General features: G+C 41.0%; 7 protein-coding genes across 17 annotated transcripts; 5 read left to right on the forward strand and 2 right to left on the reverse strand.

Moving 5' to 3' along the window:
* Positions 1-412: 412 nt before the first annotated feature.
* Positions 413-8,672, forward strand: metrnla (meteorin like, glial cell differentiation regulator a). Its single transcript, XM_058654484.1, has 4 exons — positions 413-806; positions 3,215-3,603; positions 7,061-7,120; positions 7,754-8,672. Exons 1-4 carry the CDS (start codon positions 694-696, stop codon positions 8,065-8,067), a joined length of 876 nt encoding a protein of 291 aa, XP_058510467.1. The 5' UTR covers positions 413-693; the 3' UTR covers positions 8,068-8,672.
* Positions 8,673-17,978: 9,306 nt separating this feature from the next.
* On the forward strand, positions 17,979-56,585 carry LOC131474983 (medium-chain acyl-CoA ligase ACSF2, mitochondrial-like). 4 transcript variants are annotated; one of them, XM_058652744.1, is made up of 18 exons: positions 49,463-49,549; positions 50,614-50,696; positions 51,255-51,506; positions 51,912-52,113; positions 52,234-52,362; positions 53,170-53,223; positions 53,369-53,487; positions 53,734-53,896; positions 54,446-54,541; positions 54,620-54,771; positions 54,868-54,959; positions 55,042-55,118; positions 55,200-55,307; positions 55,379-55,530; positions 55,629-55,770; positions 55,940-56,050; positions 56,127-56,195; positions 56,288-56,585. In XM_058652744.1, coding segments are annotated over exons 3-18 (1,719 nt in total). In that variant the 5' UTR covers positions 49,463-49,549; positions 50,614-50,696; positions 51,255-51,504; the 3' UTR covers positions 56,339-56,585. The 4 variants fall into 4 exon arrangements, with proteins under 4 accessions (XP_058508725.1, XP_058508724.1, XP_058508726.1 ...); XM_058652742.1 differs by lacking the exons at positions 49,463-49,549; positions 50,614-50,696; positions 51,255-51,506; ... (13 more) ...; positions 56,127-56,195; positions 56,288-56,585 and adding exons at positions 17,979-18,281; positions 18,929-19,130; positions 19,363-19,491; ... (11 more) ...; positions 41,500-41,568; positions 41,649-41,831; XM_058652741.1 differs by lacking the exons at positions 49,463-49,549; positions 50,614-50,696; positions 51,255-51,506 and adding an exon at positions 18,086-18,281.
* On the forward strand, positions 42,517-48,150 carry LOC131474984 (medium-chain acyl-CoA ligase ACSF2, mitochondrial-like). Its single transcript, XM_058652745.1, has 16 exons — positions 42,517-42,851; positions 43,395-43,596; positions 43,921-44,049; positions 44,281-44,334; positions 44,479-44,597; positions 44,684-44,846; positions 45,981-46,076; positions 46,160-46,311; positions 46,408-46,499; positions 46,582-46,658; positions 46,749-46,853; positions 46,934-47,085; positions 47,176-47,317; positions 47,672-47,782; positions 47,860-47,928; positions 48,009-48,150. Exons 1-16 carry the CDS (start codon positions 42,739-42,741, stop codon positions 48,057-48,059), a joined length of 1,827 nt encoding a protein of 608 aa, XP_058508728.1. The 5' UTR covers positions 42,517-42,738; the 3' UTR covers positions 48,060-48,150.
* Positions 56,586-56,973: 388 nt separating the features above from the next.
* Positions 56,974-65,929, reverse strand: ndel1b (nudE neurodevelopment protein 1-like 1b). The gene is made up of 9 exons (XM_058652746.1): positions 65,783-65,929; positions 62,862-62,958; positions 60,813-60,966; positions 59,989-60,137; positions 59,505-59,641; positions 59,243-59,410; positions 59,075-59,166; positions 58,737-58,876; positions 56,974-58,181 (listed from the first exon to the last, which is right to left on the reverse strand). The coding sequence occupies exons 2-9, from the start codon at positions 62,945-62,947 to the stop codon at positions 58,091-58,093; spliced, it is 1,017 nt and encodes a 338-aa protein (XP_058508729.1). The 5' UTR covers positions 62,948-62,958; positions 65,783-65,929; the 3' UTR covers positions 56,974-58,090.
* LOC131474987 (RING finger protein 222) lies at positions 65,864-69,684 on the forward strand. Its single transcript, XM_058652747.1, has 2 exons — positions 65,864-65,993; positions 67,239-69,684. The coding sequence occupies exon 2, from the start codon at positions 67,343-67,345 to the stop codon at positions 67,973-67,975; it is 633 nt and encodes a 210-aa protein (XP_058508730.1). The 5' UTR covers positions 65,864-65,993; positions 67,239-67,342; the 3' UTR covers positions 67,976-69,684.
* A 2,761-nt stretch (positions 69,685-72,445) lies between these two features.
* arhgap44a (Rho GTPase activating protein 44a) lies at positions 72,446-98,052 on the reverse strand. Of its 8 annotated transcripts, XM_058653754.1 has the most exons (23): positions 97,695-98,051; positions 88,388-88,427; positions 87,571-87,690; positions 87,092-87,168; positions 86,815-86,926; positions 86,585-86,661; positions 86,363-86,477; positions 86,136-86,204; positions 85,885-85,966; positions 85,522-85,649; positions 84,404-84,515; positions 83,892-83,973; positions 83,667-83,747; positions 83,119-83,232; positions 82,945-83,036; positions 81,928-82,111; positions 81,123-81,143; positions 79,856-80,044; positions 78,221-78,727; positions 76,079-76,230; positions 75,579-75,980; positions 74,914-74,965; positions 73,751-73,840 (listed from the first exon to the last, which is right to left on the reverse strand). In XM_058653754.1, the coding sequence occupies exons 1-22, from the start codon at positions 97,745-97,747 to the stop codon at positions 74,958-74,960; spliced, it is 2,817 nt and encodes a 938-aa protein (XP_058509737.1). In that variant the 5' UTR covers positions 97,748-98,051; the 3' UTR covers positions 73,751-73,840; positions 74,914-74,957. The 8 variants fall into 8 exon arrangements, 7 of the variants coding, with proteins under 7 accessions (XP_058509735.1, XP_058509734.1, XP_058509738.1 ...); XM_058653752.1 differs by lacking the exon at positions 74,914-74,965 and having other exon boundaries at positions 72,446-73,840; positions 81,123-81,140; XM_058653751.1 differs by lacking the exon at positions 74,914-74,965 and having other exon boundaries at positions 72,446-73,840.
* A 14,010-nt stretch (positions 98,053-112,062) lies between these two features.
* On the forward strand, positions 112,063-127,051 carry hs3st3b1a (heparan sulfate (glucosamine) 3-O-sulfotransferase 3B1a). Its single transcript, XM_058654655.1, has 2 exons — positions 112,063-112,888; positions 125,236-127,051. The coding sequence occupies exons 1-2, from the start codon at positions 112,389-112,391 to the stop codon at positions 125,852-125,854; spliced, it is 1,119 nt and encodes a 372-aa protein (XP_058510638.1). The 5' UTR covers positions 112,063-112,388; the 3' UTR covers positions 125,855-127,051.
* The last annotated feature ends 16,547 nt before the right edge of the window (positions 127,052-143,598 follow it).

A 143,598-nucleotide genomic window follows, 5' to 3' on the forward strand; every position in this document is an offset into this window, starting at 1 on the left:
GCTCAAGGACACATAGACTAGCAAAGCCAGGAATTGAACACACAACCCTCCAATTGAAAAACAACTCGCCCTACCACTGAGCCACCATGGCTCAATCCCAACTCCTCACTTTTTTTAAACACTTTTACTTCTAAAATTTAAGTACATTTATATCAGAAGATTACTGTTGATACTTAAGTACAGTAAATGTCAGAAACTTTAAGACTTTTACTTAAGTAATATTATAAAAAGTAACTCTACCGAAGTCATTTTCTGGTAAGATACTTTAAGGTACTTTATACAAGACTGCATGTAAGTAGTATGAACAACGGTAAAAAAAATGTTTTAGCGACATTGTCTGAAATCCGAGCCTCGGCTGAACACTTGAACGCAGCACAGTGAGCGGGGTGTGACGTGAGAGCGTTCACGGCTGCTGCTGCTGCTGACACACACACACACTCGGAGTCGGAGCTGAAGCTGAAGTTTTTCCACTCACATTCACGGACACTGAATCTCCCCACGACCGAGTGCGATCAATAAGCGAGTAAAACCACCTTAATCTTGCGGGAACAGAGGCAGGGACTCCGGGTGGGGGAAACAGGCGCGGAAGGAGCGTTCCGGGGTCACATGGAAACACTATGTAGCTGGGAACACGGTGGTGGACTTTATCGCAGTTTCGCTCGAGAGGAGGCAAAGTGAGTGGCAAGAGTCGACATGCTCACCCCGGCGCCGATGCTGGTCTCCCTGCTGCTTCTCCTGCTTCTCCTGCTCCGGTGTCGGGTGATTTCCAGTCAGTACTCCAGCGACCAGTGCAGCTGGAAGGGCAGGTGAGTTCACTGAGCCGTGTGGATGTCCGCTCATAATGTTTTTATTATTATTATTATTATTATTATTATTATTATTATAATTTTTATTTTTATATACAAACATATATAGCATCTGATTAATTTAACTTCCCTTAATGTTGTACACAAATAAACACACTGCTCACTGGAAACTGGCAGAAAGAAGATCCAGCATTTGTCAAATCACATTTTATGCAATATTTTTTCCCCCTTTTTTTCGCTCATCTGACATCAAAATGCAAAGTTCTGGCAGCACTTGAAGGCAGCATCAAATTTAAGGATTTTGTTTGTGAGATAGAGCTGCTCATTCTGATCTTTGAGTAAATAAAACTCAAAAATGTCATTCTTTAGCTACCTATTAATATTGGTGTGTGGATGGAATAACAGATTGTGATACAGATTTAGTCATTTTAATGTTCTTGCACAGCAACTGTGTTATTTATATATAAGTGGATTTGGATTGGATTGTATGATCTTGAATCAGCGTCGTTGTTTTTATGTTGTATTTCATGATTGGTCTTAACTGTCTTTGCTGCTGTGACACTGTGGATTTCCCAATTGTGGGACAAATAAGGACTAAATGATCTCATCTTATCTAAACCCTCACAGACACTGAAAAACACAAGCATTCACGTGTGGACATTTAACTCTAACAAGAATATATGGTGCATCGTTAACCATCCTAAAACTTGAGGCTACGCTGGAAAGTTTTCACCTCTCATTAAACATCTGCCCAAATCTGTTTTGCACTTGAGAGGCTGCTCTTCAAATGGTGTGGTTTTTGTTTTTCATCCTCCGCTCAGGAGGGGTGGACGATATTCAGCACTTTGAGCTCTCCACCAATAATCTGTTGTTCATTAGTGAGACTGTTGACTAATCTCCTTTAATTGCATGCAGACGTGATGAAGTTAGAAAGGACTTAATTAGAGGCGTGCTGAGGAGAGCCTGGTTATGAGGCTTTCGGCTGCATATGCTCAGCATGTGCCATGGGTTACTTTAGATCTATGGCAAATTTGAATTTCAGCATCTCATTTTCAGGAGACTGGGCGTTTCTGCCTGAGAGTCAAACCGCTAGCTTGGCATGCACATGCTGGTAGACTGCTGATGGCTTCCTGCCTTTGGCTTTGCCACAGAATGACTGACAGACTGGAGCTTTCAAATCCTGACCAGGCATTAAGTTCTGGAGGGAGTCATTTGGTCATGCTGGCGCCAGAGTCCGAAGTGCTGCCCGGACAAGTCTCTTCCAGTCTCTTTGGTGGCTTGAAAGCAAGGGGAGGTTCGGTGCGTGACCTGCATTTGCACTTGCATGCAGCAGGCCCAGCTACTGTTGCTGCTCTTGTCTTGCCCAGAAGCCTCTGTGTCCCCTTCATTCATCCATTTCTGCCTCCAAACTCTTCCCAAAGGGGCAGCCTGCCAGTGGTGCGTTTTGCCAAAAGCTGGGGCAGGAACAATGTGGCATGGGGAGTGTGTGTTGGAAGCTGAGGTCATTTTGGCTGCTCCGGCTCGTGACTGGTCATGCAGCCAGTCTTGTGTACAGATGGCCTTTAATGCCTCAGGAGGAATGTAGTGCATCGTTCTCCGAGTCTGCCTGAGGTCTTCAACTTGGTCAGTTAACTATAGGGGTGCAAGAAAATATTGATATACTAAAATATTGCAATATTTCATCATGGCATGATGCTGTATTGATTCCTTGAAACCCTTATTAATCACTTGAGTAATAATCTTGACAGTGGTTTTGAGTTATATTTCTGCCTCCAACTAGTTGGCAGCAAGCTTTCAGCCATTTGAATCACTCCCCTCTCTTGTTTCTCTCATTACACAAAGAAGATTGTATATTATTTATGCACATGTTTTTATTTTAGTTACCATGAGGAGTTGAAATATTTGGCTTTTGTTGATAGTATCCAAAAATATCACAGTATATGGCAGGACTATTCCATTACAAACTCATTTGGGCCGAAGTTTCAAACCAAGAAATTTAGCTGGGCCAGACTTTTTCTGCAGCACAGTAAGCAGCAGGTGATGGCAAATTTAAAATGTACCTCAAAAAGTGCATTAAAAAAAAAGTACTAGCAATCCAATTATTTTAGCTGTACCTGTCCTTCCCACACCTCAATGTGCATAAAAAAGTACACAGTTTAAGCTGTAACTATTTTAAATTTGTCATCTCAGGTGCATTAAGTGCATACAATCAAAAAGGTGCACAATATTTGCATTTGTTTCTCTTTGAAATAAGACAAATAGAAAGATAGAAGAAATAAGAGCCCACGGGCTGCCATTTGAATAAGCCTTTAAATGATGAGAAAATATTTTTTTAATAACTTCTGAGCTGAAGAGCAGGTTTAAGATGGTTGATGTACGCTGATGTCTTTTTTTCCCTCTTCTTCCAGTGGACTGACTCACGAAGGCCACACAAGGGACGTGGAGCAGGTTTACCTGCGTTGCTCCCAGGGCTCCCTGGAGTGGCTCTATCCCACGGGGGCCATCATCGTGAACCTGCGACCCAACACGGTTTCCCCCGCCGCCGCTCGCCTCTCCGTCTGCATCAAAACTTCCACGGACTCCAGCGGCACCAACATCTATTTGGACCGTAACGGAAAGCTGCGGTTGCTGCTGCGAGAGCAGGACCAGGCTCAGGGCAAAGTGCACTGCTTTAGCATCCGGGAGGGGGCGCTCTTCATCGAGGCCGTTCCCCGCCTGGACATCAGCCGGCGGATCACGGCGTTCCAGTACGAGCTGGTCAGCGACAGGTTGGGAGCGGAGGCGAACTCACTGGGTGGTAAGAAGCAGCTCCTTTATTATTCTACGACACAATGTCAGATAAATAACTTTGGTTTTTATTCTTGTAGCCATTATAAAGGCATCCAGTGTGCTCCATCCACTGTGGTGTGTGATGGGAACTAAATGCAGCCATCTACTGGTGGAAACATTTCTAAAAGTTGGACTTTTAATAGTAGGAAAATCAACATATGCTCCAACACAGTCTTGAGGCCAAAGTCCATTTCTCTCGTGGAACTGTCTGTACACTTTGGTTTGAAGAAAATATATTCCTTGTCAAATTCTTTCACTGTGAGATTTAAAGCATTGAGGCTTTATGGAGCTTTCATTTTTCCTATTCTTTCTTTTTTTTTCTCTCGGAGGATAAAACATTGAAATGTCAAGCCGTTTCACAATTATCCACACTTGACTTGAAAACACCGCAAGGCCCTGAAACTGCAGTCGTTTTTTTTGGACGGCCGTATGTGGCACAGCAAAACAGTGGGCCTCCGCTGAAAAACAACCATGTATTTTCACGCTGCGTACCTGCCAAACCTGCACGGCTTCAAACTGTGTGAGCGAATGTGTTTTTTTCCACCAAAAACAAAACATGAGCGGGTATCAGGCCCACGTCTGTTTTTACGGCTCTCTGGGTTCTCATATTATATGAACACTCGGCTTCATTATCCGTCTCAGCAGGAGGGGGGGAGGGGTTTGGCTCTGGTCCTGATGAAATTTAGTGTGTGTTCGGTGTCGATCTGATACTTTTTACGATCTGCAATTTGTATTTCTGTGTATTAGCGGATTAACTTTTTTGAAATTGTCCTAGTGTTGTAGTAGATAGTCGTGTTGGTAATATTGGTGTCTGTATCAGACAAGAAAGAGTGGTGTCATCTCTAATGACAGGTCATTTTTCAGTACCCACAAAAATATCAAAGTCTCCAGTGCCCCAGCCCTAATGGCCTCACATCACACAGGGTTGATTCACAAAGACAGTGGTCTCGTGTCATGTGAAGCCAGGATTAATGGATTGATTGCTCCTCTGCTCCCTCTCATCTTCTTCTTTTTTTTCCCCCCGTTTCTTCAATCTTTGCTCTGCCTCTGCCGTCTCTCTGACCCGCTGTGCTGGGATTGAGTTCCTTACCATCAAGCTGGAATGTATCTCCAACCAGATGTTGGGAGGAACTACTGTGAACATATAGGCTTATTTTCCCCACTCCTTCTTCTCTCTATGTCACTCCCTTTCAGCTCACTTAAATTATCCTCCCCTTTTTTGCCCCCCCCTCCCCCATTTCCTACCTCTTAATTTCTCTCTTGTCTATTTATCATTCTAGTATTTTTCTTTTCATTCCTCTCCTTTCCATACATCTTCCCACTCTCTTCCTGGTCGTTTGAAGTGGTTTCTGTCTGTGCCGAGTGGTATTAGCAAGTTGTGCTCCATTACAGTGGAATGCACCAGGCCCCAGATGTTGCAGGGACAGCATGTGCCCCTCCACTCCTCCTTTACCACTCCTTCCATCTCTCATCCCCCTCTCCTCCTGTGAAGTGGTTCTGATCAGAGCAGCGCTGCATGTGCACGAGCCAGAAGAGAGATGCTGACTCGGCTCTTGGCCCATTCCTGTGGTTCTGTTTCATGTCTGACATGTGAGCCCTGCTCCGCTTTGGAGGAAAGAGACAACACTGCTGGCTTTTAGGCCTCCGCTCGCTGCTCTGCCTGATGCCATGGCAGCATGAAGGCTCACTTCAAAGTGCCTTTTTTTTGCACTCTGCTACGGGCTCAGGGCGAGGTCGGCCGCTCTGAAGTCTCCCAGCTTTCCAGCTGTTCTTAAACCGTCCGAGCTTGGGGCTGATTGACCTCTGATCTCTTTAGTGGTCTGGCAGTGCTTCGTGTTGCTACACAAGCTGACCTAAGACGTGCTCACCCCCTCACCCGTACACACCAGCCTGCTAAAAATAAGCTCCACCCCTGCACCCATGGCAGAGGACACACACAAATACTTGCTTCTATAGCAAGTATTTTTTCAGTTAATGGTCCACACATATTTTTCTACTTTCTGAACAGTCCGCTTCATGGCCAGATGTGTAAATGAGGGCGTTTTTCAAATTCCAACCCTTCTGCCGCACCCTCCACCATCATTGCTCTATCAACCTGCCCGTGTGCCACAATGCTGAAGGGTTCTGAACCAAACTTGGTACATTGAATGGTTCCAAAGTCTTGGAACGTGAAGGTGCACTGTACTGTAAGTGAAGAGCGTGACGTGCACCACGGAGAATCATGAACCTTTCTGTCTCCAAGTGTGAGCTACATCACAGCTCGGCTCTGAAAGAGAACAAACTGAGCCTGACCCAAATGTTATTATAAGTTTAAAACAAGCTGTTTGCTTCTGTTTCAACTGGAAAGGAACAAGGAAAAAAAAAAGAAAAAGGAACTATTAAGTACCAGTACTGAATTTAAGGTAATGATACTGCTGCAGGTCCACGGCTAATGAAGCTGTTCAAGTTAGTTTCACTGCAGGACCACCTGAGTCAACTAATTGACTTGACTGCTCTCATTTAAGGTCCTTTCTCCAGCCATAAAACGCTGTTTGGGGGAGGGTGCAGTGGGAGTTGCTGCTGTGTAGCCTCTAGTTAAAGGCGAAATCCAGACTGGGGCAGGTTTTTAGTGGGCTATTTATTTCACTTTTTTTACACCTGGTTATTTGCCCTCTAGTTATTAGATAACCTGCATTTATGGTAGTGTATTTTTTGTTGGGGGGTGGGAACAGGGTCATTTTGTCCCACTTATCTGCCACTTTAAGGGCTGTTCTAAACTAACTGCATGTCAAGTTTGCCCTGGCGGTTTCAGTCCCAACAAGCCCGCTGAAGTGCTAACAGAGCTCAGGTCAGAGCAGGAGCCTCTCCCTGTCTCTCTCCCTTCTATCCTTTTCATCTGGTCCTTGTTTGTCATGGGGTGTCAAGGGTTTCCTGTTGTGGTGGGGGAAGCTTAAGGAGCAGCCCCCTTTGAGCATCAATCACACACACAAACATGCCCACATACACATATGGACATGTTTCTTAATGTGCAATAATTAACTTTAATAATTAACTTCATTTTAATGTGTTGTTTTTTTTAAGAAAAAAACACTGTCCCTCTTTCCCTTCGGGGCCTAGACTCGGTTGATGTATTTAAAAAGCACTTAAAGACATTTGTCTTTAAACAGGCTTTTAGTTAGACAAGGGTTTTTATTGTTTGATTCTTTTTATTGCGTTTTCCTGTTATGTTTTTTTATGTGTTTTACTTGTATTGCATTGGGAAGCACTTTCCATATCTGTGAAAGGTGCTGTATAAATACAATGTACTTAAGTTGTGGACACATCAACTAGATTTTTTTAATCATTCTGCAAGAGCTAAAGCAATCATTGACTTTTCCTCTTTCTGTTTGTAGTTCTTTGTGTCCACCGAACTCATCCACTCTCATCTCTCTTTATTTCCTTCTTAGCTCCCTGTCAGCCCTGCAGTGATGCTGAGATGCTTCTGGCTGTCTGCACCAATGACTTTGGTAAGTATCAGTGCTGCTTTGAACATGTACATGTTCAAATAGCGTGTTAGCTATACTACCAGTCAGTCAGTCAGTTAAGTTGTTTAATTATACTACTTTCCTTGTCCTTGTAAACAAGTATTATGAGTCGTTCCTCTGCCTCCACTACACTAGGTGCGATATCCCTGTTATGTGCGATTTATGTTAAGCATTTTCAGTTTGAATTATCACAGAATCAAACAACTTTATTTTGTGGCTAGTTGTCATTGTGTCAAGCACCATTCATTGTTTTTTGACCATCAGTTGACTGCAATATATTGAATTGTTTAAGCTGACAGTGACAGAGCATACATGGTCTCTTTTTATGACCCTGTTTTTCTCGCTGTTGTCTTCTTCTGTGTAGCCGGCCTCTTCTATTATTTCCCTTGTATTAACCTCCTGGGTTATAGAAGGGTCAAAGCTGGGGGTGGTAACTGTGGAGCATGCGCAGAGCACCAAGCTGAAAACATTCGACTCCCAGTCCCTTGATCTGGCTTGGAGAAATTTGACTTAGTACACTTTCAGCCAAACAAACACAGTTTACTTTTTTTTTTTTCTAACGTCATGTACGCATGCCGAGTGTCTAAATCCTGTCTTCCTGTTTTGTATTTCTAGTGGCACGGGGCAACATTAGGAAGGTGGAGCGAGAGGAGGAGCACTCGTCCATCACTGTGGAGATCAGTCACCTCTACAGACAGAAGACCCAGGTCTTTGCATCTGGTGGTGTGAGGGTACGCAGCTGGACTGGTCACATCAAGATGCCCCTGCACTGTGGGGTGAGGTCTGGTGAGGGCGACTTCCTCTTCACGGGGACAGTGAGGTTCGGTGAGGCCTGGATGGGCTGTGCCCCACGTTACAAAGACTTCCTGCGGCTGTATCATGAGGCGGAGCAACAGGGCACCAACCCCTGTCACATGGACACTGACTGACTGGACTCCCTGCCCACGTTTGGAATTAGGACAAGTCCTCACTGGGTGATGAAGAGAGCTGAATCAAATGTTCATGCTGAGGAGAGAAGAGGCTGATGGACTGACCCAGTGGCAGCGCCTCTCTCCTCTGACTGTCTTGTGACCCTTTGGAGACAATGAGTGGAGCTCCTGAATGTTGCCAAGCAGCATGTTAGCCGGGCTCTGTTCTCAGAGTTCAACGTGACGCAGCGTGGAATGTGTCTGGACTGCCTTCTTCTTCATTCGCAGATGACGGGACACCCCGGGATTTAAATGTAGCAGACACCACTTGGGTTTTTATTTGTATAAAATGTGAATGGACGTTGTATATTTTGAAGCTCTGCGTGCTTTGTAAAAAGCTTGATGTACAGTTCTGAAGTAATGTCTTATGACAGAAATGTAAAAAGTGAAAGCATCTTATTTTTATTTTGTTTAAAAAAGAAAAGAAAGGAAAAAGTGAGCCGCAATTTAATGCCTGGATTGATGTGCTTTTCAGGCTGCACAATTGGAAAAAAAACAATAAGCAAAATCTCTCTCTCTTTTTTTTTTTTATTTTGCTTTTGAGAATAAAAGCTTATTCTGATGAACTCTGACTACGTCTGTGGTGTTAACACATAAAATAAGTAACTAAATCGTGAATGAGTCAATAGATTTTGAGTTGTGACCAAAGGGTTAATAATTACTTTAGGTAAGTAGCAGATTAAAACTGATAACAATGGTTCATCAGTAATAGCTTCAGTGTTTATTTTAGGTTGTTAATTAATGTAAATATTGTGGCTGCATTAAACACACAGTATGCAATTTCTACCACTGAGGTCTCTCAAAACAATAACAAAGAACTTATGGCATTTTTTTTCCACTATACAGTTCAAGCAAGACTCAGCACGGCTCGGCTCTACTCTACCTCCTCAACATGTTGAGGAGGTATAAATACACCAGACTCCTCTGTTAAAGGCGACATAGACCGGAAGCTCCAATTAACGCTGCGTTTGTGTGTGTATCTGCGTCATGACCTCGTTTATGAAACCCTAAAGTTTCAGAACAACAGTTCAGCCACTGCTGAGAAAATAGGGTTTTATTGTTTTCCTGGGCTCTGCGAAGCGGATCGGCACTTCCCTATGCTGATGATGTCATCGGTAAACCTCACCACTCCTCTCGCCACCGTAGCGCCTCCCGGTGCGGGCACTAGTCCGGGCACATCCGGTTGCGTACATTCAACCGCAGAAGAAGAAGAACTACTCTCGTTGTAGCTGCTGAGATGCAGAGCATCCACCGTGCCAGAGGGGGAGCTTGTATCTGAGAGCTGGCCTATGTATTACGTCACTTCCAGGTACCTGGCCAATCACAGGACAGTGGGAAAGCTCTCGTTGGCTGGCCAATCACAACACAGTCCACGTTCTGGGGGTGTGGTTTTGGTCTGAAACAGCGCGGCTGATGAGAGCATGAGTGAGGAGATATTTTGATCGGCTCGTTTGCAGCGACTGGGAGGTTTTTAACCATGAAAACAAGTTAATATATGTAAGTAGACCTCCATAACTAACATATATGTGTGATACAAGCATTCGATGTCACCTTTTAAATATTGACATTTTAGAATTTTACTTGCTAAATGATGAGATTAACACACATCTTCAGGATTTTTAAGTCTTTTTAACTTCTCTACAGTTCCACATTGTTCGGTTTGATTCCTGTGTCGGACGTCGTGCTCATGACTCAGTGCCGACACTCTCAGCCAATGAGTGGCCGGCAGTCTGACGACGTCACATTTAGTATCAGCTCAGGTCGCTTTGGAACCTTGCCAGAGCAGAGACTAAAAAAAAGTACCGGGTACTATCGCTAATGGGAAAACAAACAAAAAAGAAAAAGGAGTAAAGTCGAGCTGTGCCGGAACCCTGTAGTGGAAAAGCGCCGTTAATCTGATGATGTCAGCAAGCAGCGTGAGATTTGTTATCTTGTCTCATTTGGTTCCTCTAAACATTTGCACTTTATGGATAGAGCTTTGACGCAGCAAACAGCAAACCATTCGTGACAAATACACGCAATAAAATGAAAAGACAACACACATACTAGTTGTACCTAACGATTTGCCCTAGAATTTATAGCAGAGACCGGTAAAACACAGATAATGTCACTAAAAGCCGACCAAAATGGAAGCATCTATAACTTTGAATACAAGTCTGGATTTCTAAAAGAGTGTTGGAAACATTACTCTTAGATATTTTAATACCAAAATGTTACACATTATGTTACACAATATGATGAGCATTTTCCTCCCCTCCAAGCATCACCGTCTGCCAAGCACACAGAGATTGATATCAGAGAGTCGGGGTGGATTCCTCTGCACTGGTTCCTGTGGTGATGGGGGTGGCCGTGTGTCAAGGTCAATGTGAAAAGGCTCTTTGTTTCCTCACAGCAGCCTGGTATGAGAGAGACGACTGAAGGCCGATGTGAATGCAGCCCTGTGACTGGGCACGCAGCAGAGAGCACACTCCAAATGTTGATTGGCAGGCACAATTTTGCTCAACCCCCCCCCACCTTTCAATGACAGCTTTTTCATTTTCATCAACTGAAAATAAAACACAGGGAGCCAAAATCAGCTCGTGTGAACTGGCATCAGATGATGCAGCCTGCGAGATATGGATTGTTAAGATGACATCCAGTACCTTCTCACATTAAGTTCAATTTCACAGAGACCATCTTTCAATAAATTGTCCCATGCAGACAATCACTTTTTCAGACAGAGCTGTGTGCTAAATGAAATGTCTGGATTCCGGCAGAAAGCTAGACGTCCCAGAATTGCTCACTGGGAAATGCAAACAGAGTCTCTATGGTAACAGTGCCTCACTGTGAGGCATCTGGCTCTGGCCTTAAGATAAGGAGCCTCAGACGAGGATGATGAGGAGGAAGAGGATCGGTAGGCATTTCCTTGGCTGCGGGGTTTTGGTTGGTTCTCCTCCGTCTCCGGCTCGAGCTTGAATCATGTGACCGACGGCAGCACATGTGGAAGCAGAAGTCTTAAAGATCCAGTGTGTAAGAGTTAGTGGCATCTAATGGTGAGACTCGCATCAGGGAACTACAGTGGCCTTCACAGACCAAAAAGGATACGGTTCTTCTTCATTCGCATAGTGCGCTTCTGTACTTAAAAGGCTTGTTTAAAGGCGACACAAACTAGACTATTTTTTTTATTTTAAATGTATGTTACACACATAATCAGCATAGTGAAATATTGCTGCAGTTCCAGTTGCGATGGACCAGTCGGAACCAGGCGTGACTATGTGGAGTCTTTGTGCTGCCAGTTCTTTTCACTAAGAAGTACGTTCATGATCATCTTGTGGAAGGAATTATGAACGAGAAAGGAGGGGGTGGGTAAAATTGCAAAGTGCACAGTCACTTAGCAGAAGGAACTTCAGTGGAGTGAAAGAGCAGGAGGACTCAACAGAGACTCTGAGCTCAGTGTCGTGGCCAATATTTTATGCCTCTCTGGGCAGAGCTGGGAATGTCGGGAATGTGTTGACTTCACACTCTCGCGCTCACACACACACACACACACACACGTGCAGTGTTGCTGCCTCGATTAGCTGGAATCAATTAAGTGTCTGTGGTTTTGCTGTGCGTGTGCGTGTGTGTGTGTGTGAGTATGAATGTGTGTCCTGTGTGTGCAGAGAACTAACATCAACACACATGACACACTCACTGCCACCTTTACTGAGCCACACCTTTTTCTGCAGAGTCGGGGCAATATTCAACATTTTCTTATGACACTTATGACAGTTCAGTTAAGGATAGTGGGAGTCTCCTGTCATCATCTTCATTATTCAAATACCACAGCAGTAGAGTCGCACAACAGCGTCTGCTTGTGAATAATCCCACCCACGCAAAGGTAGAAATGTGTCCTGTCTACGCTCTCTAATAAGCAAAATGTTTACATGGAAATGTTGTTTTAGCCGGTCCATTTTATTTCAGAGAAATGGCCTATATTTGCTGATTAGCACTATAAATACAATTCAAACGGGGTTTGTCGGTATTCTAGGCAAGATTCAATTTTAATGGGCAGTCAGAGGATCACCCTCAACATCCTTCAATAGCCTTCAACATCTGTGCCAAACTTCACAACAATCCATCCAGTAATTCCCTCTGGATTAAAGTGGTAAACCGACTGACAAGCAGACATTCTTGGAGCAACACCACTAAAGAAAAAACAAAGTCCACACTGTGCCTAAAATATAAAAATTGTTGCAGTATTTTGATTAAGTTTGACAACATTACATGTAGATGTTACTAATTTTATGTATGTGGCTTCCTCGCACTTCAAGGTGGACGCAGCAGAAATAGGCAACGAGTCAATAAGGCGCCTCTGAGAATGCTCATTAATCCCAGCGGGTCATGAGTTCTTAAGTCGCGAAATGCCTTCGTAGCCGCCTCCTTCTCCACTTGCCCGCTCTGCTGCAGCAGCAGCATGACAGGATTAAGGGTCGGGGTGTTAGATGTCCTCCAGCAAAAAGTGATTGTAAGGTCACAGCACGAGCCTGCGTGTCTTAATATCAGGTATCAAAGGGGGATCATGGGAAGAGAGTGACTGGGTACAGTGTGAAGTATGAGGTTTTTTAGATCACGGTATTTGCTTGGAGTTGTGGCCGATGGTAGCCAACGACATTTCAAGCTATTTTAAAGCTGGCGGAGACTTTTGGGATCATGTCTGTCTTACTTCCAGAGCCCCTGAATATTATATGAAATTCCCCACTAAGCTTTATAATGTTTTTCTTGGCTGATGTCTATGTCAAATGCTAATTATATGTTGTTGTGAATGGTGAGTTGCTGCCTCCAGACTGCTCCGACAATGCCGTCTCCTTCCTCTTTTTGTCATACGTCGTCCTCTTTTCTCACTGGGTGAATGTGTGGAGCTGCTGTCAGTCACGGTGGGGTGCCCTGTTCCCGAGCAAAGGCACCCCAATGTCCTCCAAGTTTTGGGGAGGCGGGGGTCTCCGCTGCATGGGCTACATGGGTGCACCCCCAGTTACGGAGCAGAACTTGGCTTAAAGGGTGTCAAGCAAACACCATGCAAATGGTACTTTTATTTACTTGCCATCGCGTCCCTTCCCCCAACAGCCTTCATTTACCAGGAGCCACACTACAATTTCCAGGGGCCCCATGGCAACAGCAAGTCTCTTCAGTCAGGAGGGGGACAACTTTCTCATGATGTCACCATAGTATGATGCTGTAGATGAAAGTCTCTGTGAGTTACTAAAATATAACAGCATTTTCCTCACAAACATGCACATTATATGGCAACTTGTGTCTCTAGGTTATGAAGCCTAGAAGTGTTATAGTATAGTAACTGTTTGATTTGGAGGGATTAGATTTGGTTTACAACATCATTACCCTTTTAAAAAATAGTATATCATTTCAGCCGCTAGGAATCTCTCAATCAAGACAGTAAGAAAATACCTAGTTCAAGCAAGTAGCACGTAGTGGAATTTGTTGTCTTGTATTTTCATCTGGCTTCCCTTGCAATTTTTGGATGGAGCTTAGTAGTTAGTGACAAATACACGCAGCAAAATGGAAAGTAAAAATACCCTGGCAAAAATGCAGTGTCAAATATTTCCTTCCGCACTCTGATGCAAACAAATATAACATTAGCTCATGTCACATATTATATCTTTAAATGAATCAATGCACTGCAGCAAGAAGACCCGGCTTCAACAAGGGCATTTCTGCTTGAGTTTTCCCTCTAAATTGACCGTAGGTGTGAGTGTGCGAGTGAATGGTTGTTTGTCTCTATGTGGCCCCGTGACGGACTGGCGACCTGTCCAGGGCGTAACCCGCCTTTTGCCCTATGTCAGCCGGGATTGGCACCAGCAGTGTGGAGGATAAAGCTGTAGAAGATGAATGGATGGATGGATTGATGGATTGAAATTGTCACAGATCACAATAACAAAAGTCAGTTCTGCTGCCCTGGCTCTCCCCACTCTGCATATAAGCATCTCTATCATTCATCGACACTTAGCTACTCATGGTCTGACTGTGATTATACGATCTGCTTGGGCCCATCTGCTCTCAGGCTTGTCAGAGTCACGGTCAGGCCGGGCCAGATCTGCTGTTTGCACAGGACCAATGAGCACCAGTGGCTTTGCCTCGTCGCTGGACTCCTCCTTGGCAACCACACCAACCCCCATGACCTCTGACCTGGGCTTTGGCCTCTGGATGACAGGGGGGGGGGGGGGGGGGGTAAGGGTGTTTGTGTCTAAATTCAGCCATCAGATTCTGGAGCAGACAGGGCTGTGCCCTCTCGCCTGAAAAGGAAACCCACATCTATGGGCTTTGTGAGGAGCGACAGTGATCATCAGCCAATGGCGGGACAAGTGCAGAGCGTGATGGATCATGTAATGGAGGTCTGAAGAATGTCTAAATAGGTCGTGTGATGGATAGGTAGGAAGCAAACACTTTAGATTTTCCACACAGAAGCGGATGTGAGCTGTTTGCTTTTGCTTTTGAGACAGAGAATGATTGATTCATTTTTGAGGGGCGAGGACTCAGCAAATGAATAAATAAATAAATAAATAAAATGAAATAACACAAGGAACAGATGCAACTTAGTGCTGCGTTGTTTTATCATTATTTCTGTCTGTGTTGTCCGCCGGACAGCTGCGCAGTTTCAGTCATATTTACAAATCACAAATATCAAGACAAGGCACTTGATTTGTACCCAAGAGATTTGTTTTGCACTTTTAAGACGGCGGCGTCTTTTGACAAGGGGGATGAAACATGAAATTATAACATTCTAAAAGAATGAAAGCTGTGCCAGACTCAAATCATATAGACTTGAAATTCCTATTAACAATTCCACAGGAACAGGTACTAAAAACTTTTAACTTTTAATGTTTGGGCTAAAATGAAACGAGTGAAACGTTCCTAATTTAGGACAAAACAGGACACTCGTGATATCGCAGACTGAAGCAAAGGGGACTCCATGAAAATCATTAGTGGCTGTAAAACCAGCGTGCTGAGTTATGACCTATGGCAACAGTTATCAAGTGGACATGTGTCGCTAACAGCTGAGGGGTCAGCTGGGAAATGGCTGAGTCCAGGGAAAGTAGAATTGCTGAGGCAGTGTGAGTGTGTGTGTGTGTAGCTGTTTCACATACTGGCCTCGCACAGGTGACGAGCAGTGACCCTCAGTGAGAGTTCAGGACCCGCGTCTGTATGCGCTGTATGTCTGTGCATTACAAAATGCTGACTGGGAACTTTTCCTTTGTATCTAATATTTGCAAAAAGAAAATGTGACACCGCTGATCGACAGAAGCTTCTCTCATTCATCTCCACTGCTGCTGCTATTATTACTGCATCTCTGTTAATATGCAAATAACCAGCGTGAACCAACAATGTTCTTGATCTCTGTGTATTTGCTTTTTATAACTGACTGGTTTTTAATCCAGGGAACACATGTGGAAATTATGTGATAGTCTGTGTGAAATACTGTACATCTGAGTTGCTCTTATTTGAGCGTTTACATTTAGTGTTTGCCACTTAAACCCCATCAAATGACTGAAAATCAACCTCTGTTTTGATAGTCGTCGTTCCATTTAGCTACATATCAAATGCAGTTAATACATTCTTTGTAAAATGTTTAAGTGGAAGTTTTAAAGAGAAAATGTGATTCCTTTGTAAAAAAAAACAAGCTTTAACTTTACAGACGACAACAATTGAATGATCCCAGGAGTGTGCTTCTATTTTAGGCCGCTTTTTTCCATGACTATATTAAAATGTATATATAGAGGCTATAATGTGCAATATGGAGTGTCTTATATCCTTTTTTCATCTGATGACGTGATTTTTCCCCCCCATTTTCACCAACTATATAAAAACTCACTCACAAATAATACAACATTTTTAAAAAATCAGACTGAATCTGTGTCATTTGGAAATAGATCATAATTCGAGGTTTGCTTGGATCGTTTTTATGAACCAAAATAAAAGAAAAACAGTCTATTTTGTATCACTACTCTCATTATATATTATATAATATGTATATTACGTATATATATATAATTTAATATATAATATGTGATATAAAATCATAACTTTGATCAACAGCACATAAGAACATGAAAAAAAAGTGATCTGTAAACACAGGATGTCCATATAAGGAATTGTGTATTAGTGGTGCACTAAGGGTTAAACTATCAAACGTTCAAATTCATGACATTTAAGTTAGGACAAGGCATCTAAATGTTTATTCTACCACTGTAGCAACACTGAAACACAAGAGTCCTCTGTTTCTCAGACAGATGCTGCCCCCTGCAGGAACAGCCGCTTGTGTCACTGCTGTTATATACATTTTTATTAACCCACAAACCAAAGCCATAATAAGCACAGGCTTTAAGTTTAAAGTGTCATTCTGGCTCCTATTTTACGCTGCAGTAATAACAAAGCCTGACCGTGACTGACACTGTATAATACAAGGGTTGGTGTCTAATGATGATTGCCGGCACCGAAGACACATTGTTCGTGCACTTGAAGCAGTCAAATGTAACCCTGGATCCATCAAATACAACAACATTTGCACAGAGTCATGCTCACCTGCACCACACGAGCGAATAAACAGGGAGAAGAGGCGTGGGATTGACGTTTACTCGTCCTTGTCTGAATGAGTCCTCTCTGCGAGATTTTGACCGAGCGTGTACTTAAAAAGTCATCAGCGCTATCCGCAAGGGTCAGATTTCCAGCGAGCGTTTCATACTGTAGCAGATTTGGAACGAAAACAGAGTCGAACGGATCATGTTGAGTTCACGACGCCGGGTATGAAATCCAGTAATAAAATAACAGTTGTTTTGACTGTGAGAGAAATCTGTGAGGTCGTTTAAAAATGGGCCTGCGGACGCTGACAACCTTTAACTCACTTTATTTTTGTACTTTCAGCAAGTCTACTTAAGAAGAAAGCAAACACATGTGTCATGTTTTTTAATTTTCCATCTCCATTAATACAACTCTCTCATCCACATATAGAGAATAAAGTCTTAATGCTCAGCCAGTGTGATGCATTCACAGCAGGTCGAGGAGGATTCTCATCCAAGTCTCCTGTTGAGAGGACAACAGAGTTACTTTGAATGAAGTATTTACATATTTAACTCAAATTTACTCTAAAAGCAGAGGTCTCAAACTAGCGGCCCTCCACTCGATTCCATGTGACCCGCCACTTAATGTCAAAATATAAGGGAGCGATTTCTGTATGTGTTTTTTGAGTCAATTGAGTTGAGTCGAGTTAATACAACCTCTACAAATGATTTGAGTACACGTGCTACGGCACAGATAAACACATGAGTGGACACGAGTGGTATCGACCAAAAACAGCCTGCGTTACATGAGACTGAGATCTGTGAACGTTTGGATGCAAAACCTCAATATAGCGCCAGTGAAATCATGAATGTAAAAGCTTCATAACATGTTCCTGCTGAACTGTGTCCCAGTGCTCTCTCACAGTTTTGTTCGGCAACCTGGTTTGTATTTTCGGATTGTGGATTTCGGATTGTTTCGATCTTCGGCCTTTAGACTTTGACCGTTTGTCTTCTCTGAATGAGTTTTCTGTGTGCCAGTGTGTTACAGATAAGATTCAACACCGATCTTTATCAGATCTGTATTGTGTCTGTGTCTTACTGGACACACTTAATGAAGCATTTTTGATGACATCTGTTGTAGACGTGCACGTCTGCTGTCTGCAGGTCACTTCAGTAGATGTTTATTAACCCGACGGAATATGTTCCTGTTAAAGATTACAAGATGATAGGTGACAGCTGACCTACAAGGTTGTTGCTCACTTCTACATGTGATTACAAAAAATACGCTTGTTTTTTAATATTTCATTTCATTATATTATGTTTTTGTTACATGTCACAATGTTTTTTTGGAAAAAAATGTGAGCACAGATTTACACTCCAGTGTGGCCTTACATTGATCCAGTGGTCATGAGTGGGTGTTTTGCAGGTCAAGCCAGAGAGGCAGGCTCTGTCAGTCTGTGTCATCTACTTAAATATACTGGATGCAATATCCAGTCAGACCGACTTCAGCGCAGTCACACAAATGTCTGGGCTAGTTTCATCGCCAGTGCTCAGGTTCTGTGTTGACAGGCTCAGATTTGTCGATGGACTCAAACGCAGCACGGCGCTCGCGTCATGCAGCAAGAGTTTGTTCCAGGAGCGTTGGTGAGTTTATGTCCCTCATGTCAGTGTTGCATTGATAAGAAACTGTAATTTGACCCTTTGACTGTAATTAACTGAATACAGGCTCAGTGTCTAACAAATGGTGTGTAGTTTGTCACGGTTTGAAGGAATTCCAAACTACTGTATTTTAACACACAAAAGAAGTGTAGGCTTTTTGTAAATTAGATTTTCTTATAAATAATGGTATTATTCCATGCATGTGTGTGTGTGCAAACGTATATCTTTAACCCTTAGTGCTCACGTGGCACAGATCTGTGTTATTTTTAACGACTTTTTTAATATTACAACTTTATTCTCGAAAGATTGAATATTTTTTTCTTTTCAGTTTAGCCCTGATACTCCGTCACTTCATCTGTCACTGATGAAGAGTTAGTATTTTACAGTAAAAATACAATAGTTTATTTTGATACATGGTGTGGTTGCTGTATTTTGTAGTTTATTTTTCATTTATAAGTTGAGTATTTTATTTTTAAAATACATGTAGATGTTGTGCTGATTTAGTGAGTTAGTTAGTTAAGCACTGCTCTTATTTTAGTTGATAAGAGTTGACTAGAATCTAATTAAGAGATATTATACTAGTTCCTTTCTCTCGTTCTTGACTCGTCCCTAAAGTTGGTCTTCTTTCTCAGGTCCCGGTCACTCCACGTGGACAGTCCTCCTCTCACACCCTCTCTGACCTGCAGCTACGTCCACGGCACCTCCACCGTCTCTCTGCTCTCCCAGACCGTGGCTCAGAGCCTGGACAGCACAGTGCAGCGCTGGCCGGACCGTGAAGCTGTCGTCTTCCTGCAGGACGGCATCCGGAAAACCTTTGCACAGTTTCAGCAAGATGTGTGTTTTACTTGTTGGCTTTCGGGAACATTTTACATATCGACCTAGATGTGATTTGAAAACAATGTAACGACTGATGTCAGTGGTGTCTTCTTTTATAATACAATCTAGATTAGTGATAACTGACAGTGTTTTCCCACAAAATAGGGATAGGGATATATTTGTATATATATGTATATATATATATATACATATATAATATATGTTTTTTTTCCCACTTTCATCGGTGCAGGTAGACCAGGCAGCTGCTGGTCTTCTTGCTCTGGGCCTGAAGCGAGGCGACCGACTGGGACTTTGGGGACCCAACATTTATGAATGGATCCTTTTCCAGTTCGCTTCAGCCAAGGCTGGGATTATACTGGTTAGTCTGGGAACCATGTGTATCTTTAAAATGGCATTTTAGTAGAGCTGAGTGGATCGAAATAGTCTTTTGCGTTATTAATGAGAATTTAAAACTTTTTTGTCTTTGTTTACAGAAACAATTTATCATTATTTATATAATGCATCCTTCATCCGAGAGAGAACAGGCTTTGTCCTGACTCTGGGAGCTTTTGTGTGTATACACCAGCAGAGCAGTGGGCAGTGCTAGACGCATTTATTATGCCTGACTGCTGAAGCAGGAACTGCTTCTATTCCGAAACTTTCTGCGAGCACTTCTTTGTGTTGTCAAGTCATACATACATTTTTTTTTTCGATTTTGTTTTGACATTCCGTTTTTAAAATAAGTTAGTTTTAATTAGTTTAGAGTGGGTTTGCTAGTTTTTATTAATTTTTTTGTAAATGCTTAAGATTAGTTTAGTTTTTATTAGTTTTAGTGTTAGTTTTAGTTTTTTTGTAAGTACAATTTTACTTACTAGTTTTAATTAGTTTCTTAAACACATGATTCAGTTCCATTTTTTGTAGTTAGTTTTTTTAAACTCTTGTTTTTATTTTTATTTCAGTTAATGAAAATGTTTTTCCAATTTTAGTTTTCATTATTTCCTAAGTTTGTGTTAACTATAATAACTGTTTTACAAACTGTGGGCCATTGACCACTGACACATCCTATTTATTGTGTGTTGAGAGGAAGTATGAATGGACTTGACTTAAAACTATACTCATGTCTCTGAAGGTTTCATTGAACCCGTCCTACAGAGTTAACGAAGTGGAGTTTACGCTCAAGAAGGTAAAATTGCTCTTTGTTCTGTTTATTGTTACTTACTTAACATACTTTCATGACCACATATTTGCACAAAAAAGACAAGATCACATCAGTTTGGACTGAAAGCGTGTCGTCTTATATGAACTAAATGTTTACACATTAGCATTAAATGTACAGAATTGATGTGTCCAGGTCCAGTGTAAGGCAGTGGTCTGTCCTACTCACTTTAAAAGCCAGATGTTCTGTGAGATGCTGAGGGAGATCTGCCCAGAGATTGATGAGGCACCAGCTGGTATGATCCAAAGCTCCAGGTAAGACAGACCTGCCACCTTTTTTCACTTCCTCTGTTATAACGTAAGTTTCTTGGCTCTGCCAGGCTGCCAGACTTGCGTATGGTGATCGTGACAGACAGCAGACAGCCAGGGATGCTGCACGTGGAGGATGTGATGCAAGCAGGAGAGAGTCGACACCACAAAGAGCTGAAGGAGCTACAGAAGAAGCTGTCCTTCGATGACCCCATCAATATTCAGTTCACATCGGTAACCCTCATGCACAAGATCCAATGTGCTCTGATAGATGCTCCGAAAAACGGCTTTACTTCTTTGTTCGGAATGTTCCATTTAAACAACAAGGGACAAGAATATAATAAGATTTTCCCATTTGTTTAGATTGTGCCCAAAACAGATTTAAATTTCTGTTTTTCACAAACAGGATTGGACACCTGGGCTGTTCCTCATGATTTGACATGTTGACTGTTCACACTGAATTTTCATTGTTCTTTTGAATTTAGAGATCAGCATATAGTCAAACAGTAAAACTCACTGATTTATATGTGTATTTGCATGATTTTATGCTCCGCCATGACAAGAGGTGACTGAATAATGACATGACTTTCCCAGCATTGTAGAGTCTTAATTGATCTATGGATGATATACGCTGAGTCATCTGCCTTTCTTTTAGGGAACTACAGGAAGCCCGAAGGGAACAGTTCTTTCCCATCACAATATTGTCAATAATGCCTACTTTATGGGTCTTCGAATGGGTTATGCGTCAAAAGTAAGTCTTGCTTTAAAGAAAATGCCAACAGTAAAAATGTGAGAGATCTTTAATTAATTTAAATTAATGTTAATTTATATTTTTCATCAGCCCCGGGTGCGAGTGTGCGTCCCTGTGCCAATGTACCACTGCTTCGGCTCAGTAATTGGAGGGATTTGTATGGCAGTGCACGGTGTTACGCTTGTCTTTCCTAGTTCTGGCTACAACACGAAGGCCAATTTGGAGGCCATTCAGAGTGAAAAGTACATCATACAGCTTATCAGCCAAAATGACTTGCATCATATGCATGCTATGCAGTAAAATAGTTCATCGTCTCCCACTTATTCATTCATCCATTAGGTGCAATTTCATCTACGGCACTCCCACAATGTTCATCGACTTGCTTAGCCAACCGGATTTACACAAGTATGACCTGTCATCAGTTGAATCTGGTAAGACAAAACTATGTCATCTTAAATTCAGTGCAATGTAATTTCATTATCGCAACCTCCTTGTCTGTCTTTTTGTGCTTCAGGAATGATGGGAGGTTCCTCCTGCCCCCCTGATATTGTACGAAAACTGACAAAAGACATGAACATGAAAGAGATAGTCGTAAGTATTTGATTTGCATGTACTATACCTTTTTGAAATAAAGCAAATGTTTCACTTCACCAGCATACTAACATGTAATCATTATGATTTAAGTTAGGTTATGGAACCACAGAGACTAGTCCTGTTGCATTTCTGGGGTTTCCACAAGACAACGATGAACTGAAGTTAAACACTGGTGGATGCATCATGAGCCACACTGAGGTATGTTTTCTTTTTGCACCACCTTTGACATCTCCATGACAGCACAGTGACTCACAGTGTGACTGTGTGTACAGGCAAAGGTGGTGGACCCCACTACTGGGGTGATTGTTCCTCTGGGAGAATCAGGAGAGATTATGATCAGAGGCACTTGTGTAATGCACGGGTACTGGGACGATCCAGAAAAAACCAGAGAGGTTATTTCACAAGATCGTTGGTACAGGACTGGGTAAGACTAATGATTACAGATTACGGAACTCACCTAATGGTACACAGAATGTAAATGAATGGCCTACACTTAATTCCTCTTTTTCCATCATTGTATTCTATTTTCATGTCATTATGTAACTTTTCGTCCTTATTTTGCTGATATTATTGCATCTGTTTGAGTTTCTATTTTTAAATGTGTGCTAATGGTGGACCCTGATAAACTTAACTAAACCAAACGTGCTGAAACAATCATTTGAATGAAAGTCATTTTTATTTCCCCCGTTAGTGGGAGCGAAGTTATTGTTTTTGGTGGCTCTGTGTGTCTGTCTGTTGCGTGAATGGGGGTGAAATCTGCCATCTCTGATTGCCTTGTCTTTTTTGTCCAAAATGACTCAAAAAAGTCATAGTATAGTATGTCGTCCAAAATCAGTCAAAAAAGTCATAGAATAGTGTGTCTTCCAAAATCTTGAAAATGTCGTCCAAAATGACACCAAAAAAGTCATAGTATAGTATGTTGTCCAAAATGACTCAAAAAAGTCATAGAATAGTATGTTGTCCAAAATCAGTCAAAAAAGTCATATCGGTCAAAAAAATCATAGTATAGTATGTCGTCCAAAATCAGTCAAAAAAGTCATAATATAGTATGTCGTCCAAAATCTGTCAAAAAAAGTCATAGTATAGTAAGTTGTCCAAAATCACCCAAAAAAGTCATAGTATAGTATGTTGTCCAAAATCGTAGTATGACTTTTTTGGGTGATTTTGGACGACATGCTATAATATAAAATTTTTGACTGATTTTGGACGACATACTATACTATGACTTTTTTGACTGATTGTGGACGACACCGCGATCGACTGGTTGGGCACTCATGGTATAGTATGTCGTCCAAAATCAGTAAAAAAATTCATAGTGTAGTATGTCGTCCAAAATCACCCAAAAAAGTCATAGTATAGTATGTTGTCCAAAATCTGTCAAAAAAGTCAAAGTATAGTATGTCGTCCAAAATCACCCAAAAAAGTCATAGTATAGTATGTTGTCCAAAATCTGTCAAAAAAGTCAAAGTATAGTATGTCGTCCAAAATCACCCAAAAAAGTCATAGTATAGTATGTTGTCCAAAATCACCCAAAAAAGTCATTGTATAGTATGTCGTCCAAAATCAGTCAAAAAAGTCATAGTATAGTATGTCGTCCAAAATCGGTCAAAAAAGTCATAGTATAGTATGTAGTCCAAAATCTGTCAAAAAAGTCATAGTATAGTATGTCGTCCAAAATCAGTCAAACTGTCATACTATATAGAATGTCATCCCAAATCACCCAAAAAAGTCATAGTATAGTATGTCGTCCAAAATCAGTCAAAAAAGTCATACAATAGCATGTCGTCCAAAATCAGTCAAAAAGTCATAGTATAGTATCACGTCCAAAATCAGTCAAAAAAGTCATAGTATAGCATGTTGTCCAAAATCAGTAAAAAAAGTCATAGGATAGTATGTCGTCCAAAATCGCCCAAAAAAGTCATACTATAGCGTGTTGTCCAAAATCACCCAAAAAAGTCATAGTATAGTATGTCGTCCAAAATCACCCAAAAAAGTCATAGTATAGTATGTCGTCCAAAATCACACAAAAAAGTCATAGTATAGTATGTCGTCCAAAATCATTCAAAAAAGTCATAATATAGTATGTCATCCAAAATCGCCCAAAAAAGTCATACTATAGTGTGTTGTCCCAAATCACCCAAAAAAGCCATAGTATAATATGTCGTCCAAATCAGTCAAACTTCATACTATAGTATGTCGTCCAAAATGCATAAAAATGTCTCAGATACTATGAGGGATGGGATTCGAACCAGTGTCCCCTGGGCAGGCTGGTATCCAAAAGGAACCAACACAGACCGCTGGGCCAATTGAAATGCCTCAACAATGGCTGCACGGTAGACTTTGTCATCTAAAATGACACCAAACTGTCATAGTATAGTATGTCGTCCAAAATCAGTCAAAAAATATAATATCAAATTTTTGACTGATTTTGGACGACATACTATACTATGACTTTTTTGACTGATTGTGGACGACACCGCAATCGACTGGTTGGGCACTCATGGTGTAGTATGTCGTCCAAAATCAGTTAAAAAATTCATAGTATAGTATGTCGTCCAAAATCACCCAAAAAAGTCATAGTATAGTATGTTGTCCAAAATCTGTCAAAAAAGTCATTGTATAGTATGTCGTCCAAAATCAGTCAAAAAAGTCATAGTATAGTATGTCGTCCAAAATCGGTCAAAAAAGTCATAGTATAGCATGTTGTCCAAAATCGGTCAAAAAAGTCATAGTATAGTATGTCGTCCAAAATCAGTCAAAAAAGTCATAGTATAGTATGTCGTCCAAAATGCATAAAAATGTCTTAGATACTGTGAGGGTTGGGATTCGAACCAGTGTCCCCTGGGCAGGCTGGTATCCAATAAGAACCAACACAGACCGCTGGGTCAATTGAACGCCTCTATAAAGGTTGCACAGTATGTTTTGTCATCTAAAACGACACCAAACCGTCATAGTATAGAATGTCGTCCAAAATCAGTCAAAAAAATTATATTTTAGTATGTCGTCCAAAATCAGTCAATAAAGTCATAGTATAGTATATAGTCCAAAATCAGTCAAAAAAGTCATAGTATAGTATGTCGTCCAAAATCGCCCAAAAAAGTCATACAATAGCATGTCGTCCAAAATCACCCAAAAAAGTTCATAGTATAGTATGTCGTCCAAAATCAGTCAAAAAAGTCATAGTATAGTACGTCGTCCAAATTCATTTAAAAAAGTCATAGTATAGTATGTCGTCCAAAATCAGGCAAAAAAGTCATACTATAGTATGTCGTCCAAAATCAGGCAAAAAAGTCATAGTATAGTATGTAGTCCAAAATCAGTCAAAAAAGTAATCGTATAGTATGTCGTCCAAAATTGGTCAAAAAAGTCATAGTATAGTATGTCGTCCAAAATCAGTAAAAAAAAGTCATAGTATAGTATGTCGTCCAAAATCAGTCAAAAAAGTAATCGTATAGTATGTCGTCCAAAATTGGTCAAAAAAGTCATAGTATAGTATGTCGTCCAAAATCAGTCAAAAAAGTCATCGTATAGTATGTCGTCCAAAATCGGTCAAAAAAGTCATAGTATAGTATGTCGTCCAAAATCGGTCAAAAAAGTCATAGTATAGTATGTCGTCCAAAATCGGTCAAAAAAGTCATAGTATAGTATGTCGTCCAAAATCAGGCAAAAAAGTCATACTATAGTATGTCGTCCAAAATCACCGAAAAAAATCATACTATAGTATGTCGTCTAAAATCACAAAAAAAAGTCATAGTATAGTATTTCGTCCATAATCACTAAAAAAAGTCATAGTATAGTATGTCGTCCAAAATCGGTCAAAAAAGTCATAGTTCAGTATGTCGTCCAAAATTGGTCAAAAAAGTCATAGTATAGTATGTCGTCCAAAATTGGTCAAAAAAGTCATAGTATAGTATGTCGTCCAAAATCGGTCAAAAAAGTCATAGTATAGTATGTCGTCCAAAATCGGTCAAAAAAGTCATAGTATAGTATGTCGTCCAAAATCAGGCAAAAAAGTCATACTATAGTATGTCGTCCAAAATCAGGCAAAAAAGTCATACTATAGTATGTCGTCTAAAATCACCCAAAAAAGTCATACTATAGTATGTCGTCTAAAATCACAAAAAAAAGTCATAGTATAGTATTTCGTCCATAATCACTAAAAAAAGTCATAGTATAGTATGTCGTCCAAAATCGGTCAAAAAAGTCATGGTATAGTATGTCGTCCAAAATGCATAAAAATGTCTCAGATACTATGAGGGATGGGATTCGAACCAGTGTCCCCTGGGCAGGCTGGTATCCAAAAGGAACCAACACAGACCGCTGGGCCAATTGAAATGCCTCAACAATGGCTGCACGGTAGACTTTGTCATCTAAAATGACACCAAACTGTCATAGTATAGTATGTCGTCCAAAATCAGTCAAAAAATATAATATCAAATTTTTGACTGATTTTGGACGACATACTATACTATGACTTTTTTGACTGATTGTGGACGACACCGCAATCGACTGGTTGGGCACTCATGGTGTAGTATGTCGTCCAAAATCAGTTAAAAAATTCATAGTATAGTATGTCGTCCAAAATCACCCAAAAAAGTCATAGTATAGTATGTTGTCCAAAATCTGTCAAAAAAGTCATTGTATAGTATGTCGTCCAAAATCAGTCAAAAAAGTCATAGTATAGTATGTCGTCCAAAATCGGTCAAAAAAGTCATAGTATAGCATGTTGTCCAAAATCGGTCAAAAAAGTCATAGTATAGTATGTCGTCCAAAATCAGTCAAAAAAGTCATAGTATAGTATGTCGTCCAAAATGCATAAAAATGTCTTAGATACTGTGAGGGTTGGGATTCGAACCAGTGTCCCCTGGGCAGGCTGGTATCCAATAAGAACCAACACAGACCGCTGGGTCAATTGAACGCCTCTATAAAGGTTGCACAGTATGTTTTGTCATCTAAAACGACACCAAACCGTCATAGTATAGAATGTCGTCCAAAATCAGTCAAAAAAATTATATTTTAGTATGTCGTCCAAAATCAGTCAATAAAGTCATAGTATAGTATATAGTCCAAAATCAGTCAAAAAAGTCATAGTATAGTATGTCGTCCAAAATCGCCCAAAAAAGTCATACAATAGCATGTCGTCCAAAATCACCCAAAAAAGTTCATAGTATAGTATGTCGTCCAAAATCAGTCAAAAAAGTCATAGTATAGTACGTCGTCCAAATTCATTTAAAAAAGTCATAGTATAGTATGTCGTCCAAAATCAGGCAAAAAAGTCATACTATAGTATGTCGTCCAAAATCAGGCAAAAAAGTCATAGTATAGTATGTAGTCCAAAATCAGTCAAAAAAGTAATCGTATAGTATGTCGTCCAAAATTGGTCAAAAAAGTCATAGTATAGTATGTCGTCCAAAATCAGTAAAAAAAAGTCATAGTATAGTATGTCGTCCAAAATCAGTCAAAAAAGTAATCGTATAGTATGTCGTCCAAAATTGGTCAAAAAAGTCATAGTATAGTATGTCGTCCAAAATCAGTCAAAAAAGTCATCGTATAGTATGTCGTCCAAAATCGGTCAAAAAAGTCATAGTATAGTATGTCGTCCAAAATCGGTCAAAAAAGTCATAGTATAGTATGTCGTCCAAAATCGGTCAAAAAAGTCATAGTATAGTATGTCGTCCAAAATCAGGCAAAAAAGTCATACTATAGTATGTCGTCCAAAATCACCGAAAAAAATCATACTATAGTATGTCGTCTAAAATCACAAAAAAAAGTCATAGTATAGTATTTCGTCCATAATCACTAAAAAAAGTCATAGTATAGTATGTCGTCCAAAATCGGTCAAAAAAGTCATAGTTCAGTATGTCGTCCAAAATTGGTCAAAAAAGTCATAGTATAGTATGTCGTCCAAAATTGGTCAAAAAAGTCATAGTATAGTATGTCGTCCAAAATCGGTCAAAAAAGTCATAGTATAGTATGTCGTCCAAAATCGGTCAAAAAAGTCATAGTATAGTATGTCGTCCAAAATCAGGCAAAAAAGTCATACTATAGTATGTCGTCCAAAATCAGGCAAAAAAGTCATACTATAGTATGTCGTCTAAAATCACCCAAAAAAGTCATACTATAGTATGTCGTCTAAAATCACAAAAAAAAGTCATAGTATAGTATTTCGTCCATAATCACTAAAAAAAGTCATAGTATAGTATGTCGTCCAAAATCGGTCAAAAAAGTCATGGTATAGTATGTCGTCCAAAATCAGTAAAAAAATTCATAGTGTAGTATGTCGTCCAAAATCACCCAAAAAAGTCATAGTATAGTATGTTGTCCAAAATCTGTCAAAAAAGTCAAAGTATAGTATGTCGTCCAAAATCACCCAAAAAAGTCATAGTATAGTATGTAGTCCAAAATCAGTCAAAAAAGTCATCGTATAGTATGTCGTCCAAAATCGGTCAAAAAAAGTCATCGTATAGTATGTCGTCCAAAATCAGTCAAAAAAGTCATACTATAGTATGTCGTCCAAAATCAGGCAAAAAAGTCATAGTATAGTATGTCGTCCAAAATCAGTCAAAAAAGTCATAGTATAGTATGTAGTCCAAAATCAGTCAAAAAAGTCATAGTATAGTATGTAGTCCAAAATCAGTCAAAAAAGTCATAGTATAGTATGTAGTCCAAAATCAGTCAAAAAAGTCATAGTATAGTATGTAGTCCAAAATCAGTCAAAAAAGTCATAGTATAGTATGTCGTCCAAAATGCATAAAAATGTCTTTGATACTGTGAGGGTTGGGATTCGAACCAGTGTCCCCTGGGCAGGCTGGTATCCAAAAAGATGTAACACAGACCACTGGGCCAATTGAACACCTCTATAAAGGCTGCACAGTATGTTTTGTCATCTAAAATGACACCAAACCGTCATAGTATAGAATGTCGTCCAAAATCTGTCAAAAAAAGTGATAGTATAGTATGTCGTCCAAAATCGCCCAAAAAAGTCATACAATAGCATGTCGTCCAAAATCCCCCAAAAAAGTTCATAGTATAGTATGTCGTCCAAAATCAGTCAAAAAAGTCATAGTATAGTACGTCGTCCAAATTCATTTAAAAAAGTCATAGTATAGTATGTCGTCCAAAATCAGGCAAAAAAGTCATACTATAGTATGTAGTCCAAAATCAGTCAAAAAAGTAATCGTATAGTATGTCGTCCAAAATTGGTCAAAAAAGTCATAGTATAGTATGTCGTCCAAAATCAGTAAAAAAAAGTCATAGTATAGTATGTCGTCCAAAATCAGTCAAAAAAGTAATCGTATAGTATGTCGTCCAAAATTGGTCAAAAAAGTCATAGTATAGTATGTCGTCCAAAATCAGTCAAAAAATATAATATCACATTTTTGACTGATTTTGGACGACATACTATACTATGACTTTTTTGACTGATTGTGGACGACACCGCAATCGACTGGTTGGGCACTCATGGTGTAGTATGTCGTCCAAAATCAGTTAAAAAATTCATAGTATAGTATGTCGTCCAAAATCACCCAAAAAAGTCATAGTATAGTATGTTGTCCAAAATCTGTCAAAAAAGTCATTGTATAGTATGTCGTCCAAAATCAGTCAAAAAAGTCATAGTATAGTATGTCGTCCAAAATCGGTCAAAAAAGTCATAGTATAGCATGTTGTCCAAAATCGGTCAAAAAAGTCATAGTATAGTATGTCGTCCAAAATCAGTCAAAAAAGTCATAGTTTAGTATGTCGTCCAAAATGCATAAAAATGTCTTAGATACTGTGAGGGTTGGGATTCGAACCAGTGTCCCCTGGGCAGGCTGGTATCCAATAAGAACCAACACAGACCGCTGGGTCAATTGAACGCCTCTATAAAGGTTGCACAGTATGTTTTGTCATCTAAAACGACACCAAACCGTCATAGTATAGAATGTCGTCCAAAATCAGTCAATAAAGTCATAGTATAGTTTGTCATCCAAAATCACCCAAAAAAGTCATAGAATGGTATGTCGTCCAAAATCAGTCAAAAAAGTCATATTATAGTATGTCGTCCAAAATCAGTCAAAAAAGTCATAGTATAGTATGTCGTCCAAAATCGGTCAAAAAAGTCATAGTATAGTATGTCGTCCAAAATCGGTCAAAAAAGTCATAGTATAGTATGTCGTCCAAAATCGGTCAAAAAAGTCATAGTATAGTATGTCGTCCTAAATCAGGCAAAAAAGTCATAGTATAGTATGTCGTCCAAAATCAGTCAAAAAAGTCAGAGTATAGTATGTCGTCCAAAATGCATAAAAATGTCTTAGATACTGTGAGGGTTGGGATTCGAACCAGTGTCCCCTGGGCAGGCTGGTATCCAATAAGAACCAACACAGACCGCTGGGTCAATTGAACGCCTCTATAAAGGTTGCACAGTATGTTTTGTCATCTAAAACGACACCAAACCGTCATAGTATAGAATGTCGTCCAAAATCAGTCAAAAAAATTATATTTTAGTATGTCGTCCAAAATCAGTCAATAAAGTCATAGTATAGTATATAGTCCAAAATCAGTCAAAAAAGTCATAGTATAGTATGTCGTCCAAAATCGCCCAAAAAAGTCATACAATAGCATGTCGTCCAAAATCACCCAAAAAAGTTCATAGTATAGTATGTCGTCCAAAATCAGTCAAAAAAGTCATAGTATAGTACGTCGTCCAAATTCATTTAAAAAAGTCATAGTATAGTATGTCGTCCAAAATCAGGCAAAAAAGTCATACTATAGTATGTCGTCCAAAATCAGGCAAAAAAGTCATCGTATAGTATGTAGTCCAAAATCAGTCAAAAAAGTAATCGTATAGTATGTCGTCCAAAATTGGTCAAAAAAGTCATAGTATAGTATGTCGTCCAAAATCAGTAAAAAAAAGTCATAGTATAGTATGTCGTCCAAAATCAGTCAAAAAAGTAATCGTATAGTATGTCGTCCAAAATTGGTCAAAAAAGTCATAGTATAGTATGTCGTCCAAAATCAGTCAAAAAAGTCATCGTATAGTATGTCGTCCAAAATCGGTCAAAAAAGTCATAGTATAGTATGTCGTCCAAAATCGGTCAAAAAAGTCATAGTATAGTATGTCGTCCAAAATCGGTCAAAAAAGTCATAGTATAGTATGTCGTCCAAAATCAGGCAAAAAAGTCATACTATAGTATGTCGTCCAAAATCACCGAAAAAAATCATACTATAGTATGTCGTCTAAAATCACAAAAAAAAGTCATAGTATAGTATTTCGTCCATAATCACTAAAAAAAGTCATAGTATAGTATGTCGTCCAAAATCGGTCAAAAAAGTCATAGTTCAGTATGTCGTCCAAAATTGGTCAAAAAAGTCATAGTATAGTATGTCGTCCAAAATTGGTCAAAAAAGTCATAGTATAGTATGTCGTCCAAAATCGGTCAAAAAAGTCATAGTATAGTATGTCGTCCAAAATCGGTCAAAAAAGTCATAGTATAGTATGTCGTCCAAAATCAGGCAAAAAAGTCATACTATAGTATGTCGTCCAAAATCAGGCAAAAAAGTCATACTATAGTATGTCGTCTAAAATCACCCAAAAAAGTCATACTATAGTATGTCGTCTAAAATCACAAAAAAAAGTCATAGTATAGTATTTCGTCCATAATCACTAAAAAAAGTCATAGTATAGTATGTCGTCCAAAATCGGTCAAAAAAGTCATGGTATAGTATGTCGTCCAAAATCAGTAAAAAAATTCATAGTGTAGTATGTCGTCCAAAATCACCCAAAAAAGTCATAGTATAGTATGTTGTCCAAAATCTGTCAAAAAAGTCAAAGTATAGTATGTCGTCCAAAATCACCCAAAAAAGTCATAGTATAGTATGTAGTCCAAAATCAGTCAAAAAAGTCATCGTATAGTATGTCGTCCAAAATCGGTCAAAAAAAGTCATCGTATAGTATGTCGTCCAAAATCAGTCAAAAAAGTCATACTATAGTATGTCGTCCAAAATCAGGCAAAAAAGTCATAGTATAGTATGTCGTCCAAAATCAGTCAAAAAAGTCATAGTATAGTATGTAGTCCAAAATCAGTCAAAAAAGTCATAGTATAGTATGTAGTCCAAAATCAGTCAAAAAAGTCATAGTATAGTATGTAGTCCAAAATCAGTCAAAAAAGTCATAGTATAGTATGTAGTCCAAAATCAGTCAAAAAAGTCATAGTATAGTATGTCGTCCAAAATGCATAAAAATGTCTTTGATACTGTGAGGGTTGGGATTCGAACCAGTGTCCCCTGGGCAGGCTGGTATCCAAAAAGATGTAACACAGACCACTGGGCCAATTGAACACCTCTATAAAGGCTGCACAGTATGTTTTGTCATCTAAAATGACACCAAACCGTCATAGTATAGAATGTCGTCCAAAATCTGTCAAAAAAAGTGATAGTATAGTATGTCGTCCAAAATCGCCCAAAAAAGTCATACAATAGCATGTCGTCCAAAATCCCCCAAAAAAGTTCATAGTATAGTATGTCGTCCAAAATCAGTCAAAAAAGTCATAGTATAGTACGTCGTCCAAATTCATTTAAAAAAGTCATAGTATAGTATGTCGTCCAAAATCAGGCAAAAAAGTCATACTATAGTATGTAGTCCAAAATCAGTCAAAAAAGTAATCGTATAGTATGTCGTCCAAAATTGGTCAAAAAAGTCATAGTATAGTATGTCGTCCAAAATCAGTAAAAAAAAGTCATAGTATAGTATGTCGTCCAAAATCAGTCAAAAAAGTAATCGTATAGTATGTCGTCCAAAATTGGTCAAAAAAGTCATAGTATAGTATGTCGTCCAAAATCAGTAAAAAAAGTCATAGTATAGTATGTCGTCCAAAATCAGGCAAAAAAGTCATACTATAGTATGTCGTCCAAAATCAGGCAAAAAAGTCATAGTATAGTATGTCGTCCAAAATAGGTCAAAAAAGTCATAGTATAGTATGTCGTCCAAAATCAGGCAAAAAAGTCATACTATAGTATGTCGTCCAAAATCACCCAAAAAAGTCATAGTATAGTATTTCGTCCATAATCACTAAAAAAAGTCATAGTATAGTATGTCGTCCAAAATCGGTCAAAAAAGTCATAGTTTAGTATGTCGTCCAAAATTGGTCAAAAAAGTCATAGTATAGTATGTCATCCAAAATCAGTCAAAAAAGTCATAGTATAGTATGTAGTCCAAAATCGGTCAAAAAAGTCATAGTATAGTATGTCGTCCAAAATCGGTCAAAAAAGTCATAGTATAGTATGTAGTCCAAAATCAGTCAAAAAAGTCATCGTATAGTATGTCGTCCAAAATCGGACAAAAAAGTCATCGTATAGTATGTCGTCCAAAATCAGTCAAAAAAGTCATACTATAGTATGTCGTCCAAAATCAGGCAAAAAAGTCATAGTATAGTATGTCGTCCAAAATCAGTCAAAAAAGTCATAGTATAGTATGTAGTCCAAAATCAGTCAAAAAAGTCATAGTATAGTATGTAGTCCAAAATCAGTCAAAAAAGTCATAGTATAGTATGTCGTCCAAAATGCATAAAAATGTCTTTGATACTGTGAGGGTTGGGATTCGAACCAGTGTCCCCTGGGCAGGCTGGTATCCAAAAAGATGCAACACAGACCACTGGGCCAATTGAACACCTCTATAAAGGCTGCACAGTATGTTTTGTCATCTAAAATGACACCAAACCGTCATAGTATAGAATGTCGTCCAAAATCTGTCAAAAAAGTGATAGTATAGTATGTCGTCCAAAATCGGTCAAAAAAGTCATAGTATAGTATAATGTCCAAAATCAGTCAAAAAAGTCATAGTATAGTATGTCGTCCAAAATCGCCCAAAAAAGTCATACAATAGCATGTCGTCCAAAATCACCCAAAAAAGTTCATAGTATAGTATGTCGTCCAAAATCAGTCAAAAAAGTCATAGTATAGTACGTCGTCCAAATTCATTTAAAAAAGTCATAGTATAGTATGTCGTCCAAAATCAGGCAAAAAAGTCATAGTATAGTATGTCGTCCAAAATCAGGCAAAAAAGTCATACTATAGTGTGTCGTCCAAAATCAGGCAAAAAAGTCATACTATAGTATGTCGTCTAAAATCACCCAAAAAAGTCATACTATAGTATGTCGTCTAAAATCACAAAAAAAGTCATAGTATAGTATTTCGTCCATAATCACTAAAAAAAGTCATAGTATAGTATGTCGTCCAAAATCGGTCAAAAAAGTCATAGTTTAGTATGTCGTCCAAAATTGGTCAAAAAAGTCATAGTATAGTATGTCGTCCAAAATCGGTCAAAAAAGTCATAGTATAGTATGTCGTCCAAAATCGGTCAAAAAAGTCATAGTATAGTATGTCGTCCAAAATCAGGCAAAAAAGTCATACTATAGTATGTCGTCCAAAATCAGGCAAAAAAGTCATACTATAGTATGTCGTCTAAAATCACCCAAAAAAGTCATACTATAGTATGTCGTCTAAAATCACAAAAAAAAGTCATAGTATAGTATTTCGTCCATAATCACTAAAAAAAGTCATACTATAGTATGTCGTCTAAAATCACAAAAAAAAGTCATAGTATAGTATTTCGTCCATAATCACTAAAAAAAGTCATGGTATAGTATGTCGTCCAAAATCGGTCAAAAAAGTCATAGTTTAGTATGTCGTCCAAAATTGGTCAAAAAAGTCATAGTATAGTATGTCGTCCAAAATCAGTCAAAAAAGTCATAGTATAGTATGTCGTCCAAAATCGGTCAAAAAAGTCATAGTATAGTATGTCGTCCAAAATCGGTCAAAAAAGTCATAGTATAGTATGTAGTCCAAAATCAGTCAAAAAAGTCATCGTATAGTATGTAGTCCAAAATCAGTCAAAAAAGTCATCGTATAGTATGTCGTCCAAAATCAGTCAAAAAAGTCATAGTATAGTATGTCGTCCAAAATCGGTCAAAAAAGTCATAGTATAGTATGTCGTCCAAAATCGGTCAAAAAAGTCATAGTATAGTATGTCGTCCAAAATCGGTCAAAAAAGTCATAGTATAGTATGTAGTCCAAAATCAGTCAAAAAAGTCATCGTATAGTATGTAGTCCAAAATCAGTCAAAAAAGTCATCGTATAGTATTTCGTCCAAAATCAGTCAAAAAAGTCATACTATAGTATGTCGTCCAAAATCAGGCAAAAAAGTCATAGTATAGTATGTCGTCCAAAATCAGTCAAAAAAGTCATAGTATAGTATGTAGTCCAAAATCAGTCAAAAAAGTCATAGTATAGTATGTAGTCCAAAATCAGTCAAAAAAGTCATAGTATAGTATGTCGTCCAAAATGCATAAAAATGTCTTTGATACTGTGAGGGTTGGGATTCGAACCAGTGTCCCCTGGGCAGGCTGGTATCCAAAAAGATGCAACACAGACCACTGGGCCAATTGAACACCTCTATAAAGGCTGCACAGTATGTTTTGTCATCTCAAATGACACCAAACCGTCATAGTATAGAATGTCGTCCAAAATCTGTCAAAAAAGTGATAGTATAGTATGTCGTCCAAAATCGGTCAAAAAAGTCATAGTATAGTATAATGTCCAAAATCAGTCAAAAAAGTCATAGTATAGTATGTCGTCCAAAATCGCCCAAAAAAATCATACAATAGCATGTCGTCCAAAATCACCCAAAAAAGTTCATAGTATAGTATGTCGTCCAAAATCAGTCAAAAAAGTCATAGTATAGTACGTCGTCCAAATTCATTTAAAAAAGTCATAGTATAGTATGTCGTCCAAAATCAGGCAAAAAAGTCATACTATAGTGTGTCGTCCAAAATCAGGCAAAAAAGTCATACTATAGTATGTCGTCTAAAATCACCCAAAAAAGTCATACTATAGTATGTCGTCTAAAATCACAAAAAAAAGTCATAGTATAGTATTTCGTCCATAATCACTAAAAAAAGTCATAGTATAGTATGTCGTCCAAAATCGGTCAAAAAAGTCATAGTTTAGTATGTCGTCCAAAATTGGTCAAAAAAGTCATAGTATAGTATGTCGTCCAAAATCGGTCAAAAAAGTCATAGTATAGTATGTCGTCCAAAATCGGTCAAAAAAGTCATAGTATAGTATGTCGTCCAAAATCAGGCAAAAAAGTCATACTATAGTATGTCGTCCAAAATCAGGCAAAAAAGTCATACTATAGTATGTCGTCTAAAATCACCCAAAAAAGTCATACTATAGTATGTCGTCTAAAATCACAAAAAAAAGTCATAGTATAGTATTTCGTCCATAATCACTAAAAAAAGTCATAGTATAGTATGTCGTCCAAAATCGCCCAAAAAAGTCATACAATAGCATGTCGTCCAAAATCAGTCAAAAAAGTCATAGTATAGTATGTCGTCCAAAATCAGTCAAAAAAGTCATCGTATAGTATGTAGTCCAAAATCAGTCAAAAAAGTCATCGTATAGTATGTCGTCCAAAATCAGTCAAAAAAGTCATACTATAGTATGTCGTCCAAAATCAGGCAAAAAAGTCATAGTATAGTATGTCGTCCAAAATCAGTCAAAAAAGTCATAGTATAGTATGTAGTCCAAAATCAGTCAAAAAAGTCATAGTATAGTATGTAGTCCAAAATCAGTCAAAAAAGTCATAGTATAGTATGTCGTCCAAAATGCATAAAAATGTCTTTGATACTGTGAGGGTTGGGATTCGAACCAGTGTCCCCTGGGCAGGCTGGTATCCAAAAAGATGCAACACAGACCACTGGGCCAATTGAACACATCTATAAAGGCTGCACAGTATGTTTTGTCATCTAAAATGACACCAAACCGTCATAGTATAGAATGTCGTCCAAAATCTGTCAAAAAAGTGATAGTATAGTATGTCGTCCAAAATCGGTCAAAAAAGTCATAGTATAGTATAAAGTCCAAAATCAGTCAAAAAAGTCATAGTATAGTATGTCGTCCAAAATCGCCCAAAAAAGTCATACAATAGCATGTCGTCCAAAATCACCCAAAAAAGTTCATAGTATAGTATGTCGTCCAAAATCAGTCAAAAAAGTCATAGTATAGTACGTCGTCCAAATTCATTAAAAAAAGTCATAGTATAGTATGTCGTCCAAAATCAGGCAAAAAAGTCATAGTATAGTATGTCGTCCAAAATCAGGCAAAAAAGTCATACTATAGTATGTCGTCCAAAATCAGGCAAAAAAGTCATACTATAGTATGTCGTCTAAAATCACCCAAAAAAGTCATACTATAGTATGTCGTCTAAAATCACAAAAAAAAGTCATAGTATAGTATTTCGTCCATAATCACTAAAAAAAGTCATAGTATAGTATGTCGTCCAAAATCGGTCAAAAAAGTCATAGTATAGTATGTAGTCCAAAATCAGTCAAAAAAGTCATCGTATAGTATGTAGTCCAAAATCAGTCAAAAAAGTCATTGTATAGTATGTCGTCCAAAATCAGTCAAAAAAGTCATACTATAGTATGTCGTCCAAAATCAGGCAAAACAGTCATAGTATAGTATGTCGTCCAAAATCGCCCAAAAAAGTCATACAATAGCATGTCGTCCAAAATCAGGCAAAAAAGTCATAGTATAGTATGTAGTCCAAAATCAGTCAAAAAAGTCATAGTATAGTATGTAGTCCAAAATCAGTCAAAAAAGTCATAGTATAGTATGTAGTCCAAAATCAGTCAAAAAAGTCATAGTATAGTATGTCGTCCAAAATGCATAAAAATGTCTTTGATACTGTGAGGGTTGGGATTCGAACCAGTGTCCCCTGGGCAGGCTGGTATCCAAAAAGATGCAACACAGACCACTGGGCCAATTGAACACCTCTATAAAGGCTGCACAGTATGTTTTGTCATCTAAAATGACACCAAACCGTCATAGTATAGAATGTCGTCCAAAATCTGTCAAAAAAGTGATAGTATAGTATGTCGTCCAAAATCAGTCAAAAAAGTCATACTATAGTATGTTGTCCAAAATCAGGCAAAAAAGTCATACTATAGTATGTCGTCCAAAATCAGGCAAAAAAGTCATACAACAGCATGTCGTCCAAAATCACCCAAAAAAGTTCATAGTATAGTATGTCGTCCAAAATCAGTCAAAAAAGTCATAGTATAGTACGTCGTCCAAATTCATTTAAAAAAGTCATAGTATAGTATGTCGTCCAAAATCGGTCAAAAAAGTCATAGTATAGTATATAGTCCAAAATCAGTCAAAAAAGTCATAGTATAGTATGTCGTCCAAAATCGGTCAAAAAAGTCATAGTATAGTATGTAGTCCAAAATCAGTCAAAAAAGTCATCGTATAGTATGTAGTCCAAAATCAGTCAAAAAAGTCATCGTATAGTATGTCGTCTAAAATCACCCAAAAAAGTCATACTATAGTATGTCGTCTAAAATCACAAAAAAAAGTCATAGTATAGTATTTCGTCCATAATCACTAAAAAAAGTCATAGTATAGTATGTCGTCCAAAATCGGTCAAAAAAGTCATAGTATAGTATATAGTCCAAAATCAGTCAAAAAAGTCATAGTATAGTATGTCGTCCAAAATCGGTCAAAAAAGTCATAGTATAGTATGTAGTCCAAAATCAGTCAAAAAAGTCATCGTATAGTATGTAGTCCAAAATCAGTCAAAAAAGTCATCGTATAGTATGTCGTCCAAAATCAGTCAAAAAAGTCATACTATAGTATGTCGTCCAAAATCAGGCAAAAAAGTCATAGTATAGTATGTCGTCCAAAATCGGGCAAAAAAGTCATACTATAGTATGTCGTCCAAAATCAGGCAAAAAAGTCATACTATAGTATGTCGTCTAAAATCACCCAAAAAAGTCATACTATAGTATGTCGTCTAAAATCACAAAAAAAAGTCATAGTATAGTATTTCGTCCATAATCACTAAAAAAAGTCATAGTATAGTATGTCGTCCAAAATCGGTCAAAAAAGTCATAGTATAGTATGTAGTCCAAAATCAGTCAAAAAAGTCATCGTATAGTATGTAGTCCAAAATCAGTCAAAAAAGTCATCGTATTTTATGTCGTCCAAAATCAGTCAAAAAAGTCATACTATAGTATGTCGTCCAAAATCAGGCAAAACAGTCATAGTATAGTATGTCGTCCAAAATCGCCCAAAAAAGTCATACAATAGCATGTCGTCCAAAATCAGGCAAAAAAGTCATAGTATAGTATGTCGTCCAAAATCAGTCAAAAAAGTCATAGTATAGTATGTAGTCCAAAATCAGTCAAAAAAGTCATAGTATAGTATGTAGTCCAAAATCAGTCAAAAAAGTCATAGTATAGTATGTAGTCCAAAATCAGTCAAAAAAGTCATAGTATAGTATGTCGTCCAAAATGCATAAAAATGTCTTTGATACTGTGAGGGTTGGGATTCGAACCAGTGTCCCCTGGGCAGGCTGGTATCCAAAAAGATGCAACACAGACCACTGGGCCAATTGAACACCTCTATAAAGGCTGCACAGTATGTTTTGTCATCTAAAATGACACCAAACCGTCATAGTATAGAATGTCGTCCAAAATCTGTCAAAAAAGTGATAGTATAGTATGTCGTCCAAAATCAGTCAAAAAAGTCATACTATAGTATGTCGTCCAAAATCAGGCAAAAAAGTCATAGTATAGTATGTCGTCCAAAATCGCCCAAAAAAGTCATACAATAGCATGTCGTCCAAAATCACCCAAAAAAGTTCATAGTATAGTATGTCGTCCAAAATCAGTCAAAAAAGTCATAGTATAGTACGTCGTCCAAATTCATTTAAAAAAGTCATAGTATAGTATGTCGTCCAAAATCGGTCAAAAAAGTCATAGTATAGTATATAGTCCAAAATCAGTCAAAAAAGTCATAGTATAGTATGTCGTCCAAAATCGGTCAAAAAAGTCATAGTATAGTATGTCGTCCAAAATCAGTCAAAAAAGTCATAGTATAGTATGTCGTCCAAAATCGGTCAAAAAAGTCATAGTATAGTATGTCGTCCAAAATCGCCCAAAAAAGTCATACAATAGCATGTCGTCCAAAATCACCCAAAAAAGTTCATAGTATAGTATGTCGTCCAAAATCAGTCAAAAAAGTCATAGTATAGTACGTCGTCCAAATTCATTTAAAAAAGTCATAGTATAGTATGTCGTCCAAAATCGGTCAAAAAAGTCATAGTATAGTATATAGTCCAAAATCAGTCAAAAAAGTCATAGTATAGTATGTCGTCCAAAATCGGTCAAAAAAGTCATAGTATAGTATGTCGTCCAAAATCAGTCAAAAAAGTCATAGTATAGTATGTCGTCCAAAATCGGTCAAAAAAGTCATAGTATAGTACGTCGTCCAAATTCATTTAAAAAAGTCATAGTATAGTATGTCGTCCAAAATCGGTCAAAAAAGTCATAGTATAGTATATAGTCCAAAATCAGTCAAAAAAGTCATAGTATAGTATGTCGTCCAAAATCGGTCAAAAAAGTCATAGTATAGTATGTCGTCCAAAATCAGTCAAAAAAGTCATAGTATAGTATGTCGTCCAAAATCGGTCAAAAAAGTCATAGTATAGTATGTCGTCCAAAATCAGGCAAAAAAGTCATACTATAGTATGTCGTCTAAAATCACAAAAAAAAGTCATAGTATAGTATTTCGTCCATTATCACTAAAAAAAGTCATAGTATAGTATGTCGTCCAAAATCGGTCAAAAAAGTCATAGTTTAGTATGTCGTCCAAAATTGGTCAAAAAAGTCATAGTATAGTATGTCGTCCATATTCATTTAAAAATGTCATAGTATAGTATGTCGTTAAAAATGACACCAAAATAGTCATAGTATAGTAAGTCATCCAAAATGAACATAGAGCATGAAAAAGGCATAGTCATTTAACTCCCATGAAGTATTGTTTTTGGTGGCTCTGTGTGTGTGTGTGTCTGTTTGTTTGTTGTTGCAATTGCCTATATGACCAACAGAGGCCACCAGAGGCTTGTTGTGTGAATGGGGTGAAGTCTTCCATCTCTGATTGTCTTGTTATATTTGGAAATTATTTTTACACATGATTATTTATTTACTTGCATTGACCGGATTTTATTTAATTTTTTACGAACATGGCTTCCTGATCTTTCTCTCACATTGAAATCTTATTTTTATTATGATTAAATATATGTTTATTCTAATAATGCATTTCCTGTTACTTTTTATTACACAGGGACACAGCCAGCATGAACAGTCTTGGTTACTGCAAAATTGATGGACGCATCAAAGACATGATCATCCGTGGAGGAGAGAACATCTTTCCTGCTGAGATAGAGCAATTCCTTTATAAACATCCCAAAGTGCAGGAGGTGCAGGTCAGATTCAAAGCCACCAGAGGACAGCAAAGTGTCTCTGATTTAACGGAGATGTCACAGTAACTTCCTGGCTCTGTTTCCAAGGTGGTTGGGGTGAAAGATGAGAGGCTGGGTGAGCAGGTGTGTGCCTGCATCAGGCTGAAGGAGGGTCAGAGCTGCGGTGCAGAGGAGATTAGAGCGTTCTGCAAAGGACAGGTGAATAAAACCCACTGGATCTTAGAGCACAGCTGCACGTGATGTGGACTGACATGATAATGTGTGTTTTTCCCCAGATTTCTCGTTTCAAAATCCCACATTATGTGATGTTTGTGGACAGCTACCCCCTCACTGTCTCTGGAAAGGTAACTTCTGCTCTAATAGCAACAACAAAATGGTGCTTAATCATATAAAACTGAGATGGCTGTTGTTTTGTGTTTCACAGATCAAGAAAAATGTACTAAAGCAGGATATGGAAAAGGCACTGGGCCTTTAGCTTGATGGACACTGAGTGAAGGGAAGCACTCAGCACCAAGAGATGAACTGGGACTATAATTCTAATTTGCTGCTTGATTTTATACCATTTTGCAGTCTAAATGTTATTAAAATACCGAAAAATGTAACCTAACCTTGAGCCTCTGTGTCTGATGTTGATAGTTCATCAGCGTCTTTAAAGTTGTTTGACAAAACATTCAAAGAGGTTTGAGGATAACGATGAAAGATACTGACTGCAGAACACAAAGTTAAAGAAGAAGTGAGTGGTTTTCTGAACTGTGAAATATCCACATCAGATCAACATTGGCCCTCAATAAAGTTTCAGTGGCGTGGAATGTAAATGGTGCCTCTCAGCTGACAGTTAGCCAGTCCATCGCAGGGCCACATAGAGACAAACTCATTCACTACGGTCAACTCAGAGTGAACCACTTACTGTGGGAGGAGGCCGAAGAACCCAAAGAAACACTACAACTGTGGGATGTCGCATGGTTTTATTGTGTGTTATCGTCACATGAGCTCGAAGAGTTGTTTTTTTTCCAGAAATGTAATATACAGAAAGTATGTTTGCACAAGCACATTATTGCCTTTTTTATGCACAAGGGTCACAAACCAGCCTGTGTACTGTACCTTTGGTGGGGTGAGCGGACAAGTCCTCCATTTGTTGCAGTCTGCAGTTTCATAATTATATGTCACATATTCTTACACATTGGCACTTTCAAACGTTCAATATTTCATTCAATATTCAAAGTTTTCTCTGCAAAGGTGCAAAGTTTGACAGTCTTATCATGAGGGTGGAGCTTGCTGCCGTGAGTGGACAGAGGTCATGAGTTTAGACTCAATACTTGCTGACTCTAATTAGCCACTGATTTCAAAAACTGGCACAAAAAAAAAACGTTTCTTCTTCAAAGTTTCCACCTGAAACAGAAGTTGGGTGTTTCCAAGGTGGCTACACATCGGACCAGTTAAACCAGATGTTATTCTGTCACAGGTCTGTAGGACTGTGTACTGATCCGGCTGCTATAAACTGGACTGTGTGACCAATGTCAGCACTGGTTTCCTCTTCACTGCTCAGATCATGGGCAAACAGACTCGCTTTCGTGGATGGACTTAAACGCACCACGTCACTGACATCATGCAGCTCTACTTTGATCTTGTAAGTTTGTGTTCAAATAGCTCTTAAATGTCTATGTAAATTGTCACATTGTCCCCTCTACGCAGGAGTTAAAATGATCAGAAATGTGGATTAAATAGTAATAATATGAACTACAAATGTTCTGCAACGAACTGTGCGTAATTCCGGGATATCAAGGAAATGAAAACACATCTAAAGCAACTTTATTTACATGTTTATTAACTGTACATGTGGTTTAAAAGGTCTGCACAGACACTTTGACCGAGGAAATAATGTTGGCTTTTCCTCCCAATAGAAATCGATTGTTGTCATGATTGTACATGTACCATGTCAAATAATACTCTAGTACATGATCAGTCTGCTTACTTCTGGAGGTAAAGGTATGAGTAACAACCTGTTAAAATACACCAGAATGACATTTACTGGGGGAGGACCCCCACACCTCCACTAGGGTGTTCCCCCCCACGTTACAAATGCTTAAATAATCAGTGAGCATTCACTGCAAAATGTTACAGTGTTTTATTTGACTCCTGACCTTTGACAATTGTTTCTTTTTGCTCACAGGTCCCGGTCACTGCATGTGGACAGTCCTCCTCACAAACCCTCTCTGACCTGCAGCTACGTCCACGGCACCTCCACCGTCTCTCTGCTCTCCCAGACCGTGGCTCAGAGCCTGGACAGCACAGTGCAGCGCTGGCCGGACCGTGAAGCTGTCGTCTTCCTGCAGGACGGCATCCGGAAAACCTTTGCACAGTTTCAGCAAGATGTGTGTTTCACTCGTTGGCTTTCAGGACATTTGGCAAATCGAGCTAAATTTCATACATTTAAAAAAAGAAAGATGACCACTGATGTCAGTGGTGTCTTCTTTTGGCTGTCATAATGAGTTCTCTCCTTCCTTTGTCACCTCATCAATGTGTTCTGGGATTATAATCCAATCTAGATCAGATCAGATTCTCTTTCAGCAGTTTTTTAGAAGGAATGAGAAAAAAAAAAACTTTGTATATTGTATATAAATAAATATCTTGAGCTCTGATTCTGGCGCGTAAAATCAATAAATAAATGTCGTATTTGTATTCTTTTGTTGTTGCAGGTAGACCAGGCAGCTGCAGGACTCCTTGCTCTGGGCCTGAAGCGAGGCGACCGACTGGGAGTTTGGGGACCCAACATTTACGAGTGGATCCTTTTCCAGTTTGCTTCAGCCAAGGCTGGGATTATACTGGTTAGTCTGGAAGACATGCTTACCTTTAAAGGTCCAGGTTTTGTAGGTTTCCTGCCAGAAATTGAACATACGACTCGAAAGTATGTTTGTGGATCATCTCTTTAAACTCTTTAAAATAAAAAATGTCAGGTTTCCACACCCTGCGAGCAGGACATTGCACATACCCATGATGAACTGTATTATTGTACGTTTACTACTTTCCCAGTAATTCAATCATTGTTGTTCTTGCAGGTTGCCTTGAACCCAGCCTATCAGGTGAAGGAAGTGGAGTTTACGTTAAAAAAGGTATGAAACAGTAAAGGAGTGAGACCTGCTTACATAACCACAAGGTCTGGTCAGTTTAAACAAGTGGCGGCTGATTATTTACTACATATATACAAACTAAATCTTAACACATTAGCATTAACTGTACAGAATTGATGTGTCCAGGTCCAGTGTAAGGCAGTGGTCTGTCCTACTCACTTTAAAAGCCAGATGTTCTGTGAGATGCTGAGGGAGATCTGCCCAGAGATTGATGAGGCACCAGCTGGTATGATCCAAAGCTCCAGGTAACACAGACATACAATGATCATCTTCCTTTTTTTTTTACATACTCACTTCCTCTGTTATAACGTAAGTTTCTTGGCTCTGCCAGGCTGCCAGACTTGCGTATGGTGATCGTGACAGACAGCAGACAGCCAGGGATGCTGCATGTGGAGGATGTGATGCAAGCAGGAGAGAGTCGACACCACAAAGAGCTGATGGAGCTACAGAAGATGCTGTCCTTCGATGACCCCATCAATATTCAGTTCACATCGGTAACTTTCATTATTGCACTTTTTACACATGAATTGTTGATTGTTGACTGTGACGTCCTGGTCCGTCTCTTTCCTGAAAACACATGTTAAGGGATGTCACTCAAATGCAAATTCGAAACCAAAAGAACTCCAGGAAATCCTATAAAATGTGGTACAAACATTTAGTTGGATTCACAGATTAAATTATTACAATTTTAGGCTGTGGTCTGACCTTACAATTTCAGTTCATGTTTGTGAAATTAACATCTAAGAAACACCTTGAATGATTTTTTTTTTTTTTTTTTCAAATTTGATACAGATCAGTTGCACTTAAATAAGTAGGATATTTGACATTTCAATACTTAGTTACAAACGTCCATGTGACCTGGGCAAAAGTCAACAGTCTGACCTCATGAAACCCCTTTTTGCTTTGTTAATGCATAATCTTAAGAGCACCGTTTGGACTGGACACCACTTGTCAGCTTTTATGAGTTGGATGTCCAAATTTCAAAGGTCAAAGAAGAAATAAACGTTTCAGCCTCTTGAATATGTTAAAGTCAACATGCACTTGTTTTATGAGGCTAAAACCGTTGTTGACTTAAACTACACGGAGAATGGAGGCGCACAACCGATGCACAGTAATTCTAGTTTACATATTGAATAGAAGCCTCAGAAGCCTCAGCAACAGGCTGCTCCTCCCAAAGTACAGGACCAACAGGCTGGGGGACTCGTTTGCCCCCCGCGGCCATGAAACTGTACAACTCCTCACTGGGGGGGAAGAGGGCAAACAGTACAAGTAAACAAACAACTGTCCATAAGCTGTAGGTGTGTGTGTACCTATGTGGGTGTATGTATATGTATGTATGTGTATATATATGTATGTGTGTATATATGTAAATATATATATATATATATATATATATAGCATAGGTCATTTTTATTTTTATTTTTATCTTATTTTATTCCATTCTATATTTTATTCTATATTTTATGGTGTTTGGTACCTGGGGTGTTTCTCTTTCCAGTCTCCTGTAAAGTGTGACTCTAATTTTAACAGTGCTGTGTGTGGATGTTGGAGCTGTTAATTTCCCCGAGGGAACCTCACAAAGGGATTAATAAAGTCGTCTGTCTGTCTGACCTTGTTTTCTCTTATAGGGAACTACAGGGAGCCCAAAGGGAACGGTTCTTTCCCATCACAATATTGTCAATAATGCCTACTTTACTGGTCTTCGAGTGGGTTATGCATCAAGAGTAAGTCCATATTTGTCTCCTGCTTTAAAGAAAATGCCAGCAGTAAAAATGTCAGAGATCTTATTTTTAACATTTCTCATCAGCCCCGGGTGCGAGTGTGCGTCCCTGTGCCGATGTACCACTGCTTTGGCTCAGTGTTTGGAGGGATTTGCATGGCAGTGCAGGGTGTTACGCTCGTCTTTCCTAGTTCTGGCTACAACATCAATGCTAATTTGGAGGCCATTCACAGTGAAAAGTACATCATATACAGCTCATCACCCAAACGGATTTTCATATGCATGCTATGCAGTAAAAGAGTTCATCGTCTCGCACTTATCTTTTCATCGTTTAGGTGCAACTTCGTCTACGGCACTCCCACAATGTTCATCGACTTGCTTAGCCAACCAGATTTACACAAGTATGACCTGTCATCAGTTGAATCTGGTAAGAAAAATGTTGTTTTCATGAATTCAGTTTAATGTCTCACCATTATTTACGGCCTCCTTGTCTGTTTCTGGTGCTTCAGGGATCATGGCAGGGTCTTCGTGTCCACCTGAGATTGTTAGAAAACTGATAACAGACATGAACATGACAGAGATAGTCGTAAGTATTTGATTTGCATGTCCTGTACCTTTTTGAAAGAAACTAAATATGATTTGCTTCAGCGACATAAATACATGTGGTGTTTTACAGATAGGTTATGGAACCACAGAGAATATACTTACATTTCTGGGGTTTCCACAAGACAACGATGAACTGAAGATAAACTCGACTGGATGCATCATGAGCCACACTGAGGTACGTCTCCTCTTTGCACGAACCTTTGTCTACACATCTCCATCACAGCACTGTGACTCACAGTGTGACTGTGTGCACAGGCAAAAGTGGTGGACCCCACTACTGGGGTGGTTGTTCCTCTGGGAGAATCAGGAGAGATTATGATCAGAGGCCCCTGTGTCATGCACGGGTACTGGGACGATCCAGAAAAAACCAGAGAGGTCATTTCGCAAGATCGCTGGTACAGGACTGGGTGAGACTAATGATCACAGAAGACCTTTGATAACTCACCAAACAATTATCATCATTTACACATGTATTTTTTCCCTGTCCTTTGACAAAGGGACACAGCCAGCCTAAACAGTCTGGGATACTGCAGAATTGATGGACGTATGAAAGACATGATCATCCGTGGAGGGGAGAACATCTATCCTGCTGAGATAGAGCAGTTTCTTTACACGCATCCCAGAGTGCAGGAGGTGCAGGTCAGTCAAACCCACTAGAGCAAAGCAAGGTATCCCTAAATGGCAATCTTCCACTGTGAGCTTGTTATTTGTGTTATAGTTTATGTCTGTTTCCATGAAGGAACAAATGATGGAACACTAACACTAGCTGCACTGCTATATCCATAATGACGCGTCTCACAAACAATCCCTCTCAGTTTGGCAGGTTATTTATGGGGAGTGATGACGTTAGAGCCTCGTGGCCAAAATGTCTGCACACTGTTACAATACACATTTAAATTGTAAATTGTCTGACTCAAATATGTTGTGTTGTAAGCGACTCAGATACATTTAACGGAGATGTCACAGTAACCTCCTGTCTCTGCTCTTTCCAAGGTGGTTGGGGTGAAAGATGAGAGGCTGGGTGAGCAGGTGTGTGCCTGCATCAGGCTGAAGGAGGGTCAGCGCTGCGGTGCAGAGGAGATTAGAGCGTTCTGCAAAGGACAGGTGAATAAAACCCACAGGATCTAAGAGCACAGCTGCACGTGATATGGACTGACATGATAATGTGTGTTTTTCCCCAGATTTCTCGTTTCAAAATCCCACATTATGTGATGTTTGTGGACAGCTACCCCCTCACTGTCTCTGGAAAGGTAACTTCTGCTCTAATAGTAACAACAAAATCGTGCTTAACCGTATATAAGTGAGATGGCTGTTGTTTTGTGTTTTATAGATCAAGAAAAATGTACTAAAGCAGGATATGGAGAAGGCACTGGGCCTTTAACATGAAGGACACTGAGTGAAGCACCAGGAGATGAAATGGGGCTATAATTCAAATTTGCTGTCTAAATGATAATAAAATAATTTGAACCTAACCTTGAGCCTCTCTGTTTGATGTAAACAGTTCATCAGCATCTTTAAAGTTGTTCACAGATAAAGGACAACGATGAAAGATACACACGTCACCCATTTTCTGTGAAGGTGGTGTAAAGGCCTGCAGAACACAAAGTTAAAGAGGAAGTGAGTGGTTTTCTGAACTGTGAAATATCCACGACAGATCAACGTTGGCCCGAAAATAAAGTTTCAGTGGCGTGGAATGTGAAAGTACAGACCCCACCTCCTTTTAAAGAAGGTGCAAAGATCCGTCCTGTAGGGGACATTTGATTTAAAATGTCAGATAACATTTTCCTGAGGAGTCAAAGGTATCGGGTCTTGTTCATTAGTCATAATTATGTCATTTATGTTCCCATTTCGAGGAAGACAATCAATAAAGTATGGCACATGCGAGTGAAATCTTTGGTTTGCAAAGTTTCAACTTGGCGTCGGTTAAATCTCAAATCTCCAGAGTTCAGATTCTGGTAGGTGAAAAAGGATGCAAACAAACGCACAATAAACCACACAATGTGAGGGGAGATCATTGCGTTTTGCGTTGGGATGTAGCTGGATGAATTTGGTCGAACATGATGAGCCTTTGTGTGTCTTCTTTAAGATTTGCTGTGTAACATTCAAGAGGGTTTTTTTTTGTAGTTGCAGGAATTGAATTTAAATAATCATGTTTGTACAAGCATACCTTTGCTTTAAAGTGAAATTAGCCTGCGTACTGTACCTTCGGTAGGGTGAGTGGAGAACTCCTCCATTTGTTGCAGTCTGCAGTTTCATAATTATATGTCGCACATTCTTACACACTGGCACTTTCAAACGTTCAATATTTAAATGTCTTGTTTATGTGGGCTTTGCATGCATTTGCCTTCTTACCAGCTATGGTTTTTACAGACCACAAAATCCTACTAACTTTTCTCTGCAAAGGTGCAAAGGTTGACAGTCTTATCATGAGGGCGGGGCTTGCTGCCGTTAGTGAACAGAGGTCATGAGTTAATCCTTACAGTCAAAAAAAACCTATAAACCACATAGCAAAGCCAAGGAAATCAAATGTGTAAAGTATTAAATGTTTATTAATCTTTGCTGACTCTAATCAATCACTGATTTCAGACGGTTTTAAAAACTGGCCTAACAAAAAAAAAAAAACTTTATCTTCTTCTTCAAAGTTTACACCTGAAACAGAAATGGGCGTTTCCAAGGTGACTACACATCGGACCAGTTAGACCAGATGTTATTCTGTCACAGAGCTGTAGGACTGTGTATTGATCCGACTGTGTGACCAATGTCAGCACTGGTTTCCTCTTCACTGCTCAGATCATGGGCAAACAGACTCGCTTTCGTGGATGGACTTAAACGCAGCGCGCCACTGACGTCATGCAGCTCCACTTTGATCTCGTAAGTTTTTGCTCAAGTAGCTAAGTGCTCATAAATGTGTGTGAGATGATGAGTGATATTGTTAGAGTTTTATATTAATATGCGTTTAAATGTTTTTTAGTTTTAAGTCAGGTATTAAAAGTAGAACATTGTGTACCTAATATGTAACCACGGGATAGATTCGAACACAGTAAAGCTGTTTCTTCATGTGGACTTTAAATGACCAGAAATGTGGATTATATAATAATAAAAATAATAATAACAATAACGATAACACTGCACGCGTTCTGCAAACGAATTGTGCGTAATTTGGGGATATCAAGGAATTTAAAACACATCTAAATCAACTTTATTTACACGTTTATTAACTGTACATGTGGTTTGAAACGTCTGCACAGACTGATTCAATGTTCGGTTTGACCAAGGAAATAAGAACTAATCGATCGTTGTCATGAGGGTGCATTTACATTTACCATGTCAAATATTACTCCAGTGCACGATCAGTCTATATCCACCCAGCGCTGACTCAACATGCCACTGAAAATGTCCTACAGGTTTTCCTGCCTATAACAACTCGTTGCCGCACGCATGGCATGCGTATTTTACGCACGCGAGTGTGGCCGCGTCAGTGCAGGTGAGGTAACATCGTCTCAAAATGTTCAGCTTGTGTTGAAGCCTTATTATTATTTTACATACATAGACTCTATATTAGCCCTCAGTCACGTTCGATCAATGTTTACTATAACTTAACGATGTCAAAGGTCAGCTCCACCCAGTAAAGTGCACAGATCTCCATTGTAAATTGGCTTGAGATGAAAACAACACATTTCGCATATTATATCCCACTGCCAATAACGGGAAGGACCCAACATAAGAGCTAGAGATGGTCAGACTGTGCATATAGAATCAAATAATGAATTAAAACCAACTTATCGCAGGAAATTAACGCATAAACATGCATAGGCCTAATAACGACTACTAAAATAACAAAAAAAACCTGTTTGGGGAAATTCTATTTGACATGTAATTTGAGTATTTGTAAGTGTCACTTATAATAGATTTTGGACTCACACGCGCCCCCACAGTTGCAGAGTGGGATTGCACTGTCGTAATTACCGCCTCCACTGCTCCTCAGCACAGCCAGAAAACAATGACGTCATCAGACAAGGTACAGTCCTTTTCCATGTTTTCCAGGAATATAACTTATCTCACACAGTTGTAGTCATTTTGTCACATAAAATAAAGCTAGAACAAGTCGTCTACGTCGCCTCCACACAGTAGCTACGGGGAAGTCTCCCACTAGAGTCATTTAGCAGACCTTTATCTGTAGCTGTGGAGGCGACACACAAGTATAATAATATCAATCAGCTGAGAGTCGTGGACTCACTGAAAAGGACTCATTTCATCCACAGAGCAAGTGGTCGGGTTTAGTGGTGAGCTCACAGAAGCTGTGGCTGCCAAGTCTATGCTGTTGTTAAATAATGAAAAAAGTGTTGAGAGGACTGAATATGTGCTGACGTGAACCTTCATGTGCATCACGGTCACTGCACGTACTGCATGAGTGGTCGTGGTACGGAGTCATGTTACAGATATGTTGGCATAAGGAGTTTGCAAATGAGCTTGTGTTCAATTATAATCTGTAGCTCATTCAAAGTGAATAACATACAGTGTAACAGTGGTTAGAATCTTTCTCAACACATTTTTCCTTTTCATGGTTTTGTCACAGGATTACTCCTCACCTCTCAGCACAAGCTCTTCAGAGGCAGAGGCAACGACCACAGCCCTGAGCCTGGATTCAAGCAGCAGCAGTACAGACACTTTGTTTACTGACAGCATGGTCGTCTGGGTGAAGGTGGTCATTCCAAGCTGCTGTGTTTGGAAAATAAGGCATAAATCTCCTGATCCAAGGGACACGGACACTTCAGACTGCACTGCCCTTAGAAAATCCCCCGAAAAAAACCTCCTATAGCCAGTAAATGTATATAATCAATTATATTTTATATTGTTGTGCCAGCATTTAACTTTTCTTTTATTGTTTTATTTATACTTCACGAGCAAACACAGCAAGCTTTTTCTGTACATGTTCTTACTTTGTGCTATTAACCAAGGGCGTTGAAAAATAAAACTTTCCATTGTTATGTATGTTCATTTCTTTTCAATTCACTTTTACTTTTATTACTCAGAGTCCAGCATTGAACAGTAAGTGGCAAAGAAAAATAAAAGTACTTCATTAACAACCTGTTAAAATGGACCCCCCCCCCCCCCCACACACACACACACACACGTTACAAATGCTTAAATAATCAGTGAGCATTCACTGCACAGATGTTACAGTGTTTTATTTGACTCCTGACCTTTGACAATTGTTTCTTTTTGCTCACAGGTCCCGGTCACTCCATGTGGACAGTCCTCCTCACAAACCCTCTCTGACCTGCAGCTACGTCCACGGCACCTCCATCGTCCCTCTGCTCTCCCAGACCGTGGCTCAGAGCCTGGACAGCACAGTGCAGCGCTGGCCGGACCGTGAAGCTGTCGTCTTCCTGCAGGACGGCATCCGGAAAACCTTTGCACAGTTTCAGCAAGATGTATGCCTCAGATTTTTAAGAAAACAATACAGTTAGATCAATTAGTTCATTAGTGAGCTCTGATTCTGGCGCGTAGAATCAATAAATAATTGTCGTATTTGTATTCTTTTGTTGTTGCAGGTAGACCAGGCAGCAGCAGGTCTCCTTGCTCTGGGCCTGAAGCGAGGCGACCGACTGGGAGTTTGGGGACCCAACATTTACGAGTGGATCCTTTTCCAGTTTGCCTCAGCCAAGGCTGGGATTATACTGGTTAGTCTGTAGGAAATGTTTATTTTAAGGTCCAGGTTTTGTAGGTTTCCTGCCAGAAATTGAACATATATGACCCAAAAGTATGTTTGTGGATCTTATCTCTTCAATATAAACAGTGGCAGGGTTCCACACCCTTATAATGCTACGTTCACAGCAAACACAAACTTTCATCACTGCATTTTTGTGCAACACATAAACCCGATGAATACAACTATGAAGACCTTTCAAACTGAACCTTTAAACCAGGAGTGTCCAAACTCAAATGTCCTGGGGGCCAATGAGCATCTCGTCTGGTCAACAGGGGGCGGTGTAGAGACAAAAGTGGGGAAAAAAACAGCTCAGCTCAGTATTGGATGGGCATTAAGATCTCACCATTATAACACACTGTTCCGTCTTGATATTGCAATTAAGACATTCATGATGACTTTTCACAGAGTTACAAAGTAAAAGTCATGGTTTTACTTCACAATAAAAACCTATTTCCGATGCAAAATAAATATAAAATTAATTAAATAATGTGGAGAACTGTAATTAAAACACTAAACAAGCTTATATAGTTCAATGTTGAACGTAATACATTTAATAATGCGATCATTTCTTATTATTAATGACAGAATAATAACAATACTAATAATAATAATATAGCTAACAAACATTTAGTATTATATTCGGTCTATATACTATCACCTCGTGCCTAAGCCACACATGCTGTGTAAAGGAAGAGGAGGTCGCCAGTGTTTGTACTACTACTTTCACAGTATTTCATTTATGTGTGGAACAATATGTCTTATTTTGTTGTTCTTGCAGGTTGCCTTGAACCCAGCCTATCAGGTGAAGGAAGTGGAGTTTACGTTAAAAAAGGTATGAAACAGTAAAGGAGTGAGACCTGCTTACATAACCACAAGGTCTGGTCAATTTAAACAAGTGGCTGCTGATTATTTACGACATATATACAAAACTAAATCTTTACCCATTAGCATTAAATGTACAGAATTGATGTGTCCAGGTCCAGTGTAAGGCAGTGGTCTGTCCTACTTACTTTAAAAGCCAGAAGTTCCTTGAGATGCTGAGGGAGATCTGCCCAGAGATTGATGAGGCACCAGCTGGTATGATCCAAAGCTCCAGGTAACACAGACCTACAATGATCATCTCACTTTTTTTTTGTTGCACATAATAATAATAATAATAATACAACAATAATAATAACAATAATAATAATAACAATAATAAATAATAATAATGATAATAATAATTATGATAATATTAAAATAATAACAATAATAATAATGATAATAATAATAATAATAATACAATAATAATAATAATAACAATAATAATAATGATGATAATAATAATAATAATTTTACACAGGCTGCCAGACTTGCGTATGGTGATCGTGACAGACAGCAGACAGCCAGGGATGCTGCATGTGGAGGATGTGATGCAAGCAGGAGAGAGTCGACACCACAAAGAGCTGATGGAGCTACAGAAGAAGCTGTCCTTCGATGACCCCATCAATATTCAGTTCACATCGGTAACTTTCATTATAACTTTCGTAGTGGTCCGTCCTTTTCCTGAAAACACATTTTAAGGAATGTTACTCGTGCTCAAGTGCAAATTAGAAAGCAGGAAATCCTATAAAACGTGGTACAAACATTTAGTTGGACTCAAACATTAAATTATTACAATTTGGCTGTGGTCTGACCTTACAATTTAAGTTCTATTTTTGTGAAATCATCATCTAAGAAACACCTTGAATTAAGTTTTTCCAAATTTAGTACAAATCAGTTGCATTTAAAGACGTATTTACAAGTGGGATATTTGACATTTCAGTACTTACTTCTGAAACAAACATCCACTTGACCTGATCAGAGATTGTTGGTCAAAAGTCAACGGTCTGACCTCACTTTGTTAATGCATAATCTGAAGAAAAACCACAAGAGTACAAATGTTAACTTGGACTGTCAGATGAACTGTTATGAGTCGGAAAACATTTGTTGACTTAAACTACATTGATGAATGGAGGCGCACGAACGATGCACAGTAATTCTAGTTTACGTATTGACCATGTTTTCTCTTATAGGGAACTACAGGGAGCCCAAAGGGAACGGTTCTTTCCCATCACAATATTGTCAATAATGCCTACTATATCGGCCTCAGGGTGGGATATGCATCAAGGGTAAGTCCATGTTCTCCTCTTGCTTTAAAAAATGTAAACAGTGAAATGTGAATGATTGTTTTTCATATTTTGCATCAGCCCCAGGTGCGAGTGTGCGTCCCTGTGCCGATGTACCACTGCTTTGGCTCAGTGCTTGGAGGGATTTGCATGGCAGTGCACGGTGTTACGCTCGTCTTTCCTAGTTCTGGCTACAACATCAATGCTAATTTGGAGGCCATTCACAGTGAAAAGTACATCATATACAGCTCATCAGCCAAACGGATTTTCATATGCATGCTATGCAGTAAAAGAGTTCATCGTCTCACACTTATCTTTTCATCGTTTAGGTGCAACTTCGTCTACGGCACTCCCACAATGTTCATCGACTTGCTTAGCCAACCAGATTTACACAAGTATGACCTGTCATCAGTTGAATCTGGTAAGAAAAATGTTGTTTTCATGAATTCAGTTTAATGTCTCACCATTATTTACGGCCTCCTTGTCTGTTTCTGGTGCTTCAGGGATCATGGCAGGGTCTTCGTGTCCACCTGAGATTGTTAGAAAACTGATAACAGACATGAACATGACAGAGATAGTCGTAAGTATTTGATTTGCATGTCCTGCACCTTTTTGAAATCACTTCACCAGCATTAAGCACATGTGATCATTATGATTTAAGTTAGGTTATGGAACCACAGAGAATAGCCCCCTTACATTTCTGGGGTTTCCACAAGACAACGATGAACTGAAGATAAACACGACTGGATGCATCATGAGCCACACTGAGGTACGTCTCGTCTTTGACGTCTACACATCTCCATGACAGCGCTGTGACTCACAGTGTGACTGTGTGCACAGGCAAAAGTGGTGGACCCCACTACTGGGGTGGTTGTTCCTCTGGGAGAATCAGGAGAGCTGCTGGTCAGAGGACCCTGTGTCATGCACGGGTACTGGGACGATCCAGAAAAAACTAGAGAGGTCATTTCACAAGATCGCTGGTACAGGACTGGGTGAGACTAATGCTCTCTGATGACTTTCTACAACTCGCCAATCAATTATTATTATAATTATCACCTGTATTTTGTTTTTCTCCTGTCCTTTCACAAAGGGACACAGCCAGCCTGAACAGTCTGGGTTACTGCAGAATTGATGGACGTATGAAAGACATGATCATCCGTGGAGGGGAGAACATCTATCCTGCTGAGATAGAGCAGTTTCTTTACACGCATCCCAAAGTGCAGGAGGTGCAGGTGCGAGTCAAAACCACGATGCACTTCATGTTTTTGTTATTATACAGTTCGTCTGTTTCCATGTGAGAACTGATCTGTTTTTTTTTGGAAACACAGTGAACCGTCTCTGAGAACGTATTTCAGATACATTTCATTGTTGTCACAATAACCTCCTGTCTCTGTTTCCAAGGTGGTTGGGGTGAAAGATGAGAGGCTGGGTGAGCAGGTGTGTGCCTGCATCCGGCTGAAAGAGGGTCAGAGCTGCAGTGCAGAGGAGATTAGAGCGTTCTGCAAAGGACAGGTGAGAGTAGGCGATGATTTAAACACACTGAATCTAAGTGCACAGGTGTACATGATGTTTGTTTGTTTTTATCTAGATTTCTCATTTCAAAATCCCACATTATGTGATGTACGTAGACGGCTACCCCCTCACCATTTCTGGAAAGGTAACTTCTGCTCCATTAGTAACACAGAAGACAAGAAAGTGACGTTTAATTACAATGAATACTGAAATGGCTGCCACTGTTTGTTTTTATAGATTAAGAAGAATGTTTTAAAGCAGGATATGGAGAAGAAACTAGGCCTTTAACATGAAGGACAGCGAGTGCACCTGCTGGAAAACGTAGGACATCTGATCTGACATCTGCGGGGCAATGATGCATGTTGAGCTAACCTTGGGACTCTCAAAGTGAATTGCTCCATCTCTTTATTATCTTAAACATTTGTTCTCGACCTTGGTCATATTTGTCCGACAATAAATTCTTAAAGAGGGCAAACAGCCGATGAAGACCCCAAAATGGGGCTAAAGGCGACAGAAAACCTTCTGCTACAATACAGTTATTTGTGTCAAACTACATCATTCTCACCTACAGTGTGTGACACGAGTACACAGTATTTTTTTTTTTATCATCTCATTCTTTATTTACTTAAACAATTTGGACAAACATTTTAATATTGTGTGACAGTAAAACTCATATGAACACATGCCACACACACACAATCTGAAATAAATAGGACCTTGTGCCAAATATAAGTATGTACAACGGGTGGGGGGCAGTATCACCACCCTTACAAGCTATATACACTGACGGTGAAACCCACTTTAGTAACAGGCTCGTAGTTTTAGCCTTCAAGTGACATCTGATATTATTAAAAGCTATGAATACTAAAGGCTTCAAATATATTTCCCGAAAAGAAAAAGGAGACGTGTGTGGGCAAAACAGATTCAGGCAAAAAAAAAAATCTGGTTTATTAAATTAACCAATATCTGGTAAAAAAAAAAAAAAAAAGAAAAAAAAAGTCAAATTAACAGGTAAGTAGAAAACCTGCTGCATGACACAAAGGCTTAACTTTCCCATCAACTCACATGAACCAAAGTCCTCAAAAAGAACCCTTGTGTCAGTTTCGTTTTGCATTCACCTTACTCGTATTTCAATTCCACTGTGCCTTTACATCAGGACGAGGTCAACGAGCCCGTCACAATACTCGACACAAACTAAACAACGTCAGTACACACATTTAAAACAAAAGGCAAAACAGTTCTTCCCTCAGTTGATGAGGAAACTCTCAACTGCAGCGACTCCTGTGAGAAAGCACAGAACCAGGCAGGGAGACTACTCCCATATGGATTTACCAGTAGCCAGTAACACGAGGAAAGACTGCACTATAATACATGGCTTTGAACGATCAACATTCACTTCAGTCATTAACGTGGGGTTTAACGACGCCCCTCAAAACCCCATTTTAAATATGCACACATGCAGGAAAATTGCATTTTAAAGCATCCTGTGAGATAAATTAATTTCATAAACACATCCCTTTTTTGTCTTTTTTTTTTGTTTTTTTTTAAATATAATACATTCTAAATTAATATTAGTTTACCTGTGCAATTTAATTGGAAAATATAGGGACAAAATAAGGTTAAGATGAAGCTGTAGTCTGTTAAGGACTTTTTGTCGGGGATAATAGTTTTCAGAGGAACAGTGGAGAGTTTAAATCATAACCACTGCAGAGTTAAGAGCAACACATTCATATGAGCACAGAACAGCACAGCTTTAGGCACATGCAAGTGGGTAGGAACGTATGCACCTACTCACAGATGCATTTAGAGCTGCAAACTGGAGGCAGGTTAATTGTATAGTCAAAGCCTCACTTCCATACGTCAAGTTCAAAAATGCACAATCCCCATACAAGCAAACACACACACACACACACACACACCTTCCTGTCAATCGCACTCGCACACATACACACAAACACACAATGTCATGGTCTTTCAAGTGTCCTCTCTGTTCCCAAGTTGTGTCGGGCGGAAAGGAGTTTGAGTAGAGTCTGGGATGCCTCACACGCTCAGAGGCAGCATGCCCGGGGGAGACACAGCTCTGGACGCTGCCATGGAATTCAAAGAGCTAGGGTCGAGTCCATTTACAGTTCTGCAGTTAAGAGGGACAAATGTATAGCATTAGTACAACAGGAACACAAACAAATGAAAAGGTTTTGAGGTATGAGGTATAAATACACATCGACGGTGAAGTTGCTGTGGTTGCAACTGATGGGGACACAAGCTGCTGGTCTGCTGCTGCCTCTTTTAGTACGTTTTGTGTCCGTTAGGTTAATTGAAATGAAGGATTTCAAAGCGCAAATATTACATTACAATATCAAATTGTGGATTTTCTCTATGGAGTTTGGTGCACTTTCCACAGCAAACATATTCCTAAAATATTCCAAACTTTAACTCCTTATGACATGTCGCCTGCAGGCCTTTTTTTTAAGTGGCAAAAAAAATCTGGTTTTCCTTCTGCCCCTGCTGGCAGTCATGTTATCAGTGAGACTGAGTGTCTGGCTGAGATGGAAACAGTGCTTCAGCGAGGTCAGTGTTGATAATGTATCAACACCTCATACAACCAAAAACCAACATACATACACTGCACACAAATGATTTTCCGCACATTCAGGCCGGTGTTTGTTACAAACTGTGAGGGACTCACGTTTTGTACGAGGTATGTAGAGAGTGAGGGAATTTGGTGGTGTTGCCGTTGATGACCGTGCTGTTGTCGGTGGAGAAATTTTTCCTCGCCGCCTGGTCTTTGGCAAAGTTCCTACATGCGGCGAGTTTGGACTCCAATGCCTAGTGACAGAGTGGGGAAGAGAATCTGTATTTAGCCTCAGTATCAACATCTCTGTTTGTTCTGTAGCTGATGAAACACTGTTCCTCCACATTACGCAACTTATTTAGCCTTGACCTTTTTGAAGCACCTTTTTTTGGTTTACTTCCCCAGTCCTAAAACAGTTATAGATAAAATGTAAAAAAAAAAAAAACACTTACGCCGACTTTTCTCAGGAGATCACCGACTATGTTCAGAGCCGAGATTCGAGCAGAGGGAGTGAGGGAGGAGCTGCCACAGCCATTGGTCAAAGCTAAATCATAGACGTTGATATCAGTACACATAACAGTTCATTTTTCCAATTACAAAGTAAAACTAAAAATGCTCACCTTTTGGGCTGATGAAAGGATGCTCTATGCTCTTTCCTATAGGTGTGGCTGGGAGGGACAGAGAGGCCTGTACTGCAGAATCTATCTTGTCAATGTCCAATGTGGGCGAGCTGGGTGCTGACATCCTGTCCGTGGTCCGCTCCCGGACTGCAAGCTCCTGTCTCAGGTCTGCAGGAGACAAGAGTGGAACTCATGAAAGACAACTCTGCTGTATAGATGACGCGTTAACTACAGAAAGGCTTCTTCAGTGCTTCATCGCTACCTCGTGCTTCATCTTTCAGTCGCTGCACAGATTCAAGAAGGGACTCCTTCTCATCCAGCTCACTCTCCAGGAAGGCATTTCTCTCAATGGCCTGGTTTAAACGGCCCTCGAAGTCCTCGAGGGACACTATTGTAGCCCTGCACATGGAAAATGAAATGTTAACGCAGGCTCATTACTGTAGCTTCAAATACTAGAACAATCACCAAAACATGATCGTATGACATGCCATCATAAACAAATAGTCTCTGAAAACACCTTTCATTATATCAACTAAACTTAAATACATGGATATAATATCTCATTTGCAAAAAAGGGTGTAGTCTATATCAACCTTTTCAGTTCTAATCTTTCACAGTGACAAGACATCAGGAAATAAACAAATAACGACAGCACAAAAATATGCTAGAAGTTTGTCTAATTAAAAATGGCAGAATAACAGATGTAAGTGGGCTACATCAATCTAAATGTGGAGTCTCCCTCTGACCTTTTGGCTCTCTCCAGATCGTCGTTGGCCTGCTCCAGCTCCCGGACGTATTTGTGGAGCTGCTCCTTGATGCTGCGGGTCTGACCCAGATCATCCTCTAGCATCGAAATCTGCTTATAACTCTGGGCGTACTGCTGCTCCAGCTTCTCCTATTAGACACGGATATGAAGCGAAGACAAGAAACGATATAAAGAGTTTCGGAGTGAGTGCATGTCGCTAAACAAGGACATCAAAGTGACTTGCTGTTCCAGAAAACAACCGTTTTAATTACTTCTGATGAGGTGTGAAAGCACAATTTGGCATAAAAAAAAAGGACGGCACAAAAGTCATCATCAACGGTAGGGAAACCTAAAGGGCCCCCCTGTTCCCTTGATAAAGGCACTGTGGCTCATTTGCTCAGTGACAGGGTGGCTTGCGTGGAATGCATGATTCGTCTCTCAGGCTCATTTTCACAGTTCATTTTTAGCATTAACCGCTGGGAGTCCGCTCACATGTTGGACCATGTGAAAAATCACAACACTTTTTTCTGCTCAGCACACAGTGGCCTCAATATAAACACACACACACACACACCGTATGGTCATTTTCTCAAAAGGAGCCCAGCGAAGGTTTCTGGCTACGCCCCTTGCCATTTTCTATTTCCTTCCTCCTCATCCTGATATTTAAAATTAAGAAGTGCTGGAGGATTATGTAACACTAATCCTTATTAACACCTACTCAACAAATCAGATGTTGGAACTTATCCTTGGGATCCAGCAGAGCAGATAATAACTTTATGGCTGTCCTGACACACAGACCATAAAAATTCAACAGACGATGATTACCTTGATGTTGGCCATCTCATTCCTCAGTCTTTCGTTTTCGATTTGCAGGTCTCGTAGGCGGTGCTCTGCCTGGCTAAGCTGTGCTTCCAACTCAGCCTCCAGTTCCCGGCTTCCCTCCTGGAACTCCTGCAGTTCCTCCTGTGCATTGAGGCAACTGGATGGTACAAAACAATCACTGTCAATTACCGGCCACCTTGTTCACATTTCACCATTCAAGAGTGCAGCACTGTCTGGCTGAACGAGCATTTGGCTTTTGTCCTGTAAGATCAGTCCAGGTCAGTCACGTCACAGTAGTTTTATCTCCACTGGCCAGAAATAAACCTGCATGAATCGCCAGTAAGATGTTTGAAGATATTTAACCTTCAATTCTGCCCCTGCCGACCAGGAAATAGTGCACGGCTCAGCGTTGTCAAGTTAGGAATTCTAAATATACAGCTCCGAGGAGACAGCTGAACTGTGACAGTAGGTGGTTTGGGAAGACGCGCAGAAAAACAGGCCTGCTGTCATGTGTCCTCAGTTGTAGAAGAGGTTAAAGGACAGTGAGTGAGAGGGCAAAAAAACAGGATGAGGACATATTCAAAGAAACAGGACGTATGGAAATGCTGGTCCGAGCTGAAAAACACCCAGATTAATTTATGACCTTGTTTGGGTCATACTGAATATTCTACTGCAGAGCGGGAAGGAGAAAGACCCAGAGGGCAGTGATACAATCTCTAATTTGTCTTTTGCCTGTTGTTGGTGACCATGTGGTTTAACACTGTTCTGACATCAGCTGACTTGTGCCGGGATAATGGCCTCTCAGTGGCTCGACACAGCAATGGCATCCATGAATCAGTTGTTGTGCGAGACTCGTTCCAGTCATACCAGTGTGACAGAGGCTGCTTCATCAGCATGCTGGGCTCCCATTACCTCCCAGTATAACCACACACACACACACACACACACACACACACTTGTCCTCCCTTGTGCTCTTCGCAGTTTAAAATTACCAACAATGCTTGACAAAGACGAGCATTAAATTACTGAATGTGGAGTAATCACCTTCAAATGTGTGGGATAATTAGTCTTTTACTGATGATAATAGGCTGTGATTTGTCATGGTAGCCTCACAATGTGTGAAAAGTCAAATTTAAAAGCAAAACTAGGGAAATAACTTCTCACTAAGACTGAACAATTAATCATTTTCAAATCAAAATCAGAATTTGAAACAACGCAAATTAGCAAATCGATTGTTCAATTAAAATGAAGTGTAATAAAGACATGGTGGAGAGAATTCATATCGAGTATAGTGGTTCATATTCTGATGATATCATTTGGTAAACTCTTCATCTTGTTTTAAAACTTTGACAGAGTACATTTCAAACTTTCTCAACAGGTCACTTATAAACCCAGGAGCTGTGTCAAGCTCTACACTTTGACGTTACCATATCTACGAACTGATATTGTAGCTCAACGGGCGTTTGTCAGAAAACCACCAGCGTTTCTACATTCTCTGTCCAGTTCCCCCACCAACAGAGAACAAAGAGAAAATGCACATGCAACGGCACATAACATCTGACACGACACTAGTAAGCACCGCTGCAGCTTATACCCACATGTGCTGTGGTCTCTCTGTTCAAGAAATCAAAGATGTAGTCATTTCCTCCTACAGTAAGCCACAGCTGCTTGTGGGCACTGATGTTAAAAAGCTTGGTTATTCGCCTTATATGGCAAAGCTGTTCTGTGATGAAACTTACGTTAAAATAGTGGAAAAGGCCAAAATACATATTCAGCAAATTTGTACTAGACTATTATGTAACCTTATCTTACTGAGTTTAATGTCTTCTTCTCTATGTGGGATTGCTGCCATCTGATGAACTGGCACATTATTACATGACCTAATTTCAAAGAATAAGCTTGGCAAATAGTAATTATTCTTCCATATGGTCTGAATTCATGTATTCATATGCACAGACAGAGCATCGTGAATGATTCACGTCAGCTCTATGAGCAAAGAACTTAAGTCATTGACACACATGTTACATGTGAGAAATACACTATGTCACTTACCTTTTCTTGTATTTGAGGGCTTGTGACTTCCAGTAATCAACTTCCTCGTCCTTTGTCAAAAATTTGGGAATCATCTCTGTGTCCATGTCAGGGCAACCTGAGGATTAAATTCAAGTACTGATTAGCTTTGACAGTGTTTCGTCAGTCAAACGTGGTACAGCACTTCCAGCATGTACAGTCAGATACAGTACATTCCCTTCTAATCTCAGATATGAAAAATCAAGATAGGACATTTCCCTGGATTCTCAGTGGAGAACAGCAGAACTCTTTATATACCGACACAGACAGCCTTTCCATTACTGAACAAGGCCTGACTGAATCATTCTTTTTCTAACCTCTAACAGCTAAACGCATGATGACCACATGACGTATTAATTAGCGGCAATCCATGTTAATTCATTAATTAACTGTCAAATGAAGTGAGACTAGTGACACACAGATCAAATCCCTCTGTTGTCGTCTTGCTCTGGAGCATAAAAAAGGTTTCTGCATCTCCTGTTAACTCTAACTGGTCAACTCTGCCTTTCAGAAAATGATTAAACATATTCTGGGAAGAGCCACTCTGTATGTTCTGTGTCAAAGGGGAACCCTCACTGCAGCCCAAAGGAATGCCACCGCTGTGGCTCCAGGAATATTTACTGTATTATCCAAACTGATCTCACCGGGACTATCCTGCAGACAGTTATGTAAATAAGAAAACCTTGCAGCATGCATATACATTATTTAAATGTTTTACATTATACTAGACTAAATTGGGCTTAGGCAAAAGAGAAAAAGGTCTATCCTAGGAAGGGCTGTCTGCTCTACCCGTTACACATTCCTCTGACATGGCGTCATCAACAACTTACTCATTGCAGACCCATCACGTGTCCGTACATTACTCAGGAAATCTCAAAGGACACTGGAAACCAAAATACCAAGTTTGGAGATGACGAAATGTTCCAAAGTTGACATAACATGTTGCTTTGTGTGTTAATCACTCCAAAAACATGACTTCCAATTAGAAGAAACACCCGCAAATTCTAGCTCATCCAGTAGAAATCTATTATTACGATGATGAATGTGGTCTGTTGCTTTCTAATCATCCATGAGACTCTCTCAGGATTTTTTCTGAGGAACAGGAAAGTGATTCAGATAAAAAAAAAAAACACCCACTCACAAAGAAGGCATGACTGTATATTAGCTCACTGAGTAAGGACTCTTAAATCAAATGGGCGAATCCACCCCAACCATTTCACATATTCACCAATCACTGCCACTGTACTGGTAACTTAATACAACACTTATACGAGATGAAAAGCATGCGCTATTATTGCTAGATCACATCACAGTTCGGGCTGAGACTTTTTTTGTTGTCCTCTCGCTCTGATTACAACATCCTTTGGAGCAGCGTCAGCTCGACCCCGGGATCTATTTGTCAGTGGTAACAATGTCAGGACAGGCGGGGACACAGCAGACAAGGAATGGGTGAACGTCCACTTATACTCTGGAGACAGAGGGACTTTACAGACGAGGGGAAGGTAGTCACGAAGAGACAGTTTCCTTTCGCCACATTCTTTCTCTACTTCCTCTTTTTTGCTGCAGAGAATTAAAGTGCTGACGCTGGTGTAGTCACATTTGTATATTTAGAACGAGGCATGGGATGAGTTGTACATTTCCTGTCATGATTATGCTGAAAGAAAATTACAAATCATGATGTTATTGCAATAACAATCATTTTCTAAGCTTTATAAACATAAATGAGCAGGGCTTTTTCACCGTACTCTTCCCTAAGTTTTTTGTTTGGATCCAAAATATTTGCACAAATACAACTGTTACTTGTGTTTGGGACAATTCATCACAGAATAATCAAATTGTAAGATCAAATGTGTGTGAAAGCAGGATTATGATCAAATTCCGCTGCGCTGCAATAATTCAACAGTGAACACTTGCTGTACAGGTGAGAAAATACATTTTTGATATACACGAAAATACTAAATAAATAGGAGGTAGAAAGTGTTTGCTGACAGATTCACAATAACCTAAAATCTTTATGATTTTGATCAACCTTTTCAAGAATATGACAGTTGAAAAGCAAAACTATATGATGTACCAATAAGGAATCATATCGCAGTGGCACACATCATTTCAATTTAACTGTGAAGCTCTACTAATGTTAAAAAACATGTGTCGGTGAAATGTTAACCAACTATAAAGAAACAATTGTGCCGATTAATGAAAGCTCACAAAGGTCAACATTTAGCGTAATCAAGACATGTGATAATATTGTATATTGTCCCATCCATAACTTAAGATGAAGATGATGGGGGGGATGAGGGAAAACACAGCTTTAATTTAGTCTTACACTGTTTTACAGGGTGTGGTTTCTATATTCCCCAGAACTGGGCACATATTTTGGTTATTTATGCAAGAGGATGTGCAATGTTGCTACAAAAAGGCTTTACATTTCGATTTAATTCATTAAAGCAACAATGAAATAAAGATGACAGCTGCTATACACTATATATAATGGTTGGTCATATTCAGCTTTAGATACATATTTACATAACACATAGGAAATTCCCTCAGAATTCCCATAACATTCAGGGCCAGACTGAGCTGAACAGTGGCAGGTTGTCATTCAGGCTAATTGAATAGCTGTTGTCAGTGTGTCGGTGTCGAGCTTTCTACGTATTGTGTGGTTTGTGAGGCAGTAGAGAGGCAAAGTTAAACACCAACACGTTCCTTTGATGGCGTCGAACGAAAAAAAAGGTAAACATTAACCGTGTGAAATTAGGAAGCAAGAAAAGAGCAGAGCTGAAACCGAGCGTCGCCATAAAACACAGACACCGGAGCTGCGGCTGAGGAGCTCATACAACAGCACGACACTCACGGACTTGTCCGCCGTGAATAGGAGCGAACCGTTCAATTAAATCAACTACCTGCTCATGTCCAAACGTGTCTAACTGTCTTCAGTCTCAGCGGGTTGACGTCCTCCAGCCGGGAACACACATCCAGTCCAACACACAGTCTGCCGCTGCTCTGACCCACCCGGAGTGACGCGCTGTGTTTAGGAAACTGCCAACGCGACTCCCGGAAGCAACGTAAATCCCAACGTACGCGCTGACGTACTTTACGTTACGTCAGAAATGGGTAGGGCATTCATTTATTTATTTATTTATTTATTTATTTATTTACTTTTTATTCAAGAATAAGAATATACAGACATTTAGCCATAAGGATATACAGAAATTAGTATATACAGATTAATACAAAGTGCACATCAGTAATACACGAAACAAGTAATACAAATCACATATATACCAATTATTTATTTTTTTAAATAAAAAAAATAGTGCAATTTAAATAAACAAATAAACACATAAAAAGAAAAGCCATAATGTCTTAAATAGGGGCTACGGAGAATAACAAGTTGAATTCAACTGTGAAACTGTTAATGTTAGGGAAGGACTTAGAGAATCGTGCTTTATGAATATTGAATTGTAAGAATGAGATTTGCCATGTGATTTAAAGATCTGTTGCTACAATTAAATTCAGTGACAATATCCTTTGGGGCAATTGCTATGACATGACCAGTCCTGTTTTGAATAAACTTCTCTACGTCTTTCCAAAAAACAAAAGAAAAGGGGCAGTGATAAAACAAAGGTAAAGTCGTTTCTGACTATGTTTGGCAAAAAGTTGGGTAGGGCATTCACAGAAGCAGACGTGACTTTACGCTTACGTCAGAAATGGGCATAGATAGATAGATATATAGATAGATAGATAGAAGATACTACATTTTTATAGTGAGGCATTTACATGTACTTGTATTTTTTTATTTGATGTATTATTGAAAAGAAAAAAAGAAAAGAAAAATAAATCTGCCGCACCTTTTTTTGTAGCAATTCATCACAGTGACCACAAGGTGGCAAAAGATGTCAGGTGATAAAGAACCACATTTACAAGTGTACCTCCAACAGGTTATTTGTCCCATTTGATCAAAAATAGATTTGATATATATATATATATATATATACATAAGTATATACATGTATGTATGTATGTATATATATATATCTATTATATGTATATATCTATTATATATATATATATATATATATATATATATATCTAATATATATATATATATATATATATATATATATATATATATATATATATATATAATATATCAATTCTATTTTTGATCAAATGGGACAAATAACCTTTGCACTTAATGGCACATGTGAGTTGAGACTTTTGTGAACATGAGATATGAACCCGCTTGGCCACTTAAAGTGCCAATAATGTTACTCAGTGGACACAATCAGTGGCGTCGCTGCTGCCACAGGTGGCAGGCCCTGTTTTACAAGGATTCTCTCTCGCCTCCACCCACAGCCTAAACGTGAGTGAAGTCGTGCGCTAAGGAGAACGAAACCAGGAGAGGACTCCACATTAGATTGACTACATACTGAATAATCAGCTCAGTAGCCGCTGGCGTTATGTTTCCTACATTGTCCAACGAGGACAGTAAGGAGGACGCAAATGAGTGTCCAGTGTGTTATGAGAGCCTCTCGGGCAGTGAGAGGACGCTGAGCTGTGGACATGTTTTCTGCCACGACTGTCTGGTCAAAACGCTGGTCAGCATCAACACCGCCGGGAACATCAGAGACACGATCGCGTGTCCTGTGTGCCGTCATCTGACATTCATCAAGAAACAAACGGAATCGCTGGTGTCCGTGGCGGTGAACAAAGACCCACTTGAGGCGCAGACCCTGGAGGTTCCTCTCCCTCTGCCACTGGAGCAGGTCCAGAGCGCACGGCGCAGCCCCAGATACACTTTGCCACCGGGACTGAACTGGATCCCTCGTTTCTTCGGGAACATCGCCGATCGTGTGCGCAGACAGAGGCTGGTCAGCCCCGACCACAATGCATCTCAGATCTTTATCATAAGCGCTGAAGGGAGACCCATGGTTGAAGATGACGTGCTCAGTGTTGTGATGACTGTGGTTCAACCTCAGCGCAGGCGACGGCGCAGGATCTGCACAACTGCACGGTGTCTGCTCGTCCTGCTCTCCGCCTTTACTCTTCTCGCACTGGTGGCTGCTACTCTACCCTGGATTTTATTGGCATAAGTGAAGCAAACGTGCAATCTGGATTATGAAGTGCCAATATAAAATAGTGAACGATGAACTGATATATTTTTGTTTTTCATCACATATGCAATGAAGTGTGTGGCAAAGCTGATTTGTCATATTGATCAAACTAGTCTGATCATTTCGATGTGCAATCAGTTGAGAATGTAATCAGGTGATTTTCATTTCCCTTCCTGAGTTAAAGGAGAAGTCAGGGAGTTTACAGACATACCCACCTCCTTTATGTGCATTACCAAGCAACAGTCTAAGGTGAAGTTTAGGAAAGCCTTGACAACCAAGTCTTTGTTCTGAATTCCTTTCTGCAACAAGTTTGACCTGTTTCATAACTGTAGCAACTCCTGAACACATATCCTAACGTTGCAGGGATGTTAGATATTTAAACTATTTAAAGATCCCAACAAAAACAATTATCATCAGAATCCGGATGCTGTCAAATTAGCTCAGCTTATGGTTTGATGATTGGTTTCCAAGCAGCAGACAACAACTTTATTGGGAAACAACTGCACAATATAGACCTATACTGCATCTACGCCACTGTCAGTGTTACTTTGTGTGTCCACATATGTCGTCCGAAAAAGGGAGTTTGGTATGAAGATCTTTAGGATCTGTAGGAGTAATGTGTGATAATAATAATAAATAAAAAAACACTTTAAAACATTCTAATATCCTGTTTCACACTTTCTCTCCTCTTTTCATTGCAAGGTGTCAGGAGGCGTCAGAAAAACCTTTTCACGCAGTCACCATTTCATGCTTCAGTCTCACACATATGCCAATCAAATGGAACGTGTTTTATAGACTGTATTAGGCCCTTGTGCAACAACGCGATACGTTCTTTTATAGTGCGTACAAAGTCCCTGTACGCAGAGTCACCTTTAAAGCATCACTAAGAAATTATTGATGCACCTTTGGCAGTCTGAAGGAGATAGACTATAGCAGGGAGGGATGAGCTGAGCCTGGGTGATTGCTGTAAGGAGATACGGCGCTGCACTGTAGAATTACATTACCACTGACTATTTAAGAAAACACTGCGAGAAAGAAGAGAAGAGTTAAGACAACGCTGGCCCTTTTTGTTGGACGTGCTGTCACTGTAGCAAACAGGCCGTGATGAAATTTCTTAATTCTTTTAAACTGACCTTCAGCTCAGTTTTACTCTTGAACTTGCTGGACGGTTCGAGTCAATGTCTGTCACACTTCCCACAGTGATCCTGCTCGCCACATTTATACTATACCGCAAGGGCATTTATTAACACGTCACTGGCTCATTAAAGCGTGTTTCAAAGTCTACTTTTAAATTACGAGAGTCACATAGTTGACATGTTGATTTAATTTGACAGAAAGACACTCCTAGTTTCCTATATGTGAGACAGAGACACCTCCAGTCATGCTGCTGGGCCTGTCGTACAGGTTACACATTCGGTGAAGCTCCTGCTTCTCAGCCCTTCCTAGTTTCAGGTTTATCCATTTGATGATTAAGGTCTTCTTTTTTTTAGTTTAAATCACCTTCTCGGTGGCTTTTGTGTCAGTGCATAATAGCTGAAAAAGAACAATATAATATTAGGAGGTAAGTGAGGTATTTCTCCACAAGGTGGAGTAGAGGAAGAAGCACTCAGGTCTCCCTTATTTAAAGGTTCTGTATGAATGAAATGTTTTATATGAAGATATAACATGATCGTTATGTGTCATCAGAGGTTACATGATACTGGCTCCACTGAGAACAATGGTATAAAAAGTATGTTCACAAAATAAAGTATTATTTGTGGGTAACAAACTGTTTGATGCTCACGTACCATGATTATTAAGTGAGTATTAAAGAAATGTTTAATATCTTTAGATATCTAAATAGTGTTGAGACACAACTGTTTTAAGTTTGAACAACCAAAGTCATTAAGCTGGGTTAGCACTGTATGCAGCAAGAAGCCCCCCGCGATCCTCATGTAATGGATAAAGCGGTAGAAGATGAGTGAGTGAGTGAGTCATTGAGTGAGTGAGTCATTAAACTGGTTTATTTTATGTAATTCACTTTGAATACCAAGTAATGCAATTTATAACTAAGTAATGCAATTTATAGCAAATTACATTTGTAGCAACAATAGTTAAGCCACTCCTAGGTGGCTTAACTATTAAGCCACCCCCCCCCCCCCCCCCCCCCCCATCAAACTCAGCTTAGGGCCCCATAAATGCTTGGCCTGGCCCTGTTTTGGTCTACTACGTCACCCACAAAGTATAAGACAGCAAAGTGCAGCTCGGTGTTAAACATAACTTATAACAATAAGTTCAGTGTTCATGAGAATAAACATATTAAATGTACGTGTTTGTGCATGACCCCAGTGTAAAGGTTGCTAATTTCATGATATAATGTGATGGACTCTTTCCTTCTGCTATACGGTTACATTGGATGAAGTGTCTGCCAAAGGAATAATTGTACATTTGTGGAAGTCCTTACCTCACTTGTGTATCAGGACAATATTTTTGATGGTTCAATAAGCTCTGAGACAAAAAACAATCAAGTTTTGAGATTAGATGATTAAAGGGGAGATGTCTCATTGTCTATCAAAGACATACAATACGGTTTCTTTTCTAAACAAAACAGAAAGAAATAAACACACACAAACTAGGTGAGATTATTAAAAATGTAGAGTTTAATATATATATTTATTTCTGACATTCTGATAAGGATTGCAGGTAGGCTTCACAGTACACACTGTGTTCCACTTGATATGCTAAGCAGAGGAGGGAGGGCATGGTGGGCTTGACAAGCGCGGCAGGTTCTGTTTGTACACTAGTGGTGAAAGCAGAAGGAGGCAGTACATCCACAGGCAACGTCCACTCCTCTACTGTATTGCTCAAAACCCCACACAGGACCATTTCATTGTGATCCACATTCTCTAGAGTCCTTCATTCAATTCATTACCCCTCTAGCAATCCCTAAAAAGACAGTGACCGACACAAAACGTGGATTATCAAAACAATAAAAATATCTAAGTGCATGCATGACTTTTTTCTGATTTTCCTTTTTTTTTTTCCCTTTTCATTTTATCGTTTCAAATCCCCCCCACCAAATGTAAACAAATTGAGCTTTAATTTAGACCCACGTTTGAAGTTTGAAATATAGGCGTACAGCATTTATTACACTCGATCAAACTAAATGAGCAGTGCCTTATCAGGAGCAAAAAAAGTGGCTTCTGTCAATATTATATTGTAATAAAATAACGTTCTGTGAAATAAGATTTGTGATGAAATCGGGAGTGTTTTTGGGGGAGGATACAGACATCTTTTTTTTTTCTAATCAGCAGCATAAGAATAACACCTATAATGAATATGAATGCATGCTTTAAGGTGGCTGTAAGCTCCAGTTATGAAGCACAAAAGCATTACAGTAATACTGCCCTGTACATGCCAACGGGCCTGAATTAACCTTCATCCAAAAATTGACTCTCACTGGCCCCTATATGTCCAAATACAGGAACCCTGCCGTTTGCAATGTGAGCAAGTCACATTCAGAGATACGCCTGCCTCCTTGTATAAATGAATGGATCCAATACAGACAATAAAACCTCTGGTACACATTAATTATGTCTATAGTTCCAAAATAACAACCAGTGTGAGGGCACTTGCAACTGATTTCATATAAGCACCACAGCAATCAACGCAAGTATCAACATCACCAAAGTCTTCATAAACATAGTCCATTGAGAACACACACTGAGGCATACCATGGATTACTTTTTTTTTTTAAGAGAAGTTAATCTAGAATTATTTTTTGTAATGACACAACTCACAGGTAAAATACACAAAGGAACTGCTTTGCAATAAAACAAATGGCTTTTTCTGAAGGTCTGGGGGAAGGTGACTTTTGACCACTTTTTGGACTGAGGTTGATCAGTAAACGCTGTAATTGCACTTAAATCGACAAAAAATATTGCCCTAAGACATTCTGTAAGAAATTGAAAAAAAAGTGACACTGCAGCAACTTTTATCAGATGAATTTGAAATGTCACTAATTCATCATTTATCAGCAGTGAGGACACCGAGAGAAGTACCCAAATTTAACGATACAGCAGTTGTGCCAAATTTGACAACCAGCAGCTTTTCTGAAACGCAGTTGGTTATCGTCAGTCCCACAATTATGTCTAACAACACTAAGACTTCACTTTGCCTTATTGTGAATTCATTAAATATACCACGCAATCGCTATTTACAAAAAGAAAAATTGATTGAATAACCGATTTAAAAACTAACAGAAGGTGTGAATTTCATCAGCACTCTAGCACGTCAAAGCTCAGGAGACAGAATTGGAGAGACGATAGATTCCTAGCAGAAACAAAATTCTGCACTTATGCTGCAGCGTCATAGTTACCTGGTGTCAAAGTGAAGGATTACAAATCTACAATAGAACTGGTTCATTGTGTGCGGGCGACAAAAAAATAACATCACATTTTTTTAATCATTACACTTTCTACACCAGATAAATATCAGCACATATATTATCATTATATATATCTATATAGATACATATAGATATATGCATTTTACATATATTTTTCCTCTCAGGTTTATATACATGAACGTATGTACAGCGTGTATTTACAGGGTCACTGAACCTGAAGCACTTGAAACAAGGTTAAGAGGGAGAACCATGTGAACCTAAAGGCAGTGTAGTCATCCGTCCATTATATCACACTGTAACGGCACGCGGGGCAATCCCAATCCACTCGCCACGGACAACAACAACAGCGACAGCGACAACAACCAAATACACTCGCACAAAATAAAACACTGCCACTTTAAAAGGCCCTCGATCCGAAGCAGTTGGATCATATTGACTTGTCATGCAAACACATATTGGTGCTTTGTTTTTGTTTTTTTTGTTCCTTAACTGACAGAATGCAAGCTCTGAAACTTGAAATTACAGTAACATTCTTCTCATACTGTGCTGGTATAAAGTGAGTTAAAGTGAATTTTTACCAGTTTGAAAAAAGAGATGCGGTTGTTGTCGAGGGAAAGAGGGTCATTCGAAAAAATAAATAAATAAATCAAACGGCATCGAATGTTTCGCCTGTCATGCCAAAGCTGTCGGGCTCAGCATGTTCCTAATGTGCAGCAAAGCTTGAATACCCTGTGAGCAATGTAACCAGATTACTCTCTTATACTCTGTCTCTCTGTTTTCACCCTGAGGATGGGCATTGTTCCTAACCACGTCAGGCTCTGAGTTTCCCTAACTAAAAAGTTATACAACTCATGAATATCATATTGCAATTTGATTGCATGTTCTAAGAAGGCAAAAAAATAAATAAAAAAGAAAGAAAAAAAAATGCAGGAAAAGTACAGAAAATTCAGACCACTGCATCAAACAACAAATACAAAGCAAAATAATGAACTTAAAAAAAAAAAAATCCTTTTAAATATAATACTCATCTATAATCCAGTCTTTCCACCGAAAGGCAACTGTTCGTCCACTATGGCATTTTGGTGTTTGTTTTTTTTATTTGTGTGTAGTCACAATTATGTACTAGCGAGCAGCTGTGAGAGATGAGTTTCTTTGCAGCCAGTAGCAGATGTAAGGGAGGGTTTGAGCTCTGGTTTCAGGTGGGCATTGGTGAGGCCAATTGGTGTTTCCATCAGGCCTTGGCGGCGACAGTTAAAAGTATGTACAGCCATAGCGGTGCTGGTAAGCTGTGATGTCTTATGGTCATAGAGTGGTGCTCTGGGGCTCCTCGTCAGGCACAGTGTCTCCCTCTGGAGAGTCTGTCACTGCCAGAGACCTCCTGTAGGGGGCACCGCTGAACTCATCGATGAGGCTGTCCAGATTGACATTGATGGAGGGGATTTCATAATTGAAGATATCTAATGGTGAGCATGGCAGGACAGGTGAGTGTGATGAGCAGAAGAGTGGAAATGGTGATGGTGAGCAAGAAGAGGAGGAGGAGGAGGAGGGAAAGAGGGCATATGGCGATGATAATGAGGTGCAAAAACGGAAGAGAGCAGAAATAATATTAATCGTTTTGAGTCTGAACTCATGGTAAGTGGCATATGACATCAGCGCTGATTGAAAAAAAATAAATCAGTAGATTACATGTGTTTCACATTCTACACAGGGATGTTTTCAATGTGTTGTTAGTCACACCCCAACGTTGGCGACTATGTCACAGCTTTTTGTGTCTTTTGAGACAGCGACAGATATTTTGTCAGATAAAAATACAAAAACAGGTCAAAGATTACTGCACACGGACACATTACTGTACAACAACGGCCAGGTAAACCAACACAGAGGCAACAAGATGTGTGTGGAACTCTGTGGCGGGGGGAGAGGGAAATGGGACCGAGACACCAAGTGGGCTTGAAGTAACAATGGAGCTCTCATGAGGACTGGACATTTCCTTTTTAAATATAGACATATTTCTACTGTGCTGCTGCGTTTACTGAAAGCAGCAGGACCAAGCAGAGACTGATGACTACTCCTGTGTAGGAATGAGATGGAGCGTGGCAGTGTAGTAAGAAGGAGCAGAAGTTATAAGAAGCGATGAACCTGCCCAAGGAGGTGGGGTTACCTGTGCCCCCCTCCCCCCAATACTGGTGGCAGGAGCGTTAGAAGGGGATGTCTGTTGGTAAAAGGCTAGGAATGTGGGGGACGAAAGGAGAGGGACTTCAAGATGGACCTTTGGAAGCGACGGCGTCTGCAATGTGAGTGCAGTGTGGTGCACTCTGGGAAGTCCTTAGGCCATGCACTGGTTGTACCACAGTACCATGCACGGAGTGACTAATAACAACCTGCTAACAGGGAATAACTTAAACGTTGTCATTGCAAGCTGCAAGTACTTGAGTATGTTTAAGACAGGCTGCAGGAGACCCCAGAGGCAGCCACAGCACAAGGCCAGGCAGTGAGATGGAGTGCATGGGGTGGGGGCGGTCTGGCTTACCCTAAAAGTCCCCCTCACACTTAGCCCACACTGAATCACTGGCCTCACACAGCTGCAAGGTACACAATAGTAGCAGGGGAACAAGAAAATGATAAATATAACAAAAGTGACAGAATGATTGGTATAGATATTGACAGCACACCTCATCATCAGAACATCATCCGGTGGATATACTGTGGGGTTCGTGTGGCTAGGTTTCCACGCCTGCTACGCAATAACAGAGACTCGGCTAGTGTGAACTGTGCAAGCCTCTGACCTACCTCTGCTGAGTGAGGGTCTGGGTAACACAGATAAACAGAGAGCACATGATGAATCTAATGGCAACGTCCATACAAGCAGGACAAGCTATGCTTCTCTGATGTTTCCACACATTACCCAGAAACATCATCACATAACACAAGCAATGAATACCATCGGTCAGGGGGTTCTGCTCACTGCAGTTGCACAAAAATGCTAATATTTACACTGTAGCATTGTCAGGCATCTGTGTCTAAAAGGCAACTTTTTTATATCTGTCATATCTACAGTGACAAGTCCTACAGAGTCCTACACTCGTCCACCGTCTCCATTGGATAGAGCCACAGCAAGTCTAAGAGAGGGACGCTGCAGCTCCACCTGTGGTGGCGGCGGCGGCGGGGGTGTTGTTATCAAGGGCTGATGTTTACCTGTAGACATGCTCTCCCCAGGAGACAGTCCATCCAGGAGGCCCTGCTCCAGGGGCTGGGGGACTGGGGCCATGGCCGGGCCAGTAAACCCAGGAGGGGCTGTGGGTGGCTGAGGAGGGGGCAGACTAGGTCTCTGCCTGGGCTTAGGGGTTGGTCGAGACTTGGTGAGTGTTCCGCTCAGGGAGGGAGGGGACGAGAGGGAGTGGGGCGCCCCAAATGGGGTCTGCCCAGGGGAGGGTGGGGGCACTTGCCCTGGAGGGCAGGCCAGTCCATAAGGGGAGGGAGTGCTAGGAGGTGTGGGAGACAGGCTGACCGGTGACGGCTGACCTGTGGACTGGTCGGACATCCCACCAGACTGGCAATACGGGACCTTGGGAGGCACAGGGGCCAACTTCTTGGAACCTGGAAACACAACACACATTATATTAGCGTCTCATGTTCAAAATGTAAACGTGAACGCAAGTGAGTCCACACAAGCTCTGGCTGAGAGGGCTGCTGACCTTTGCGCAGGGTGTGTGGACTGTGCTCTGTGGAGTGGGGGGACTGGCTGCTGCTCTGAGGACTGCTGCTGCAGCTGGGGGGGACAGTTGGACCTGCCACCTGGATGGCTTTGTGTCCAATTACAGGGGAAAGCTCTTTACTCTTCAATGAACTGAAAAAGACAGACAGACATTAGTGCGCCAGTAAAATCAGACACAGTTTATCTTGAGAGCACATTCACATTCTGAACTGTCCTCATGCCCAGAGGTTCTCAATTATATTGCTCAGCCAAAGACTCCTTAGAGGGGGGGAAAAAAAAAGATTGTATTTCAGATTAGAAAATGAAAATGTGTCACATAATTTTGTGGATGAATTAGGAAACTGCTCACAAACTTCCTGGCAGTGTGCCACGGATACCCAGGAGTCCCAGACCCCCATTTTGAGAACCACTGTTCATGAACATAACCTCAGTGCTACCACCACCATCACCACCATCAACATCATCTTCACCAGTATCATCACTGAGTGTGCCACCATTTTGACTCTAAAAAAAAAAATAAAAAAAAATGTATGCAAGCGCAAAAGTCGAAAGTCCCCTGAAGTTGTAAATGTTCCTGCACAGAGAATCCTGAGCACGTTATCTTACTTGATAATGAAAATGCCACCAAATACCCAGGGACAGAGAACATCAGTGTAGCTTTTCTAACTTTCATTCATTTATTTACAGATGCTGCCAGACAAACTGATTAACATTGCACCACCATTATGATTCAAAGGTATCACACAGGTATTATAGAATAAACATTAGAATGAAATCATCCACGTGTGTTTTCAGTCAATTAGAAAAGATGACAGCTGCTCTGTAGTTTGAGATATGTACATGAAAACAAGTATCCTCTTCTCAGAAGCCTTGGGATCGGAAACCAGAGCTCAGATAGGATCTGAACTGATAACAAAAACGCTTGAGAATGTGTTCCAGCATTAGCAAACGGGTGTAAATGTTCACAAAAGAAGTGGGATCAACTAATGCTTTTTGAACAGAAGCTCTTAAATCAACTTCCTTCAGCAGACTTAGCTTTAAAATAGAGCAGAGAGACAGCATGTGACAATATATACATCTAAACCTACTTTATGTAGACAACCAGTGCTTCATCAGGAACCTAATTCATCCTCTGAAAACAATATCATTCTAAACTATTATTTAATACAAACTATGATTCAGTTTAACGCTCTGAATTAACGGCATTAACTGTCTTTGTCTTCACTTCAGAGATGCTACGATTATAATATAAAATCACATTGATGGGAATTGATGGGATTTGAGATCAGATATTTTCTTTTTATTTAAAATCACAAACATTGTATGCTGACATTCTGTAGTCTCTCCACGCGCCGTATGGATATCCTTAATTAACGTCTGCAGCGGAAAAGCAAATAACGCAACTCAGCCCCTGAAGTGTCGCCCACGACAAGAATCCATACTTCAGTGTATTTGTTACATTTAAGATTACGCAACGTCTAATTAACTGCGATCTCCTGCAGTCAGTTTGAGCTGCGTGCCTCCGAATAAAGAATGAGGAAATCATGGCGCTCGCAAATAACCAGAAGGAACAATATGCAATGAGCTTGTCCTGAGTGTTGACAAAGATTTGCTGTAATGATTCACGCTGTCCTGTGTGGTTGTCACAGCAAAGATGCGTGGAACCTGCCAATATCTCTCTAAACAATATCTCTTATTTAACTGCAAAAAAAAGGCGCTACATTCAAATCCTTTAAAATAGTTGATCCCCCCCCCCAAAAAAGGTGAGGTTTCTTCAGTTGGTTAGTAAAAAAAAAACAAAAAAATAACTGCAGACTGTAGAATAAATACATTCATATGCTATTTAATAGCAGTATGTAGCAATGTTCATGTATTTATCATCTACTCAATACCAGCATCAAACCGAGCGCTTTATAAGCCGGTAACATCCTCAGTTGCTAGGCAACCCCAAGAGAGGCATCCCTGGACAACCTGAATGTTACAGCATCTGAGATGTGTAATTTGAAGGGGGAGGACAAAAAAAGCAAAAAGAAAATTATGAGCCAGCGAGCTGGAGGAGAGGAGAGACACAGCTGCCACTCTGTGATGTATCCACTGGTGGCCATGGGTGTGTTGTATTTACCTAGTCAGCCTGGGGGGTCCTCTCTCTCTGGCACATGGACAGGCAGCCCACGGCGGGGGTGCAGACGAAGGGAGGCTAGGGGGGTTGCCGAGGGACTGGTCGTGGCGGGTTAGTACCAAGGGGGTTTTGATGTAGAGTGGAGAGGCGTTAAGGTCTGGTGGGGGGGCATGCGACAAGTCACCAGGCGGACTGTGCTTGGGGAAGTGCAGACAGCTGGGTTTGGGGTTCGAATTGATGTCAAGTGACGAGGAGGACGAGGAGGAGGAAGAGGAAGGGGGCGGGGCAGGGGGAGTAAAGCCAGACCAGCGCATTGGGGGTGGGGGTGAGGCGGGGGGCTGGGACTCTGGACCCGGTGCCACAGGGCGAGCGCAGGGTGGGGGTTTGGGATAGAAGAGGTGGGGCAAAGTGTGGCATGAAGAAGTGGGGTAAGGGGGGGGTGGCCGGTCCTCCCCCGGGGGTGGATGGGTATGAGAGGTGTCCGGCCGATTGGGCGACACGTTGTCTGAGCTGTAGATATTAAGAGAATAGACAGCACAAAAGAAACAGCTCTAGTGATTGAACAGGGAGACGCATCAAAGTGATATATAGGATAAGCTGTTTTGATGATTAGGGTGTTAGTGTGTTAAGTGGTCCGTAGCCCAAAAAAAAGGAAAAAAAAGAAAGAAGAGAAATTAAAGGATTGCATTTTAGGGCGGGTGGTGGGCACTGAGCTTAGCACATAGTCAGCTTAGTGCAAATACAAAGACAAGCACAAAGAAAGAGCAAAGAAAAATGAAAGTTTATTGCCAAAGGAAAAATAATTAAGTGTCTCCAACTCCCTCTGTGATCACCTTGTGTCTGCACACTGCATGGAGCTGTGCTTGGTCTGCAGCTTACAATATTATCAAGGTCTCAACTGCTGCATATGGAAAACCCCCGTCTGCACTAATCCTGTAAGGCTTGTTTGCATTTGCAGGTCCTGCAGTCCGTCCAGGGTGAGTGAAACAGACACAAAACCACAGCCACAGTAGAAGAGTGGACACCAAGTCAGACTAAAAGATAGATTATCTCCCCGCCGCCACACGGGCACAGCCGGCTACCATGAGGTGAGTATCCGTGTGTTTAACTGTGATAATCATAAATACCAAACAAAAAAAAAGGAAAAAAAAAGAAGATGAAATCAGTGTCAACAGAAAAGCAAATCAGAGAAAAGCAGAGAAAGCCAAGCCACAACAATGGGATACTGGAAATATTGGCATGCTTGCAGCTTAGTCCAATGTACAGAAACAACACGTCCACATCGTATCTCCACTAAAACATTGCAGAGTCAGGGTCAAAGAATTATCCTGCCGAAAATGTAACCCACAGTGAGACCTCCCTAACAAAGACGATAAATGTAGAGAGAGTGGTAAAAATGAATAATAAAAAATGAAACAATAAAACAAACAGAATGAAACGTGAAGGTGTCGACAGAAACGTGTACCAAAATAAATATGTGTGGCAAATGAATGAGAGTATGATTAGCACAGCCAAAGATCTCAATCACAGAGCTGAGAAGCTGATGGTGGCGACGATGGCGATGACAGTAAAAAAAAAAATGAAAAAGGATGCGTGAGGAAGGAAGGAAGGGTACAGTTTTCTCCACGGTGAACTCACCAAAACCTTTCTGCGGGTGGTGGTGTCGCAGAAGGGGAGGTGACGAGCTCTCCGGGCTGTTCTGGGATGAGTGTGTCTGCGGGAGAACTGGGGCCTTGCATGCCTGGAGGGGTGGAGGAGGTCTTGCGCGCCAGGGTGGACGAACCCTTTCGAGACACCCAGGAGGTGTCCATGACGCGGACACCCATACTGCGGGCAAATAAGGAGACAGAGTCATACATGATGTTAATAACAGCTCGTGATTTACACATGGCTCAAAAAGTAAAGGATGGATTTTAACGATGAGGAAGAAATAGAAAGTCAGACTTTGGTGGTCTGGCTCATGACGAGCGATGATGAGTGCACACACAACTCTACTCTCACTCATTCATCTCCTACCACTTTATTCTCCACATGAGGGTCGCGGGGGACGCTGGTGCCAATCCCAGCTGACACCCTGGACAGGTCGCCAGTCCATGACAGGGCCAAATAGAGACCAACAACCATTCACTCTCACACTATGGTCAATTTAGAGTGTCCTATTTGCCTAATCCTCAAATCTGCATGTTTTTGGACAGTGGGAGGAAACCGCAGAAAACAATACACGGAGAAAACATGCAAATTCAAAGCAGAAAGGTCTGCAGTGAGTAAACGTGTGTGATTTTGTTTTTTTGGTTCACACAAAACGGTGTGTGACAGTGTTTGTATGCTGCACCCTTCATCTGAAAAACTGCCTCTGTCTGACTGAGAGAGCATTTGTGTGCAAACAGCAGCAGGGCAGGGGCGGGGTCCGGGACGAGAGGCATTTACCCCGTCAACCTGCTCAACGACTGGGTTTTTCCAGGCAGTACAAATCGGTCAAATACTCCGACCTGTTTGCAGTCATCTCGCTTTACGAGCTGACATAGCTTGACATGAACCACATCACTTCCTGTGTGCAGCTGGGGAACAATATCTAAACTGATATACTGATACTATACTGATATAGTGAGAAACACAGAGAGAGTAATGTGGAGTTGTTCAGTGAAGCACTACAGTTAATATATAGACATAAAATAACCGTTAATACTATCGGTCACAAAAATAACTGAACTCTTTTTTAACTCTTTACCCAAGTTTGTTCTAGTACACACAGCACTGATAAACATTGGTGTCTGCATGTTATTTACCAATAGGCCAAAGGTGAATATGGGTTCATACGATGCAGATGATAAATCAGTGCATTTCTCATAATGATATGAGGTGAGCTGGGGAAGCAAGGAAAGAAGTGGGGAAAAAGATACGGTACCTTTGAATCTTCCTAATGCTGCTTTAGTAGGAAAGAAGAGAAGCAAAAAAGGATATGAGGTCAGAAGAAATGCATGAGATGGCTCACAACACCACACTTAAACATCATCACTTTTTTTAATTAAACCTATTTGGTTTGAGCAGATGCTACTGAGCTGCTTGTTACTCCAAACAGATAACAGGTATTTTCTATCATTCCACACTGTTGGCAGCTGAGATACCCATGGTATACTATTATGGTCTTTGTTTCTTAATTAAAATGGGGGGGGGGGCCTTGGTTCTAATTCTACTTGTGATTTTCCACCGGCTGGATGGATGAATGACTCAGGCCAGGCAATGTGCTAGCCAGACAGCAAGGGCGGAGCTTAGTGTGGGAGGATGGTAAGATAACACTGGAAGAAATATTTCTTGAGGAAAAAAAAAGAAAAAAAAAAAGAGGTAACCAGCAGCCCTCTGACAGAGACCTGTTGCCATAGCGACGATGCCACTCAATATATGGACTAAGAATCATCTTTCTCCTCCCTTGATGAACCCTTATCACGGTCGTATCTGCTGACGTTTACAAGAAGTTCCCCACCTCTGAGGCCAACAGAGGTTTTTCTGATTCACAGAAGCAAAAACCTTTGGAGCACAGGACGTGTAAATTACGCCGCCATGGTAATGGATGTTTTATCTAAATTTTAAGAACTCCATATCAGATGCGTGAGAGGAGGCGTGGGTGGAGCGAGAGAGAGAGAGAGAAAGACAGAGAACGTGTGAGAGAGAGAGAGCGGTGGGCAGCAGAAGGACACGCTTTGGCACCATACCCATCCTTCTTGTAAAATTCCAGCATCATGTTGTCGGTGGCGACACTCAGTGGGCGTCGGCTCTGGTCGTGCGGCTGCTTGCGGTCGGATTGGTCCATGTCCGGCGAGGGCATGGAACTGTAGTTGGAGTTGTGGTTGGTGTGGATCGGGCTGCCGTAGCTGCCCGTCAAGTTGAACTCGATCTCTGGAGGAAGAGCAAACATGGCATCAGCATGCAGTCACAGCACTGTGTGTGTGAATGAATTAGTATTCAGTTCAATTCAATTTAATTTAATTCAGTTTCGTTGCATGTTTTCCTTCCTTATAGTAGGGAATTGCTACAAATAGAGCAATACAATTATGCCATATTATTAATTATAGTGAATGACAGGACACATTGTTCAAAGACACACACGAGCTGACACTCTCATTCATTTGTATTGTGTGGTGCTTCAATCACATCCTCCGCACTCATGAGCACTTTATTACTGTGTACACTGCATTTTGCTGTCTCACTGTGTATATGTACGGTGTATTCTAGTTATGGTATTACAAGGAATTGTCATTATTCGTGTAGGGCAGAGCAAAAAGGATGCAATAATCGCAATAAACACACGACTTCTTCTCCCTTAAATTAAAGTAATACTACGGTTGCAGCAAGGTTTGGGCCGACGCGCTAAACAACAATCATTTACAGACACTTCAAAATAAATGTAACCTTTTATTAACGAAAAAAAAAAAAGACTAAGTCATAATATCGTGCATAACCTCTATATATAATTAAAAAATAGCAGTCAACAAAAAATACGGTGTCCCAGATCACCTCCACTCTCTCTCTCACTATACCAGATAAACAGGTGATTCCCTTAATTTAACATCTCATGATTCATGGCTCTGACAACGGTGATAAAAAAGTAAATGATATTTAAAACTCAAAATACCAATCAGACTGAAATCATGAAAAGTCTTTCATCTTCAATTGTTGGACGTTTATATGGTGCTCAATATTACACACATATTATAGTATGTGACGCCCACCTCCAGGGAAGAACCAGTCCGCATGCTGGATGATGGGCTCGATGATTCCAACAATCTGCAGGGACACGGTGGTCATCATCTCTGTCATGTTCCTGACATGAAAGAGAAAGAAATGAGGTCGTTCACTAAGTTTTTCTATAACTTGACAAATAAATTGTTAGAAAGAATACGTACGATTCAGTGTGCGTCCAGAGCAGGTTAGGGCCGAGCACGATCGCCATGTTGCCGGGAGTCATCTTGTTTGCGTCTTGATAGTCACTCAGCTTGGCTAAGAATTTGACTAGATATCTGTGGGATTTCAATGAAATGATTGCACCTTAAAATGTTTTTTTTACCCTTTACATACACTCGTCCTGCTGGCCTAGCAGAGCTGGTCATTTGTCGTAATTTGTGCGCAGGAAAATAAACTGCAGTAGCAGTTCACACCAGATATGCCAGCGTCTAATTCAATTTGCCATCTGCACATAATGGATACCACAACAACTGTTAATTACTTGAAAATGGGAAAAGCATTATCACTGTAGAAACAAGATCTATATATATATATTATATTTTTTGCCTATTGCTCCTGATGTGAATCTGCGTTTCATACCTGCTGCGGATGTTCTCTTTTCTGACCTGTAGGTGGTGCAGTTTGAACTGATGCGGTTGTAAATTGTTGCTTGATATTTTTTTTTTTTACAAAGGATGAGACAGAAAATTCAACAGAGGATTCAACTGACCGGAAGTTGTTCAGGTTGTCTGTGGGGAGTTTCTCACACGCCGCCATTAATGCCTGGAGTCTCTTGTCTATATCTTGAATGCTGCAGAGAGAAAAAGAGAAAACAAAACATTGCCCCACTTTCTAATAAATGTGCCTCTGTATGAAGACTTTTGGACAATTCTTTCTCTCGCTGACCAGTGGTATAATTCAAGAAAATACTTAGAATAGAAAAACAGCATCTCACTTGGAGGCCTGAATCCATTCATCATAAAGTTCAGTGGTCATCAGGGGCTCGGGGAGCTCGCGGAGGTATGATTTCAAAGCCCCTGTGGATGAAAAAATAGGGACAGTTTTGTTTGTGAGTGTGTGTGTGTGTGTGTGAGACCAGGCCGTGGATTGCCACAGCCCTACAGCAGGCCCTGTGCAGCCAGTGCAGCTGTCAGATTAAGATCGCTCAACACAGATTTCATGCTAATGTGTGAACTGAACAGCAGTACCAGAGCAGAGAGCCGTCAGGAAAACAGCATGAGGTCTGAGGTGAAAAAGAGTTTAATCAGTGCTCGCCTGCAGAATTAGGTCCAAAATGAATACAAAAAAAACACACTTTTTTTTACTTCACAGAACCCACAACAGTTGTTGAGTAAAAAACATTTCCTTTTACATATGTAGTTTTTTTTTCTGACTTCAAGTGACAAAATAGGGGTTGTTGTTATGGAAATGGGCTTTGAACAAAGCCTGCGTGTGGGTGTAGTTCACCTGCGATGGCGTGTGGGTCAGAGGAGTACTCTTGCACATCCAGAACTCCACAATCCAGGGAGGCTTTCAGCTTCTTCAGCTTGGAGGCTGATGGAGCCACTCTGAAGAGGCCCTGCAGCCCACACACAGGAACCACATTAGCATGTGTAATTAGCAGCTCCAACATGACATGTGCATCAACGCTTTACTTATGTCTGCAGGTTTCAAGTGCATTAACTACATAACATAAACGCAATGTTGCAATAAATGATGGTCCACCTTTTCTTTTTTTAAAGCACACCAGCAGATTTTATTTGTGTATTCAGTCACAACAGACCATTATCAAGATGATTAATGTCCTCAATACCACAGCATTTATACTTTTCATTACAATCGCACAGACTGTGCTGTATTTTGCTGCAGTCCGTCCTCTCTCTCTCTCCTCAATATAATATATATATATATATATATATATATACACATATATATACTTCTGCACTTCTGTTTTACTCTCCTTTAATTACCTTCTTTTAACTTTTATAGTCTGTTGTGAGTTTTCTATCTGAAATTGTCTTGTCTCCATAACTATTTGTACTATTTGTGTTGTTCTTGCTAGTCAAGACCAGGACTCCCTGGAAGAAGGGACCTTCCTGGCTAAATAAAGGATAAATTAAGAAGAAAAAAGAAAAAAAAAGAAGATGAAATATCACCCTCTCTTTTGATTTGTTGCTGACACAGTATTATCATGGCAAGGGCAAGGCTTAATTGTGGGACCTTGACACACAAAATACGTTGACATGCATTCATTTCAATTTAAATGTGTGTACGCCTGCATGTATGCATATGTGTGATGTTTGTTTTTCTGCATGGAGTTTGCACGTTCTCCCCGTGTGTGTGTGTGTGTGTGTGTGGGGGGGGGGTATTCTCTGGGTCCAACAGTCCAAGTGTGTAGGTGTGAATGTGAGAGAATCTCTCCGTGCTGGTGACCTGTCCAGGGTGTTTAACCTGTGTCAGCTGGGATTGGCTCCAGTGACAAACAACCCTCATGTGGAGGATAAAGCAGTAGACGGATGGATGGATGGATGGATGGATGATGGATGAAAGTGTCTATTTCAGGGTGTGTGTGTGTTGTCCCCTACCTCCTCTTGCATGCCACACTCCAGCAGCATGGTGACACAGGCTTCGATGGGAAAGGCGATCTCTCTGCCACTAATGTTCAGGTGTTCCTCCAAAGACTTGCCAAATGATGGCTTCTCGACCCACGCCTCTGCAACACAAAGCAGCAGCTCAAGTCTCTCATACGCGCAAACAAACCAAGCCCTGAGTTCGGTTCAGAGCGTGTAAATCACCCACATCTGAAATATGAAAGCGAGTAATTATAGGCTGATGGGATTGTTCTGTGACAAGTCAGGGTTTTAATCCCTTTTCTTCTCGCCGTTTTTATTGCTTGAAGCGCAAGAAGTGGAGCAGATACACACACACGAACACACAGCATGACTCACCTTGGTGAGCTTTAATCTGGGGCAGGACACTGTGAAGAATCTCTAATGACTTCCTGTGATATTCTGCCTGTGTTTCTATCAGCTGCAGAGGGAGAAAGCAGATATTATAACAAACAATCCATGACCAAGTGTGTATCATACAATCCAATATAATGCAAGCAAAATAAGATGTTAGATACAGCACAGAAATGAAGTATTTGATGTGTTTTCTTACTTTCCTACACATTATAATGACGATATAATATACTTACTGTCTGGAAATAATTTGCATAGTCGATTTCTTTGGCCACAAAATTGTACATATCTGCAGACAACTGATCCTGAAACAGAAAGCAGACCAAAGGCAACCTTTACAAAATGACTTCACCGACGTCTGACATGAGTCTGATCCATGCAGGGAGGGATTACAAATCAAATGGCGAACAAAAGAAGTGGAGGAGGGAAAAGTATACTGAAGTCCCTCTGATTGGTGACTCACCCTACAAATCTCCATCCGATTGGCCGCCTCTTCCATCTCCTCTCTGAGGGACTCGGACTTGGCGCCAGGCTGCAGAGTGCTTGGGTGACTGGATGACTTGGACGACTGCTGATATCTACGTGGACCAAAGAAATGTCACGGTTACTGCACAAACGCCTTTATTTTGAGCTTTTATCTTTAATTAAAAGATGCATGGAGCGTCAACAGGAGCGCGTTCGTCACCTTGTCCGTGCAGAGTCCATGTCCAAGACAAGTTTAGCTAGGTGCTTCCTCTGTTTCTGGATGTTGGGAATGTCCACCTACAGAAGACAATAAAGTGGAGGACAGCGGTCAGCTCCGAGCAGTTAAGTGCAGCCAGTGTCATTTTCTGTTAATAACAGAGGAAATTAACAAAAAGTGAGTGTGGCTCTGGAATCAGGAAGGTGTTTAATTGGTGCATTAGGTAAGCGCACCTCAGCAAGCACATACAGCGGCTCCACCACATCTCTCTCTATCTGGAACTCAAACTGGATGAGCTCCTGAGCCAACTTCTCCTCTGTCTCCCCGCACAGCTTCAGCATCTTCCTGTTTGGGTGACAGCCAAACACAGTCACAGACGCCACCAAACACAATTAAAACGCAGACAAGGGTAATGAGGAATCATAAGTATTCAGAAGTCAACTGTGTGCACGTGTATAGTAAGTGCTGGGAATGTGTGAGCGCTGGCGCGTTACCTGTACTGCGACTTACCCCAAGAGAGAGTCGTCTCCCAACACTGTAGCCCCCTCTACCAAACATTGTGCCAGGATCGTGAGTGGTAGTTTTTTCTATCAGAGAAAAAGATCATATTAATAGAGTTTGTGTAGAAAAAAAAACATTGCAGCACATCACACCGTCCCAGTTTGTTTTAGGTTAGTCATGGCGCACTGGTGACTCTTGTCTGTGATTGGACAGTAGTTCCGTGGAAGTGTATGGGCGCAAAGCTCTATTTTTCTGCTTTCTGTTATCCATCTATTCATCTTCTACCAATTTATCTCAGCTAACATAGGGCGAAAGGCGGGGTCACACCCTGAACAGGTCGCCAGTCCATAGTTTTTACCATATGGTAATGAGAAGTACACATGCCAAATCCTGTCGGCGATGACAGAAGGGTTAAAATGCCTACCCTTTTCAGCAGAATGCCCAATCATTATTACATTTGCTATGCAACGTTTACTGCATATACTTACAGAAGGCGACTTGACAGACCTCTTCTCCACATCAGTCCCCTGCTGACCCTGCAGGCAGGCAGTGAGCTTCTTGTGAGTGCTGTGTGTCACCTGCTTGACCAGATCCAGACGCTTCTCCACCTGGAGGAACACACACACACACACACACATATATGAAGAATGAAGAATGAAGATATTCCTCGACTCAAGGGAAACTGAGGTTGGGAAGCACATGTTAGCATTTGTTTCAACGCTAATCAATACGTGTCAGAACAAAGTGTATGTTGTATTTGGATATGTATGTTGGTCCCCCAAAGTTAGCATTCATAAGACACTACCCTAAGTTTAGGGTTGGAGTGACTTATGGTGGAAATATATCATCATATGTGTGACATTTACTTGACTCAACAAAAATAGGCAGACAAAATTAATGGTTCCAGCCCAGACTCTAATTGCAGTAAATACTGCAATTAGAGTCTGTGAGATGATCGATGGGATAGGAAGACATGAAGGTTTTACTAATTCCAAAGCTGTTCGATTAGTTTTTTTTGCTTATGCCTCTCTGCAGTATTTTAGTACCCGAGTACCTCTGAATGCTTTTCAAACCATCGACTGCACACACACACACACAGATGTAACCAGAAATAAATTGCAAGCCCCAAATTCATGGTGTAACACAGCCATTACCATCATCACATCATTATCACACAGCATGAAAAACAACACAGTGTTAACAGACCATCATTTAATAAAGCACCTGGTCCAGAGCGGGTTTCCCCCCTTCTTCCACATCCACACACATACAACACACAGAGTTTATTTTTAAAGAAAATCTCACCTGTAGAAGATCCTCACTCAACACCTCTGTTTTTTCTGCCCTGTAAAAAAAAAAAAAAAAAGACAGTGAGAAACTGTTGAAGAATACAGAAAAGGAGAAGACAGAAATATTTAAACTGCAACTTTGGGTAAAATGGTCAAATACTGAAGTATTGATATAGTCTGAATATAAAATGAAAATGTGTTCTGTTATTCTCATGTCCATTAAGATTATTTTCTCATTTTGTTGTTTAATGACATCGGTGACAACAGTAGTAGGTGTAGAACACGCAAAGTAATTACATCTCACATAATAAAACACTATTTATTAGTTTATAATAAGCTGTTGGTTTGTATTTCCCAGTGTGACTCAAGGAAGGACAGTCTCTTGTTGTGTCTCTGCCAAAATGTCTCTCAGTTGTAAAATAAGGACACAGCTGTTTTGCAGTGGAACATCATAAGTAGGTGGACCACATCCATGCTTCCGTCTCTGTGTGGAGCATGTGGTTGTCTTGCTTGGGATCTTGGACAATACATGGGCACTCGTTTGCTGTAAACCCGCTGGAGTTATCTAACCCAGGCATGAGTGAAACAAGGAGGGCAACGCCGAGCAAAGGCCACAGATTTAAATATGCCGTTCCCCACAGAGGAGCATCACATCCCACTGTGAATCCAGCAGACTGTGTGCTTCTGCAGTCTGCAGGAAAAGGGCAGAGCTGCACTGCCGACGCAACAGATAAAGCCACTCATGCGGAGCAGCGATTGAGCCACAAGCTACGTTGTAAGAATATCGTGTATAATTGAGAGTTTGGGTTGTTTTCAGAAATCCTTTCAGCATACATTACAGTAGACGTACGTAAAAGAACAATCCAGGACCTATCAGGAGACTCTAATCAGAGCATGGACTTCCTGCTTAGAAAAATGGCTGTCTGACAGAGGACTCTGACCTGCGGACCCCCGGCGACCACCCAGTGCCGTGCATATGCTTTCATCACTTCCTCTTCCTGTCTGCACAAACTCTTCCTGCTATTGTGCCCCAACTGTGCCAACCCAATCACAAAATAATAGCTTTTTTTTTGGTATCATTTATTTAAAAACAGCATCTGAACATAATCTCTTCATTGACAATGTGAACAGGAAGGACCTTTGTTTGTGCTCCATTATTCACCCACTGGACACAAATACATCAGCAGCACATTAACTAAAATGGTATTTTCATGTGCAAACGCTCTTTTCAAGTCTCCTCAACAATAGGATAGCGCGTTGTCCGGTGCGTTGTCCGGTGCCACCATGTTAAGATAATCCAGAGTATATGAAGTATAGTCTGTTCAGCATCAACATGCAGTTGTGTGAACATATTCCATACATTGTTGTCAACAGCAGAGAGCTGCAGCTTTAATCGTGAGCATGGAGCCATGGGAACTGGGTCAAAACATGTACCAATGGATCTAATCAGAGCCAGCCTCCTGAAAAAATGCTCTGCCCACTGAGCAATGAGGAAAATACAGGAAATGTATGTCTGTGTGTGTGTGTGTGTAAATGTCTTTATTAGGCTGTGAGGACAGATTTCAGTTCAAAACCATTGGTATGAGGACATTTTGATTATGTGAGGACATTTTAGAAGGTCCAAAAGGAGGTTAAGACTTGGTTTCAGGGTGAGGCATGTAGGTTTGGGTAAGAAGCTAGGAAACACATTATGTCTATGAATGTCCTCATAACTGCAGAAAGAGTGTGTGTGTGTTGTGCAGCACATCCCTCAGAGACACATGCAGAGAGAGAGTATAATAGTGAGGTAAGATTGAGTCAATCTGGCATGATTTTTAAGGGTAAAGTATGACTGCAGAAGGCTGTTGACTAAATAACAAAGTGGGACAAAAATAACACAGGCAGGGCCCGGAAGTTTGGCGCAGGTTTGCTGCAACACTCCAACAGACTCCAAAAAAATTCTAACACTCCATGTTCTATAAAAAGACCTCACAGGCAAGATTTTCACATGTATGAGTGTGTAGCCCGGAGGTCTGCAATGCAGCTGTGAGCTCATCGTTGCTTCTCTGGCCTCAGACTGGCTAGGCCGGGGTATCCATTCAAGAGAACCCGTAAAAGTATGTATTGGCTTTTGATCCACATGGAACAAGCGTTAAGGGAGTCTGGAATTGCAATTATTTTGGGAAAAGGGTCCCAGATTGAAAAAAATCTCAAAAAAGCCAACTAATAATTTAATAACACAGTGGATAACGTCTAAAATTATCAGCCTGCAAATCAAACAGACCAAAGCCTATCTTCAAAGGCAGAAAACGGTCTCGTTCCTTGTGCTTGCTTGTTTCAGACAGTGGTATTTCCTCTGAGTAAAACAATATTCCACATCATCAGACAGTGAGGACACTGACACACGCTGGAAAACCGCAGTTACTGGAGTAGCTTTGTCTTATAGGATGTGATTTAAACAAAAAAAAACAACCTGAAGGAAATTCTGGAGGTGAGCAGAGAGCGATCAGAGCAAATGTAACGCAAAGAGACTCCTGGAAAGGAGAGAAAACACGAGGGGGAGATTTGGCAGCCGTGTGGGTGGTGTGTTCATGGAGGAGGAAGAGGACTTTGCCAGATTGATGCCAACCATCTGTCACTTCACAGGCACTCCTTTACCTGGAGCTGCCGATGACTCAATGCATACAGGCGCATAAAAAATGCATCAAGAGCTTTCAAACACGAAATCATTTCAAAATCCTGCTTCACAGATGCAAATGTACACAATGCAAACATGTAAAAATGATGATGTGTGGAAATAAGAGCCTTAATCTTAATCTGCGTTTGTGTATTTGCCGTGGGCCAAAGAGAAATGTACATTCACTGAGCACATTTTCCAAGAGATCCTAGACATCCTAAGTGACTGTAAATCAAATGTGCACCAAATGCCCAGCTGACCAGTTCAGCTGCACATTCCATTCAAATAATGTCTCTCAAGATATGTTAATGTTGGACAGCTGGATGTTCCCCCCTGTAGCACTGTGCACGGCTTATAAAAGCATGAATAATCCATGTCGACAAAATTAAAATATGAAGAAAATAACATCCGAAGTCTCGAACACACTGCCTTGGTTAGTTAGCCAACTGTGTGCTGCAAAACTTCACGTCTACAGGTCTATCTGAGATCTGTTTGAGTGGCCATGCTCTGGTTTGCTCACAGTCTGGATTTCAAAAGCACTTACACTGAGGCCTGGAGGAGCTGAGCTACATGCTATGTCCTGCACTGCTAGCGGAGGGTAGTGGAGCAGAATGGTGGCCCTGGGCCTCAGAAGGGCTCTGCACAGCCTAGAGCACTGGCATGAGATCCAGAGTCAACCACACACCCATACAGTACATACTGTATGCACACACACAGAAAACACAGTAGTGTCCGCGTTAAAGACGCTTTTTTTGGAATATTTCTCGACTGATTTTGATGCTTGTCCTTTTATTCCACAGAGCTTTGCAGCGAAAGCAGGGGAACTCTGTTTCCTCCCAAATGAAAAGACAGAGGGCTGATGGGATACGCTAAAACAGAAAAACACACTTATCGTACTTGTCCAGCAAACTAGGTCACAGTTCTGTTAAGTATGCAAGAATAACTGTGGGAGGAGTGTACACACACACACACACTCCACACAAAACATGCACATCACATGTTCCGAAAGGGAGTGAATACTGTAAGAGAGAAAGACAGAGCCTGTAGCATTCAGCAAGAAACACAAGCAGCATCTCTCTAATAACTTTATTTATCGTGCATAATCTCGATAAGAGACATTCTGCGCTGAGACTTAACTGTACATTTTACATTTTACTGTCCGAGAAACACAAACACACTGCACCCTAACGGCATGAAATGTCAAGTGAAGAGCCGTCAGCCAGGAATGATTATTAGGACGGTACAGTGTTCTATTTACATTCAGGCCAAAACGCGTTCTTAAACCATCATTTAGTATTAATGCAGTCCTTTTTTCTCTCTCTGTACCATTTTTGATTTTTTATCTAGTGGGTTGTCAAAGTCAAATGAATGTGATCTAACAGCTTAGACCAAGTTAGGGTTTTCAGGCAAAACTAATTTCCTATAATTCCAATATGAAAAAACTCTAGTTGTAAACAAAACAAGAAATTGTTATTAGTGGAATCAGTGCTTCCTGTTTTGAGCTTATTGGCATTCCTGAATGGGAGGAAGTGGGCATGCTGATAGGGAGTGACCTGCCTCCTGACGAGAATGTAGTTATTTCTAACAACAAGGCCACGTTTACTCACCCCTACCTTCCTTCATTCTTCTTCTTTCTTTTTTTTTTTTAATTTGTTTATTACTCAAAATTCTGCAGCAGATAATTGTGCATACTGTAGCGAGACCTTGGGCTGTACTCCACAAAATTCCCTGAGTACCTTTAGAAGCAGCGTGCAGAGCACTGTGACAGGTGAAACTGCTTTTTAAATGTTCGTACAGCAATACATTTTATACTAGTCATCATAACAGTGAAGATATGGCCACAGGACACAATTTATATTTCTTCAAGTGGAAACATCAATCAATATGAGTCAATATGAAATATTACATGTCAGCTGCTACAAAAGCTTTACGTTTTATATTAAAAGCTCTTAAGGCCACATCTTTTTATCTGTTGCAGCATCTTCTATGTGCTGTATTTCAGTCAGGCCCCGGGGTCACTTCCTGTTTGGAGTTGAGACTATGTGCAACACACTGAGTTGACGCGGAAAACCCATGACACATCGTCGCCGAGACTGAACCCACTGATACTATGTATCAGCCAATCAGAGCTAAAAACAGAATCAAAGGAAAGCCCTGAAGTGTTGAGTTTACACACTGCATGTGTGAAGTTTTAGTGGACCACCAGTATACAGGCTCTTTGAGAGGTTAGACTTTCGAGGGGAATCAGCGACACGGAAAGAGAGAAATGGCGCTTCTGTCTCATATTACATCATCTGTCTTTTGATGGCCAGAATGACAAAGACTCGTTTTGACGAACGCTATACCCTGCTGTCTCTGCGAGGCACTGATGGGGTTACGGCGGGGTTATCAACACGGACCTTTGATACTGAAAGGCATGATGCAAAAACCGCAACAGCTTGAGTAAAGCTGCACACATCCAGAGCACAAGTAGGCCTGTGTCTGATTGTTGATGACTAGCAGCTCTTGCCATTGTGTTATCTGTTGTGAGTGTACTTTTCCAGCCAGAAACTACACAACGAGAAGATCAGTGTTCTGGGCTCTGTTTCGGTTTTAGCTTCATCTGCCAAGCAAGGAAATCAGGACAATAAAGTGTAGGAGGAGGAGGAGGAGGAGGAGGAGGATGGAGGAGGAGACAGGAGATGCTACACTGGCATGCAACAGGGTTGCCTCCTACATCTCGTGTTAACTGTCAGCGACCATATGTTCTTTGGGTCCAGCACACACTGTTACCAAGAGGTGCACATGTGCTAATGCTCTGCAGGATGTAAAAGCGGCCAAGGACAGTTGTTTTTCTTTTTATGCGAGCAAGACTCTTTTTTACAAGCTTCATATGACGATATGATATGATCTCATACATGATCTCTTCTTTCCTGGCCCCTTCGTTGGTCTCGAATCAAACCTCTCACATAAAGCTTTAGTAAGCAGGATTGTAAGAAGTATAGTTGTGTAATGAGTCTCATCCCCAGGTCGGTTATATTTTGGGATTATCACTTTCTCCCCTGACCTCTTCCCACAAGATGAGCTCAGGCGATCTGTCCATCTCTGAACCATCTTCACTGTGTTTATTGAACTATTATCTTTCTTTTTTTCTATTTTACTTTATTAATCCCTTGGGAAATTATTTATCTACATTTAACCCATCCTCTACTAGGAACCTTCCTAGAATTAGGAGCAGAGGGCAGGTTGGGTACCATGCTCAGGGGTACACCAGCCATTTGACCTGGTGGGGACAAGCCAAGTTCTCTTTCCACTTGGCCATGGCTGTTCCATTTTCCAGAATAACAACAATTCAGCCAAAGTGATGAGTACTTGCAGCCAATAGAAGCACTCTCCTCTCTAAACTAACATGTGATTGGGCAACAGGCACAGTCCAGATTACCCTAAGGCTGAAAACCGAGCCGAGATGAGGTGCTGAAGTCTACTTCTCCCTCAGTTCACTTGATTTACATTATGCTGAAAGGCTTTAATTGACTTCCTGCTCCATCATACCATACATATGTCTAATAAAATACATGTAAAAGAAGGATAATGATACCAAAATTCTCTAAAAGTCTGTGTAAGGCATGCTCACAAGCTCATCACTAACACGTGCACTGTTCCATATTTCACTGTGAGAAGGTGGAGAAAGAGAAACCTGGGAAGAGAAAGAGACGACGTGGAAAAGACAAAGCACCACTTAACTGCCGGCTCACAAATGGCTGCCATTTTATAATAACTGCATTGTGAGGTGGGTGATGAGTTAAAGCCTATCCTAAAGGCATGAGGAGACAGAATGCTATGATCATACACTTACAGGTTGGCGACGCCGAGGTTGTAAGGAGGTTAGGGTGAGAAACATTGGTTCCTTATTAGTAAGTGTTAAAATGAAAATGTGTTAAAATGAAAATGTGTCACATGACCGTCACTCGCTGTAGTGCATAACATAGACAAGCGTGGACTCTTTTACCAGGCCACCTTAGACCTAGATAGGGTAGTGAGCCTGGAATAGAAAAGTGGGTCAAAAGAAATGGAGGGTGGGAGCTGGCTGACAAAAAAATGTATATGTCTCTGGCTTGTTCAGTGAGTATGAGGGCACTGACATTCACAATGCCGCTTTTAGACAAAATGCAAATTAAAGTGGGGTTCACTGTGTTTGAAAAACACTGAGGCCTCAGCCACTGTCACCCATTTCTGTCACCTCCTACGGCTGTGATACACTGTTGTCTCCTCTCCTGTACCACAACACATTTTAACGCTATAGAGTATGCATGGCCGCACATCTTCCAGCATGAAGTGTCTCGCTCCACTGAGGCGATTGGTCGAGCCGGCGATCACATGACACGGATCTCACCCAGGCGGCAGCAGCAGCAGCAGCAGCAGCAGAAGCTGCAGCCTCGGAGAGCCACAGAGATGCTGACACAGCACACCTGGTCACCAGCCCCCCACTGAAAGAAGACCTTCAGTCTCCATCACATATAAGACACATACTAAATACTGCCAGTGCAGAGAGACTCTTTGGTTTCTAAATGAAGACCCACTCTTGCTAATACACACACTGTGTTATTGCCGAGGTAATTTCTACCTACTTCCACAGGGTTTGTTGTGTTGGTATAAATATGTTGTACCAGGGGTTGGTCAGCACTGCTAACAGCTCCACAGAGGTCCAGGAAGGTCAAACGCACAAACCAACGGTAAGAGTAACGGTAATCCACTCCCTACACGACCAAAGCTGGAGTCAGCAGAATAGTAAATCTGAGGGTTAGGACATGCTGTCATAAGACATCAGAACCTTTAATGGTTAAGTGTTTACTGGACACATACTGACTCCTATTTGACTCCTTAAATCTAACAATGGATTAGAGGATTACAGTCTATTATACACAGCAAACAACAGACTCCTTAAGATTAAAAAAAAAAGACCAAGAAGTGTAAGCTTTAATACTAATAAAGTTCTTATCCATAAGCTTCATGTCATCTTCCTTTATCACCTCTGCAACGTTGTGGCTGCATTTGACTGTCTGTGAGCAACATAACTCCAAAGTAAAGGGACAGAAATGGATACAAGTTTTCTGGGAATGTAGGTTATGGCCTACATGGGAGAAATTATTAAATTAAGGTGGTGATACAGATCCAGTGCACTGACACTGGGAGGCTGGGCATCATTGCTCTGTGAGCGCTTACGCTCATCATTTAATTCAGCTATATCTGGTCAAAGATGTAATCTATCAAAATCAACTTTACACAGCCACTGTTTGGTCCTGCTCAAGGTCACTACAGGGTCAAACCAGATACTTTTTTTTGCAATTGATCCAGAACTCAAAACGTGTGCGTGTGAGCAGTAGGAGCCATTAGTCAGGGGCAACACTGTACTGGGAGAATAGTGTTGCTCATTATGGCTCAGTGGTGCCGGTGGACCACCTCAGCAGGCGGCCGCTCTAATACAGACAGCAGCACAAAACAGCAGAATGTGGGAAGAACACAACAGTCATAACATGTAAGACTGTATCTAAACAAGAAACAAAATATGACCCTCTTTGCTCACAAGAAGACCCACAACCTGTTTGCCCACACACACATTTCAGAACAGAATCACACCCACACACACACACACACACACTCCTCTGACTCACAAGGAAATTATCATAAAAAGAGTGGAGCTGGAAGAAAACCAAGGGGCTACGTGACAGTGATGACACAATCACCCCTTCTGGGTGCACGCCACTCACACAATAATATATACCCATGCAGGACTCCTGGACCCTTATCCCCCAGCTGCTGGGCAGAGAACATCCTCTGGCACAGCACTGCCTACTCAGGCTCAGGAGGTGAGTGAGTGAACTAGGTGGAGGGAAGAGTGATAAACCCTGAGAAAAGAGCCTCAAAACATCTATTTTGAAAAGGCAGTTGCAGTACCAGCCAAGCACGCGACAGAAAAACATCTTCTTATTCAGTTTATTGTTATGTTAGTGATGATGCGTGTATGTTACTTGATAAGAAGACAATTATTCAAAGAAAAAGTAGATGCCAGATGCGGAATACGACCTTCAGGACCACGCAGTGGAGATAACCCACGCCTATGGAGGTGCTTCCCTCCTCCTCACAGCTGATATTACTGCGTAATGAAAACATTGCGCCTTTTCTCCCCATTTTTCTTCACGTCTCAGCGCACACCGCATCCGCCTGCATCACGCTCACCTACGGCAGGTTCAGTGGCAAGAGGCACATTTTGGTCATCACACTCCACTGTGGGATTTCTTTCCCACTGTGCACTGGCGGTGCCTTAAAAGAAGAGGTGTGCGTGTGCGTATGTGTGGCGCGAGAGATGGAGAGTGATTGTCTGTATACAATGTATTTCCGTGGGCAGGTTATAATGGAGCAATGCGCCTACACGCTGCCTATGCGGTAGCTTCTTCCAAATATTACGCATAGAAGCACTAAAGGCGTTTTTGATTAGCCTACTTTATATTCCTCTGAATGTATCCGACTTCACTGACCCTTTTCTTTTCTACTCGTGCATTTACTGTAATAACATATAATATAAATAACCAATGCATGCATATTAATGATATCCAATTGGGGCCAAACAAGGGGTTTCTCTTCCCTTTTGCCCCGGCGAGGGATCGTGCACGGAAGAGGGTTCGCTTACCTTCCCACCGTTTGGTTGGCGAGCTGTCGCATCCGATTGAATTGCTTCTTCATCTTGTATTTTCTGCGTTAACACCTACAGGGGGGAATATTCCGCATTATTTCTCTCAATATAACGGTCCGTGCTGCACAGCGGCGCAAAACCGAATCCAGACTGGCATGTTTTCCTTCCCTCATCGCAAGCAGCCAACGCCAAAAACTTACACTGCGATTTCAATGAGTTTGAGTATTTTTTTTAAATGGATTTCTTTTCCTTTTTTTTTTGTTCATCTACAGTCGCCCCATTGCCTGCGCAAGGATGCTAGACACATTCACCGCGGGCTCCCACTCACAGGCAGGGAGCGACAGCAGCGACGAGCACCCTCGCGGCTGCGCAGCAATGCAATCTGGGAAATGTAGTCGACCAAGGCTGGCCTTCAATAAAGAATTCAGTGTTTTTTTCTTCCCAGAGGATTGATGGTCGTGATCAGACACTCTTGGACAATATTCAATGTCGTATATATATATATATATATATATATACATATATATATAAGTATAAGTATAAGTATATAAGTGTGTGTATGAGTATGTTAGTGTTTATTTTATATGTTTGGCTGTAGCAATAAAACGTTGCTCAAACACTAAAAGGTACAGATTTATTATTATTATTGATTATTATTTATTGTGTAATTATCTTGCCAGAATAACAAACGTTCAGCTAAAGTGATGAGTATACCTGCGGCGAATGGACATTACATGCTAGGGTGTGTTCGAAGTTTTAAAATCAGTATCAATAATTATAGTGAGAGGTTGAGTTTTGCATCTGAATGAAAGTTGAACAAACTAGTTTGTGTTTTTACACATTTACACAGAAGCACTGACCAAATGTGGATGCACAGGGCCCCCCAAGCCAGCAGGGGGCCCCAAAGTTGCATGTTCAGCCTCATCTGAAAGGAATTCAAATGACCTGTCTTTATCAGTAGCTGTGTCGTGTGTTTATTAAATCCCTTATAGGCTTTAAAATGGTCCTGAAGGAGGCAGAGTGTCACATGTAAAGTTTACATTTAACATTTAAGCATTTAGCAGACATGTTTATCCAAAGCGACTTACTACAGAGGATTAAGCTGCATAGAAGTAGTTTTGGAAAGAACTCCACTAAATAGGAACAGTGGACTGATAGGGTGAGAAAATAAAGTTCCTTACTAACTCCAATATTAGTATAAGTTTTTTGTGTTTTAATTGTTTGCACATAGATATGGATGTTGGCTCATTGTGTATTTTACTCATAGTAATTGTGGTTATATTGTGTTCTTGTTTTCAAAATTTGAAGTAAACATTTTTAGTAAACACTAAATATTATTTTATTTATTGATGTATTTAGGATTGTTGTTTTCCTTGTATTATTGTTTTGTATCAGTCTAACTTGCTTGCATGGCTCAACGTAAGAAGTTTAATTTCAATATGCGAGCTTATCATGACTGTAGCCTGTTTTGCTTGTGAAGTGTAATAGATTTTGTGAATTATCTAAAGGGTTAGGAATCTCTCCATCGTAGTTTGGCAAACTAGGGGCCCCCAAACCGCATCCTGAATGGGGCCCCTACAAAGCTAGAAATTTCCCTGGTACCCATTCCTCATTGTCCTCCATTGATTGGGGCAATTGGAAACTAATTTACTCCATCAGCCACGTGGGGCCACAGTCAGTGAACTCCTAGTGCCCGTCCCCGGTGAAATGGGAGGGTTAATCTCTGCCAAATGAAACATTTGGATTACTTGAAAAGCAGATGATCCACTATGGTGACCTGTGGAGAGGGATAAATATGAATATTAAAGAGAAATTGAATTTGCCTGTATTTGTATTCACACTTTTTCAGTGGAGTAACTAATGCAAATCCTTATTGCTCAGTCAGCCTTGCAAATATCTCCATCTAGTGTTTAGTATGCGCCACTGCACAATTAATGATAAGTGGCGCAACCTTTATGGGTGCAACCTCATTTCACTTTGAAAATGAGAAACACATTTCAAACTGAGACTTGAATCATTTACACTAGAGCAAATACACTCAGGGCCACATTATTAGGTACGCCCAAATATCAGCCAATCACATGGCAGCAGCTCAGTGCGGACTTGCTGAAGTAGAAAACAAGCATCAGGATGGGGAAGAAATGTGATTCTTTGAAAGTTTGCTGGGACGTACGTGCACAGACATCACCATGGTTTACAGAGAATTGTCTGAAAGACAGAAAATATTCAGAGAGCTGCAGTTTTCTGGACAAAAACTGTTAAAAATTATAGTAAGGCACAACCACTTTACGAAATGTCCTGTGCACCTAATTAAGTAGCCAATGGATATAAGGTACTGAGCGTGTGCTTAATGGTATTCCTCTGTGTGTGACTGTATTTTAAAGTCTCACTGTGCCGTTATATATTTTGTGTGATTCAGTGCTGCTTTTAGGTTTACTGTCCAGAAGGGAGCAGTCTTGTCTTATAAACCACTGCAGGATTCTTCAGCCTGTGTCACTGAAGAGTGAAGCTGGTCTTCAGCATCAGGATATCTGTCTCCACATAGCATGTGTTACCCCCACTAAATGCATCATGGTGACATCATAAAGCAGAGTCATCATAGCACATATGACTGCTACACTGGAACCTTTTCAAACCAGTGCTTTTCCCGCACACTATGACTTCTTTGTGTTTTGTTAGGAGTAAAATTTGACACTATCGGTATCAATTGGCGGCTTTGGTTATAGAGCCATGAAAAGACAATACGCTCACGTCTGCGCTGCTGTGAACATGACAGAGCCATTACAGCTCTTAATAAGCGGTGATGCCCTCAGTGTCAGAGGGCCTTGATAGGCCAACAGGTGGGCTGCACGCCACTGCCAATGGGGTCCCGAGGCCTCAGGGAGTAAATGATACAGGGAGAAGGCTGTTCTCTGCCCTCATTAATCTCCTATGTTGGAAATTGAGAGGGGCGGGGGATCCTCGAGCCTTGATCTCAACCTTTTGACCTTGTCAGATCATTTGTTTTCGTTAGTCCCCACTCAGAAAAAACTGGCCAGCCTCAGTCCAGACACCCTTCCTGCCCCCCTACAGCAGGGAACATTTCTGAAAGCATCTCCAGGGTCCTCTCGACCCAACCCCCTAAACTTAGTGCGTCTCTGAGCTCTTCTAAATCAGTTTGGCAACAGCATGGTCCTCACATCCGTTTGCCTGTTCAGAGACTATCTCACCGATGATCCCTGCACAATGAACTGCACGCCCTGTGTAGAGAAACAGGAAATGGCTGATATAAAGTCCAACTGCACTGGACTTGCGTTGCAGATCCCCCAGGTTAAGGATCTGTTTGCAGCATATGTCTCACGACAGCAGAACAAGAGAAACATCTGAATGACAATCCATCATCTGGTCTCCTGCTGTTCCCGTCAGTGTGTGCAATGACTGAACGCTCCTCTCGTCACTCTAATGCTCGTCTGCTCGGCAGCTGGGGACTAATTGGCTCCCAGTTCGCCTAATGAAACCTTTCTTTCAGGTCATAACCTCTCCACCTGATGACCTGCCGCTGCTACTGATATGTGGGGTGCACATTGACAGTGACCTGGTCAGACGGATGCCCCGTGGTTCCTGCGCTGAGGCGTGGCGGTACAGTGAGTGCTGCAGAGCTACACTTACAAGTCCCGCACATGCAGTCATTAGATGGGTTAGGTCTTGCTGGAAACAAAACGGTGGCGGTGTGTTAGCACTGCTTAAAACAAACAAGGGCAGGGCGTTAGGACGGATCTAATGGCATGTTGTGAGCTCAGGTTAAAAGCTGCCCAGTCAACAAAGGGAAGATTGGTGAGATTACCATGCAGCCCATGCTTGTGTTTTTGTCTTTGGACACATAGCATCATATTACCCAGATCAATCAGTCTGGGTGTGAGGGGTGGGTTGCTTCAAGTTTCTGGTCTGTCATTAAAGAAAAGTGTGACATATTCATCAGGGAAGTTTGTAGAAGGCTACAAATGAGGAAGTGAAACATACTCACTTGCTAATTTTACATTCTATGTGACCCCAAACTTTGCAAATGCTGGGAGGAAGTACATCTCTGTCTTTCTATATTTCATATAAACATTTGGCAACCACACAACAGGTAGCTGTAGCTGGACATATTTTACACATATTGGAAAGAGGTATAGCTTTCTTTGTAGTGACTGCACTGATCTCTTGAAGACTGGGTGTGTGTATAGCACCAAAGCTCACCATAGGCATTAAAAGCCTTTCAGGTAAGCCCGTGTGCTGCGGCCAGACTTTTTGTTCTGTCTTTCAAGGGTTATCTTCGGGGCCATAATGAGCAAGCACAGCAAACCCAGTACCAGGCCTAATGAAAACGCTGTGACATCTGAGGGGGAAAGATATTACAGGTCTAAAAGGCGGGGGCTGTTTTGACATGCTTAAAATGACAGAAAATGATGGTCATCTCAGGCACCTTTCAGACACTAAATGCAGGTCTGTTGGTGAGTGGGCCTGAAGTTTGGAGACACAAGCAGAGCTCTAAATGCTGAGTGTCCCAAAAGACGCTCAGCATTTAGAGTGAATGAAGAAATAAAGGAACCGAAATGGTATATTGTTGGCTTCTACACCAACTGAAACTAAATTTAAATTTAGCCTACCCTCCATACCCCTATGTCCATAAACCTGTGCAATATGCACATACATCTTACATGTACATAATACGTATCTAACCATACACTGTTGTACATCATTTTACAACCTGCACTGTGGTATTTATTGCTTCTCCTTGCACTACTGGTTAGATGTCAAATGCATTTCATTGGTTCTGTACTTGTACTCTGCTAAAGGACAATAAAGTTGAATCTAATCTAATTTAAATTTAAATTTAAATTTAAGTAATATGAATGGTTAGAAACCTCAAAAAAGTGAGTTTACTGTTGCATGAGGAGTGTATGAAATGTGTCATCGTGTAAGTCTATGTGGAGTTAAAATTAGTGCAGGTTATTTCAGCTACCTGTCTGACGGATAGATACAGAAATGTCTTATCTGTACATGACACACTGTTGATACAAGTTACCAAAACGTTACACGCACAAATGTTGAGTGTGTATTTACACCTGACAACATGTTGTCCACTCTAACTAATTGGGGACAAAAGTTCACCCGCCGCCTTAAAAACACGATGATATGCTTGTTTAGACTCCAGATGACAGTGATTATCAATTTCAAATCAAGATAATTTCAGGAAGCGAAAGGGGATCCTAAAGAAGAATAAATAGATACTCAGATGTCTTCCTTAATTGTCAATTGTTAACAGACCTAACCTCACACAGAATCAATCGTTTGCCCAAAAATATAAAATATATTGGACTAAGAACCATGTGACACTTGTTGTTTTCTCCTGCCTCTGCCTCTGAACCTCAGCCTCACCCCAACCACCATCCAGCACTCAACAACAAATCAAACCCTACATGTTTACGACTTTGTGTCTGTCTTCACAAGTAGCCAAGACAATGGACAACTGTAATTGTAACTTTTGTTTAGCGTCCAAAATAATTGTCGTAATAAATGACAAAGAGAAGAAATAATGTCATATATCTTAACGTGGCATCATTTTTTACAGTGTACCGCTGAAAAGGACCGTAGGTTGCAGCAGCAGCAGTCTGAAATTTTACCTCAAAAATAAATAATACTTTTGAGTAAATAAATAAAATAAAAAAACTCTCCCTCATGTTCCAACACCAACTGTAGACCTTAGCAAAGCAGGAAAATATGTACGCAGTACGAGATCTTTTATGATTTGGGTCATACTCTTCCACCCCAAAAACTCCTGTATTCAACTGTTCCAACTGCCAAATAATCTAATCAACTCTCACAAAATTCCATCCCATCATAAAACGTTGTTTTTTACACCTCACCAGGTCATCTCATGGATTCTATTTACAGTAAGGTGTGGACATAAAACTGAGAGCGAGGTGCTTTCATATCAGCAACCGAGGTGTTATCTTTCACAGAGCACCTTTCATCACCTACCTTCTTCTCCGGGACACAAACATACTGTAAGAGAAGATAAGTGCAACTGAGAGCTCACTGTGTACAGAGGGCAATCAATGCAATCATTAAGAAGCATTTCACCTTAAATACATTATGGGAATAATCAAATATTCAGTCAATTGAATTGAATTTTAGTTCCAAGGCTAACATGTTGCCGCTTCGCCAAAGTAAATAAACAATCACACGCATGTTACCGTCTCTGCAGCACAATTTAACCACAGACCACAGTCATCTTCACGTGTATTGACATGAAATACGCCGTCTACAATTATGATGCCAACGTATACTTAATGAGGAGGCAGCAGAACATGAAACACCAGCAGAAGTGTGAGGCTGAGGTAAATCGGTGAGGTGCGAACAGCCCAGAAATAACATTAAAGACACAGTAAACAAGTTTTTCCTCGCATATGAATATGAATTTACATACTTCAGTACAGGTTATCAAACGGAACGATCTTTAATAGTGATTATGATTAAACCCGTCATTATGCACGCTCAATATTACACAATGGACAATTATGATGTTTATTATCAGCCTTTAACACATAAACAGTTGAGAGAGGTGACAGGTATTAGCCTGAGGCAAACTGTTTGACGCATAAAGTCTTGTGATGATACGATGTCCTTGGCAGTCTACCCTCTGCTACCTCATCTTTAAAAAAAAAAAAAAAAAACACAAATTCAATAACCGTTTGCTGTGAAGTGGTGAGCTGCCACTGCAGCATGTCACGAGTGTGTTTGTATTCAAAGACTGGAGCGTGTGTATACATGCAGGCTCACATGGAATAAACAGGAGTTTTGCCTGAAAGAGGAGGCTAAATAAAACAAGAACTCAGTATAGTCATGACTCATCTGGTACTAGTATCTAGTATTTTTGAAAAATTGTGCTTCCTAGCCTCCGTTTACCCTGAGTCGAGAAATATCTTCATTCTTTTTTTTGTTACGTGTCAAAATACTACCCCTATTCTGGTAATACAAAGCTAAATGTCAATTGGTGAAGTATTCTCATATACTGGATGTTTTGTGTCTGTGTTTGTTGCTGTTTTTCATGCATTCTATGATGTAGTTTTGTGTGTTTTAAAGGTCCATTCAGCAGAGGTTGTTTTCCAGCTGCTTTTTTTTGCATATGTTGAAACGTACAGTATACACAGAGGGTATAAGAATGTGCAATATAAAGTGTCTTATATCCTTTTATTCAGCCAGCACAGCCGAGGCAATCTGGTGAAACATTTCTTACATTTTCACCAACTGTATAAACACACCTGAGCAAAAAGTAATAAAAATGTTCAAAATCGGATTGAATTTGTGAAATTTGGAAATACGTCACAGTTCAAAGTTCACTTGTTTTTATGAAGAAAAACAGTCTATGCTGTGACTTCTGCACAATTATCACTACTAAAAATGCGATATAAAATAAATCATAACTTTGACTCTGCAAAACATAAGAAGATGAAAAATACCCACATCTTTTAAAGCCTGAATATGTGACCTATAAACACACACCCCCAGGATGTCCATATAAGGAGTTGTTTATTATTCCCACGCCACATCCGTGCCACATGAGCACTAAGGGTTAATGCCTGCCCCACACTAGAGGATTTTCAAATCTCCACAGGCACAACAAACTCTGTAACTGATTTTCAGAGTTTTAATTCTGAGAGACCAGTCAAAGCGCACAAGCACACACTTGGCGTTTAATCAAATGATTTCAAGGAGAAGATTCCAGGGATTTGGGATCTCGCGTGATTTAACATGACTTCAGAATATAAAATTATCATGGAGGCGGACCCATGATGACCCACTAGTGAGGGGCAGGCTTTAGGGCTAATATCCTCTGGTACAGTATGCTGCATGCTGTACATTCACATGATCATAGAGAAAATATATAGAATTATTGTGTTACTCTAAATAAAACTGCACATTTCAAATTCATGTGATATCTAAGTCTAAAATTTGGGTTATCCTGAATTTCTCAAAGTCAGATTTGTGCATCCTCAACAGTTCCCACCCCAGGGTTTTGATGAAGAAAGTATATACAGTAAGAAGCCAGCGCACAGATGGAGAGGAAGACAACAAACATGTGGAAATCCAGACCCATTACTGACTGACTACGGACTGACACTAACCGTCATCTGCCATGTAAAGATGTTGTGGTCTGTGACATTAGAGGTCAACACACTTCATTCAGTAAACTGCCAAATTCCTTCCCGATGCTTTGCAAACGCCAAACTTATTTTCAGCACGCTGGAAATCGAATCTGAGGCTGCGACAACTTCAGCAGCCCCGAGCCAATCAGACACCAGGACAAGGTGACGGTGCCTGAAACCACAGCGGGAATAGAATAGTGATTTAACAGAGAGAAGAAGAGTCTAAGAGTCAGAAAAATAAGTCAAATATCATTGTGTCCTGTATGATCAACTCAAGATGGAATATTAAGATGAGACACTACAACAGTTTTACAAAATAGACCTGTTTTCTTCTCGCACATTATGTTGCTGCAGGTGAAGACGGAAACATCTGTTGCACAGAAATGTGAAAATTAAATCACTGCAGCGCGTTCACTCGAGCGCACACATTCACCGCACCACATTTTGATACGAGACCAACACTTGTGGAAACCGAGGCCTTGAGGTAGACCTTGGCATTTAACGGATCTGAAACCCAGATTAAGCTCAGATGTTCCACAATTTATGGTGTGAGGCGCGCAAACCTGAGGGACAAGCCAACTCCTCCCTGGCTGGCAGCCACTTGAGATAGAGAGATTTATAGGCAGGATATTACAGCTGATTACTCACAAACCATGGGAAAAGGAAACTGTGCACAGAGCACACACACACCAAAAACCCTGCAGTTGGTTTGAAAGCTGAATTAATGCACCGGGTCCCACACTTGTTCTACCCTGAAACGTTGGAGACTTGGATCAAGAGTGTGTCTGCCAACCTGAACTCTGAATTCTCAATAAATAACGTTGGGTTGTTTTTTTTTTCTCGAGAGATTTGAATTCCTGAGTTAAGACTCTTATAATGTATATTTGGCTTCAACAAAAGTGGCTCCTGTGGTTAAGCATTACTTCTAAACTTAATGTCACAGCATGTACAGGGTGATTCTTCAATAGACGGTCCCTGCCCTATGAAATATATGCATACGCTAAACAGTTTTCCAGCGCACAGTTATGTTTATTTAATGCTAATGAGCGTGATTAGCCCTTCAGAGAGAGAGAGAGAGAGTTCATAATCTTTGACTCACTGTTTGTATTGGCTCGGCACATACGGGTTTCTTTGTGCTTTGTCAATACGAGATCAGCATAATGATCCTTAAAATGAGCGGTCTGTGGACAAAGCACAATGAATTCAAACGTGTTCCTCCCTGGAGTTGCATTCAAGAGGTTAAAGCTAATGCAACAGTAAGTCTCTTCATTTGTTGACGCTGATGTTTAGGAATGTCGGGAGCATCGACGTGAGTGTAGGAGCTTCGATGACTGACTGAACTTACTCTTCCCTCAACCCCGAGCTGAACTCCATTAAGGGCTGCCTGCAGTCTGTAATTTAACCAACAGCCTCTTATCATGTTTGTCTTGTCTCTTCCTCCTCATTTCAGCTGACTCTTCACAGAAAACATACTCAGTGGGCATGACAACTGCTTGGCTGAGGGAAAAGGCAACTGGAAAATGACTGTATCTGTCTCTAATGAGTGTAATCTAGAGACAAGAAGTGTGTGGGAATGTCTCGGGTGGGTTCCTTTTTTTAGTCGGAGCTGTGATTGCAACCTTAAAAACGATGACGTTTTGCAATGCTGAGGCTCCGGGGATCAGCTAGTCAAGTTAAGTACATCCTGTGTACTGTAAAATTAAAAAAAAATCAGACTTAATGAAAGTCTTTTCCCCAATATCTGCCATGGTTCAGCACAAGTGGCAACCTGCAGTGACATCACCCCAATCGGCTGGGTTGTCCTCAACCAGCAAACCAGAAGATTAGGTCCACTTTTTAAGTAAAGCCATACTGTGATGTCCCCCTTCCCTCCCCCTGACACAGGAGACCTCAGCCTTGTCATCTCAGCCCAGATCAAAGGGAACCTGCTTAAAGGAGTACTTCACCGATTTGCAGGCCCTTGGTGATGGTGTGGCGAGCACAGAGAGAGAGAACATGGGTGTTTAGATGACCCCGCATGACGAGGCTTTAGAAGCCACGGTCTCCGTCCCGCTCGCCTTACTCGACTCAGGAGACGCTCATGATACGCGAGTAGTGAGAGCTGCAAGTTCTTGTAATCCGGGGAGATGACGGAGATGAAAGGAAAGAGAGAGAGGAGAAACATGTCAGGAATGCTGGAAGAAAAGCACAGAGAAGCAGAAACATGGCAGACGTGGAGCGTGATGTGACTGGAGAGGACCTCCATCCAGACACAGCTTCAACGAAGCTCACCTCTGAACAATAAATACTACAGAACAAAGATTATGCACCTGAAATAGTTTTTGAGACTTGAGTTTTTTTGAGTTCTTCTAGAGGTGAAGATTAGAGAGTTTGGACTGTATATGAAAAAGGTCTTCTGCTTACAAGACTAAGTACCGTTTTTAAGCCTGGTGAGTCACAATTTGACCGGCACCATGACCGTTTATGCAACCAGAAGCTCACAGACGTCCCCTGCAACCAGACACGATGCCAGTTGTCCACTCATACGTGCCTGGCTTTATTTTCTATTTTCTTCTATATTGGCAAATAATTCATGTTCGATTGAAGATGATGTCCATTTTATATACGGTCTATGTATTCAACTAGGAAAAACATTGCAAATATAATATTTACTGTGGTCTTTTGCACCCGGAAAAAATAGAATCTTTTTGTCTTCATCCGCACGAAAATAGCGTATTGGTTGTATACACGAAAAAGTAAGGGTGCCATTGTGAGACTCATGCACTTTGGGAACCTGTTTTCCAAAAATGGCGTTGCCTATATGCCAGTAACATGTGGATAAAAAGTCAATACGATTAAAAACAACAACAGCAACAACTCTACCGGATTTTCTAGAATAAAATAATAGTCTAACCAGCTCATAAAATCCCTGAATGTGACCAATTACCAAGCTGTTTATCTTATTTTTGTCCATCTTAACTCCATAAACATCACTAGTCTGTTTGCTTGAGGGTGTCTCGTTGCCACTGGTGCCAGCAGATGTCTGACTTTTGGAAAGATCTGTCTCTGGAAAGAATCAAATGTGTTATCTCTACACACTCTGAATATTGTTTCTCAACGAAACATTAAGTAACTTGAAGGGATTCGGATTCTATTATCTTCTGGGTTTTTCTTTTTTAGTTCATATCGAGCGTCAGAACCACGTCTCTCTGAGAGGTTGAGTTACTGCACCACTTTATTTGACTAAACAATGCAATTTACTACCTGGAAGGTTGTTGCTAAAAGTGGCAGAACACCAACTAAATTAAAATGGAGCTGATAATGAGGTGATACATTTGTTTAATGCCTGATACTGCAACCAGAGCAATACTGTAAACGTGTGAAGCACATGGATATTGTGCAAACGACTTGTTTGGATACTCCTGAAACAACTTTTTGATAAATGATTAAATGGGCCCAAACTTTTGCTGGAACATATTAGTGCAGCAAAATGTTATGGGCTGTATAGAATAAAAAAAAAAACATTCAAAAAAAAAATCCCCCATCCCCTTATACGGTAAAAAGACAGGGAAAAACAAACATGTCAGCATGAGGTAGTGTTCCTAAATGAATTCTATTACATGTGTTTGGACAGATCTCTTTTGTCTAATTGGACGCATATTTTCAAACTGGAATGATGTACAACATCAGACTTGCCATCAGCAGTTTGAGAAGAGGAAACAGAGCCTGCTCATTTTCAAAGTATTGCAAACAGGAGGCCAGATTCCTTTTTTTTTTCTAGAAAAAAATAAAATAAAATCACAGCCACACTGACATGGAATTTACTGTAGTTTATGCAAAGACGTGGCAGGAGCAGCACATGTACAGTATAAGCCTGCCCGAGCTTTGTGACCTGCCACATGCAGGGAAGGAGGACATCAGTGACAGTGGATAAGACCTTTTCTATAGGATCAAGGGAGGAAATCTGCTCAGGCTACACAGCTATTCCTTAACTCAGGATAAGCAGGGCTTCAGAGAATTTATAGACATTTTAAATGGCCTTAGCTGCAGTTAAAGGCCTTGAAGGATGACGTGAGGAGCCAGAGGAGTGTCTTGAGCTGCCTCTCAGCTCACCTAATAACCCTGTCATCAGATTGAGGGCTTTGCATGTGCACTATCTCAGTTGCTCCAACTGTTGTTTGGGTTTGTTTGTTCTTTCCAGGACAGAGCGGTGGATGAGATCATCCATCGGGCCACTTTACCCCTCTAATGGGCTCAGATCTCCGACATCTGGAGATGGCTCCAACAGTGACGTTAGTGTTATTTGGGTATTTGACTGCGTTTTCACAATTACTTTACCAGGGACTGTCGTGCATGTGCACACATTCATATATATATGTGCCCGGGGATCACCTCGCCACTGAATCCCCACTTAATTCACCTTAACTGCATGATTGCTAAAAATGGAATTTTGGAAACGTAATGAAGATACGCGAGACATGCATCTTCTACATGTAACACTTTTACATTAACTACATTTGAAGATGTGTTTACACTGCAGCTACAGGAAACAGTAGATGATACGCACCAACATGCCTGAATGCAAAATGTCTGTGTGCACTGTCTGGTTTTTATGTATGAGCTAAGGGCAGTTTATGTCATCTGTTTAGGCTGCAGAAGAGGAGTGTGTTAGCATGGTTGACTTGACGTAATTATATTGAGGACGTGTCAACAAGTCAAGAACTGGCTTTAGTGCGTCCAGTTTCCTTCCCTTGGATCCTTGCGAGTGTGAGTGAGTCACTCGGGATGAGACTGGATACTTTACACATTTGTTATTTCACCCACAATTACGCTTTTTCATCTGCTAATATTATGTAGTCTCACAAAAGGAGCACATTGTCCCCACATACTCACAAACACAGATCACTGTCTCCTATTGTGAGCTTCGGTTATGAAATAACGTGTTGTGAAAGACGAGTTGGCTGCAGCATGGCGATAAATGGCTCGATAATCTTCTATTTGCACGACCTGGAAAAAAATGACTTTTTCTGGACTTCAGAGAAACTAATAAAGTTAATAGTTGAACAACTGAACCTGAAACGAGAGAGTCGGTACACAGTGCCGAGACAAACAAACACGTTCCATACACACAGACATACGAGGAACGGAGAGGGCAAACCACCTGAAGCCTGACATTTATTTTTTTTCCAAGCAGGTTATCTTGTGCTCATGCACTGTTAGAGTTAGAAAACACACACGCGCACACACACACACACACACACACACACACACAACATATATAATATATAATAGTGTCTGAGAGATGAGATAAGGGGCTTAGATGAAGGGGGCAGGGTTTGTGTCTCTGGTGAAACTCTGACCGACTCTGGCAGCTCTGGGTAATCCTGCTAATCCTCTGCTGGCTTGGGGTTCTTGGACCGGGGGCCTTTGACCTTGCACCACGTAGAGGTGTAAACACAAACTAAAACTTGCAGTGGCACCTCACAATTCACCCAGTCACACGGCGTCATCGTGACTGCACCACCACAACCCAGAGTAGATGTTTAACTTTTAACGGTTGCACGGAATCTGCTGAGCCATTTGTTTACGTTGCATCGCATGTTAACATCGCTGGGAGCGATTACGAGGGCAATTATGAAGAATTATGAGGCCAATAAACTGCGACTCACTGGAAGCTGTTAAAAAAAAAACCAGCTGATCCATGACACATTTTCCACGTGTCACTTGTTTGTCTGCTGGTGTCAGGGAGATTAAAATTTACAATCAGTGTCATGTTTTGATTCTCCTGAAAGATCACAGTAGAAGTGGGTTGAATATTGTGCTTGATTAATGTCTAACTTCTCACAGAAGCCTCACATTTGGGTATAAAAGGGTGCATTCAGTTAGTTATTTGCCAAATAAATAAATACATTTTTAGTTGTAAAGAAGTTTTTGAAAGATTTCTAAAGGTTTCTGGTTTTTATGACAGGTGGTCGAAATAAATTCATATGCAGTGTTTCTCAAACAGTATTAAAAAATACGTAAGGTGATCCCTATGATCCCTATCTTTTATTTTGTAGGTAAGAGAAGCAACCTCTGTAGTTCAGCTTCCCGTCTGAGTTTCGTCACGTCTTTATTTTGAAAGGCTGTACCGGAACTTGAGTCTTACATGTCCAACCCTCGTCTGACTTGACGTCGCTCTGTTGCCTGACGTAAATACCTTGGTGCTGCTGTATGAGCGCTCACACACTGAGCGCGTGTGATGGGAGACTCGGTGCCTGCGCCTGTCGCTCACTCAGCGATATTTTCACTCATTTTTTTCCTCTCCGTGTTTTTGTGCGAAGAATAAAATGAATTAACTTTTATTTTATTTTTTAAATGCAGAACTCTGAAAAGTGGAAGAGGAGACTCGCTGCGCAGCTCAATGTCAGTATTGAGTATTGCCTAATTTATGTTTGGGAAATTACGCATCGATCGCAGAGTATCTGAACCATGACAGACGAGTGAGGTGACTTCGCCAAAATGCCTGTTAATTGGAATATAACTTTTTCACGGCGGTCCTATGGAATATAGTCCGATTCTACACAGTCTACATGTTGTGCCATCACCCCACGTGAAAAACAAACTCTTTGTATTTTGCATAATGTTGTCCCTCTGGGTCTATATGATTTACTGTTGTGTCGGCTACTGCTCGACGATGCCAAACCCGACTTACGGCTCCGTGAACAGACACGAGAGCAACGCAGAGGTGAGTGACAGCCAGGCGGGCTCCTCTTTAGGTGCGTCCAGGGACTTACTGAATAACGAGAACGATTTGGACAGCAGAGGAGAGGAGTGGGACGACATTAGAGGCGAGACCAAGGCGCTGGATGATAATGCCATGTCAAGCTTCCTCAATGAGTCGGAAAGTAAAAAGTTGCCGCAGGCGATCATCATCGGGGTGAAGAAAGGAGGGACCCGGGCACTGCTGGAGTTTCTGCGCCTGCATCCAGACATCAGAGCAGTGGGAGCCGAGCCGCACTTCTTTGACCGCAACTACGATAAAGGACTGGAGTGGTACAGGTACATCACATTTTTATTATTATTATTATTATTATTATTATTATTATCAATAATAAACAGAGGAGGTGCAATGTTTACTCATTTTCTGGAGTTTATACATGCGTAATTTCGCGTCGTTATGATGGCTCTGCGGAAGTCACAACTCATGGTTGTGGTAAACCTTGTTTATGCCAGGACTGAACAAACAAACACTGCCTCTGTCAGTTCACGCAACTTTTATATGATTTAACTGAAGCCACAAGACAGTAACAAGCACGAACATGAATGTAATTAAGCAAATATAATTAAGCAAATCATCTTATCTCTGGCTGTGATCATTAAAGCAAGCCCATGCATTTTAAATAAAGACTTTGCTCCCTATGTTCCTAAGTCTTCTTAAGCCAGAAGTGAAGTGTAAAGGCTGCAAAAGTTATTAACTTCCATCAGATTTTTGGCAGCATTTTTTGTGAGAAAATAAAACGGTGATGGTGTAATACAATTTAGGAAAAGTTCCTTCAACTGAAAAAAAAAACAGAATTTGTCCAGAAATTCAACATGTGCTGGTATTTATGTCAGTCTGCGTCAAAAGGAGAATAGTGATAAATTGACACTTCAGGCCTCATTTCACTGCAGAAACAAAACAGTGAGTGAAACAAAAATGTACATGCAGTATACATGTATACCTGCTTCTAAATAATACAGAATTCACAATAATACATTGTAAGTATAAAAGAGTGTATAGAAATTAAACCGACTCTTTGAGAGAAAAAAAAAAAGAAAACTGGTGATAAAATTGTGTGAATACCTTACAAACGGTCGCGGCGTATTCACTATAATAAAACAGGATCAATCAGTTTCATCATTTCATCAAAATTGTCAGGTTTTATCAGTACATGATGTCATCGCAGGTCACTGTGCACGACCACATCCATCACGTACACGCACTTCTGCTAAGATTCAAACTTTAAGTTTGTGCCATTTTAGGCAACTCCTCTCTGCCATGTTGATTTTTCAACAGCCAATTTCCTGTTTGTTTGCACGACCTTCACCTCCGTGTTCCTGGAACTTACATGTGTCCTTGGATCTGACATGCATGGTGGCACCAGGCAGAAAAAGAAAAAAAAACGAAAAAAAGAGAAACAACCTGAATTCTGGATGCATTTCAAACTAAGAGCATTTAGTCTATGGTTAGGAGACGGCAAGTTGGATCATGTTGGGAATTTTCTCATCAACTGGGAGATTAATTAAGGAATATGACTTCCAGGGTATATATTCCGTGGCAGTAATTTGTTTTGATTGGCAGTGTCAGAACAAAAAACACCTTAAGCACTTATGTCAGCATGTTGCCCTTACACCATACACGACATGTCAACATACAAGCGCTTATAGATGTTTGACAGAAAAGACAGTATCAACAGATATCGTTCATCTTTTTATGCTCAGTCACGAACGCCTTCCAGCCACATTGTTAGTAAGAGATACTCTGCTGTTTCATGTGTCCGTTTGACTGAGCCGGGGGATTAACAGGAAATGTCAAAGGACCTACACTCCGTTACAACTCCATAAAGCTACAATAGGGGAAGTGAAGCATTGTTCAAAGGAGTTCTCGCTTAAGCTCCTTTTAAGAATTTCCGGGCAGGTTCAACGGATTTCTTTTTTTTTTATAGATGATCACTCTTTGAAGAGTGGTCTTTTGTCCATCTCTACTGAGCAACAAGAACACACTGGTATTGTGCCATCTATGTAGTTTTTTTAGTAAGTCTTTATGCTGTTTTTACAATCCACAAGTGATGCACGAGTCGGCGCCGCATGTGAGGAATGAGTCATGTCTTAGCTGTCAAGCAAATATTAAAAAAAATAATAACATTGAATCAATGGTCAAAAAGCAGATGTATATAATTGAGATGTTAGCTTCTTGTTAGCCTTGGGGGAGAAGCATTTCTTCTTTGGACATGCGTAGTGAAGGATTGTCTCCTGCAAAGTTAATCTGGCTAATTAAAACAGCTTGGCTTGAGTTGTCACAGTACGAGCACTGACCTCATACAAATACAGCCCAGACTTTTCAGGTCTCGTGGAGTTTCGAGAAACTCACGCTAAGTTTTACGGAGAAGCGCGTTGTTGTGCAACACATTCTGACACAATCTTGTGCCGTGTTGTCATCACTTGAGCTCCAAGAAGTGGTAAAGCTGTAACATATAACTCGGCGAAGATGGCCATTGATTTGTTTGCCCATATGTTTCACTCCAATGCCCCAGACTAACAATGGGGAGCAGGAGCTTGGGGGAGAGGGGCTGTTCTCTGGGTGGGCTTATCAGTTCCTGTGGTGGCATTGAGTTGTGCCCACACCATTTATCTGCTGTGATTGGTGTGTCCATCCTGGAGGAGGACCACTGTGTCCATCCTGACGGAGCCCCACATAGAGGAGAGGCCCCTGCACAGCAGGACGGCGACCACAACACAGCACTTTTTCAGTCACGGAGGAAAAAGAGAAAAATGGGGAAGACAATTGTGCACACTTTCTTGCACTGAGCGATTCCCTGAAATCCGTGGGAACAGCTTCCTCCTCGACGTCCCTCCTTTTTTTCCACCCCCAGCACGATTCTCACTTCCTCTTATATGTGTTGTTGTGACAGTTACACAGCTCATCAAATTTACGCATGATCCATATATAGAACAATGAGTGGCCTTCTTACTAACTTACTGAGGGTGACAGAGATGATGGCTTTATTCTCCTCCGAGCCCCAGGGCAGCTTAGATGCAGGCCAGTGGCAGCTAGAGGGCAGTAAATTTAAAGTGAGTCTTTAGAAAGTAGCAAGAGTATTATGGAGCTCCATGAAAGGGGATGCTGGAGAACCCCTGAGGTCTGCATTAACCCCGACAATAAAGGAGCAGACAATTAGTGTGAAACATGTTTTCTCTCCCTTCACTTTGTATGCAAATGTTCTCAGAAGGGTGAAAGTGTCCTTTGACGGAGCCCAGCAGGAGTTCGTCAGAAAGAGCATTCATTGGAACCTGGCCAAGAAAAGACTTCACTGGAGCTTTTTTAGCTGGAAAGTTGACTTTCAGAATGCTTTGTGAGTGAAGATGCATTTCCCAACACATGGGATCATTTGAGTCCTTTGGTTTTGGTTTTGCTTACTCAACACTTTTGGCTTTTTTTTGTTTTCTTCTTTTTTTTTTAGGAACATTGAGATTTTAAACTAAAGCGTCAGCTCATTGACAACAAGTAAGAATCATCTCATGTATGTGAGAATGAGGTGGAGCATTGAAAGAGGTCACTGGGGTTTTGTGTCGATTAAAAAAGGGTCTATGGAACTGCAAAAAAAAATCAGACTTCATCTGTTTTTTCCCATAATAGAATAGAATGAGCCTAGCGTACCACGGCTAAGTCAACGAACTTGTCAATAATGGTAATGTGCAACCCCCTCTCTCTCCATTCTGGAGATTGAGGATTTAATTTGCTCCAACAATCCCCCGGGCTTGTTCTCGAGGCAATTTGTCAAACCGCAGCACTTATTACAGCACTTTGTAAACACCAAAATAAAGCAAGTTCACTCCATTATATCCCCTTGAGTTGTTGACTTCCTCATCCCTCCAGCTTCCTGCGAGTGTGTTGTTTCCTGCCTCTGTGTTGTACTCTCTGACAGCATGTCAGTCTTTCTGTAGACACCACCTGTCTGTCTGTCTGTCTGTCTGTCTGTCTCAGCTATCTTTGTATTTGCTTCTTTTGAAGTCTTGTTTGCTTTTCCTGATCGTCTTAGTTCATACCTGGCAGTAACGTGACGTGACGTGATCCCGAGTGGACAGCTCAGAGATTGTCAGGGTTCATACCTGGCATTGGAGAGCGCCTCTGACTGCGTGTCAAGTGACCGCTTGTGATTGGATCTCCCTTTTCCACTTGATATGTAAACAGACATCGTCCATCGTTTTCAAGTTTGCAAATAGCAGATGTGTAGCTTTTGGTTTTTAAGCAGTGGAAGGCGGCGGTTAAGACAATAATTAGGTTTTCTTAATGTCATGTAAACACGTTATTCGGACTAAAATCGAGCTCGTCTTACCCTGGATTTCCACTGGACGCGGAACGGCCGCGGAACGGCCGCGGCGCGGTTCTGCTTCGTCCTCTCCCAAACGTCAATCCCCACCGGGCGCGTTACGGCAGCGGCGCGGAGCCTTGGGAGCCAGCGGTATTCACGGAAGATCGCGCGATAATCTCGAACGGACGCGAGATCCCGCGATAGACTGTGTGTATAAAGGAAACAACAACAACACAGCTTCTTTCATTTCTCCACTTCCATAATCAGTCTCTCGTCGTCCATTGTCTCCGAGACCCTCGGATCAAATGACTGTTGACCTGGGAGCACCGGTTATGACGTAACGTTGAGGTGAAGTTGTGACCTGCGTATTGTGTTTTATTTTGAAAGGGGGGCGGAAGTGTTTTACTTTGATACTGTGTCGGACTTCCTGTCTTGTGCGATCTGCTTCGTTGAAATTTACGAGGTTCAGCAGCGGCAACGGAAAAAATAGAACTGATTCCTATCGATAGCGCTGCGGCGCGGCGAGCCGCTTCTGGGCCGCTGCTGATCCGCGCCGCAGCGCGGCCGGTGGGAATGCTCACATTGATTAGAATGGAAGCGATTTGCAACGGCTACCGCTCCGCGGCCGTTCCGCGGCCGTTCCGCGTCCAGTGGAAATCCAGGGTGAGTCTAACTAACATACCTGGATAATGCGATTCAAAGTCCGATTACTCCTGCATGTATGAGCCGGACTTTGACCTGGAAATAGAAGGAGATGATGTATAAACTGCAGTACTGTTGCCAGAAAAGAACAAACAACACGATGGCGTCAGCAAGAGTGAAAGCTACGGAGAAGACCCACTTCTGGACTGACGAAGACACAAGATTTATGAGTATGTGACATACAGAACCACAGCACGATCCATCTCGCCGTTCGCCGTTCGTTTTTCTGTGACGTGAAGGTCAACAGGAAATCGATTCTCTCCTCTGCATGTACTCGGACTCGGCAAGTTGTCTTAAACTGTGCATGTAAACGTACAGAGTGGCTCAGGAAGCACCGGCCACGTGTGTCTCAGACCTCCTCTGAAGCCAGACTTCCACACACGACTACATTTTCATTTGAAAACAGCATTTTTAACATGAAAAACACAATCTAGGAGCGTTTCAGCTCAGTATCAAAAAAGTTATTTATGCTCATACAAACATGCCTAGTAAAAATCTGGGTATTTATTTACGTGCCAGTGTAAACAGGAAACTACTTGTTGACAAAATGGCGACGAGAGTCAGAGCAGGGATTTCTTTTATTCGACCGACAACAAGATTAAACTGAAAGTAAGTGTTGAGATTTGTGCTCACATATGATTGTCCATTCTGGCTGATAAGAACGAGAATGTCAAAGTAAAGGTCTAAAATGCAGCCCTGGAGTTATCAAACTACAACACGGCCAGATTTGTTTTTAAATGTATTTGTTTTAGGGTTTCTAAAGCGTTGGGGCTAGTGTGAACGGCAGGTGTATCCAGAGCAGAATGATTATGAGATGTGGATGCAGCCTGAATGTAACGAGCGATCGCATCTATCTCATTGTGTCCTCAGCGTTTTAGAGCAGCAATTTTGTCACGGCAAGAGCTGCAAGTTACAAACGTACACATCAAATGAATTTGCTTATTCAAATTCACATCATCACCTTAGTGGGTGTTTTAACCCTAACCCTAAAAAAAAAGTATGCAACGTTCCTATGTTTTGAAATGTTAAAACACCTAACATAAATGATCCAGTATCTTAAATACATATAGTATGCATTATTGGTACCAGATACCAGATTTCTGTACTGTTTTTCTTGGCTGTAGATGTTTCACTGTTTTGTTTTGTTTTTCCTCTGGAGGCTGTGTCATTTCTATTGTTCATTCCATATTTCTTCACCACTTCATTCCAAGAAATGGCATGGGAGCTCACATAATTATATAGCATCTTTGTCTTTTTAAAGCAAGTTTTCATTACCATCGATACAAAAGCTGCGTTGTTTGTTTCCTTGACCTCTATACCAATGTGACCTTGTCACATTTCTTTGCACTCGATAGGACGTTAATTCTGCTCGTTATTCAGTGCTCTTTTGCATTGCAATCCTACAAATGCATTTGATAAAATGATAGATTTTAAATGGATGTGCGCTTGACTTGCCAGGGCTGCAAAGATCAGTTTCATCACTCCAGGACTTTCAGTTACCGTTTAATTGAGGTGGTGTTACTGATTCACTGTTGGCTCAAGTTTCTATTGCTCACAGACTAGGATCGCCGTAATGTCCCCAATAATGCTGAGCTGATAGGATACTATAGTATTGCTATCGTCCTGATATTGGCCAGATATCAGTCAGTACTGATGTTTCCATGCACAGTTTAATCAAGCTAAGGTCGTAGTCCGACAAAGACAGGCAATCGGACAACTTGCCGAGTCAGAGTATACATGCGGAGGAGAAAATCAATTTGTTGTATCTTTCTATAAGCTATAAGCTAGTATTGAATCAGCTTCCTGTTGACCTTTATGTCACTGAAAGACAAACAGCGAGATAGACAGATGGATCGTGCTGTGGGTCCAAATTAGATTGAGCACAGCTCTTGTATTTGCTGTGTTGTCCAAACGAAGACGCTGTCTGATTTCAGTACTGCAGTTTATATGTCATCTTCTTCCACTTCCGGATAGAACGTCTGACTCCAGTCCGACTAACCGTGCACATGCTGGAGTAATCTGACTAGGAATCGCATGATCCAAGTATGTTAGTCCGACTAAGACTAGCTCGATTTCAGTCGATTTCAACACGTTTACATGGCGTTAAGAAAAACCAAATTTGTGTCTTAGACTAAAATCAAACTTTCAACATGCATGTAAACACACTGACCGAAATTGGAATTCGAGAAAAAAGAAAAAGTAAAATCTGATGCTACCTGAAAAACCCCAAATATGACATAAATACGATTCCTAGTAGCTCTGGTAGCATCTTCTCCAGAAACTCAACAACATACCCTTCTTCACAGCCCTCAAGAAACTCTCAAAAGTTGCAGCTTATTTCTTCGCCCTTGTGTCAATAAATCACCATCACCATCAAACCATTTACACATTTCGGTCCATCTGAAACATAGCGATCGGAGGGTCAGAGCCTTAGGGCCGTGGAGATGACTGCTAATTACACAGTGATGCCAGGAGCCCTCAATCTAAGCGGCCATCTTCCGGTCAGCGTCACATGACCCCTAGGTATGATTATGTACACAAGTGCTGTTTATCCCAACACATTGTTTTTAATTTTCCCAGTTCTGATTATGTTTTATGTTCTCTATTACCGTGTTCAGTGTGAGCGGTTCACATTTTTCCAGGACTGCCATTGTGAAAAAAAGAGTGCTCTCTGGTTCTGTAAACAACCAACTGTCAGAGGTTTTATGTGTTAATGCAAGGTTGACATTTGTGTGAGGGAAGCCAGGCTAATTCACACAGTGTTCCTATTCTTCCCCCACTCTCTTTAAAAATGGGCCTGTCTCCATTAGACAGCCAGGAGGCCTTCAATTTTGCACACTGGAAGTAATAATGGAGGAAGTGAAAAAGCCATTGTCATTGTTGAGGAATGCTGCAGAGTGTTGTTTAGCGTCATCCAAGAAGTCCTGAGTGCAAAGCGCGATGGCACTGACTTTCATACGGATGATAAGACAGGCGGCATTGGTCACAGTACACCTTCACTGGAGCTGCTATCCGCTTTGACGTCTGTCTGGAACTTGTCTCATGGTAAATCAGTCTGATTATTCTGAGTGCTCGCATACCACCACCTCTCATCCTGCGTTTGAGAAGGGGAACGATTCCCACAGTAGAATCAGCGAAACGGCCTCGGAGCTGCAGTCTAAGATTATGACTCATATCATTAGATAATCCAAGTCCCGTGTCACAGTGGTTTGAAGAGCTGAACTATAGATGCCAATTAGAGTCAGTCAAGCAGACAACTGCAGGATAAAATGAAAAAAAAAATAAAAATCTTATCTTGGGTTTTCTGCCCTGTACTTTTCCCTTACTTTGGTGAACTCATTAGCGAGTGCATAATCCAGGAGCCACGTGCCACAGTGTTGTAAATCCCTACCTTTAAACCTGCTTTATCAATGCCTTACCATACACACTTAATTACCCCATTTAACATAGAAGCACTTGTCGGGAATACATTTTTAAATAAAGAGTGTTCTATTCCACTAAGCTAGGTGGCGCTATGCCCTCATTCAGCTTGTCCATATAAGATGATTTCTGCTTCAGCTGTTAGTGAGTTGTTAGCATGTCGAGCACCAGTCCAAGTTCCTACAATCCCAATCCATTACATTTAAAATATTCATCAGGTCTTTAAGCAGGAAGAGCATAAACTTGGTTTCCTTGTCTGTCCAAACAAATGTTTTTGTTGCTGTTGTGTTCATCCTCTGTGCACTGGCTTCTTCTATTATTTCCGGGCCAAAGCTGTGGGGTGGAAACTGTGGAGCATGTGCAGAGAGTCAAGGACAGCTTGAGTCTAATGGTGCTTTTCCAGTATACAGTTGTAACACGGCTCGACGCGGCTCGGCTCTGCACAAACTGTTGACGAGCAAAGCGGTTATTTTCCTTGCACTGAATCATTAAGAATCAGTCAATTAAAAAGATTTGATCAGTACTTCTTGCATGACCAGAACGCAGACTCGCCAAATACACCAGACTCCTCTGCTAAAGGTTACAATTTTAGAAATGTCCTTGCTAAATGTTGACGACACTTCTGTTGAAGCTACGTTTAATATTGGCTCAGCTCGCTTGTAGCCTCTCCAGAGCAGGTATTAAACGGTAGCAGGTACTTTCGCTAGTGGAAAAGCAAAGAAGAGTCGAGCCGTGCCGTGCCGAGCCTTGCCCTGCTACAACTGCTACAGTGGAAAAGTGCCATAACTGAACTTATACATGAAGTGGCAATTAGACTCCCAACTGCAGTATCTGTGTGTGTGTGTGAGTTGAGAAATTAGATTCAGTGCAATGTCAGACTAACTTAATAGACATGTACTGTCAGCCAGTTTTATGTACACACTCAATGACCCAGTCGACAAGTTATACAACACACCGATCATGCATTAATATCTGTCTGTAGGTTGAAGCCGGTGTGATTTATCTTGTGCTACTGCTGCCGACACGGCAGCTCACATGAAAGTTACATTTTGGCCTCAAGGTCGGAAGTGTCAACCTGTGCAGTCTCCATCCTCTCCAACCTGATTCCATCTAATCCTCTTTTCACTCCTCCTCTGTCTCTTGTTTTATTTCACTCTCTTAGCTCCCTTATCCCCCACCCACACTGTCTGTTATCGTCCCGGCCATGCGCTGTTCTCCTGTGAGTGTAGCAGGACAGGTTGAAGGGCACGGGATGCCTATGTGGAAGTGCAACCGTCGATATAGATTCATGCCAATTGTGGCAATTATTTGAAGAAACTCCTCCAGGTTTAGATTTACTTTGTCATGACGGCATTGTAAATTGCAAAATTCATAAAGGGGCAAACGTTGACAGGTTGTGCCGCAGTTTTCTCGTCTCGAAGCTGAATGATGCTGCCTTTGCATGGCTGATTGATAGATGAGGATGCACAAAAACCTATTGGTTCTCAGTAACATGGTTTATTAAGCAGAACAAATTGTGAAAGCTTGCTACATCTGCCCCCCCCAAGGCCACTATCTCACTCTTAGCTCATTCAGAGATGTTCTCTGTCTCTTCTGTGATGAATAATGCATGTAGTTCTCACACAGATTGTTTTGCTCGGCGACTACTGTAAGCGGAAGTTTGGTTGGTGGTAGGTTTTTGAGTCCCTTGAGGCCCCAGGAAAGGTGTACGGCTTGTGTGTATCTAGGAGATACAGTTGATAATTGCAGGGGGGGGGGGTTCCTGGTGGAGATGTTAGTGTCTGTTGTACCTATTACCTCAAGTAGTTTGGTTTTTTTTCCACTGCATACAATAGTGGCTGTGGCTCTTAGGGGGAGAAAAGTGGAATAAATGAGTAAGACAAGAGTAAGTCTCCACATAAAGGGTTAGGAAAGGAAAAAGACAGTGATGTTAGGGGATGATATCGCACAAGTAAGCAGATGTGTCTGTGTGGCACTGCTGGGGTATGGGTGATGATGACTACCTTTCCCACAATCACTAAAGCTTTTCCCTTATACTGCTTAGCACGGCAAAATCATAGACCATTTTCTGCTCACTTACACCTATTTATGAGATAAAAACTGCTGTTTTTGGAGAGGGATATTGAGGCTCCTTGTGCATGCATTAACAGATGGAGGGAGATTATGGCATCAATTCAATGTCATGGCCCCTCTGCTTTTCTGTTGTTTGATACAGAAACTCGGCGGAATGCCAGGAATTTAATCGAGATAGTGTAACAGTTTGAGTTTGACATTTTAACAGACTTAAACCCACTTGTGAACACATGACATCACAGCATGGCTCTCATACAGTGCAGCAGAATACGCTTTATCTGCACTCAGACACACTGAGCTCAGCCAATGTCTGAGAATATTGATAAAGAGATCAAACATTTATACCTATTCTACTCATAGTAAGAAAATGTTCCTAGTTCCTAAATAAAGGTTACTATTCTGGTAAAGTCGTATTTGGTACATAATGTATTCAAGTAATGTAGTGGAAAAAGAAAAGACATATTGCAATATGTTGTTGTCCTGGCCTGTGAGACATGATTATTGACATACTGTCACCAAATATTGATTTGATATTCATTTAAAAAAAAATATGGCACTCTACACAGATTTCTTTGCCAATTTAAATCACTAGTGTCACTTCTTTCTTAAACTCCTCGCGGTGATTCTTGTTGCAAGAGTGAGGTTAATGTGAACGGAAGCTAAGCTATGGAGAGTGGTGAAAAGCACACCTACGGACAATTTACCTCACCCCCAAATCTACATTTTTTTGGACTTTGGGAGGAAAGCAGAGAACGTGGCAGAAACCCACGCACACATGGGGAAAACATGCAAACTCCATGCAGAAAGGCCCTTGTTCTGAGTCCTCACAGATATTTCATTTTTCTATTTAAGGTTGACGCTTCCAAGCTCCAGCACCTCACCTAAGTCTTTATACTGGGTGAACTCTGATGTACATTTCTCTAAAACAGTCTCAGAACACAATTCAAATGTAATTTAGATGATCAATTCCTACATTTGTGGAGTTTGTGTTGTGTTCCAAAGCAAGGTTTTTGTCTGTGTTGTTGCTGCATGGATAACACTGACTCTCATCGTTGTGACCCATCTCTCTCTTTCTCCTCTCTCTCTCTCTCTCTCTCTCTCTCTCTTTCCCACTCACTCCCTCCAAAGACAAGCCAGCCACCCAGTCAGCCAACAAGGCAGTGGAGCAGCCTCTAATGCTGTGGTGTGTTTGGCTTAGCCCTAATCCCCCTTGGCTCACTTTAGCCATTATCCAGTCAGGGCTGCAGTTAACAGGCTATATTATGATCAAGCTGCGACGTCCAGGGTCAACAAGAATATGCAGTTACGGGAATACGCTGCTCCAAAGATTTGCATTTTTCTCCTCTCAGGAATGTAACACCTCTCTAAATCTTCCTCAAGTGTAGTCATAGACCTATGTCTTGGCATGATATTAAGAGTCATAATGCTGCCTATTCAGAGTTAAACCACCTTTTGTATAATGTAATGAAGGTGTGGAATGTTTCAATGTGAGGATCTTGGAGGGTTTGAAGGAGGATCGAGGTCTTAAGGTTGATTAAATGCAGCACCAGGAGATGAACGTCTTCCTCCGGGCTTTGTACTTCAAACATGTCGTGAACCGTGTACTGTCCTCACACGCAATCACACATCCCTGTCACTTTAGGTGCGCTCCCTTATCACGGACGTCTGCAGGTCTTGATCGAGACTGTAAAAAAAACTGTAGTGTGTAACCTTTAAATACAAACAAATGTCATGTTACATTCAAGCCGTTATCGAATAAGCCGATCAGCTCCACCTGAGTCTCGCAATTAGTACGTTACCATACACGGTTAAGATGAGCAATGATGTCGTTCTGTTGATCTACTTCCCTTGTCCCAGTATACAAGTGGGGAATTGATTTATTGAATCAAGCCTGTGGAGCACCTTCCTTCCATCCACAAATTAAGAAATATCCAAGTCTTTAAGCTGATAGGGTGTATATTTGATCTCATCTGTCAAAAATAATTACCGCCTTGAATTTTGCCATATATTGTTGTTGTTGTCTTACTCTTCTGTTTATGAGCTTCTTCTATTACTCCCGGGATTAAGCCGGGGGGTGTGAATGTGGAACAGTGATTGTAAAGCAAATAAAAATCCATATGTTTGTGTGTCCTTTGGTAGGGAATTGATGCCCAAATCATCAGAGGGTCAGCTGACCATGGAGAAGACCCCCAGCTACTATGTCACCAAGGAGGTCCCTGCGCGAATATACACAATGTCTAAAGACACAAAACTGATCGTAGTCGTCCGGGATCCGGTCACACGGGCCATCTCAGATTATACCCAGACCCGCTCCAAGAAGCCGGACATCCCGTCGTTCGAGAGCCTGACCTTTAAGAACATGTCAGCGGGTCTGATTGACACAACGTGGAGCGCTGTTCAAATCGGCATGTACGCCAAGCACCTCGAGCGCTGGCTCCAGTTCTTTCCGATGGAGCAGCTGCTGTTTGTGAGTGGAGAGCGTTTGATCAGCGACCCCGCAGGTGAGATGACTCGGGTTCAGGACTTTCTCAGGATCAGGAGGGTGGTGACGGAGAAGCATTTCCACTTTAACCCAGCGAAAGGCTTCCCCTGCCTTAAGAGACCCGAGGGGAACAGCAAGCCACACTGCCTGGGCAAAACCAAAGGCAGGACCCATCCTAATATTAACCCCGAGGTGGTTCAGAAACTAAGGGATTTTTATAAACCCTTTAACAGCAAATTTTACAAGATGACTGGTCATGACTTTGGCTGGAACTGAGATGAAAACTACAATGACTTTTGCTGGTCCCTTGTATGTGTATGTGTGTTTTTTTTTATTTTTATTTTTTTAAACCATGCTGGAGATATTGTTATACATTGTATATAGAGTATTTGGTGGATATGTAAAAAGTCAGAAGTCTATTTTATGATAATTTATTATGGAGAATATTAACTCACTGAGCTGCCTAAACAGGTTCATTCATAATTCATTCATAACACTTTCCATCCCGTTCCAACTCTCATTACATAAATAAACATGTTTTATATAAAAAGCACAACGTTTTTACGGGTATTAAGATCAGGGTCAGTTTCCTTACTTTAACATTCCTAGATGTCGCTTTAGCTTCACCTCGAACGGGAAGTGATCCAACTTCCCAAACAACCAATAATATCCCTTTAACATTTGCCTGACCCTCAGAGGTCCATGGGCCCACTTAGTCAGGTCGATACGGGCCTCAGCTGATCCAGTGCCACTGCAGGTGGATCAATACAGTAATAGCTCCTAATCATGTCAGTTAAACCTGAGTGATGGCACTGCCTTGATCTCTGGAGCACCGCAATAAAACCGGGATCCATTAATGACAGCAAGTTTACGGTTGACCCTCGAGCCAACTTCGAGTTAATATAATAACACATGGTAAATTTCCACTGCAGTGTTTTGACTTAACCACTATTTATACCGCTTCTACAAAGGAATGTTGATTGGGATCCAATACAGACTCCTGTCACGATGGGTTTCTTGGATGGTTTTATCCTCTTTTTTTTTTTTCTCAAATTCATTTCTCAAAATTCCAAAGCGTTCATTGCTCTTCCCCGAACAGCATACAAATCGAAAGACTCGCGTCTCACTGATCGGTACTGAAAAGGCACATGTGGGTGTTTCTGTGCAGCCTCAGCTATTACTAAATCAGTATACATATTTGTATTGTAATATCAGTTACAGCTGATGAGAATTAAAAAACAAACCTACCTTCAGTCAATATTTCATTTTCATGTAGGGTTGAGTTTTATTCAACCTTTTTTTTTTTTTTTTCTCCTTCGTCAGCATTTGAACACACATCAGTTCACAATGACCAGGTTGTTATCGAGGCACTGCTTTGCTGTACAAACATGAGAAGCAGGTTTGCAGACTGAGATGACTGACTGAGAAGAGGTGTTGTCACGTCAAGCAAAAAAATAAATGTTGTACCAGAAGCGCATCTGTCTTCTTTGACTGTTGTTATAATGCAAATGTACCTGCTGAATATGTTAAAGATGTGTCTACAAAGTCATACGTGTAAAGACTTTCCGGATAACGCCGAGTCAAACGTTATTGTCAATGATCACGCTAATTAGCACCGTGCCGTTAACTACATTTAGCTGCCTCAGCCTCCTGCTGCCACCAATGAGGGGAGGAGGGGGTTTAGTTGCCATGAGCCTAACAATCACATAACAAGAGTGTCAGGTGTCTCATATGGTGGAGAAGTGTCATATTATGAAAAACACTGGCATTCCATCATGTCCCCGGATGACACTTAACACTCCACACGCCACAATACGATGTGAGCTCAGGTTTCAAGCCACTTTTTTTTTGGACGGATGTAAACATTCTTCTTATTCTTCTATTTTTGTTCAGCCATGACCTGAAGCACCGGCGTGTTTGTCCTAACAGTATGCCCCTGACGATTGAATCTATTCACATCTTAATCATGTGAAAACCTCACAATCTGCTGCCAATGTTTTTGTCACATATTACCAAAAAAACATAACAAACATTGCTGCTTTGCCCGGAGCGTCTTGTTGCGTCCACCGTGCAGCGCAGCAGACCGCCGAGCAAAGGTTATGGTTCAAGTGAGATATGAATCACCCTGCTCTATTAATGAACAACCTTTATTTAACACTCCAGCAAAACACTCTCATTTACCTGAGCCTGCCAGATGTGATGAAGCCGGTCTCCCTGGTGGCAGGCTCGCAGTCTGATCGCTCAGGAAGCAACTCCCTTTGCAATTACAGGGATAGAGTAGGGCTGCTGTAATTGCTAGGCTCCCAACTAGGGAATAGTTGTTAGTACACATCCCTGCAGGCTGTTGTAAAAAGACGCTGCTGTTGTTTGAAGGTTGGCAAGACAAAGAAACGAGGCACCTGGCAGCCTTGAACATCAAGCAACTTCACACATCCACTTGGCAGCCACCACAAGGGAAATGAGCTGCTGAATAAAAGTGAAAGAGAATAACGTATCCAAAAACAACACACTGTTAAGTTTAGAGAAGAGATGAACATAAAGTCAGAGTTTAAATGCGAGGCAGCAGGATGAAATGAAGCCTGTGTCTCAGTATCAGTGAAGAGTCTTCGTCTTCTGCCAGGCTGTCAGTCATGCAGAGTGATTTAAACATGTTCGGTCTTTGCCTCCGGAACTGTTTGCAAGTCTTTCATTCATTCATTACGGTTTCATCTCAAGCGTGGATTGTGTCCTGTCAAGTCAGTCAGCGATTCTGGAACTGAGTCAGGTTCTCCAAAGTCATATTATTAACAACTAAGCCTTCATGTGACATATTAAGAATACAGTAGATGCAACAAGAGAAGCGGGAGCGATGATGTAAGCGAAGCAAAGGTGCCAGACTATTAGGACTACGTAAACCTCAGGTACAAAGTCTATTTACGCATGAAAATGACAAGAAAAGGAGAAATCAATGATTGATTATAATGCTGTCATGACTTTACAGTGGAATCCTACAGCAGTGCGTTTAAAGACACTAACTGACACGTTTAAGGTCACAATCATGTTAAATATGATCATGTTCTTTTTGTTGTTTCGTAAACAGTTTTCATTTAAAAACAGCCTCATTGAAAAACTAAAGATCATGGATGTTAAAAATAAAGGCTGTATTTGGTTGGAAGTTACAATGGAAGTCTGGAAACACTTGGAATAGACATATTTCAAACGATGCAGATCATCCCCTCCTGTCAGCCTTCTCATAAAGGACACAACCCTCTTGCAGAACTGGGAATTTTGTCTTTGCCTTCCTCTGACGAGTGACGAAGACTGGTTTCACACTACGGCAACACGGGTAAAGTGTGTGCAGGTCAGCGGGTCGATTTGTGACGGAAAGCTATGCCAACTGCAATTATCACAGTACTTGGAGTGCTACAGATACCGTCTTTTTCGATGGCTATTAAAACAAACAGGATTTAATCCGTTTGGATGAGTTTTTCACACACAAATCACCAACCCTAGCGTTATTCCCTGCACATATGCATCACCAGTCATTGTAAAAGCCTGACGTCTATAGGACAAAACTAATTTAAAACCCACAGAGCAAATCAGAAAGAACAGAACCAGGAGATTACCACCCTCAAGCAAACTTTGTTTCAGAGGTTACTACGACAATTGCCTTCCTTTCTGGCCCTTACACATTAATTCTACACTGTCAAAACCCTAATCCTAATCTGGTAGGAAGGGCAAGCAATAATCTGAGACAGTAGTTTTGAAGTTGACATATATGTGCTGACACAGCTAATCCAAATGTAATCCCTCTCCCAGTAGGGCTTTCCGTAATGCTACGTGGTGCCAGCTTGTTTTATGAAACTTCAAGTACAACATGGGTGTGAATTTACATTTGAAGATGAAGCAGATGTTTTTTCTTGGGTTTTTTTTTTTTGTGTGTGCTTGTCAAGTCAAATCAAAGTGGTACATTTACTGTGGTCACGTTATAATTGTACGGCTGTGGAGTAAACATTGCTCAACATTTAGTGCTCACAATAATAAAGGCAGATTTTCACAGTTCTGTTCTGTTGTACTGGAGGTGTAGCATGACCTAGACAATTAAGTAAGTAAAACGAATCATCATAAACCCATCGCATTTGCTTCACTGTTATTATTTGGTCTTGAAGCTATTTCACAGATGTGATGGGTAATGAATTCAATCAACCCTCCTCATCATGTTTTCATGCACCTCATGTTCACACTGTTCTTGATCTGTGGCTTATTTATAGCCCATCAAGGGGCGGAAACAGATAGCTGAAGAGTCATCAGACCCGTTTTAATCACATTTTTGATGAAGTAATTGCCTTGACTCTAATTTGCCTTCGTGCATTTGCGTTGCTCTTCGTCATAAGCCTGTTTTAGTGCCGTAAACTGGAGGAAGTGTGTTTACTTTGGATTCTTCTGTTGCAGTTTTACTTCCCACATAATAAAACCTCTCATTCCTTCCTTTTAAATGATTGAACTCGTGGAATACTGATCATTTCACCGTGACCCACTAAGAACTGGATCTTCTGCTCTGGTCCGTTGAGACTTTATATGGCACTTATGTGATCTGAGCTCTTTGAGATCTCACATCACATCGTCTGTATTGTCTTCAGGACAAACAGACACAGCGTGATGTTGTGACGACTGAAAGTTGCATCACCACCAGTGAAATCTATGTTGGTAACTAGAGATTCCCTGGAGGAAGTGAGAAGTGGCGGCTAACCCAGGCAGTATGTGTTGTTCATGTTGTTTCTGTGGCGTCTCAGTCAGTCACGTGACTGCTTGGTACCACTTTGAACTCTCCGTTATGGGGACATTTCGGTCCTCATCAAATCCCGGTGGCATACCGTTTAAATGGCTGTTATCAAGGCACTCATTGAGTCCCTGATTGTAAAAACAATTTTCTGAAGAAGATGGCTCGGCACAAAAGTCATTTTTCTGTGCAACTTCTCAAACCGCGGCGATTGTCATCGTCGCCTCACAGCAAGGTCACTGGCTCAAAACCTCGTCGGACTGAGGGCCTGTGACGTGAATGTGAATTTATGCACGTGTATGAATGCTGGCACCACAGTAGACTGCAGACCTGTCCGGAAGATTGCAACCATGGACACTTGTTTGAGGCTATGCAAGGATGGTCCGGACACATGTACAACTCAGCGCTCAAAAAATACACAATTTGGTGAAAAATATTGGCTATACTGGCATGAACTCTTGTTTTAGTATGAACACATATATACATGTGAAGCTGCTCTCTACTATGTGGACACAGAGCGGTCCTAAGCCATAGAAGATGGACGAATGGATGTTCAAATCTACATATTGCTTTTTCAAATAATTTTATACATTTACGTTACTAAGAGAGAATCGGGCACCCTGGCTTTACCACCTACGAACTCACTGAGCTCAGACATCTCACTGCCTTTTCCAGGCTTATCCTGCTTTCTCTGTAATGAAGTGTGTGCAGCCCCCTACTCTCTATGGACCAGTGTCACCTTAAATCCAAGGTTTGGACCTTGAGGGGGGGTGAAGGTTTTTGTGGAGCTCTCAGTGGGATTACTGACTGGACTGTCTGTTCCAAGGTCTGTTGTCTGTCGCCTATAACCCCCGCACACACAGGCTGAGCAGGAGGTTCCTTGCCCTGTAGTAGCTGGTGCTAATCTGAAGTGGAGGGCATAGGCCTGTCTGAGCTGGCCCCAGGATCAGACGGTCACATTTATCTGTACATGCGTATGTGTGCTGAAGATAAGGATATTTTAAAAACTGATATCTCCTTCTGGCCGTGGCAGAGACAAGCGCACATGTCTTTATATAACAATTAAGTTATGTTGTGGGACACATTTCATCATGACTGTGTAAAAAGATCAAAAACAAACAGAGCACACTCATCTGACAGAGATCTTGCAATAAAAAATGAACAGCGTCAATATTGCAGTATGTTGTGCCTTGAGCTAACGAGACCCACTTCACACAGATAATTTCTAGGCTGTCAGGGACTTAATCTGATTCTGCAATTAATTGGTTCGTTTAACTCCTGCTCTTGGGATTAAACGGAAATTAAAGCAATGCCAGAATGGAGCTGGGAATTTCCCAAGATGATTCCCCCACTAGCCTGTTTATCTTCCAGCCAAGCACAAGCACAAGCATCACTTATCTCTCCTTGAGTAATAGGCCACAAGTTTTTGTGGCTATGTCAGCTATAAAAGATAATCATTTCATAATATTTTCATTTATATATATTGTTTTGTAGAAAACAGTGCCACAATTTAAACCGTTCCAGCCGGTATTTGAGATTGCATTTAAAGTTGTGAAAGCTACAAAGTCCATATACATCGCAGACACAACAAAACAACCCCAAATTCAGGAGTTTAACATCACCTATTAACACTTAATGCTAACCTACAGTAGCCACAGCAGAAACATACTGAATGAATAACTTTTTTCTCGTTAAACTGAATTAAAAAATAAATTGATAAATTAACTCACTTATTGGATCATGCTTGTTTTTTCCCCCTTTCAGGTCCCCAAGCAAGATTAACGCACCGCATTCACTGGCCACTTTATTTGGTACACATGTTCCACTGCTTGTTATTATCTAGACATGGTCAACAACACCTGCTTAAGTTCAAAGCAAGCATCACAATTGGACAGAAAGGTGATTTAAGTGGCTTTGAAAGCAGCATTGGAGTTTGAGCCAGACGGGCTGGTCTAAGTATTTGAGAAATTGCTGATCTTATCTCACAATCATCTCAGCCTTAATGCCAGAAGTCAGATAGACAGGCAAATGTAACTCAAATAATCATTTGTCATAACCAAGTTATGCAGAGGACCATCTCTGCGAAATGAACACACAAAATGTTAGTATGTCATGATTTGTGGGTGAGACTCAATAACCACCAGTTATCCATCGATCCTGCCTACTACAGCCTGAACACACTCTTTACACTGTCAGCTACTTTGCTTGCAATGATGCGTCATCATCGCAAGCTTCAAATCATTTCACAATAAGGACGATATCACATTTAATTTATTATGGAAAGCCTGCAAACTGTTCAGAATTAGTTCTGTCCTTGGCGTTCCTCTCTCCGCCGCCCCTCGTTGGAAAGCAGTGAACATCAAGGCCATGATTCGTCACGGGCTCTATTAAGTAGAATTCCTTGTGTTGCCATGGTTTCAGGAGCGCTTTCACTCATTGTCACTGAGATGACAAGCTCTCATCTCTTTTCCCGCGACTATATTTGCTCTTTTGAGATGCGTTGTTGCACCAAAAACACGCAGGAAATTCAGACATAGATGGCAACGGCCAACGATTTATCTGCATACCAGCAAACAAACTCTAATCATTAATTTATCCAAACAGTGGCGCTGCCAAAGAATGTCTCCCAAGTCAAGCTTCCCCCCACACAAGGATCCACCAAACTACCAGGAATCTGTTGCTCTTCCTCCTCTTTTTCCCTCTCCATCCAACCCTATGCTTCATTCTACCACATCTAAAAGCCTCAGCAATTATCCTTTAATTCATTTAAAACCCTTGCTCTCCACTGTTTCTCCCTTTGATGGCTTTCATTTATTCATATTGTGAGACAACAGGCAGAACCCCGAAGCCCAGTTTTTCCATTCTGTGGGTGCAAACCAGCTGGAGGAAGTTATGTCGAGTAACCATCACACAGCCTTGTCTGATCTTCTCTTTCCTTCCTGGTTCAGTGAAGCTGCTCTGTCACCGCCTCATACAGGAACTCTGTGTCATCTTACCATTAATATGCTCTATACGTTCTCCAAATGAAAAAACATTTTTTGGTAGGCAATATCTCAAAAGTTACCTTGGTTTTGATTTTATGGAAGCACCGGACAGTTTTTTATCCATACACACTGTGAGAATACGAACCATTGTATTATTTTTGCATATAAACGTTTCACTTTATTTATTTGGTGTATGCTGTGGACAGGGGTTCAGGTTAGGGGGTCTGGTTTATCCTGGGCTTCAAGGATCAAAGGTTGGGAACCACTGCTCTATGGGATGGCACATAATAGGGTTTTTTTCACTGCAGTGAGCTCGAAGGGCAAAATGTCACTTCCACGGAGGCTCAGCTTCTCACTGAGTCAAAGGAGCAGTGGGCGCACGCTGGGCTTCTTTTTAGTACAAACTGTATGTTGTTTACTGCCTACGTTTTTTCATTCATAAGCACATTGAGTTTCTTTGTGACGAAATGTGCTCTATAAATAAAGTTGACTTGCGTATTTACTATTAACCTTGATGACGACTACAAGTCCTTGGACAAACCGATGGATTAAGATGTCTGTGGCCACCTTTACACCTGGCATTGGATAGTGTTCGCATAGCATTTACACCTGGTATTAACATATGTCTCCGGTGTCCACAACAAGATCCGAGTGCTAGCCGATCTGCAAAGATTCCAGCCTTTATTTAAGTCATTCATGCCACCAATAGGGCAGAAACTTTGAGTTTTGTGTCTCCTTTGTTTGACTAGGATGTCTCATTCAGATGAATATCTCTTTTACAAGTGAAACCTACAGCCACAGACACGTGGTCATTCAACGGCAACACACATGAAGTCGGACAAACACGTTAACGACGACACATAAAATCACAAAACAATAGGTACACATATTTGAGATGAAAAACAAAGCACAAGGCAGCCATAATTAAGCCTTAATTCATCAGGCTAATTAAAGCTATAGCAGCTCACAGTAATTACATCCTTTTTTTTGACGTGTGAAATCATAATTATTATTCATTATCATCCGTTTCCCTATACGTGTCAGCTTATACTTCAGTAATACTGACAGTGTTGGTGTGAGAGAAGATGAGGTAACTTTCGGGTATATTTTAGCACCGACAACCATCAAGTTATTATTGTGTTAAGTCAACTATCACATTATGTTTTTGCACATGTGCTGCAATGAAGTGGTAAATCTGTTCAACCACAATCACCTTGCAATTCGTCTTTCAATCAACAAAACTAAGGCAATCACTGGAACCAGTGACGGATGAGAATTCACAGCCTGCACTGCATCAGAAAATGACCCAGCTCTTCTGCTTTGGCTTCTGCTGCTGCTGCTGCTGCTGCTGCTGCAACCTTCAACAGCACACACACATTAAGGGAAGCGTGGGGGGAATAATACAGAGTGTGGGTTTGTTGGTGCAGCGTTGCAACTCAGTTCATCATCGCTTTAACACACATATACAGTCAGACAGTGGCAGCAACAACAACACCATGCACACACTCTCTCTAGTTGTTAACGCAGTACCACCCACCAGTGACCCATAACTGCAAGGACTGGGACTCGCACTGCATTAGTAGAGACAAGGGTAGAGTCATTCAATTATTTCTGCAGCGATAACTTTGTCATCGTTACAACATTAAAGGAAATCACTGTAATGATGACTTCAGTCAAGAAGAAAATCTTCTGATAATCCTAATTTATCAGAATATATCTAATAAGACAAGATTTCCTTTCAAGTTAGGACAAGTTTAGGAGAGTTTTATGTCATGTGACTACAACGCTCAAATGGAATGAGATAGCTGGTCATATTCATTATATTTCAACAGTTTTTAAAATCTTTCCTTCTAAATTTGACACTTCACTGTATTCTAAATGAAATGTGCACATTTAGTTTCCTCTGTATTGTCATTTATTGTCATATTTATTCATTTTCCTTTGCTTTTGAGTTACCTTGCCTGAAGTCCAGTCCTTCTTCCTGGTTTGGCCAAAACATGTGGTCGAGGGCGGAGCCTGGAAGTGGATCAAACCAAGTGCTGAAGTTTATAACAAAGGGGGGATTTGAGTCTCCCCCCCAGTTTTAAAATGGTCTGGTCAGCCAGCATACTATGCCCCCCCACCTTTGTCTCATTTGGTCAGGTCATTGAGTTAGTGTTATATTTTGTTATGAGTTATGTTTTTATTGTGCCCGGACTTATTTGCAATACTTATTTTACACTCAATATTTTTACTTCTCTGACATCATATCCTTTGACTGCTTGATCCACAGCAGGGAAGCAAACAGAGGAGGAGACATGTTGTGTTTCAGGTTGTTCATAAGTGACGGAAGATTTTAAACCTTGCAGATTGTGGTGCTGTAATACTGACTTTGCAGCGTATGGAATAATAATGATCTTAATGTACCATGTTAAAAATCTTGGGTTGGAGCTAAGATGAGGTTTTTTTTGAGGATCTGGGCTTCTCTCCCCTTCACACTGACTGACTGCACACCTTTGGCAGTGCCGCCTGAGCAGATACTGCAGGAGCTGCCCGGAAGAATTTCAAGATGAAGGATGTGCGGCGCTGCTTTGTTGTCAAGAGAAACCTCCTCAGGACAAGTGGTTGAAAATGGATGGATGAAGAGAACTGGAAGGTTGTCCCAGGTCAGGCTCAGGACTCTGGTGTTAAATCCATTTTTCCATTTCCACAGAACTAAGACAGGGAGGCCACAAAGTTCATCTGTCTGTTGTGACTGTGAAGACTCTGGAGTTGAAATTGATGATTTTCTCCTTGCCCTGCAGGGAAGCATTTATTATTTTATTATTTGAAGCAAAATAATATATTTTACCTCAAACATCCTCCATTACTCAACCAGACTTGAGCTCTAATTTATGATAAACTCTTTCCCTATGTTAGTTACTAATTTGTTATTTAGCAAATTCCTTCCTCGTCTTTTTTTCTTGTTTTGTTTTTTAATTCCCGTACATTTTTGCCTTCGGGTGATATTTTTCTTTCCTTGTTTTCCTAACAATTTAAACCACAGGAAAACAGGCAGTGTTCCCTACTGTGCTGGGATGCACTCAGCTGTGTGTTGGCGTCGCTCACTTTTCTTGGTCTGTGGAGTTAACGGCTGACGATGAGTTCATGCGTGTGCGTTAACAGAATCGCTGTATGAAAGATTCCACATTAATCAGTAACAAATCATGGAAAAACCACAGAATCGAAGGCCTGCCAGATTTAAAGACGGCTCCGTGCCCCAGGAACTTTCAAAAAGTGCTTTTAGCTCATCAAGATCTCAACTTCCACCCAGCATGATTGTAGCTCTGAGGCTTCAGAGGCAATTTGCTCCTTTCAAAGGCCTTCCCCTCTTTCTTCTCTTTTATTCTGCTCCGCTCTCCTCTTCTTCTTCTCTAATATAATGAATGACCAAATTAATTACTAAAATAAAACTCAATATCAGGCCTGCATTTTAAAATCCGCCTTGTGTAATTAATCCTCCAGAAAGCTTCTTAAGACAGGAAGTAAGTACATATGAACACTTTCCTAACTTCTAGTGAAGTCACCTGACATAGCTGCACTGTCCTCCTCCTCCTCATCATCTTCACCACTATCTTCTAGAGGAAATCACACAATCAGAGTTCAGTTAGAGCCTGGGGTTCACAATGATATGGGGAGTGAATGCATACAATTCTCCATGAGAATGAATGGCTTTATTTTATTGAAACAACGTTCCCTTTTACCCGTAACAAGGTCATTTCTTACCATTTTGTCTTTTAGCGGGATTGTGCACCCTTTAATATGGTGTTTTTCCTCATTTTGGGAATATTGCAAGAAATTATTCAGAGGGATCAGTATACAAAAAAAATCAGCCACATAGAGTCAAATTTGGTGTGGTTATGGATGAGGATCCAGATTTTGTGAATTAAATAGATAATTGTTTTACAGGAGTTCATGATTATTAATGTTATTATTATGTTTGTATGCTGGCAGAATATGTGAAAAACAGTTTTAAGCAAAAAGGGGCTGGTTGTTGGTTAAAGCATCAGTATGTGCTCTTCAGGCAGTTTCTAGATTTACAGAATATGGGTCAAGATATAACATAATATAGACATAACATCAAGTAAAATATGATCATGTCACTCCCCTTTAACCTCGTGATAGTTCAGTAGATACAACTTGTGTATAATTCTTAGAAGGAGGACATTTTTGCGAGCGCCAGCGCTAACTTCACAACGGGCGTCCTGTCGTATAGAGTGTTTTTAGCAGCGATCAAACAGACACTGGTGAGCCACAGCCATCAGGGTTGGCGAGCGCCACACGCCACTTGAATACGGCAGCGGTTGAAAAGGACCTGTGAACTCTCACAGGCTTCACATGAGGCTGCTGTGGCGCGGCCATCTGGCCCGGGCAGCAGTCATGAACCCGAGTGAGGGAGAGCTGGCCTTGAATGCCAGGGTTGTACATGTAGAAAGGTTGTGACAAAACTGTTATCAGATGCTTTACTGAGTCAATTTAAACTTAAAATTCAAGAGAGATGAAATAAGAAGAAGATGTGTGCGCACTGCGCTCACACAGCTCTTTTTGAGAAGATCGTTTACGTTTCGTACCGTTTACGTCTGGATGTGGCCTAAATGTTTACAGATTTATGACCCTTGCTCTGTCCGGTGCAGAACAGAGGACATAGATATGAATGTGTGACATACAGTGCTGTCCTTGTACCACCCACCTTATCTCACTGGGGGGAACCAATGACATTTTTAGATTTCGGTGACGCTGGGATGGGAAACGATCGTGCGCTCACGTTACATTTTCAACTCTACTCATTTCTTCTGTCGTCAGTGAAGAGTTTGAACAAAGTAAACTCGACAAATATATCGTTGATCGTTATTCCATGTCAGGCTTTACTGCGACAAACCGCAGAGCTTCCTTCCATGTATCCTGCATTTCATGACCCATGAGTTCAGTGTTTATATTTGCGTCACCACTAGTCCTGTGTGTGCCGGGGAGGGGGGGATAGGGTGGCAGGGTGTGAACTTGACAAAAGAACATGGTGTGAGCTTTAGAGCTATCAAAAGGCTTCTCAACACCTTGACGGCCACAGATGGAACAGTCTCGTTACACTGCACATGCACACTTGAAGGTACCATTGGAGCTGTGAGCAAAGCTATTTCCGCTTGCATATTTAACATGCTTTTTCTTTTTTTTTCTTTTTTTTCACCTTCTGCTCCTATATTATTCATAGTCAGCGTGTTGAGGGTTTAGGTTACTACTGTTAATTAAAGACTATGCTATCTACTGTTAGCACCTCATGCACTGTATTTGCCCTGCTCAGAGAACACTGAGAGGTGTGGACTTGTTGTTTATTGATTCATCGGATGAAAAGACACCGGTGTGTTTTTCAAACTAGTATTTGTGTGACTTCAGCATGTGGTCTAATAGAGTAGATGTACATCAGATATATGCCCATGTCACATGAGAGAGAGAGAGAGAGAGCAGTCATGTCAGAATCCATTGCCCATACATGGGACGGTAATAACCCGCACCAGCAGCACGGCAACATCAAACAACAACACAGGAGAGTACCCTCCTCAAGAGCCAAATTGCAATAGCTTCCATATTTAAATGTATCTAATGTGCGGGATCAATGAAGTTGCGTAACATCTTACCTATATATTCCCCTTCATCATGCAGTGGCCTCACAACCACCAAATCTAATTTGCATTGAATGGTGTTCGAGCATTGCAGCTGATAATGTAGCCTTTGAAGAAGCTGACGCTGTCAGTCACAGTGGCGTCCATTCTTATGTGCTGTGCTTTTTCCATCTATTTTCCTCTAGGTCTGAATTTATATTTATAAAATAGACATCATGTGCTATAGAAAAAGACCCAAAACTAGGCAGACTATTAAGTTCTCAGGAAAATGTTTACTGACCTTGTGAATCAAGTGAGAAGTAGCCTCATTTTCCCATAGAGTTCTTTTTGCAGCCTGCACGTCTCCCCTTGGTGTTGCTTCCAGGTTGGCCTCAGGGAGGAAACCGGATGACTATGCCCATTATCTACATATGTTTAAGGGTATAACCTAGTGAATGGCAAACGTGTAAAAAAAAAAGGAGTGTGAAAAGAAATCACAGACAGTTAGTTTTGCAATCACACAAAAAGTACACAACAAACGCTTCCTTTAATCCCACAATTTACAGATGTGACCACTGTAATGTTACGCTCCTAATCTGTGGTGAAACGGATCCGTGTCACATGTGTAAATACTCGCTCCAATTATAGACTTGGCAACAAAAGAGAGAGACGACATTGCGGCCGAATGTTTGTCCACAGAAATCCTGTGTGATTGAGACGACGCGAGGCTCCGCGCTCGACTTCACCGGCCCAATCAGAAAGTCCGTCGGCGGGTCGAGAGGTTAACTGGCTCATTAGCAGACGATGATAATGATCGCCGCTGTTTGCTTTTTGCCACTTGAGGAATCCTATGTGAAAAGGCTGTCGACATTCTTGTCGAGGTCTTACATGTTGTGAGAGTGAGCAATCGAGTTTGGCACGGTTTCATTTCACAGCAGAATTATTTCACATCCATATAATTGTTGTCCTGTAAATAATTTATGTCTGCATCAGCCTTGTTGACATATGTAGAGTGTGTGTACACAAGGCAGATGAGGAACATGCCAGCTGTTTCGAGGCTGTGCCTGTTTTTAGGAGGAGGCGCGATTCGTTGAAAAGCATCTTAAGTGTTTTCTTGCTCAACTGCAATTCACTCACTAGTTCAGACTTTTCCAAAACACATTTAAAGGGTTCACTGCCTTGTTTGGGCCTGGGGGCAGTTTCTCTGCCTGACACCATCAATGAGGAATTGGGAAAAGAGGCACTTAGCTGCACATTTGAATTAACATGGCTCGTCACAGTGAACTATTATTTTGACAGAAGTGGCACAACAGAAAATGTGTTATTTACTAAAGGAAGCAGGAAACACTTCCCAAGGGTAAAGTAGTGGCTTTTCAACAAATCACGTCTCTGAAGAGCTTCAAGTGAGTGGTGATTCAGAGACTTACAGTTGAAGTGTGTCGCTTTTGGTGATTGCTTTAGTTTTTTTCATGATGCTATTATTCTGTCTCTGTTTGGACGTAAAACAAATGACTTTCAACAGTTTTACAGAACAGAACGGTTTCTATAATCTATAACACATGTTAAGTCACACCACAGTTGTTAATATCATTGCTAAAGCTTGTATACGATCAAATGTTTAAAATTAGACTGTAATAAATTGGTGGAAAAGAGATTACATCACTGGATAATGAAATAATGTCCCTTCCCAGACGATGACGATGGAATTATCCATTCAAAATATTCAATACTGGAAGATAGTTTTACACACTTCTAATTGAAACAGGAGAGGCACCCATCCTTCCTCTTTCATGTGCATTATTGCATAAACAACAGAGCAGATTTTTTTTTCTCCTATCTGCTGCAGGCAGTCTGGGTAATCATTAGTGATGCCGGTCCTGATACATCCTGACTGGTCTGGATTTGCTCAGGGAATAAGTAAAGTGATCACAGAGCAGCTGTTTGGACTCTTTAGTCTGTAGGTAATGTGACCAGAGGAGCGATCGGACATGGGTCAGGTCATGAGATGAGACGATGGAGTCAATATTTGCACTACGCAGACGTTAAGGAGGAACCTATTAACCCCGTCTGAACCTTGGATCTACGCGCTGAGCGGAGACTTGCTCTTTTTCTCTCGTCCTTTGTCTAAACATTGTCACCGACAGTGTTAACTATGGGATTACAGGATTTAAAATGGCTGTTAAGTAGGATGCCTTGTATTTACGTGTTTATGCAGGCAGCTTTTAAACAGGAATTCTGGTCTGCATGCTGCTTACGTTGCTCAGTTCCCATCAGATCAACACTCCTTGTTGCCCTAATTGGGGATTCTTACTCATACATTCCTCGACTTGAATAAGCAGATAGAAAGTAATCTCCTTGCTACTTACACGGATACACTGGTCCTAAATATGTATTAATTTTCATGATAAATCAGTAGTGAAAATAAAGGCATTTGTGACATTAATGTGACTATTAAGTTGTTTCATTCTCAGGATTCAAACACAGAAAAAAACACATAAAGTGAACAATGACAGAACTCAGAGCTTAATGCTTAGAGTTTCTCTTGCTGCGATGTGTTTGGACCCCGAGTCATGTTTATCAGTTCATGATGAATTTAACCTGGAGACCTGAAGCACACAGGTGATTCATGGGGCGATCAAACAAAGTCAGAGTCAGACGGTTCTCTTTAAGCACCTGTGTGTATGTAAGCCTGAGTATGTGACGCTTTGTAAGCAAATCTCAGGCACCTTTCTTTCTTCTTAACATTGGCCAGTGGACTGTTTGCTAAAGGTGTAATTCTAGCTTTCCTTATTCCAGACTTCATCGCCCAACAGGCCTCTGATCATCAGTCACTGATGAGGGGCGTCTAGGCTGGGAAAACAAACAAAAGACACCCACTCCAAACACCTCCAGCTTGGGTAGTTTCAATCCCCTATCCTCTCTAGAATCCACCAGGGAGACGGGGGCCACTGACCAGGGTCAGAGAGGTTGAAATAACACAGCTACTTCAATCTGACCCCACGATTAGGCGGCCACCACCATCCTTCATTTGATCTGCCAGTAGATATCGTCCACTCAGGCTTATTCAGCTCACTGACAGATGAGTGGCTGCAAAACGATATTATGTGTGCAGGTTAGAGAAAAGGGCAAATAAAACAGGAACAGTTCTACATATTCACAGGGTTTATTTTAATCAGAAATAGTTACTGCGTTAATTGGATATTAAAGGTGAAAATAGCATTTTGGGTTTGCTTAAAAGGCGTTAAATGAAGTGATCAGTGTGCGGCAGAAATGGGTAAATGCAGGTATTTAACTGTCATCTTCTGAAACTTGTTACCAAAAAATCAAGAAGGTTGGCAAAGGCCTTGCTTTACAGAAGACAAAGTCGCCAGTGTTTTGCATACTAAGAAGCTCATCCTTTTTGCCATGTGAAGGCCACCATAGATCCTATTCCCTTACATAGCAATATGTCACTAATGCTTACACACTGGACTTTTAATAACAGACTAAGCAATGACACATTTTTTCATATATGCACAATCAAACATCTAATGTTTAATATTGCCCATTTTTAAACCATTGAACCTTGTTTATGTGTGGAGAGAATCACTCCACTCTCCAATGTTTTCAAATCATTTTTGTGCCACTTTGTTGTAATTATCCTCGTGTGCCTGTGCGCGCAAGTTCTCACAAGCTCTCTCTCTCAAATTATCTGCATATTTTCATCACAATCTCAAATGTGGGAAACCTTATTTGAAACCCATAAATGGATCAGCATCCGTGTAACCGCCACTCCGTGTTTTGCCACAGTGATGCATCTCGGCACTGTCACGCTGCTCTCTAATTTGGAAGGAGCCCTGCTCGGGCCTGAAACACCAGAGAGCGGCAAGGCATTCTCCGACTCAGTGTTGTATAATTAAAGGAAAAATGTTTGCCGCAGTGGCCTCGTCACACCGGGATGGAAACCCCTGTAAGCCACTACTGCTGGATTAAAAGGTCTTTGCTGTTGGCTGCTGGCCACGCAGAGTCTGAGTGTCCTTATGTGCAAGAGAGGTACTGTATGTGTGAGTCGATATTGTCTTTCTTTCTAGTGCAGACATATTTTTGTTCAAAACCATTATTGTAAAAGACTATATGGACATTGCATGGACATTAAATTAATGTAAGTGTGTGTTCTTGTATTTGTGGCTTTGCGAGGACCAACAATCGTATATAAACCACAGGAATGAGGACATTTGGCAAAGTGAGGACATTTTAGCTTATTGGGGGTTCAGACCTGATTTTAGGGTTAGGGTGAAGGTTAGGGTTAGGCATTTAGTTGTGATGGTTAAGGTTGGAGTAAGGGGTAAGCGGCAAGGGAATGCATTATGTCCATGAGTGTCCTCACTATGAATGAAGTGTGTGTAAGTGTGTATGGAACCTGATAAAATTTGAATTAAAAAAGAAAAGCTGTGAAGCTGTGAATAATTTATTTCCTTTCCTCTCCTGTTTCATGTTCATGCAACATGCTCTTGTCCTACTCAGTGGGTTTGACTGTTTGAATCATGCTGCTGCTGGCAATAAATGATTAATGCCAAACTGTTGAAATTAAGTCTCAAGTTACAGGATCATGTTTTGAATCAAACATTATTCACGGACACTTGGGATGAGTTAATAGAATTTTCCTTTTTTTCCTGTCAGTTTTGC

This window comes from Solea solea, chromosome 16 (assembly GCF_958295425.1).
Source record: "Solea solea chromosome 16, fSolSol10.1, whole genome shotgun sequence".
In the NCBI taxonomy this organism is placed as follows: domain Eukaryota; kingdom Metazoa; phylum Chordata; class Actinopteri; order Pleuronectiformes; family Soleidae; genus Solea; species Solea solea.

What these genes read in the sequence shown, in the direction of transcription:
- LOC131474984 (XM_058652745.1), top strand. Translation starts at nt 42,739, where the DNA reads ATGTCAGCACTGGTTTCCTCTTCACTGCTCAGATCATGGGCAAACAGA. An exon ending in TGGAGTTTACGTTAAAAAAG is followed by an intron (nt 44,335 to 44,478) that starts GTATGAAACAGT and finishes TGATGTGTCCAG; the next exon opens with GTCCAGTGTAAGGCAGTGGT. An exon ending in GAGCGTTCTGCAAAGGACAG is followed by an intron (nt 47,783 to 47,859) that starts GTGAATAAAACC and finishes GTTTTTCCCCAG; the next exon opens with ATTTCTCGTTTCAAAATCCC.
- metrnla (XM_058654484.1), top strand. Translation starts at nt 694, where the DNA reads ATGCTCACCCCGGCGCCGATGCTGGTCTCCCTGCTGCTTCTCCTGCTT. An exon ending in CAGTGCAGCTGGAAGGGCAG is followed by an intron (nt 807 to 3,214) that starts GTGAGTTCACTG and finishes CTCTTCTTCCAG; the next exon opens with TGGACTGACTCACGAAGGCC. An exon ending in GGAGGCGAACTCACTGGGTG is followed by an intron (nt 3,604 to 7,060) that starts GTAAGAAGCAGC and finishes TTTCCTTCTTAG; the next exon opens with CTCCCTGTCAGCCCTGCAGT.
- hs3st3b1a (XM_058654655.1), top strand. Translation starts at nt 112,389, where the DNA reads ATGGAATATAGTCCGATTCTACACAGTCTACATGTTGTGCCATCACCC. An exon ending in AAAGGACTGGAGTGGTACAG is followed by an intron (nt 112,889 to 125,235) that starts GTACATCACATT and finishes GTCCTTTGGTAG; the next exon opens with GGAATTGATGCCCAAATCAT.
- arhgap44a (XM_058653751.1), bottom strand. Translation starts at nt 97,747, where the DNA reads ATGAAGAAGCAATTCAATCGGATGCGACAGCTCGCCAACCAAACGGTG. An exon ending in GGTCTGTCAAGTCGCCTTCT is followed by an intron (nt 87,169 to 87,570) that starts GTAAGTATATGC and finishes TTTCTCTGATAG; the next exon opens with AAAAAACTACCACTCACGAT. An exon ending in CTCTGGACGCACACTGAATC is followed by an intron (nt 83,037 to 83,118) that starts GTACGTATTCTT and finishes CTTTCATGTCAG; the next exon opens with GAACATGACAGAGATGATGA.
- LOC131474983 (XM_058652742.1), top strand. Translation starts at nt 18,160, where the DNA reads ATGTCTGGGCTAGTTTCATCGCCAGTGCTCAGGTTCTGTGTTGACAGG. An exon ending in TCAATATTCAGTTCACATCG is followed by an intron (nt 20,811 to 21,231) that starts GTAACCCTCATG and finishes CCTTTCTTTTAG; the next exon opens with GGAACTACAGGAAGCCCGAA. An exon ending in CCAAAGTGCAGGAGGTGCAG is followed by an intron (nt 41,228 to 41,311) that starts GTCAGATTCAAA and finishes TCTGTTTCCAAG; the next exon opens with GTGGTTGGGGTGAAAGATGA.
- LOC131474987 (XM_058652747.1), top strand. Translation starts at nt 67,343, where the DNA reads ATGTTTCCTACATTGTCCAACGAGGACAGTAAGGAGGACGCAAATGAG.
- ndel1b (XM_058652746.1), bottom strand. Translation starts at nt 62,947, where the DNA reads ATGGACACAGAGATGATTCCCAAATTTTTGACAAAGGACGAGGAAGTT. An exon ending in TCCTTTCATCAGCCCAAAAG is followed by an intron (nt 59,167 to 59,242) that starts GTGAGCATTTTT and finishes TCTATGATTTAG; the next exon opens with CTTTGACCAATGGCTGTGGC. An exon ending in CTACATACCTCGTACAAAAC is followed by an intron (nt 58,182 to 58,736) that starts GTGAGTCCCTCA and finishes TCTTAACTGCAG; the next exon opens with AACTGTAAATGGACTCGACC.